Source organism: Bos indicus x Bos taurus, chromosome 13, assembly GCF_003369695.1.
Source record: "Bos indicus x Bos taurus breed Angus x Brahman F1 hybrid chromosome 13, Bos_hybrid_MaternalHap_v2.0, whole genome shotgun sequence".
NCBI classification, from domain to species: Eukaryota; Metazoa; Chordata; class Mammalia; order Artiodactyla; family Bovidae; genus Bos; species Bos indicus x Bos taurus.
Window position 1 is genome coordinate 39,908,214 of NC_040088.1, and position 143,583 is coordinate 40,051,796.

At 41.1% G+C, this 143,583-nt stretch overlaps 6 protein-coding genes and 1 pseudogene across 16 annotated transcripts; all 7 read right to left on the reverse strand.

Annotated features, from left to right (window-relative positions):
* Nucleotides 1–2,032: 2,032 nt before the first annotated feature.
* On the reverse strand, nucleotides 2,033–30,231 carry LOC113903419 (prostaglandin F synthase 1-like). Of its 2 annotated transcripts, none has more exons than XM_027559519.1 (6): nucleotides 29,908–30,231; nucleotides 6,819–6,935; nucleotides 5,026–5,103; nucleotides 4,475–4,597; nucleotides 3,515–3,624; nucleotides 2,033–2,470 (listed from the first exon to the last, which is right to left on the reverse strand). In XM_027559519.1, exons 2-6 carry the CDS (start codon nucleotides 6,822–6,824, stop codon nucleotides 2,215–2,217), a joined length of 573 nt encoding a protein of 190 aa, XP_027415320.1. In that variant the 5' UTR covers nucleotides 6,825–6,935; nucleotides 29,908–30,231; the 3' UTR covers nucleotides 2,033–2,214. The 2 variants fall into 2 exon arrangements, with proteins under 2 accessions (XP_027415320.1, XP_027415321.1); XM_027559520.1 differs by lacking the exon at nucleotides 29,908–30,231 and adding an exon at nucleotides 10,885–10,954.
* Nucleotides 30,232–36,266: 6,035 nt separating this feature from the next.
* Nucleotides 36,267–47,995, reverse strand: LOC113903411 (dihydrodiol dehydrogenase 3-like). Of its 2 annotated transcripts, none has more exons than XM_027559499.1 (9): nucleotides 47,888–47,995; nucleotides 45,481–45,648; nucleotides 45,092–45,208; nucleotides 43,578–43,655; nucleotides 43,014–43,136; nucleotides 41,037–41,146; nucleotides 40,022–40,187; nucleotides 36,944–37,026; nucleotides 36,267–36,449 (listed from the first exon to the last, which is right to left on the reverse strand). In XM_027559499.1, the coding sequence occupies exons 1-9, from the start codon at nucleotides 47,969–47,971 to the stop codon at nucleotides 36,416–36,418; spliced, it is 963 nt and encodes a 320-aa protein (XP_027415300.1). In that variant the 5' UTR covers nucleotides 47,972–47,995; the 3' UTR covers nucleotides 36,267–36,415. The 2 variants fall into 2 exon arrangements, with proteins under 2 accessions (XP_027415300.1, XP_027415299.1); XM_027559498.1 differs by having other exon boundaries at nucleotides 36,267–36,458.
* Nucleotides 47,996–52,897: 4,902 nt separating this feature from the next.
* Nucleotides 52,898–68,817, reverse strand: LOC113903416 (dihydrodiol dehydrogenase 3-like). The gene is made up of 9 exons (XM_027559512.1): nucleotides 68,551–68,817; nucleotides 66,174–66,341; nucleotides 65,776–65,892; nucleotides 64,468–64,545; nucleotides 63,934–64,056; nucleotides 63,025–63,134; nucleotides 62,007–62,172; nucleotides 55,181–55,263; nucleotides 52,898–53,103 (listed from the first exon to the last, which is right to left on the reverse strand). The coding sequence occupies exons 1-9, from the start codon at nucleotides 68,632–68,634 to the stop codon at nucleotides 53,061–53,063; spliced, it is 972 nt and encodes a 323-aa protein (XP_027415313.1). The 5' UTR covers nucleotides 68,635–68,817; the 3' UTR covers nucleotides 52,898–53,060.
* An 8,428-nt stretch (nucleotides 68,818–77,245) lies between these two features.
* LOC113903417 (dihydrodiol dehydrogenase 3-like) lies at nucleotides 77,246–94,608 on the reverse strand. 6 transcript variants are annotated; one of them, XR_003514107.1, is made up of 10 exons: nucleotides 93,213–93,403; nucleotides 90,244–90,411; nucleotides 89,852–89,968; nucleotides 88,477–88,554; nucleotides 87,937–88,059; nucleotides 86,980–87,089; nucleotides 85,767–85,932; nucleotides 79,527–79,609; nucleotides 79,276–79,425; nucleotides 77,246–78,903 (listed from the first exon to the last, which is right to left on the reverse strand). XR_003514107.1 is itself a non-coding variant. In XM_027559513.1 (9 exons), the coding sequence occupies exons 1-9, from the start codon at nucleotides 93,291–93,293 to the stop codon at nucleotides 77,396–77,398; spliced, it is 969 nt and encodes a 322-aa protein (XP_027415314.1). In that variant the 5' UTR covers nucleotides 93,294–93,404; the 3' UTR covers nucleotides 77,246–77,395. The 6 variants fall into 6 exon arrangements, 4 of the variants coding, with proteins under 4 accessions (XP_027415314.1, XP_027415315.1, XP_027415316.1 ...); XM_027559513.1 differs by lacking the exon at nucleotides 79,276–79,425 and having other exon boundaries at nucleotides 77,246–77,438; nucleotides 93,213–93,404; XM_027559514.1 differs by lacking the exon at nucleotides 79,276–79,425.
* Nucleotides 91,341–92,121, reverse strand: LOC113903420 (annotated as a pseudogene).
* A 10,260-nt stretch (nucleotides 94,609–104,868) lies between the features above and the next one.
* LOC113903414 (prostaglandin F synthase 1-like) lies at nucleotides 104,869–120,337 on the reverse strand. 3 transcript variants are annotated; one of them, XM_027559506.1, is made up of 11 exons: nucleotides 120,169–120,337; nucleotides 119,254–119,314; nucleotides 118,156–118,286; nucleotides 114,459–114,626; nucleotides 114,054–114,170; nucleotides 112,722–112,799; nucleotides 112,191–112,313; nucleotides 111,283–111,392; nucleotides 110,242–110,407; nucleotides 107,902–107,984; nucleotides 104,869–105,183 (listed from the first exon to the last, which is right to left on the reverse strand). In XM_027559506.1, the coding sequence occupies exons 3-11, from the start codon at nucleotides 118,237–118,239 to the stop codon at nucleotides 105,141–105,143; spliced, it is 972 nt and encodes a 323-aa protein (XP_027415307.1). In that variant the 5' UTR covers nucleotides 118,240–118,286; nucleotides 119,254–119,314; nucleotides 120,169–120,337; the 3' UTR covers nucleotides 104,869–105,140. The 3 variants fall into 3 exon arrangements, with proteins under 3 accessions (XP_027415307.1, XP_027415308.1, XP_027415309.1); XM_027559507.1 differs by lacking the exon at nucleotides 119,254–119,314; XM_027559508.1 differs by lacking the exons at nucleotides 119,254–119,314; nucleotides 120,169–120,337 and adding an exon at nucleotides 118,735–118,762.
* Nucleotides 120,338–127,290: 6,953 nt separating this feature from the next.
* Nucleotides 127,291–141,251, reverse strand: LOC113903415 (prostaglandin F synthase 1-like). 2 transcript variants are annotated; one of them, XM_027559510.1, is made up of 9 exons: nucleotides 140,510–141,251; nucleotides 137,287–137,454; nucleotides 136,886–137,002; nucleotides 134,779–134,856; nucleotides 134,224–134,346; nucleotides 133,327–133,436; nucleotides 132,297–132,462; nucleotides 130,354–130,436; nucleotides 127,291–127,746 (listed from the first exon to the last, which is right to left on the reverse strand). In XM_027559510.1, the coding sequence occupies exons 1-9, from the start codon at nucleotides 140,591–140,593 to the stop codon at nucleotides 127,704–127,706; spliced, it is 972 nt and encodes a 323-aa protein (XP_027415311.1). In that variant the 5' UTR covers nucleotides 140,594–141,251; the 3' UTR covers nucleotides 127,291–127,703. The 2 variants fall into 2 exon arrangements, with proteins under 2 accessions (XP_027415311.1, XP_027415312.1); XM_027559511.1 differs by lacking the exon at nucleotides 127,291–127,746 and adding an exon at nucleotides 129,089–129,131.
* Nucleotides 141,252–143,583: the final 2,332 nt, after the last annotated feature.

The following is a 143,583-nucleotide window of genomic DNA, read 5'->3' on the forward strand; positions in this document are numbered from 1 at the left end:
TCAGCACACCATGCCTCTCTGTCCATCACCAATTCCCTGCTTATTTAACTTATATGCAGAGTACATTATGAGAAACGCTTAGCTGGAAGAAGCACAAGCTGGAATCAAGATTGCTGGGAGAAATATCAATAACCTCAGATATGCAGATGACACCACCCTTATGGCAGAGAGTGAAGAGCTAAAAAGCCTCTTGATGAAAGTGAAAGAGGAGAGTGAAGAAGTTGGCTTAAAGCTCAACATTCAGAAAACGAAGATCATGGCATCTGGTCCCATCACTTCATGGGAAATAGATGGGGAAACAGTGGAAACAGTGTCAGACTTTATTTTTCTGGGCTCCAAAATCATGGCAGTTGGTGATTGCAGCCATGAAGTTAAAAAACACTTACTCCTTGGAAGGAAAGTTATGACCAACCTAGATAGCATATTCAAAAACAGAGACATTACTTTGCCAACAAAGGTCCGTCTACTCAAGGCTATGGTTTTTCCAGCAGTCATGTATGGATGTCAGAGTTGGACTGTGAAGAAGGCTGAGCGCCGAAGAATTGATGCTTTTAAACTGTGGTGTTGGAGAATACTCTTGAGAGTTCCTTGGACTGCAAGGAGATCCAACCAGTCCATTCTGAAGGAGATCAGTCCTGGGTGTTCATTGGAAGGACTGATGCTGAAGCTGAAGCTCCAATATTTTGGCTACCTCATCCGAAGAGTTGACTCATTGGAAAAGACCCTGATGCTGGGAGGGATCGGGGGCAGGAGGAGAAGGGGATGACAGAGGATGAGATGGCTGGATGGCATCACCGACTCGATGGACATGCGTTTGGGTGAACTCCAGGAGTTGGTGATGGACAGGGAGGCCTGGCGCGCTGTGATTCATGGGGCCCCAAAGAGTCGGAGATGACTGAGCGACTGAACTAAACTAAACTGAACTGAAAGGTGTATGTATCTATTTTCATATTATCTTAGATAATCAGTTCCAGCTGGATTACAGAACCAAATTTAAATGGAAACACGGAAACAATTGATCAGGGGACAATTTCCCTTCCCCTTGACTTGGGCTGACCTGTAACCTGTGGCACTAAACAGTGATATTTCCCAGAAGTGCTGAGCCAGATCTGAGCCCAGATAGAAGAGGATTTTTTCCCCAATCACTGACTTGGGATCACAGCACTGTGCTGAGATGAAGACCAAGTCAGTTGACAACAGTCTAGCCAAACATATATGAAAAACTATTCAGAGAAGCATGCATGCTCCTCTAACAGGAGCCACATCCACCTGCTAAAGCAGAACTGCTGAGCTGCTCTGCACTGAACTGCAAATGCATAAGAGAGCCCAACTAAGAGGACAACAGCTTAGTTGAGTGCAGGCTGATTAGCAAACCACAGAATCAAGGGAAGCATAACTGATCTCTACATTAAATTCTGAAATTGGGGAGTTTTCTGTGCAGCTACACTAAGGGGATAATATCGGTCTCCTACACAGAAGTCTAAATAGAAACAACCTAGCTAAAGTGGACAAAGTCTTGAAGAGGAGCTTCTCAAAGGCAGAAACTCATGGAGATTAAATGTATGAAGATGCAACCTTGTTAGTATTCAGGGAAATACTCTGTTTTCCCCTCTACCATGTTAAATTAAAAGGAGAGCCTTGTGACCTTGAGGAGGGCCCTCACCCAACCACACAAGCCCCCTGACCTCAAGACTCCAGCTTTGTAAATGTGAGAAAGAAATTTCATTTTTTTCTCAGCCAATCTGTGGTATTTTGTTGTAGCAGTCCAAACAGCCTAAAAATTCACAGTTTCATCAGTTGAGAACAAAGAAAATAAGATGTCATTTGCACAAGGTGACAGAATAAATTGCAGAAGTAACACTGGAAATAAATCTCTGTTATCTGTCCAACCTTGGCTCAGATGGTAAAGAACCTGCCTGCAATGCAGGAGACTCCAGTTCAATCCCTGGGTTGGGAAGATCCCTTGGACGAGGGCATGGAGACCCACTCTAGTATTCTTGCCTAAAGAATCCCCATGGACAGACCAGCCTGGCAGGCTACAGTCCATGGGGTCTCAAAGAGTCAGACAAGACTGAGCAACTGAGCACACACACTGTCCATCGTTAACCCTCTCCAGCCATGCCACCTTTCCTGTTGCCACATCAGGAGGAGAAAACTACCAGGAATACACACAAGGCATTCATGCACAGGGGAGAACAGGTGACTTGTCTTGACTCAAGGAAAGTCTTGAGAGATGGACAAAGAATGACCCTCATGAAGGATATTCCATAGGAGCCCTCTGCCCACAGCCCCACTCATCATCACCTGTATGTTCTCTTTGATCCACTTCTTGTTGAAACTCTTGATCAGAACCACAACCCCACGTTGTATCTGGTAGTGAAGGGCAACCAGAGCTGGGGTCTGCTTGTTCTTTTTGGCAATGGCACAAAGAACCAGGTCCTCCAAGAGAACCAGGTGGTTCTTATTCATGCTGGAAAGAAATTCAGAAATGCTGAGGAGCTGAGACTAAATTCTCAGTTTCTAAGGAGGCTTCTCAAACAGACCAAGTAGGTCCACTCTAGACCAGTGCTTCTCAAAGTGTGCTCCAGAGACCAACATCATCAGTATGACTGGGGATCTTGTTAGAAATACAAATTCCATGACTTAGTTGAAGACAAACTGAAGCAGAACCTCAACTGGGTCACCTCCCATTCTGTGTTTACAAAGTTCCACATGTAATTCAGATTCATGATTGAGTTGAGACCAGGACTGCCAAACTCGTGGAATTTTTTATTTACTTCTCAGTTATTGTTTTCTTTGATAATCAAGACCATGAGTAGAGAAGGAGAAGAAAAATACCAGGAAATTTTTTAATGTCACTTTTCTAGACTTTGATAAAAACTGAGTAGTCCCAGAATGACAGTCATTTATTTCATCATTATTCTCCTTGAGATGTTTACATAATTGGTTCAAATTGAATTTTTTTTCTAGCATGATAGATCTTGGAGTTACATATTATTGTCCCAATTTTAGACATAAGGTAAGTGAGGTTTGGAATATCTATTTTTAGAAATGTATTCATTAGTTAATAAGCAAAATCATGACATAAGCTTGGGTTTCTGGTCTCAACTGGGAGATTATGTACACTTTTTAATGTAATTGATGAATCTACAAGCAGGAGACCTGGGTTGGATCCCTGAGTCAGAAAGATCCACTGGAGAAGGGAATGGCTACCCACTTCAGTATTCTTGCCTGGAAAATCCCATGGACAGTGGAGTTTGGTGGGCTACAGACTATGAGGTCGCAAAGAGTCAGACACGACAAGCAACTAACTCTTTCACACAAGCTAATACAGTGTAAAGAAACTGTCTGGGTGATGAGAAGATAAAAGGGAAGAAATCAGTCCATCCTTCCCCTTTATTCCCCCTGCCTATGAGAGTTATCTCCAGATCACTGAGTACTGTATGATTGAAACCATTTCCTCAAAAACTGAATTTTAGGTAAACACTGTGTTGTCTTCCTTAGGGTTCATTACCATCCTTTTACTCTTTGGGATCCCAGAGCACTATAGGCAACAAGAACAATATCACGGGACTTGCAGAAATCCAACAGTTTACTCTGGTTGAGATAAGGGTGACATTCCACCTGTAGAATGCCAACAGAGAAGAGTGTCAGATTATTCAGGAAAGTAATATTAATAAAACAGAGAAAAGTAAAAGTTTTTAAAAATGCTAAAGGAAAAACTACAACTTAAATATAAACTTGAAATATCAACATCAAGATAAAAATTGAGAGAAGTGTGCTTAAAAGTTAATTTTATGATAGACTTGGATGAGAGAACCATTCCAAGCTTGAGTAGCTCACAAGGTGAGCTCTACATATGAGTAAATGTTTCTGAGTAAATAATGATCAATATTTTATTGATCATTAATATCACCATGAGCCTTTGACTTCAACCTTTCACCTGGATGACTTTCATAGTTTTCAGCACATTTTCGGTACTGAAGACCCAGAAAAGCTGAAACACTAAGACTAAGGATTCAGCCATCCAAACCCCACACAAATTTTAAACCAATATTATCCGATTTAACTTTCTCTACACTCCATGCCATGTTTCGTGGTCCTCCTTCCTGTCCACAGTTGCCTCCCAGGCACTTTCAACATCCATTTCTGGACACCCTTTAGGCTCAGGTAAACACCACCTTCCTCTAAGTTCTGGGTGACTAGTCTAACCCTTCTTCACCTTCTTTACCTTTCCTCAGTCTTCACCGCAATTTAGCAGGACCCCCTCCCCAGCTTTTCCACCCAGACTTTATCAAACAGGGATACCATTGTGGGTTCTATTCATAGTATTCCATCCATACAGAGGCTCTGCCCTCTAGAATATTCTGTCCACAAAAGTCGGATGAACAGGAGGGGAGGACAGACAGACATCAGGCTCCAGGGCAAGAAGGAGGTTGTGAAGAGCAGGAGGGAGAGGAGCCAAGCTGCTCACCTGGTTGCAGACGGGCTTGTACTTGAGCCCCGGCTTGTTCAGGATCTTCTCCAGCTGCTTGTGGTTGAAGTTGGACACCATGATGGGCTTGGTCAGCCCTGCCTCCTTACACTTCTCCAGGGCCTAGGGAAGAAGGGGGGGGGGGGGGCGGTGTGCACAGTCACTTAGAATGGACAATAGAGCAAAAATAAATGTTGAAAAATTATCTGTCAACAGGGTCACCCATCAAGAATTAGCATTGATTATCAAGAGGAAAAATGAAGTTGTGACACAAAAACGACAATTACCATTTCCTCCTTAGAAAAATCCCTGAGAATACATATCATATGGAAGGAAAGAGATGCCTGTCTTCACTGTCCCATATTCTCCTCCTTTGTTCCTCTCTGTGAGCATTCCAGCAATGGTTTCCTCCCCAAAACCCCAGCATCACAACCCTTAGATTCATGAACTGCTGACTCTGATGGGCCACAGCCCATTCTCACAGGTGGAAGAAATGAAGGAGGTTCCCCCTCTCCTGGCTCCTCCCCTGAATTTCTCCTCCCCAGACTCACCTCCCATGTGCGACAGAGATCCACTGAGTCTAATATAATTTTTCCATTTTCATCTTTTGGAAGCAATTCCTCCCCTGGCTGGAATAGAGGTAGTCATTTTAGAGATGTCACAAAGTAATATCTCTACATTTAGCCTGGCTGCTTGGCACCAGGTAGTAAACCTCCATGAGGTAGGGGTTACAATATTCTGGATACTAGTATTTGCATATATGGAGTTGTAAGCAATGTCTTTAGGAGGGAGGCATATCCTAATCTCTTACACTTTATATATATATATATATATATATATATATATATATACACATATACAGTAATAAATGTTTTTCTAGGTCCTAAAAGGGAATTCCCATGACTTTTGTGGATTTTGTCTGTTCCTTGTACTTGTCTCTTTTGAAATGCTTCTCTTGAGCTGGAAAAGGCAGTAAGTTACGTGACATAATTTCCAGAATAAAACTTTCAATCTTGATGTGATTGGATAATCAGACTTCCTTTTCCATCTGAGCATCAGATGCCCTAGGGCAGGCATGTGAACCATCGAGGCTCTCATTAGGTTGATATGGAATGTGGAAGATCCAGACATGCTCTCAAACGTTCATGACCATGAGCCTTGAGCTGCCCCAAGACCATATTTGCCACCAGTCGAAAATGTCACCAATATTCAGTAAAAATAAAGCAAATCATGAGTAATGTCATGATGTGCATGTGCTAAATTGCTTCAGTCATTTTTGACTCTTTGTGTCCCCATGGAGTGTAGCCCACCAGGCTCCTCTGTCTATGGGATTCTCCAGGCAAGAATACTGGAGTGGGTTGCCAAACTCTCCTCCAGGGGATCTTCCCAATCCAGAGATCAAACCCACATCTCCTGCAGCTCCTGCATTGCAGGCAGATTCTTTACTGATGAGCCACAGGGAAAGCCTCCAATGTCATGATAAGAGATAGAAAAAATAGACATTTCTGAAGAGTACAGCAAATCCTTAAATCTATCCATGAGTTGGACTTCCCATCTACATAATCCTCTAAGCTATTTTGCATAGGATGGCTTGAGTAGATTTCTGTAACTTAAAATCAAGAGTTCTATATAACACAGTTTTTTGTTGTTGTAGTTTCATTGTGGGGTTTGTTTGTTTTTTCCCTCAGGTTTGTGGGATCTTAATTCCCCAAACATGGATTGAACTCCTTCTCAACTCAACTTGCCTCAGCAGTGAAAGCATGGAGTCGTAACTACTGGACTGCCAGGAAACTCCCGTCTACATAATAATACAGAATAATAATACAGTTCTTAAAGTCTAAGTGCAGTCTACAGACTTTGTCATGGAGACAAGCAACAGTGCAGGCAAGGTTTCCCAAGTCCCTATGATGTCTGCTAGTTTTAGCACCCAGATGGGGCACCCACCAAATTTGCTCAACTCGAAAGGATGAAAGGGGATAAGAAATCACATTCGATATAAGATTGTGTCATTGCTCATTATGTCTGCACCAAACTCTTGTTTCATGAAATCCCTAGAGACTCGGGAGTCATATTCAGGACTGTGTGCAGAACCTGCCTATTTCTATTTCCTCAAATTTTTGAGGCAGACACTGAGAGATTCTTTAACTCCTTTCTCTGGGAGGCCTGTAACGGATTCAAAGAAAATCAGTAAAAAGATGATAACGAATGATTATTAAGGAGATTCTACTCTAGTGAAACCCTTGCTACAACCTACTAAGACAAATCTTTAATTCAACAATGCATGCAAGTTGATACACATTCTGAAAAAAGAAGTACTATAGAAGTGATTACACAAATTTCCAACCTTCATGGCCACTCGGAAATGAATGAGATAGAGATCAACATAGTCCAGTTGAAGAACTTTCAGTGACTTTTCCAAGGCTGGTCAGATCAAATCTGGTCAAAGGAAAGTGCACCAAAGCTGCAGAGATTAAAGAATGGAAGCTGTGTTAATAATACTTGAGGAAATTTTTTTTGGGGGGGGGTGGCGGTTGCTTACACATGGATTTTGGAATATTACTTCACTTACCAAGGATTGAATCTGGGCTCATGGCAATAAAGCACTGAGTCTTAACCATTGGACCACCAGGGAATTGCAATACTTTAGGAATGTAACACAGAGAAGGCGATGGCACCCCACTCCAGTACTCTTGCCTAGAAAATCCCATGGACGGAGGAGCCTGGTGGGCTGCAGTCCAGGAGGTCGAAAAGAGTCGGACACGACTGAGTGACTTCACTTTCAATTTTTACTTTCATGCATTGGAGAAGGAAATGGCAACCTACTCCAGTGTTCTTGCCTGGAGAATCCCATGGACAGAGGAGCCTGATGGGCTACCGTCTATGGGGTTGCACAGAGTCGGACACGACTGAAGCGACTTAGCAGCAGCAGCAGCATCAGGAATGTAACAATAAACATGGGTCACCAAACAATTCTTCACCAAACAATGATCTTATTATACAATAGTCACCTGGGCACAATCAGTTGCCCACATGTGCACACACAAAACACACACACAGCACCTTTGAAGTATAGGCAATGTCTTCTGTCTTCACAGTGCCATCTGCAATCTTGCTTTGAATGGCTTGGCCAACCTGCTCTTCATTTTGCTACACACAAGCACAGTCAATATGGCGGAACCCAACCTCTATTTGGTTGCCTCCAGAGCTTCGCTCTTAGGAACATACATGAGCAACAAAGGTAGTACTTACATATTCACATGGGTTAGAAGATTGTTAAAGCACAAGCTTTGATCTTTCCAAGATTCAACTTTTCTTTGGGTAGTTCTGTGTGCGTGTGATGAACCCATGACAGTTTCCTGAATGTTCCTGGTCACCAATTAAAAGGACACCCAGGAACTCATCAACCTCAGGCAATCAGTGGTTGATCAGAGGACGCAAAGGCCACCTCCAGGTTCAATGATTTGCTGTTAGAACCCATGGATAGGATTTATACTGTGAGATGTCTGAAGCAAAATTGACAAAAGGTATAAGATGTATGGTAAAAGCATCAAGAAACAAGGTGAAAACTTCTAGGACTTCTGGCTACCAGTGAAGCCACACAGAATACAATACATATATATATATATATGTATGTATATATATATATATATATATATATTCAAGGTATACAAAGTGATATTGTCATATAAGTGCATGCATGCTAAGTTGCTTCAGTCATGTCCAACTCTTTGCCACCCTATGGCAACCACAGCCCACCAGGCTCCTCTGTTCAAGGGATTCTCCAGGCAAAAATCCAGGAGTGGATGGCCATGCCCTCCTCCAGGGTTCTTCCCAACCCAGGGATTGAACCCTTAACCTTTTATATCTCCTGCACTGGCAGGTAGATTCTTTACAACCAGCACCAGGTGGCACTAGTGGTAAAATAGTGTTAAGTACTGCTTATAATTACCTACTGTTATTGATGATCACAATCAAGCTACCAGGAGATCCATCACCTCACATAGCTAATTTGTGAGGGGATTTGTGACAACGCTGAAAATCTGCTCTTTTAGCAAATCTCAAGATAGAATCCATTATTATTAACTAGAGTCACCGTGCTGAACATCAGGGGTCAAGACTTCTTCATCTCAAACTGAAGGTCTGTCCCTTTGACCAACATCTTTCCCTTTTTCCCAGCCTTGTCCTCAACTTCTGGTCACCATTCCTCTACTCTCTTCTTCTGTGAGTTTCACTTTTTTAGATTTCACCCATATAGAGATCATGAAGTATTTGTCTTTCTATTTCTGGCTTCTCTCATTTAACTTAATGTTCTCCAGGTTGATCTGTGTGGTTGCAAATGGCAGGATTAACTTTGTTTTTAATGCTGCATAATACTCGATTTCTTTTTATGTGATTCAGAATCTTTCCTGTTTCAAGGAACTAGATAAATGGTCTAACTTCCCTCTGTTGGGTCCTGGTTTTTCTTAAATACTCAGTTATTTGGGACTGTACTGAGGAATGAACCAGTGAGCTTCAGTATAGCCTGGTCCCTTCCCTCCCCTCATCCCACTTTGCACTACAAGGAAACAAGCCCTGTCTTCTGTCTTGAAAGGGTCTCTGAATATTTCCTTCTGTTTTATAGATGAAGAAATGAGACACAAAGTTTAATGACCAGTCAGCCCCTTGTCTGGAGAAGGCAATGGCACCCCACTCCAGTACTCTTGCCTGGAAAATCCCATGGATGGAGGAGCCTGGTAGGCTGCAGTCCATGGGGTTGCTAAGAGTTGGATACGACTGAGCGACTTCACTTTCACTTTTCACTTTGATGCATTGGAGAAGGAAATGGCAACCCACTCCAGTGTTTTTGCCTGAAGAATCCCAGGGATGGGGGAGCCTGGTGGGCTGCCATCTACGGGATCGCACAGAGTCGGACACGACTGAAGTGACTTAGCAGTAGCAGTAGCAGCCCCTTGTCACAGCTGCATACTCTAAAGACCAGATGGACAGAAAACTTTCTGGCTCCCAGTCTAGAGATTTGTCCACTAGCCCCTCATTTCCAAGCAATGAAAACTATACTTTAATAAAAAGACACAACAAAACCCAAGAATACATTATGAAGCCTGGCCTGTAAGGCTGTAGCTTATCCCCTCAAAAGTCAAGCAGAAACAGAAGTATAGCAAAAAAACACAGCTGCAGTGTGTCTAGCATGGGACCAAGCAGACACTCATAGTAGAAAAGCAATTCTCTCCCATTAGTTTTCAGCCATTTCATCTTCAGGACCTTGTATCTCAAATATTTCTCATGTCTTTTTGGAAGGAGGAAGCAGTTCTGAAACTAATAAAATATACAGAGAAACCTGGCTATTGCAATCCCACTCAGAGAGAAGCAGCTGACAGTCAATGTTCTGGACAGCAGAGTCTCACTGCTTCTGCTAAGCTGGGAAAGAGATGGAAACTGGAGGGGAACCCAGAGGAATCTGCAGGTGAGCACAGCCTCAGACCCTGATGCAGAGTGAAGATTGGATGCTCTCTCCCCTTTCACAAGGCATGGTTCTAGCCTGGTTAGTGGAACCACATGACCCTCCCAGAGTCACACAGGAGCTTAGTGCTTGACAATTCAAGTCCCTTCCAATTATGTTACATGCACTACTATTTATATCTCAACCCCAAACCACCTCTGTTACCTCTTTAGGTACAGCGGTGCCAAATCCCAGGACAGGAATGAAGTGGCTGTCATTTAGCTTCACTCTCTGGCCTTCGGGATCCATTGCCTGTTTCTAATCTAAATAAGTAGACTGATTTTTTCTTCTGCTTTACAGGTTATAAATAACAGGACATTAACACCCCAGTTGACTGTCCAATGTTAGCAGATACATTGGAGGAGGATAAGGATTAAACCAGTGCCCACAGAGTAAGAAGAGAATTGAATCAAGTACAATTGTTTTTTTTAATCAGAAAAAACTTTAGTTATGTAATGATAATATCTGCCAAACAATTATTGACCAAACATTACACAGAAACCTCCACATATCAGTCAATTCACTTTTCTAATTATGAAGCCCACTTTTGATCAAACATCAACTGAAACAACTCCTTCATAGTACAGAAAGACACACTAACCACACAATTAAGTGTTAATTATTAAGCATTTTTCAAAATGTAATCTCTTAATAAAGAATCAAAATGTGAAACAAACCAAATTTGCCTTTTTAAATTTTCCAGCAGCAATATTATTTTGCTTTACACACCTATGGTGGTGGAGGTATAATCAGTAAGTCATGTCTGACTTTTTTAAAACCCCATGGACTGTACCCAGCCCGGCTCCACAGTCCATGAAATTTCCTGGTTAGAATACCGGAGTGGGTTGTCATTTCCTACAACACAGTATCTTCCTGATCCAGATATCCAACCCAAGTCTCTTGTTTCACTTACATTGGCAGGCGAATTCTTACCACTGGGCCACCTGAGAAACCCTTACAGACATGACTAGGGTGAAATTCTGAAAAGGGTACCAAAACCAGACATTTTGGCAAAGTGTTTATTAGTGTTAATCATTAATAATTTGTGGGTACCATGTGCAGGTTCAAACTGACTCTTGAGTGTTTATACCTTGAACTAAGTTACATAACTTTTTAGAGTACTCTTATTATGTAATCATTATATATTTTACATAGTTTATTATTGTGCTAAACATTATTCATAAAAGAAAAACCTATAAACAACTGAAATTGCAACAAATTTGGGAAGAGTAAGAGAAATCATGATGCACTGGTACAAGTGGATGTTGTGACGGAAAATTCAATTGAACACATAGAGTGATGTCAGCAAAATAGTGAGCTAGGAGGAGTGAAGTCTCCCTTGGAAAGGGAAGTATGGAAAGAGAAAGCACCTGAAAAATGTCATAGCAGTTCTGGGAAAGAGTCAAACAAACATCTACAACAACAAAGTGAACACACAACTAGGGAAGATCCAGAAGACTGGAAGAATATTTCTGTGTGTTTTTCTTTTCACACTCATCTCTCCCCTGACTTGAACAGAGCCACCTTGATCCGTAAAATGCAGCGGCTTAGCACCCTGCTACTTCCCTCAAAGCAGACTCGTCGCAGAAATCCTTACCTGAAATATTCTCCCCTACTTGGTGCTTGCCTGGAAACTGGTGTCCATTTCACTTATTTTTGAGCTTGAACTGAAGAGCAGCTGGAGTGGCTCGTTACAGCTACAGGGGGACTAGATATATATGGGGCCTGGGTCAGGGAGTAAGGGTGGAGACACATACAAGACCATGTAAAACTCTGATAGAACTAGGGTATGGATTTGGGGAATAGTAAGGAATTCTTATGGGCAGAAAGTGAAAAAGAACTAAAGAGCCTCTTGATGAAAGTGAAAGAGGAAAGTGAAAATGTTGGCTTAAAGCTCAACATTCAGAAAACAAAGATCATGGCATCCGGTCCCATCACTTCATGGCAAATAGATGGGGAAACAGTGGAAACAGTGGCTGATTTTATTTTGGGGGGCTCCAAAATCACTGCAGATGGTGACTGCAGCCATGAAATTAAAAGACGCTTACTACCTGGACTCCTTGAAAAGAAAGTTATGGCCAACCCAGACAGCATATTAAAAAGCAGAGACTTTACTTTGTCAACAAAGGTCCGTCTAGTCAGGGCTATGGTTTTTCCAGTAGTCATGTATGGATGTGAGAGTTGGACTATAAAGAAAGCTGAGTGCCAAAGAATTGATATTTTTGAACTGTGGTGTTGGAGAAGAGTCTTGAGAGTCCCCTGGATGCAAAGAAATCCAACCAGTCCATCTTAAAAGAGATCAGTCCTGGGTGTTCATTGGAATGACTGATGTTGAAGCTGAAACTTTGGTGACCTGATGTGAAGAGGTGGCTCATTGGAAAAGACCATGATGCCAGGAAAGCCTGGGAGCAGGAGCAGAAGGCGATGACAGAGGATGAGATGGTTGGCAGAGGATGAGATGGTTGGATGGCACCACCAACTCAATGGACATGAGTTTGGGTAAACTCTAGGAGCTGGTGATGGACAGGATGGCCTGGAGTGCTGCATTTCATGGGGTCACAAAGAGTCAGACATGACTGAGCAACTGAACTGAACTGAACTGAAGGCATTCAAAAACAATGATAAATTCCCCAGAATCAGAAAGGCTCTCATGGGTCAGGTAAGTTGTTGACTCAGAAATGAACTGAGTTTCCCTTAGTTTCCTGTTGGGCTGATTCCATGACCAGACACATGCCATGCCAGCTAGTGAAGGACAATCAGGATGTGGTACAAATCTGCAAACAGTGGGTGTCCTGTGCTTGTCCAAGTACCCAGTCATGAACACACAGAGGGAGAGAGAGAAAAGGCATACAGTAAAGAAAGGTGAAACAACAAAGCTTAAAAAAAAAAAAAAAAAAAGGTGAAAAAAGAGAAAAACATGAGCCATGAAACGGTTTTGTTACTGTTTAGTCGCTAAGTCAGACTATTGCAACCCCATGGACAGTAGCCACACAGGTTGCTCTGTCCATGGGATTCTGCAGCTAAGAATATTGGAGTGGGCTGCCATTTCCTTTTCCAGTGAATCTTCCTGGATCTGAGATCGAACCCATATCTCCTGCACTGTCAGGCAGATTCTTTACTACTGCCCTACCTGGGAAGCCTGATTCATGAAAGGAAGAAACAAAATTCACACCGACTCTTCCTGAACAATCACAGGAGCCACAGTGCACTGTGAATGTCACACACTGTTCTGAGGAGGAGCTCCAGGTGAGCAAGAGGACGCTGAGCTCAGCTCCCCCCGAGGCACATTAGGGGGTCCCATCTCCTGAAAACACACTACACAAGCAGGAAGACTCCTCCACACCAAGGCTGGATAGAACCATCCCCATGGAGCTGGGTGGGAAGGGAAGAGAAGCCGTCAGATCAGGACTGAGCCCACAGGAGTGCCCCAGACGAGGAGGAGGAACAGGGGTTCAGAAGTTCTCCCTGGAGAGACCCGTGCACGCCACATGCTGGGACGACCTGGGAGGTCGCAGCCCTGCAGCTGCTGTGAACCCACGGGGACCCACAGGAGGCCCGGGAACCTGACTCCTCTCCTGAGACATGCACCAGCTCCTGCTCCTGGAACAGGCTGAGGGGGTCACCGGACACTGCCCAGGACTCGGCCCATTTACTGAGCAGTCTGTGTGCCCACCCCAGCCCACAGATGCCCCCTCAGTGCCTCTGGATCCAGTTCACTCCCCCTGGGGTGAGGGCCGCCCATGCTGGGCAGAGTGGACAGTGAGGGTACAGAGACAGCTCAGACCAGCAGGACATCTGGAAGTGCCAGGGTGGCCATTGGCTATGAGAGGGGGTCAGGGAGCAGGGTTCTGGAAATCTCCTTCTTCATTTCCCTCACAGTAAGTCCTTTAAAAGCCTATATGACAAGGACCCCCTTCCCTACCGGCTCTCTGACCTGTCTTCATCTCCTGTCTCCCTACTTCACTAACTTCTACCCATATCAGTCCACTTTCTGGCTCTTAAATGTTCCATGAACACTCTTCCTTCCTGGAATAAGTGTTCTCTGTGCCAGAGAAATGCAGGGAGCCACTGTCTCTGTGTTTCAAGGCTGTGTTTTACAAATGAAAAGTTGTGTTAAATGAAGTGTAGTTGATGCCTCTATCTAACAGAAGTATAGAAATGGGAGAGATTGTGCAGAATTATCTCAACAAGCACTTACCCATTTCTAACAGTTAAACTCTCCTGATTTCATTCACAGTCTCATTCTCCATGAGACTAATGACTCAAGACATTTCTCATTTCACTTATTGACATTTGTTGATATGACAATGTCTTTCTAAAGAATGTCGATAAAGTTTTGCTGAATGACCAATGAATAAACTCAAAATATGTAAGGATTCATCAAAATGCTGAGCATGGGCAACAAATAAGAAATCACATAAATGACTAAAATGTGCTGCTTGCTAAACAGGAAGGAAAATATAATACTGGATTTTTTTAAAATCATATTTTTAGCTTACCAAGATACTTAGGCTGTTTCAAATGAAGTATGCAATCTGTAGACTGAAGTTTATATGTCTTTGTAAACAAACAAACAAACTGCACATATGTGTCTAGGAAAATTACAAGCTAAATGCCCCAAAGGTAAGTATTAGCGAATGGGTAAACACAGCTGATCTTTATTTCCTATCCTGTCCCTTCTCTATCTAAATATTCTGTCATACATATGTATTATTTCAATGATCAGGCAACAAGAGTATTTTTACTTTTAAGTCTATGCTGTTTCATAAACTGCTTACTTTTAAAAGGAAAGGAATGGTTTCAGAAGTTCAGATACTTTATTTAAACTTCTCCATCAAGAAATCAAAAGCTTTAAAGACAAGCAAAAGCTGAGAGAATTCAGCACCACCAAACCAGCTCTCCAACAAATGCTAAAGGATCTTCTCTAGACAGGAAACACAGGAAGGGTGTATAAACTTGAATTCAAAACAACAAAGTAAATGGCAATGGGATCATACTTATCAATAATTACCTTAAATGTAAATGGGTTGAAAGCCCCAACCGAAAGACAAAGACTGGCTGAATGGATACAAAAACAAGACTTCTATATATATTGTCTACAAGAGACCAGCCTCAAAACAAGAGACACATACAGACTGAAAGTGAAGGGCTGGAAAAAGATATTCCATGCAAATAGAGACCAAAAGAGAACAATACTCACATCAGATAAAATAGACTTTAAAATAAAGGGTGTGAAAAAAATAAAATAAATAAAGGGTGTGAAAAGAGACAAAGAAGGACACTACATAATGCTCAAAGGATCAATCCAAGAAGAAGATATAACAATTATAAATATATATGCACCCAACATACGAGCACTGCAATATGTAAGGCAAATGCTAACAAGCATGAAAGGGGAAATTAACAATAACACAATAATAGTTGGCTACTTCAATACCCCACTCACACCTATGGATAGATCAACTAAACAGAAAATTAACAAAGAAACACAAACTTTAAATGATACAATAGACCAGTTAGACCTAATTGATATCTATAGGACATTTCACCCCAAAACAATGAATTTCACCTTTTTCCCAAGTGCACATGGAACCTTCTCCAGGATAGATCACATCCTGGGCCATAAATCTAGCCTTGGTAAATTCAAAAAAATTGAAATCATTCCAAGCATCTTTTCAGACCACAATGCACTAAGGTTAGATCTCAATTACAGGAGAAAAACTATTAAAAATTCCAATATATGGAGGCTGAACAACATGCTGCTGAATAACCAACAAATTACAGAAGAAATTTAAAAAAATCAAAACGTGCATAGAAACAAGTGAAAATGAAAACACAACAACCCAAAACCTATGGGAAATTTTAAAAGCAGTGCTAAGGAGAAGGTTCATAGCAATACAGGCTTACCTCAAGAAACAAGAAAAAAGTAAAATAAATAACCTAACTCTACACCTAAGGCAACTAGAAAAGGAAGAAATGAAGAACCCCAAGGTTAGTAGAAGGAAAGAAATCTTAAAAATTATGGCAGAAATAAATGCAAAAGAAACAAAAGAGACCATAGCAAAAATCAATAAAACCAAAAGCTGGTTCTTTGAGAAGATAAATAAAATTGACAAACCATTAGCCAGACTCATTAAGAAACAAAGGGAGAAAAATCAAATCAACAAAATTAGAAATAAAAATGGAGAGATCACAACACAGAAATACAAAGGATCATAAGAGACTACTATCAGCAACTATATGCCAATAAAATGGACAACTTGGAGGAAATGGACAAATTTTTAGAAAAGTACAACTTTCCAAAACCAAACCAGGAAGAAATAGAAAATCTTAACAGACCCATCACAAGCACGGAAATTGAAACTATAATCAAAAATCTTCCAGCAAACAAAAGCCCAGTACCAGACAGCTTCACAGCTGAATTCTACCAAAAATTTAGAGAAGAGCAAACACCTATCCTACTCAAACCCTTCCAGAAAATTGCAGAGGAAGGTAAACTTCCAAACTCATTCTATGAGGCCACCATCACCCTAATACCAAAATCAGACAAAGAGGCCACAAAAAAAGAAAACTACAGGCCAATATCACTGATGAATATAGATGCAAAAATCTGTAACAAAATTCTAGCAAACAGAATCCAACAACATATTAAAAAGATCATACATCATGACCAAGTGGGCTTTATCCCAGGGATGGAAGGATTTTTCAATATCTGCAAATCAATCAATGTAATACACCACATTAACAAATTGAAAGATAAGAACAATATAATTATCTCAATAGATGCAGAGAAAGCCTTTGACAAAAGTCAACATCCATTGATGATAAAAAAAAAAAAAAACCTCCAGAAAGCAGGAATACAAGGAACATACCTCAACCTAATAAAAGCTATATATGACAAACCCTCAGCAAACATTATCCTCAATGGTGAAAAATTGAAAGCATTTCCCCTAAAGTCAGGAACAAGACAAGGGTGCCCACTCTCACCACTACTATTCAACATGGCTTTGGAAGTTTTGGCCACAGCAATCAGAGCCGAAAAAGAAATGAAAGGAATCCAGATTGGAAAAGAAGAAGTAAAACTCTCACTGTTTGCAGATGACTTGATCCTCTACATAGAAATCCTAAAGACTCCACCAGAAAATAACTAGAGCTAATCAATGAATATAGTAAAGTTGCAGGATATGAAATTAACACACAGAAATCCCTTGCATTCCTATATACTAACAATGAGAAAACAGAAAGAGAAATTAAGGAAACAATTCCATTCACCTTTGCAATGAAAAGAATAAAATACTTAGGAATAAATCTACCTAAAGAAACAAAAGACCTATATATAGAAAACTATAAAACACTGATGAAAGAAATCAAAGATGACACAAATAAATGGAGAAATATACCATGTTCATGGATCAGAAGAATCAATATAGTGAAAATGAGTATACTACCCAAAGCAATCTATAGATTCAATGCAATCCCTATCAAGCTACCAATGGTATTTTTCAGAGAACTAGAACAAATAATTTCACAATTTGTATGGAAATACAAAAAACCTCAAATAGCCAAAGCAATCTTAAAAAAGAAGAATGGAACTGGAGGACTCAACCTGCCTGACTTCAGGCTATACTACAAAGCTACAGTCATCAAGACAGTATGGTACTGGCACAAAGACAGAAATATAGATCAATGGAACAAAATAGAAAGCCCAGAGATAAATCCATGCACCTATGGACACCTTATCTTTGACAAAGGAGGCAAGAATATACAATGGAAAAAAGACAATCTCTTTAACAAGTGGTGCTGGGAAAACTGGTCAACCACTTGTAAAAGAACGAAACTAGAACACTTTCTAACACCATACACAAAAATAAACTCAAAATGGATTAAAGATCTAACGTAAGACCAGAGTCTATAAAACTCATAGAAGAAACCATAGGCAAAACACTCTCAGACATAAACCACAGCAGGACCCTCTATGATCCACCTCCCAGAGTAATGGAAATAAAAGCAAAAATAAACAAATGGGACCTAATTAAACTTAAAAGCTTTTGAACAAAGAAGGAAACTATAAGCAAGATGAGAAGACAGCCTTCAGAATGGGAGAAAATAACAGAAAACGAAGCAATGGACAAAGAATTAATCTCAAAAATATACAAGCAACTCCTGCAGCTCAATTCCAGAAAAATAAAAGACCCAATCAAAAAGTGCATCAAAGAACTAAACAGACATTTCTCCAAGGAGAACAGATGGCTAACAAACACATGAAAAGATGCTCAACATCACTCATTATCAGAGAAATGCAAATCAAAACCACAACGAGGTACCATTTCATTCCAGTCAGAATGGCTGTTATCCAAAAGTCTACAAGCAATAAATGCTGGAGAGGATGTGGAGAAAAGGGAACTCTCTTACACTGTTGGTGGGAATGCAAACTAGTACAACCACTATGGAGAACAATGTGGAGATTCCTTTAAAAACTGGAAATAGAACTGCCATATGACCCAGCAATCCCACTGCTGGGCATACACACTGAGGAAACCAGAATTGAAAGAGACACCTGTACCCCAGTGTTCATCGCAGCACTGTTTATAATAGCCAGGACATGGTAGCAACCTAGATGTCCATCAGCAGATGAATGGATAAGAAAGCTGTGGTACATATACACAATGGAATATTACTTAGCCATTAAGGAGAATACATTTTAATTAGTTCTAATGAGGTAGATGAAATTGGAGCCTATTATACAGAGTGAAGTAAGCCAGAAAGAAAAACACCAATAGAGTATGCTGCTGCTGCTGCTAAGTCGCATCAGTGTCCGACTCTGTGTGACCCCATAGACCGCAGCCCACCAGGCTCCCGTCTCCAGGCAAGAACACTGGAGTGGGTTGCCATTTCCTACGCCAATGCATGAAAGTGAAAAGTGAAAGTGAAGTCGCTCAGTCGTGTCTGACTCTTGGCGACACCACCCCCCCCCCCCGCCGTCCCCCCCGCCCCGCCACCAACCCCCCCCCTCCCACGCCGTCCCCCCCGCCCCCCGCGCCAGACTGCAGCCTACCAGGCTCCTCCGTCCATGGGATTTTCTAGGCAAGAGTACTGGAGTGGGGTGCCATCGCCTTCTCCAAATACGGTATACTAACGCATATATATAGAATTTAGAAAGATGGTAATGATAACCCTGTATGAGAGACAGATGTATAGAACAGTCTTTTGGACTCTGTGGGAGAGGGAGAGGGTGGGATGATTTGGGAGAATGGCATTGAAATATGTATAGTATCATATGTGAAATGGATCGCCAGTCCAGGTTCAATCCATGGGACAGGGTGCTCGAGGCTGGTGCACTGGGATGACCCAGAGGGATAGGATGGGGAGGGAGGTTCAGGATGGGGAACACACATGCACCCATGGCTGATTCATGTAAATGTATGGCAAAATATATATATATATATACTACAATATTATAATTAGCCTCCAATTAAAATGAATACATTTATTTTAAAAATTAATAAAGTGAGATGAAAGTACCAAAAAAATATAAATAAATAAATAGATACCCAGTAATCCTTACATCCGGAGAAGGCAATTGCACCCCACTCCAGTACTCTTGCCTGGAAAATCCCAAGGACGGAGGAGCCTGGTAGGCTGTAGTCCATAGGGTCACGAAGAGTCGTACACGACTGCGCGACTTCACTTTCACTTTTCACTTTCATGCATTGGAGAAGGAAATGGCAACCCACTCCAGTGTTCTTGCCTGGAGAATCCCAAGGACCGGAGAGCCTGGTGGGCTGCCGTCTATGGAGTCACACAGAGTTGGACATGACTGAAGCGACTTAGCAGCAGCAATCCTTACATCCCAAATGATCCGTGGTCGATCACTGGCATCGGAGGACCCCAAGACCACCTCCAGGTTAAGTGATTTGCTAGAAGAACCCAAAGGTCTCAGCATAAAGTTTTAGTCATGAATATGATTTATACTACAAGATAGGTGACACAAAATCAACGAAGGTATAAGGTACACGGTATAGGAGTGTACTCTATCTCAACTATAGGAGATAGAGACAGGGAGCCTGGCCTGTTACAATCCATAGGATCACAAAGAGTTGGACATGACTTAGTGACTGAACAATAACAAAAAGCATCAAGAAGCAAGGTGAAAGCTTCTAAGACCACTGTCTACCAATGAAGCTATGTGGAATATACCAAATGTAAACTGTATCTATTCAAGGTGTACAAAGTGACGTTCTCATATAAGGATCCATTGTTGATGATCACAAAAATCAAGCTAGTTAGAGGATCCATCGCTTCACATACCTTACTTTAGGGGGTGTTTGTAAGAAGGATTAAGATCTAGTCTCTACAAAATCTCAGGGTATCACCCATTATTTTTAACTATGGTTGTGGTGCTATACCTCATGTCTCCAATGTATTCATCTTGTAACTGAAGGTCTGGACTCTTGACCAACATCTTTCCATTTTTCCCAGATTTGTCTCAGCTTCTGGTCATCATTTCTGTTTCTATAAATTCTACTATTTTAGATTCCACTTACAAAGAGATCATGTAGTATTTGTCTTTTTATTTCTGGTTTAATTCACTTAGCTGAAGTTCTCCCTGTTCACCTGTGTGGTTTCAAATGACAGGATTAACTTTGTTTTAAATGCTGAATAATACCCCATATCTTTTTCATGTGTCAGAATCTTTCCTATTTCAAGGAGGTAGATAATTGGTGTAACCACCCTCTGTTGGGTTCAGTCCTGGTCTTTCTTAAATGCTCAGGCATTCAGGGAATGTGCTGAGGAATGGACCAGTGAGCTTCAGTACTAGCCTTGACACATTACTCCCCTCACCATACTTTGCACTACAAAGTCCTGTCTTCTCTTTCCAAAATGCCTCTGAATATTTCCTTCTGTTTTCCAAATGAAAAAAGTGAGATGCAAAGTTTCAGGATCAGAACTTGTCACAACTACATTCTCTAAAGACAAGATGGACAGCAAACTTTCTAGCTTCAGGTCTAGAGACTTGTCTGCTAGTCCCTTTTCTGTCTAAGTACTGAAAACTACACTTTAATAAAAAGACATTACAACACCCAAGGATACATTACACAACCTGGCCTGTAAGATGGTAGCTTATCCCCTCAAATGACACTATATTTTCCACTAGAAGAAGTTTCCAAGGAGCAACCAAAGTACAAGGCAAAACAGAGCTAGAGTGTCTTCCCTGGCACCTACCAGGCACCCCACGGTAGAAAAGCAATTCTCTCCCATTAGTTCCTATTCACCTCATCTTTAAAACCTTCCACCTCAAATACTTCTCTGGGTCACATCTTTTTTGAAGGAGGTAAGAGTTCTGGAACTAATGAAATACACAGAGAAACCCGGCCATTGCAATTGCCCTCAAAGCAAAGCAGCTGACAGTCAGTGATCTTAACAGCCAAGTCTCACCTCTTCTGCCAAGCTGGGAAAGAGACAGAAACTGGGGGGAAACCCAGAGTAATCTGCAGGTGAGCACAGCCTCAAATCCTGATGCAAAGTGAAGATGGCATGCTCCCTCCCCTTTCACAGGACATAGTTCTATCCTGATTGTGGAACCATGTGACCCTCCCAGAGTCACACAGGAGCTCTGTGCTTGACAGCCCAAGTCCCTTCCATTCATGTTACATCCACTACTATTTGTATCTCAACCCCACACCAGTACTTATACCTCTGGAGGTACAGCGGTGCCAAATCCCAGGAGAGGAATGAAGTGGCTGTCATTAAGCTTCACACTCTGGCCTTTGGGATCCATTGCCTGTTTCGCCTCTGAATAAGCAGACACTGGTCTTTTCTTCCACCTCCACTGGTTATAAATAACAGGAAGTTAATGCCCCAGCTGACTGTCCAATATTAGCAGATACATTGCAGGAGGAGAAGAATTAAACCAGTGCCCATAGAGTAAGAAGAGAATTGAAGCCAGTTACATTGCTTTTTTTTTTTTTTTTTCAGAATAACTTAAGTTATATAATGATGAAATGTCCTAAACAATTATTGACCAAATGTTACACAGAAACCTCCACATATCAGTCATTTCATTTTTCTAATTATGAAGCCCACTTTTGATCAAACATCAATTGAAACAACTATGTCATTGTACAGAAAGACACACTAATCACACAATTAAAAAGTGATGATTATTAACCATTTTCCTAAATGTAATCCTAAAATAAAGAATCCAAATGTGAAATGAAACTAAATTTGCCTTCTTAAATTTCCCAACAATAAAATTATTTTGCTTTATACACCTATGGTTGCTGCAGCCAGTGCAATAAGGTAGGGATCCAAAGTGGTCGACGCACAGTATGGGAAAAAGAAACTAGACAGAATGAAAGTTTTAAAGATGGGATAGGGGGGTTCAAGACCCCTTGGATCAAGAGCCCTGTTCCTCAGAGCCACATCACTTTTATTTAGTGTCTTGGCAAGCAGAAAGCATCTGTTACACTACAATGAAGTCAGCCTCCTGTGTCCCCTGTCACGTCTACCATTTTATTGATTACTTTAAACCATCTTCCTCGTACAAGGACTATCACCTAGCTAGAGGTCATAGACCCGCATATGCCTTGGGAAAACATCTTGGTGTGTGCACAACCCACGTTCTGAACTTGCATTCACCCCGCATCCCAAGGTCCACACTATGTTTTCCCTTAGCTTACCAGGGTATGACGACCCCAACTAATCAACCTAATGTACTTTTATTGGGGTTATGCTGTATTGCTATATTTTGTTTTTATTCTTTTCCCGTGGTGACTTTCTCATGGCTTAGCCAGAGCAACAGGGTGCTGACTATTAAACCCTGCATATCCCACTTTTTGTTTTTGTAGCAGAAAATATATTGATCTCGCAACTTCTTTCTTCATTAGTTTTCAGAGGGCTTTTTGCATGCATCTAAGAACTAAAGAGAAGATTATAGTGAAACAGCAAAACATTGCTAGTGTTCCAATGAGACCACCTCCGATACCTTTGATCCACTCAGAGGACTCAGTGAGTTAAGGCCCTCTTTATTCCTAGAAGTGTATCTGTACCTGGTGATAGTCTAAGAGAAGCATGCTGTATGCCAATGATTTTCGCTTGTAGCTTTTTAATATGTAGAGTGAGGTTGTCAGCCATATAGCCCCACAAGTGCCATCCAATATTTTCCCAGGAGTTTTCGGATTGGTTATATTCCTGGGGGTTACAGAGAAAGTAATAATGTTCTAGTCACACTTTAGATGTATTTGTAATTTAAGATTTTGTACTCCTAAGAGTAGCACTGCATTTTCTAAATCCACCAACCTGTTGTTAATCTCCTCATCTATGCAAGTTTGGGCTCTGCAAGTGAAACTGGCATTTTTATGCCATTCCTGCACAAAAGTAGTAGTTTGTACTATCTGATGGAGAGCTATTTCCACCACTGCCGCCATGGTGGTGATGGCAAAAATGCCCATTATGGTGGCAATAAGCCCAAAAAATGTTTGGATCTTCTCAGAATAATATTTAGGTCTGTGAGCAAAGTATGAGTGTCAGAGGAGAGTGTCCAAGGCCTATTTTGAGTTACTGGCAGCCAAACTCCTAAACATCTATGCAAAACCACATAGGAATGTTTAGAGTTAAATAATGAACTGTTCAAGTATACAGTTTGCAATCCTGGAAGGTCAGGTTCCTCGCTATCTGATTAATAGTTATCAGTTCAGTTCAGTTGCTCAGTCATGTCTGACTCCTTATGATCCCATGAATTGCAGCACACAAGGCCTCCCTGTCCATCACCAACTCCCAGAGTTCACCCAAATTCATGTCCATCGAGTCGGTGATGCCATCCAACCATCTCATCCTCTGTCATCCCCTTCTACTCCAGCCCCCAATCCCTCCCAGTATCAGGGTCTTTTCCAATGAGTCAACTCTTTGCATGAGGTGGCCAAAATATTGGAGTTTCAGCTTTAGCATCAGTCCTTCCAATGAACACCTAGGACTGACCTCCTTTAGAATGGACTGGTTGGATCCCCTTGCAAGTGGGTGAGAGTGGGCACCCTTGTCTTGTTCCTGACTTTAGGGGAAATGCTTTCAATTTTTCACCATTGAGGATAATGTTTGCTGAGGGTTTGTCATATATAGCTTTTGTTATGTTGAGGTATGTTCCTTGTATTCCTGCTTTCTGGAGGGTTTTTATCATAAATGGATGTTGAATTTTGTCAAAGGCTTTCTCTGCATCTATTGAGATAAAGATCTAAATGTAAGACCAGAAACTATTAAACTCCTAGAGGAAAACATAGGCAAAACACTCTCCGACATAAACCACAGCAGGATCCTCTATGACCCACCTCCCAGAATATTGGAAATAAAAGCAAAAATAAACAAATGGGACCTAATTAAAATTAAAAGCTTTTGAACAGCAAAGTAAACTATAAGCAAAGTGAAAAGACAGCCTTCAGAATGGGAGAAAATAATACCAAATGAAGCAACTGACAAAGAATTAATCTCAAAAATATACAAGCAACTCCTGCAGCTCAATTCCAGAAAACTAAAAGACCCAATCAAAAAGTGGACCAAAGAACTAAATAGACATTTCTCCAAAGAAGACATACAGATGGATAACAAACACATGAAAAGATGCTCAACATCACTCATTATTAGAGAAATGCAAATCAAAACTACAAGAAGATACCATTTCACACCAGTCAGAATGGCTACTATCCAAAAGTCTAAAGCAATAAGTGCTGGAGAGGGTGTGGAGAAAAGGGAACCCTCTTACACTGTTGGTGGGAATGCAAACTAGTACAGCCACTATGGAGAATAGTGTGGAGATTCCTTAAAAAACTGGAAATAGAACTGCCATATGACCCAGCAATCCCACTGCTGGGCATACACACTGAGGAAACCAGAATTGAAAGAGACACATGTACCCCAGTGTTCATCGCAGCACTGTTTATAATACCCAGGACATGGAAGCAACCTAGATGTCCATCAGCAGATGAATGGATAAGAAAGCTGTGGTACATATACACAATGAAATATTACTCAGCCATTAAGGAGAACATATTTGAATCAGTACTAATGAGGTGGATGAAACTGGAGCCTATTATACAGCGTGAAGTAAGCCAGAAAGAAAAATACCAATACAGTATACTAATGCATATATATGAAATTTAGAAAGAAGATAACGATAACCCTGAATGCAAGACAACAAAAGAGACACAAATGTATTGCACAGTCGTTTGGACTCTGTGGGAGAAGGCAAGGGTGGGGTGATATGGGAGAATGGCATTGAAACACGTAAAATATCATATGTGAAATGAATCACCAGTCCAGGTTTGATGCATGATACAGGGTGCTCGGGATTGGTGCACTGGGATGACCCAGAGGGATAGGATGGGGAGGGAGGTGGAAGCGGGGTTCGGGATGGGGAACACATGTACACTAACGGCAGATTCAAGTCAGTGTATGGCAAAAGCAATACAATATTGTAAAGTAAAATTAATTAATTAATTGATTTTAGAAAATTGAGAGTAAGTAAAGCTTTATTAATATTGTTTTCTGCCCTATGGCATCTCCCCCTTTTTGTTTTGTATCATATGTTTACATGATTTACTAGCCCCCTCCACTATGGCCTGTCCTTGTGGATTATAGGGAATGCCAGTGGAATGTTTTATAGATCAAATTTTAAGAAATTGTTGGAATACTCTACTGGTATAAGCAGGGCCATTATCAGTTTTTATAATTTTGGTAGTTTTATAATAGCAAAAAATAAGCACATAGATGTCTTTGTACATGTTTCATAGTCTCACCAGATTGAGTAGTGGTCTATATAAATTGAAAGAATTTATCAACAGTCACATGTGCATAAGAGAGTTTACCAAAGGAAAATATATAAGTTACATCCATTACAACTATGGATTTCACATGGAACTGTATACCATCATTATATCAGTGACTCAGTCACACCTTTGATAATACCTTTGACAAAACTTTTTGAAATAGGCAATGTAGAAAACAATATAGCTAGCAGTAATAGTAAAATCATAAGTAAAAACTTAAGAACTTTCATTAGATATAGCCCAGTGACATCTTTAAGTCATCTGACTTAGTTTGTTAAATGACTATAGCTTGTTGTTAACTTCCTGGTTGTAGATCCTGGAGCATCTGATCTTTATTTAAAGACTGGTTACTGAGATAAGCTTTAGAAACAAATTTAGAGTGTCCTTTCTAATGAATGACCCTTTTAATTTAACTTAATGAATGTCCTTTTAGCAATGTAATATAACCACAAGGAACTATCTAAGAATGAGTCTTATTAAGTACAGACCTTAATTAACAAAACTAGAATTTAATATGCAGTGAAATATATTAGATGTCATAGGCTTGACATCAGTTGAGTGGATATTTCTTTCAGAGCTCCCTAGTAATGGCACCCCACTCCAGTACTCCTGCCTGGAAAATCCAATGGATGGAGGAGCCTGGTAGGCTGCAGTCTATGGGGTCGCTAAGAGTCGGACACGACTGAGCGACTTCACTTTCACTTTTCACTTTCATGCATTGAAGAAGGAAATGACAACCCACTCCAGTGTTCTTGCCTGGAGAATCCCAGGGATGGGGGAGCCTGGTGGGCCACCATCTATGGGGTCTCACAGAGTCGGATACTACTGAAGCGACTTAGCAGCAGCAGCAGCAGCAGTATTACTCTGAGATTTTTGTATATGTCTGGAGACAGTCTTTTTTTACCGTGATGAAGCTGTTTAGAACTCAAAATGTCTCCAATTTTTGGAGGCTGAGGCAGAGAGAAAAGAAAAATGTTCTAATTTTACCCACAGGTGTAAATCACTAAATTGTTTTAAACCATCAGTTACTTGAGGAGAAGAGCTTTTTTATATCTGAAAACAAAGATTAGAAACCAGTAATACATCAGACAAAAAGTCATGAAAATTGTAGTCATATTTAGCAGGCTGTTTAATCTCATGTAACCAATCCCTTTGTTTTGTGGTCCTTGTCTGATGACAAAGGACGTCAGTGAAAGTGATAATCTCTAAGAAACTCATGAAGTTTTTGCTAGTGTCTGTAGACCCAGCAAAGTGGGTACCCTCATCACTGGAGATTACAGAAAATGCATTTTAACCATTTTTTCCATTGTGAGATATTAACCCTGCAGCCAGGAAAGGCTTTATCCTATCAAATAAAAGTGAGGATTTCCCATAGCCCTGATTGTGTGGTTTATAGCCATTGTTTATCCATTTTAAATTTCCTGATGGAGGGTTAATTTTGTAGAAGCAGAATGAGTTTTGTCTATGTGTGCCATGGTTTCCATAGATCATTGTGAAATAACACTCATTAATTTAGCAAAGTAACAACAGATTTTAAAAGCAAGTATGAATCATTTAAAGAAATTTACATAATCGGTTATCAAAAGCCGTATTCCAAGAAACATTTGTTTTTTTAATAGGAAGAGAAAACCAAATTCCAGATTGGTACCACCTTATATTCAGTGTCAAACAATAATTATTTACTCAGTCAAAGTAACAATAAGACTTCAAAGGCAATTTAATGTCTTAAGACAATTGTACCATGCACAAAATTCTTGTATCTCTTGTCATAAACCTTTTTTTACACTTTCTGTAGTCATCACTCCATTTATCTATTTAGAGAATAGCCACTTGTAAGTTTAGATTTACTTTATTTTCTTCCTTAAAAGACTGTAATTTTATTTTTCATATCTTTTATTATTATTAAAAACATAAATCTTATTTTCCTTAAGCAACCATGAACCGTCTTGTATATTAGCATTTTATAGATTGGTGAACATAAATACCATAAATATTTTTAATTTTTTAAAAATATTTGCTTTTTTTCTTTTTTAATAGAGAATATCTCAGGATGGCACCAAACATATTTATTAATAGTCCAAAATCTCTTTAGCTTCTCTGTAAGACAAAGTTAGTGTTCAGTAATTAATGTTTCAAAATCTTATTTTATTTGGATTTGGAAATGACCTAGCTATTTAATAAACTTTTTTCATTTAGTTTAGTACAACTCTAGAAATTTAAGTTACCCCAATCTTCAGAGATTATTTTAGATAGACATTTCTAAAATATAGCTATTTTTAATAGAGTTTATCTAAAAGTTTTCATCTCATTTATATATATAAAGAGTTATTTTCTTTGTTGACAAGTTTAGTTTACCTTAAACCTAGGCACAATAAAAATATTACATAATGTTTATGACTTAAGACATGTCTTAATTAGATATTTAATTAAGATGATTAGATAATTAGATACTTATTTAGATATTAGATACTTAATTAGATGTCTTAATTAAATATTAAATATTTAATATTTTTCAGTTCACGTGAACCTGAATTTAAATAGAGCTCATTTATAAATTACCCTCATGTTATGCAAAAACAAAGACACACACTGAGACACAGATAAATTTAAACAGACAGACAGAGATCCCATAGTTTTCCACTTGAAATTTAAAATGTCTCTTTGCTCTGCCCCACCCCTTTTTTTCCCGCCTTGGCTTGAGTTCTACCAATTTGCTCAGGGCTGGAGTCCCAGATAGAGTAGGCTGTATATCCCAACGACATGATAAGAGTTAATTAACTTCAGGTTTTTTCCCAGGCCTGTTGTTGTTTTTCAGGCAGAACTGGAGCTCCAAAAAAGTATCTTAACAAGCCAAGTTTTTCTTAATTGTACATGGAAGAAGAACCAGTTTTGCAACTTCAAAAAAGATTTTATTTTAGCCAGTTTTCTAAAGAATATCATGGCCATTCGGTGTCAAAAATGTCATCTCTCTTTTTTGTAGTCATAGTTTCATAGCTAAAAATTAAACCAGGGAATGTTCAAATTGGCTTGATGACAGGGGTAGCCTGACAGATAAGATGTTGTCCCAGCAAGGATTGTCTCTCTGGGGAGGTGAGGTCTTCTTTTAAAGTAAAGAAAGCCTGTCCTTTAGCCTCTATTTTCTCCCAGGCTCTTATGCAGTATCACCTCACCTGTTCTATAGCTTGGTTGTCCATAAGCACTTGATCTTGAGTTCTCCCCAATTTCAAAGAGATGGGGCTCTGCCTGGCTTGGTCATGAGACACCATAATCAAATGGGAACCCTCAGCTAGTCCCTGCACTATGCCCAAGGTAAAAGGAGAATTTACTCCATGATTCTGAACAGCTTGCTTAAGTTCCTTTAGTATTTTGAAGGGAATCTGTTTGTGTACAGCCTCACACACCCCATTAGGATTATTAGGATCTGTCCCAGGAGCTATCCGTTTGTGTATTGTCACTGGGAATGCCATAATCACAGCCTCCAAGTCACCCTCCTTTCGAGTCCAACAAACACCTTTCTGGAGGGGTAACAGAACTGCTGTGTTGTGAGGAAGGAAAAGCTTGAGCCACTCCAGCGGTCAAGGCAGGAAGGGGCAGAGGAAACCGGTCTTCCCCAAACAAAGGCTCAGAAAGAACTGCAGCTTTAAGAGCCTCCTGCGTTTTTTGTTCTACTCCCTTGGGCTCTGCATTTTCAGGTCCTCCCTCTGATGGGATTTCACTTTCATCTTCACTCCCTTCTGAGCTTTCCGGGATCTGAAGAGGTTCCAAAACGGATTTTATCAGTGCCCAAGTTGACCAGATATATACAGGCAAGAGCACTCCCTTGCAAAGAGGTTTCTGTAATTCGCTACCTACCTTCTCCCACGTTCTTAAATCTAAAGTAAGGAGAGAAGGGAACTATGAGCAGCGTTTCTCAATGGTGTGTGAAAGCGCCAATAGCCGGCCCTCACTTGTTTCTGTTCCCCTGCTTACCTGTGATGGATTCATTTTGATATTTGGCAAAACTAATACAATTATGTAAAGTTTAAAAATAAAATAAAATTAGAAAAAAAAAAAAGCTGCCTTTTGTTCCCAGCTTTCTGAATTCCTATGCCCGGTTTCAACCCTGAGAGAGTATCACTTACCGCAAAGGGGGGTTTTCAGAGGCCTCGCCCCACTCTTCTGCAGGACAAAGCACCGCCCATATTTCAACTTCAGTTTCTCTCGAAGAGATCTTTCACATTCCAGCACCAAATTGGGCACCACTTGCTGCAGCAGCAGATAGGGATCCAAAGTGGTCAACAATGCACAGTTTGGGAAAAAGAAACTAGAGACAGAATGAAAGTTTTAAAGATGGTACTTCGGTACTCAAGACCTCTTGGATCAAGAGCTCTGTTCCTCGGAGACACATCATTTTTATTTAGTGTCTTGGCAAGCAGAAGGTATCTGTTGTGCTACAATGAAGTCCGCCTCCTGTGTCCCCGGTCACATCTCTCATTTTATTGATTACTTTAACTTATCTTTGTTATTTCCTTGTACAAGGGCTATCACATAGCTGGAGGTCATAGACCCACATATGTCTTGGGAAAATATCTGGTGTGTGCACAACCCGTGTTTTGAACTTGCGCTCACCCGGTGTTTCAAGGTCCACAATATGTTTTTTCTTAGCTTAGCAGGATATGATGACCCCAACTAACCAACCTGATGTACTTTCATTTGGGTTATGCTGTATTGCTGTATTTTGCTTTTATTCTTTTCCCATGGTGATTTTCTCATGGCTTAACCAGAGCATCAGTTAACCCCTGCATGTGGTGGAGGTTTAGTCAATAAATCGTGTCTGACTATTTTACAACCCCATGGACTGTAGCCACCAGGCTCCATAGTTCATGGATTTCCAGGATTTCCAGACTAGAATACTGGAGTTGGTTGCCATTTACTGTACCATGGGAACTTCCTGGCCCAGGGATTGAACCTGAGTCTCTTGTGTCACTTGCATTAGGGGACAAATTCTTACCACTGGGCCACTTAGGAAGCCCTTACAGAAGTGACAAGGGAGAAATCCTACAAAATTTACAAAACCAGATATTTTGGCAACGTGTATATTGAAAGCTAATTATTAATAGCTTCACGACACCATGTGCAGGATGCAAAGAGACTCTGATTGTTTATACCTTGTACTTAGTTATAGAACATTTAGAGTACTCTCATAATGTAGCTGAAACATATTATACATACTTTATTATCTTGCTCAACATTATTCATAAGAGGAAAACCTATAAACAACTGAAATTGCAACAAATTTCGGAAGAGTAAGGGAAATCATGATGCACTGGCACAAGTGGATGTTGTGAAGGAAAATACAGTTGAACACATAGAGTGATGTCAGCAAAATAGTGAGCTAGGAGGAGTGAAGTCTCCCTTGGAAAGGGAAGCATGGCAAGAGAAAGCAGCTGAAAAACATCACAGGAGTTCTGGAAAACAGTCAAACAAACATCTTCAGCAACAAAGTGAATCCGTAACTAGGGAAGATCCAGAAGACTGGAAGGACATTTCTGTGTGTTTTTGTTCATACTCACCTCTCCTGTGACTTGAACAGAGCCGTCTTGATCTGTAAAGGGTGGTGGCTCAGCACCCTGGTGCCTCCCTCAAAGCAGACTCATTGCAGAAATCCTCATGTGCAATATTCTCCCCTACTTAGGGGCTGCCTGGAGACTGATATCCATTTCACTTAACTGAGCTTAAACTGAAGAGCAGCTGGAGTGGTTCCTTACAGTTGCAGGCAGACTATATATATATGGGGCCAAGGACAAGGGAGTAAGGGTGGAGACACAGACTGGACCATGTAAAACCCTGATGGAACTGGGGTGTAGATTTCGGGGGTTGTAGGGCTTCAAGGAAGGAAAGGCATCAACACAGAGTGTGTTTTCAGGCCTCTATCTATCAGGAACTATCCAGCTTCTAAGATGTGAGACCTCCAAGTTTGCCAAAAGTCCTAACTTCCAGAGACAGGGCAGTGTGTCTTCTTGCACTTTCCGAGCCTTATAAACACATTCCTAGGTCATACTGGGACTGCCCATGAGGAAGCAGGTTGTGGGAGTGTGTCTGAGAGTGCTGGGTGCCGTACTGTGGTTGCCTAGACAAGGTGATATTAGCTCAAAAAGTTAAGAATCTTCCTGTGATGCAGGAAACCAGGGTTCAACCCCCCAGGTTGGGAAGTTCCTCTGGAGAAGGAAATAGCAATCCACTTCAGTATTCTGGGGGAAGAATTCCACGGACAGAGAAACCTGTCAGGTTACAGTCCATGGGGTCGCAAAGAGTTGGACACGTCTGCACGACTAACACACACACACATGCAAACACAGGGCACTCAAAAACAGTCATAAATTCCTCAAAACTCAGGGGCCAGGTAAGTTGTGACTCAGAAATCAACTGAGTTGCCCTTAGTTTCCTGTTGGGCTGACCCCAGGACCAGGCACATGCCACGTCAGCTAGTGAAGGACAATCAGGATGTGGTACAAATCTGCAAACAGTAGGTATGCTGTGGTTGTTCAAGAACCCAGTCATGAACACACAGAGGAAGAGAGAGAAAAGGCATACAATAAAGAAACAAGGAGGGGGAAAGCTAAAAAAGAGACAGAGAGGAAAAAAGAAAGAGAAAAACATGAGCCATGAAACGGTTTCTGTTACTGTTTAGTCGGTAAGTCAAGACCCTTCTTTTGTAAACCCATAGATGGTAGCCTTGAATGGTCTAGTGGTTTTCCCTACTTTCTTCAATTTAAGTCTGAATTTGGCAATAAGGAGTTCATGATCTGAGCCACAGTCAGCTCCTGGTCTTGTTTTTGTTGACTGTATAGAGCTTCTCCATCTTTGGCTGCAAAGAATATAATCAATCTGATTTCGGTGTTGACCATCTGGTGATGTCCATGTGTAGAGTCTTCTCTTGTGTTGTTGGAAGAGGGTGTTTGCTATGACCAGTGCATTTTCTTGGCAAAACTCTATCAGTCTTTGCCCTGCTTCATTCCGTATTCCAAGGCCAAATTTGCCTGTTACTCCAGGTGTTTCCTGACTTCCTACTTTTGCATTCCAGTCCCCTATAATGAAAAGGACATCTTTTTGGGGTGTTAGTTCTAAAAGGTCTTGTAGGTCTTCATAGAACCGTTCAACTTCAGCTTCTTCGGCGTTACTGGTTGGGCATAGATTTGGATTACTGTGATATTGAATGGTTTGCCTTGGAAACGAACAGAGATCATTCTGTCATTTTTGAGATTGCATTCAAGTACTGCATTTCAGACTCTTTTGTTGACCATGATGGCTACTCCATTTCTTCTAAGGGATCCCTGCCTGCAGTAGTAGATATAATGGTCATCTGAGTTAAATTCATCCATTCCAGTCCATTTTAGTTCGCTGATTCCTACAATGTCAACGTTCACTCTTGCCATTTCCTGTTTGACCACTTATAATTTGCCTTGATTCATGGACCTAACATTCCAAGTTCCTATGCAATATTGCTCTTTACAGCATCAGACCTTGCTTCTATCACCAGTTACATCCACAACTGTGTATTGTTTTTGCTTTGGCTCCATCCATTCATTCTTTTTGGAAAACATCTATTTCTGATTTATTGACTATGCCAAAGCCTTTGACTGTGTGGATCACAATAAACTGTGGAATATTCTGAAAGAGATGGGAATACCAGACCACCTGACCTGCCTCTTGAGAAACCTATATGCACGTCAGGAAGCAACAGTTAGAACTGGACATGGAACAGCAGACTGGTTCCAAATAGGAAAAGGAGTACATCAAGGCTGTATATTGTCACCCTGCTTATTTAACTTTTATGCAGAGTACATCATGAGAAACGCTGGGCTGGAGGAAGCACAAGCTGGAATCAAGATTGCCAGGAGAAATATCAATAACCTCAGATATGCAGATGACACCACCCTTATGGCAGAAAGTGAAGAGGAACTAAAAAGCCTCTTGATGAAAGTGAAAGAGGAGAGTGAAAAAGTTGGCTTACAGCTCAACATTCGGAAAACGAAGATCGTGGCATCTGGTCCCATCACTTCATGGGAAATAAATGGGGAAACAGTGGAAACAGTGTCAGACTTTATTTTTTGGGGCTCCAAAATCACTGCAGATGGTGATTGCAGCCATGAAATTAAAAGATGCTTACTCCTTGGAAGAAAAGTATGACCAACCTAGATAGCATATTCAAAAGCAGAGACATTACTTTGCCAACAAAGGTCCATCTAGTCAAGGCTATGGTTTTTCCAGTGGTCATGTATGGATGTGAGAGTTGGACTGTGAAGAAAGCTGAGCACTGAAGAATTGGTGGTTTTGAACTGTGGTGTTGAAGAAGACTCTTGAGAGTCCCCTGGACTGCAAGGAGATCCAACCAATCCATTCTGAAGGAGATCAGCCCTGGGATTTCTTTGAAGGGAATGATGCTGAAGCTGAAACTCCAGTACTTTGGCCACCTCATGCAAAGAGTTGACTCATTGGAAAAGACTGTGATGCTGGGAGGGATTGGGGGCATGAGGAGAAGGGGACGACAGAGGATGAGATGGCTGGATGGCATCACTGACTCGATGTACGTGAGTCTGAATGAATTCTGGGAGTTGGTGATGGACAGGGATGCCTGGCGTGCTGTGATTCATGGGGTCGCAAAGAGTAGGACACGACTGAGCAACTGAACTGAACTGAACTGGATGGTAGCCCCACAGGTTTCTCTGTCCATGGGATTCTGCAGGCAAGAATACTGGAGTGGGCTGCCATTTCCTTTGCCAGAGGATCTTCCTGGATCAGGGATCCAACCTGCATCTACTGCATTGGCAGGCAGATTCTTTACCCCTGCCCTACCTAGGAAGTCTGATTCACGAAAGGAAGAAAAGAAATTGGCACCGACTCTTCCAGAACTGTCACGGGAGCCACACTTAGTGCATAGTGAGTGTCACACATTGTCCTGGGGAGGAGCTTCAGGTAGATAAGCTGACGCTGAGATCACCCCCACCCCCCACCAGGAGCACATCAGGGTCACATCTCCTGAAAACACACGACACCAGCAGGAAGCCTTGTCCACACCAAGGCTGGATAGAACCATCCCCACGGAGCTGGCTGGGAAGGGAAGAGAAGCCGTCAGATCAAGACTGAGTCCCCGGGAGGGCCCAGACGAGGAGTGGGGACAGGGGCTCAGAGGTCCTCCCTGGAGAGACCCGTGCACACCATGCACTGGGCACCGCAGCCCTGGGACGATGCCAGGAGGTCATAGCCCCGCAGCTGCTGTGAACCCAGGGGGACCCACAGGAGGCCTGGGAACCTGACTTTTCTCCTGAGACATGCACCCACTCCTGCTCCTAGAACAGGCTGAGGGGGCCACCAGACACTGCCCAGGACTTGGCTGATTTACTGGGCAGCCCGTGTGCCCCCAGCCCAGACATGCCCCCTCAGTGCCTCTGGATCCAGTTCACTCTCCCTGGGGCGAGGGCCACCTGTACTGGGCAGAGTGGGTAGTGGGGGATACAGAGCCGGCTCAGATCAGCAGGATGTCTGGACAGGCCAGGGTGGCCACTGGCTATCAGAGAGGGGCCCAAGAAGCAGTGTTCTGGAAATATCCTTCTCCATTTCCCTCACAGTAAAGTCCTTTAAAAGCTTATGTGACAAGGACCCCCTGCCCCACTGGCTCTCTGACTTGTCTTCAGCTCCTCCGTCCCCACCTCACTAAATCCACCCAAATCAGTCAACTTGCTGGCCCTTAAATGTTCCATGAATACTCTTCCTTCCTGGAATAACTGTTTACTATTCCAGAGAAATGCAGGGAGCCACTGTCTCTGTGTTGCAAGGCTGTTTGTAAAAATGAAAAGGTGGGTGAGGTGAAGGAGATTTGGTGTCTCTGCCTAAAAGATGTACAGAAGAAATAGGAGAAATTGTGCAGAATTATCTCAACAGACACTTACACATTTCTAAAAGTTAAATTCTCCTCATATCCTTCACAGTTTCATTCTCCACAAGACTAATGACTCAAGACATTTCTCATTTCACTTATTGACATTTATTGATATAACAATTTCTTACTAAAGAATGCTCAATAAAGTTTGGCTAAATGACCAATGAATAAACTCAAAATATGTAAAGATTCATCAAAATGCTGAGCATGGGCAGACAAATAAGAAATTACATAAATGACTAGAATGTGCTGCTTACTATACAGGAAGCAAAATATAATACTGGATTTTTTAACTCATATTTTTAGCTTACCAAGATACTTAGGCTATGTTTCAAGAGAAGTATACAACCTGTAGATTGAAGTTTATTTATCTTCATAAATAAACAAACACACATATTTGCCTAGGAAAATCACAAGGTAAACACATCAAAGGTAACTGTTATCCAATGGGTAAATACAGCTGATCATCACTGCCCGTCCTGTCCCTTCTCTATCTAAATATTCTGTCATATATATGTATTATTTGAATCATCAGGAAGAAAGCGTATTCTTTTAAGTCTATGCTGTTTCATAAACAGTTTATTTTTAAAAGAAAAAGCATGGTTTCAGAAGTTCAGACACTTTATTTAAACTTCTTCTTCAGGCATAAAAATTTCCTTCACCACCCTAGAAGTAACAAGTTATGGTAGAACCACAGTGAGAGCTGAGAGTCAATATTCTTCATGGTATGGATACTCAGGGTGGCTGAGACCACTGGAAGACAAAGAGGTTGATTCATTTATGAGATCTGGCATCATTATAACATAGTTTTAATTAATGTAATCATTTTCCCCTGACGTAAATAGAATTAACAATTAAACATGTTCACTGGTCCCTGAAAGAATAGTGGGCTGCAGGCACTGTGCCCTTTGTGTTTCCTGGCTCCATGGGCTCTGAGAGAAGGTACACCAGGCACAGGGATTAGGGGCACAAAGTAGTGAATTTATTCACCACAATGTCAACTGTGGGAATTTTACTGATGGACTGTCCCGGTCCCCAGTCACATTTCTGTTGATCAGGATGAAGCCCTGGAGGAAATCTCTGGTTTGAGGTCTGCAGGAAGTAACTGGCTGACTCCTACACTAGAAATCAGGACTGTCTTCCAAGAATTAAGCTTTTTAAAAAGCTTAGTTCCCCTGCTTACCTGCCTGCAGCAAAAAAAAAAAAAAAAAAACTGTGTGTGTGAAACAGTCACTTACATTAGAAATTCATAGTATCTTAGATTTCTGTTGAGGCCATCAATTGCTTTCATGTCGTCCGGACTCAGTTCAAAGTCAAACACCTGGAAGGAAGGAACAATCACATTAACCTCTCCCGGAAGGAGCTGGCCTCCCCCTGGGGACTGGAGGACTTTCCAGCTGGATGGAGACAAGAAGAGGGGACAGGGAAGACGTGTCTGTCCTCAGCTTCCAGGAGAATAACCTGGGTCCCTCTGCTGAGTTCTCACCTTTCCTTCCCACACCTTCTCCTTCTCTGTCCACCTCACAAACATTACAGCACATCAGTCCCTTATCTTTCTGAGTGAATCACTTGTGACAGAAAACAAACTAAAACCTGCTTTTCCAAACACTCTGCTTTAGACACTCCTGATTCGATACTGAACCTGAGCTAACATTAGGCTGATTGCCTCTCCCTAACACGCCCGAAGGGTGACAGCGTTCAGCTGAAGCAGTGTGGGAAGGAAATGCTCCCTTGAAATCCTGTTCAGAAATCTGTTATGAAACTTGCTCATTATCTATGAGTATATCTAACGAAACCTATACATCAATGCCTTAGTGGAGAAGATCCCTGTGTTGGGGAAATGTCCTGGAGAAGGAAATGGCAACCCACTCCAGCTTTCTTGCCTGGAGAATCACATGGACAGAGGAGCCTGGCAGGCTACAGTCCATGGGGTCGCAAAGAGTCGTATACAACTAAAGCAACTAATGCTTTAGTGTAAACAGCTATGAATGAATGGTGTTTAAAACATTAAAGAACAACAAACTATTAAAAATTCACATCAAAGTCATGAGAAAAAAGCTCAACTTTCTAAAGAAATACATTTTACAGAGTGATCCAGTGATTCAGTGCAACATGAACATGACTTAATTACATATTCCTTTGTGGAAATCCAAAAAGTGATACTAAATTTTAAATAAAAGAACAGCCAGTCAAGAGCAGTCAAGACATCCTTAAAGACAAATGTATAATTCTGAGAAAAAACACTTATTTTCCATTTTTAAAACACAGAACAGAAAACTGAATAGTTAAATAGGAGAGAAGGGCCACAAACGTACTTATGGACACTTATTATATGACAGAGTTGATAATGAAAATCTATTAAATACATTTAAGTAAATAAACATATAGGCAACCATTTTTATATCATATTAGAAAATCAGTTTCAGGTGTATTTTTGAATCAAATTTGAATGGAAACAGAAAAACAATTTTTCAAGGGCCTATGCACCTGACCCTAGACATGGCCTGACCTATAACTTGCAATGGAGACTGAAATGTGCAAGAAGTGGTGACTTAGTTCTGAGCTGAGATAATGACATGGATTTTTTTCCCACTCCCTGGCTTGAAATCACAGCACTGTCCTGAGATGAAAATCAGGTTAGCTGACCACAGCCTAGCCAAATATATATGAAAAACTACATGGAGAAATGTGCAGGCTCCTCTGAGAAGAGTCATATCCACCTGCTACAGCAGAACTGCCAAGCTGCTCTGCACTGAACTGCAAATGCATGAGGGAGCCCAGCCAAGAGGACAACAGTTGAGCTGAGTGCAGGCAGAATCTCAAACCACAGAATCAAGAGATGCATAACTGATCTCTGCATTAAATCTTAAAACTGAGGAGAGTTTTCTGTACACCTATGCCTAAGGGAAGAGCAATGGTCTCTTACACAGAAAAAAATGAGAGACATCATGCAAAAGTGGACAAAGTCTTGAAGAGGAACTTCATAAAAACAGAAACTCAAGAAGGTTAAATATATGAAGATGAAACCTTATTGGTATTCAGGAAAATGCAAAATAAAACCACGATGGTTTGGAGATGAAAGATTGCTGCCATAATTTTCATGCTTCAAAATTCACATGTGGATCGTGTTAGAAATGGAGCCATTCAGGAGTGATTAGGTCATGATGGTGGAGCCTTTGTGAATGAGATTTCAACAATATCACAGTCATATAAGAAACTTGAGAGAACTCTGTTGCCCCTCAACCATGTTAAGATACAAGGAGAACTTTATGACATAGAGGAGGGGCCATTACATGAACATACAGGCACCCTGACCTCAGACCTCCAGCTTCAGAAATGTGAGAAACAAATTTTCATTGTTTCTGAGACATCAAATCTGTGGCATTTTGTTAAAACAGTCCAAATGGCTTAAAATAATCACATAATGCAATTTCATCCATTGAGAATGAAGGTAAGAAGACATCATTTGTACAAGGTGATAGGATAAACTGAAGACCTAGCACTGTAACTAAAATCTCCATTTTCTGTCCAAATTTAATTTCTTGGGCTCCAAAATCACTATAGATCGTGACTGCAGCCATGAAATTAAAAGACCTTTGCTCCTTCTAAGAAAAGCTATGACAAAACTAGACAGTATATTAAAAAGCAGAGACATTACTTTACCGACAAAAGTCCACAGTCAAAGCTATGCTTTTTCCAGTAGCCATGTATGGATGTGAGAGGTAGACCATAAAGAAAGCTGAGCACCAAAGAACTGATGCTTTTGAACTGTGATGTTGGAGAAGACTTTTGAGAGTCCCTTGGACTGCAAAGAGATCAAACCAGTCAATTGTAAAGGAAACCAGTCCTGAATATTCATTGGGAGGACTGATGCTGAAGGTGAAGCTCCAATACTTTGGCCACCTGATATAAAGAACTGACTCATTGGAAAAGACCCTGATGCTGCAAAAGATGGAAGGCAGGAGGAATAGGGGAAGATAGAGGATGAGATGATTGGGTGGCACCAACAGCTTGATGGACATGACTTTGAGCAATCTACGGGAGTTGGTGATGGACAGAGAAGCCTGGCGTGCTGCAGTCCATGGGGTTGAAAAGAGTCAGACATGACTGAGCAACTGAACAGAATAGAACCCTCTGCAGCCAAGCCACCTCCTACCACAGTAGGAGGAGAAAACCATCAGGAATACATACAAGGCATTCATGCAAAGGGAAGAACAGGTAATTCATCTTGTCTCAAGGAAAGTCTTGAGAGACAAAGAATGACCCTCATGAAGGATATTCCTTAGGACCCCTCTGCCAACAGCTCCACTCATCACCTGTATGTTCTCTTTGATCCGCTTCTTGTTGTAACTCTTGGCCAGAACCACAACCCCACGTTGTACCTGGTAGTGAAGGGCAACCAGAGCTGGGGTTTGCTTGTGCTTTTTGGCAATGGCACAGAGAACTGGGTCCTCCAAGAGAACGGGGTGGTTCGGATTCACCCTGGAAGAAAATTCAGAAATGCTGAGGACCTGAGACTAAGTACTCAGTTCATGAGTAGTTTTCCCAAACAGATAAAGTAGGTACACTCTACACCAGTGCTTCTCAAAGTGTGGTCCATGGACCAGCATCATCAGTATCACCTGGGATTTTGTTAGAAATACAAATTTCATGGCTTAACTGAAGAGAAACTGAATCAGCATCTCAACTGTGTCACCTCCCATTCTGTGTTTACAAAGCTCTGCAGGTGGTTCAGATGCATTATTGACCTCAGACCAGGATTGCTAAAGTTGCGGGGTTTTTCTTTAATTCTCAGAGGTTGTTTTTCTTCTATAATCAAGGGCATGAATCGAGAAACAGAAGGGAAAGACCACGGATTGTTTTTATTTTCACTTTCCTATTGATAAAAAGTAAGTAGCTTCAAAATCAGAGACATGTATTCCCATATTTACAAAAATGGTTCAAGTTTAGTTTTTTCTATCATAATAGACCTGAGAATTGTATATGATTATCCCAATTTTAGGCATAAGGTAAATGAGATTTGGAATTTCTATTTTTAGAAACGTGTTATTAGTTAACAACTACATAAATCATGGCATAAGCTTGTGTCTCTGGTCCAACTAGGGGATTATATATAGATTTTTAATGCATATATCTGTTAATGATGAGTCTACAAGCTAATACAATGTATGAAAAATGTCTGGGTAATGGGAAGTTAAAAGAGAAGAAAATATTCCATCTGTCCCCTCTCTCCCCTCTGCTTATGAGTTATCTGAGTAGTGTATTTTAAAATATCTCATCAAAAATTGAATTTTAGGGAAACTCCCACTTGTCTTCAACAGGATTCAATACCGTTCTTTTATTCGTTGGGATCCCAGAGCACCATAGGCAACAAGAACAATATCATGTGACTTGCAGAAATCCAACAGCTTGCTCTGGTTGAGATAAGGGTGACATTCCACCTGTAGAATGTCAACAGAGAAGAGTGTCAGATTATTTGAAAAGGGAATATTAATATGACAGATAAAGATTAAAATTTTTAAGTGCCTAAAGGAGAGATAAACTGTGGAAAATTCTGAAAGCAATGGGAATACCAGACCACCTGACCTGCCTCTTGAGAAACCTATGTGCACATCAGGAAGCAACAGTTAGAATTGGACATGGAACAACACACTGGTTCCAAATAGGAAAATTAGGAAAAGGAGTACATCAAGGCTGTATATTGTCACCCTGCTTATTTAACTTATATGCAGAGTACATCATGAGAAACGCTGGGCTGGAGGAAGCACAAGCTGGAATCAAGATTGCCGGGAGAAATATCAATAACCTCAGATATGCAGATGATACCACCCTTATGGCAGAAAGTGAAGAGGAACTAAAGAGCCTCTTGATGAAAGTGAAAGTGGAGAGTGAAAAAGTTGGCTTAAAGCTCAACATTTAGAAAATTAAGATCATGGCATCTGGTCCCATCACTTCATGGCAAATAGATGGGGAAACAGTGGAAACAGTGTCAGACTTTATTTTTGGGGGCTCCAAAATCACTGCAGATGGTGATTGCAGCCATGAAATTAAAAGACACTTATTCCTTAGAAGGAAAGTTATGACCAACCTAGACAGCATATTTAAAAAGAGACATTATTTTGTCAACAAACATCTGTCTATTCAAGGCTATGATTATTCCAGTGGTTACATATGGATGTGAGAGTTGGGCTATAAAGAAAGCTGAGTGTCAAAGAATTGATGCTTTTGAACTGTGTTGTTGGAGAAGACTCTTGAGAGTCCCCTGGACTGCAAGGAGATCCAACCAGTCCATTCTAAAGGAGATCAGTCCTGGATGTTCTTTGGTAGGACTGATGCTGAAGGTGAAGCTCCAACACTTTGGCCACCTGATGCAAAGAGCTGACTCATTTGAAAAGACCCTGATGCTGGGAAAGATTGAGGGCAGGAGGAGAAGGGGACAACAGAGGATGAGATGGTTGGATGGTATCACCGACTCAATGGACATGGGTTTGGGTAGACTCCAGGAGTGAGTGATGGACAGGGAGGCCTGGCATGCTGCGGTTCATGGGATCGCAAAGAGCTGGACATGACTGAGCCACTTAACTGAACTGAAAAGAAAGATCGCAACATTAAATGTAAACTGGAAATATCAACATCTAGAGAGAAATAGAGAAAAGTGTGCTTATACAGTTAATTTTTTCACAGACCATGGATGGAAGAACCAGTCCAAGACTGAGTAATCAAAAGGTGTACTCTACATTTGGTAGATATTCCCGAGTAAATGTTTTATCTTCTGTTAGCATCATCACAAACCTTTAACTTCACCCTCTAAACTGGATGACTTTCATCATCTCCAGCACATGTTTCTGTTCTGTGCTCCCTGTTGAGACTCATAAATGCTGAGACAACAAGACTAAGGATTCAGCCATCAGAACCCAACACAAACCCTTACCACCCATATCAGCTGATTTGTTACTTTATTAATTTACTTCTCATTCTATGTTTTCATGGCTTCCTTCCTATACACAGTTCATTTCAGGGCACTTTCCCATTCAATCTTGTCATCCTTTAATCTCAGGGAAACACCTCCTACCTCTACTTCTAGGTTCTACCTACAATTCAGCAGGATGCCCTCCACACCTTTTCCATCCAGACTACATAGAGATACTATTTTGGGTTCTAGTCACACCATCCAGATAGAGATTCTGTTCTCTAGAGTCCTCTGTCCACAAAGGTCGGATGAACAGGAGGGAAGGAAAGACAGACGTCTGGCTTTAGTGCAAGAAGGAGGGTCTGAAGAGCAGGAGAGAGAGGAGCTGAGTTGCTCACCTGGTTGCAGACGGGCTTATACTTGAGCCCCGGCTTGTTTAGGATCTTCTCCAGCTGCTTACGGTTGAAGTTGGACACCCCGATGGACTTGGTCAGCCCTGCATCCTTACACTTCTCCAGGGCCTGGAAGGGAGGGGTGGTGAACAGTCACTTGGAATGGACAATAGAACAAGAACAAATGCTGAAAAAATCAATAAACATGGTCACGTTCAAGAACTAGTGTTGAAAAAAAAAAAAAAAAAGAACTAGTGTTGAGTATCAAGAGGAAAAAATGGAAGAAAGTCAACACATAAATTGAAGAATTACCATTTCCTCCATAAAAAAAACTGAAGAAGACATATATGGAAGGAAAAATGCATTGTCTTCATTGTCCAAAATTCTCCATTTCATTCCTCCATGGAAACATTTCAGCAATGGTTTCCTCCCCACAACCTCAGCATCGCAGCCCTTAGATTCATGAACTGCTGAGTCAGATGGGCCACAGCCCATTCTCAGAGGTGGAAGAAATGAAGGAGGTTCCCCCTCACCTGGATCCTCCACTGGTTCTCTCCTCCCTGGACTCACCTCCCATGTGTGACAGAGATCCACCAAGTCAAATATCAGTTTTCCATTTTCATCTTTTGGAAATAATTCCTCCCCTGGCTGGAACAGAAGCAGAAATATTGGAGATGTGATAAAATAATTTCTCCACATTTAGCCAAGCTGCAAGGCACCAGGAATTAAATCTCCATGAGGTAGGTTTACAACTTTCTACATTTGCGAGGTGATTTATGTATGGAGTTGTAAGCAACTTCTATAGGAGGAAGGCTTATTCTATTGTCTTACACTTATTATATGTTACAAAAAATACAATTTTTATATGTCCTAAAAAATAGGGACTTCCAGTGACTTCTGTGAATTTTGTCTGTTTCTTGTACTTGCCTTTCTTGAAATGTCTCTGGTCTGAGAATTGCTGTAAGTTCCATGCTATAATTTCCAGAATAAAAATTGAAAGCTACACCTGGGCTAGATACTCAGATTTCCTTTTCCCTTTGAGTATCAGATGCCCTAGAGCTGGCATGTGAACCAGCAAAGCTCTCATTAGGTTGGCATGGAGTGTGGAAGAGCCAGACATGCTCTCAAATATTCATGACCCTGAGCCTTGAAATGCCCCCAAAATCATACTTGCCACCAATGGAAAATGTTCAGTAAAAATATAGTAATGCCATGATAAGGGATAGAAAAAGGAGACATTTCTGAAGAGTCCTGCAAATCCTCAAATTTCTCGCTCTGAGACTTGCAGTCTACATAGTCCACTTAGCTATTTTGCATTAGATGGTTTGAGTTGATTTCTGTAACTTGAAATCAAGAGTTCTAAGTAAACCATTCTTTCTTTTTAATTTCTTTTTTTATTGAAGGATCATTGCTTTACAGAATTTTGTTGTTTTCTGTCAAACCTCAACATGAATCAGCCATAGGTAAACATATATCTCCTCCCTTTTGAACCTCCTTCCCATCTCCCTCCAAATCCCACCCCTCTTGGTTGATACAGCGCCCCTATTTGACTTCTAAGTAAAACATTCTTAATGACTAAGTGCAGTCTAAACATCTCATCATAAAGTAGGGCAGGACTGTAGACAATGCCTCCTAATTCCCTATAAAGGTACAAGGTTTAGACTCACCCAAGTGGGAGCACCACCAAATCTGCTCAACTTAAAAGGATGAAAGACAAGATAAAGTCATCATGTTCAATGTAAGGCAGTGTCATGCTCACCACGGCTTCACCAAACTCTTGGTTCATGAAATCCCCAGACACTCAGGAGTCATAACCAGGACTGTGTACAGAACTCACCTATTTCTACTTCCTCAAGTTTTTCAGGCAGAGACTCTCAGATTATTAACTCCTTTGTCTCAGAGGCATGTAACAGATTCAAAGAAACTCAGTAAATAGATGACCACAAAGGCTTATTTGGGGGAGTCTACTCTAGCATTATCATCCCTTCAATCTACTAATAAAAATCTTAATTCAACCATCCATGCAAGTTGACGCACATTCTAACACAAGATATAACATCGATGTGATCACACATATTTCCGACCTTCATAGCCAGTGGAAAATGAATAATATAGAGATCGACATAGTCCAGTTGAAGATTTTTCAGTGACTTTTCCAAGGCTGGTCTGACCAACTCTGGTTGATGGAAAGTGCACCAAAGCTGAAAATATTAAACAATAGAAATTTTATTAATAATAATTAGGGAAGTTTCTTTTGGTTTTACTATGTGACTTGTGGGATATTACTTTCTTGACCAATGATGGTAATGTGCCAACTCTTAACCACTGAACACCAAGGATTTCTAATACCTTAAGAATATACCAAGAAGCATAGTTCACCAATCAACTCTTCACCAAACAAATGATCCCATTATATATTAGCCACCAGGGCACACTCACAAGCCCACATATTCACACACACAACACACAACACCTTTGACGTGTAGAATATGTCTTCTCTCTTCACAGTGCCATCTGCAATCTTGCTTCGAATGGCCTGGCCAACGTGCTCTTCATTTTTGTACACATAAGCACAGTCAATATGGCGGAACCCAACCTCTATAGCAAATCTGGTAACTTCCAGAGCTTCTCTCTTAGGAACCTACATAAGCAACAAAGGCAGAATTTTAACATCCACATGATTAAGAGATTGCTAGCACAAGCTTTGATCTTCCAAAGAATCAACTTTTCTTCATGTCTTTGATTAGATCTGTATGTGTGGTGCTGAACCCTGGACAGTTTCCCTGAACATTCCTAGTCAGATTTTAAATACAAACCCAGTAACCCTTACCTCCCTAATGATCTATGGTCGATCACAGGCATCAGAGGACTCTAAGCCCACCTCCCGGTTCAGTGGACCTAAAGGACCTAGCATAAAGTTGTAGTCATGAATAAGATTTATACTATAAGATACTTGAAGCAAAATCAACAAAGGTGTAAGGTATATGATAAAGACATTAAACTACAGGAGATAGTGAGAGACAGGGAGCCTGGCCTGCTGCAATCCATAGGATCACAACGAGTCAGACATGACTTAGTGACTGAACAACAATAATAACAAAAAGCATCAAGGAGCAAGGTGAAAGCATCTAAGACCACTGTCTACCAGTGAAGATATGTGGAATATACCAAATATAAGCTGTATCTATTCAAGATGTACAAAGTAATGTTCTTATATAAGGATCCATTGTTGATGATCACTGAAATCAAGCTAGGTAGCAGATCCCTCATTTCACTTACCTTACTTTAGGGAGTTTGTAAGAAAACTTAAGATCTAGTGTCTACAAAATCTCAGGGTATAACCCATTATTCATAACTATAGTCATGGTGCTTGCATCAGGTCACCAACTTATTCATCTTATCACTGAAGGTCTACATTGTTGACAAACATCTTTCCATTTTTTGCAGATTTGTCTCCAGCTTCTGGTCTTCATTTCTCTACTCTATGTTTGTATAAGTTCCACTATTTTTGATTCCACCTACAAAGAGACTTCATTGGTGGCTCAGATGGTAAAGCATCTGCTTACAATAAGAGAGAACCAAGTTTGATCCCTGGGTCAAGAAGATCTCCCGGAGAAGGAAATGGCAACCCACTCCAGTGTTTTTGCCTGGAAAATCCCATGGACAGAGGAGCCTAGTAGTCTACAATCCATGGGGTAGCAAAGAGTCGGACACGACTGAGCGAATTCACTTTCACTTTTCACAAAGACATCATGTAGTATTTGTCTTTTTATTTCTGGCTTACTTCACCTAGCTAAACTTCTCCCAGTACACCTGTGTGGTTTCAACCTGTGTGGCAGTATTAACTTTGTTTTAAAGGCTAAATAATATTCCATTTCTTTTTCATGTGTCAGAATCTTTCCTATTTCAAGGAGGTAGATAATTGGTGTAACCACCCTCTGTTGGGTTCGGTCCTGGTCTTTCTTAAACATTTGGGCATTCAGGGATGCACTGAGGAATGGGCCAGTGAGCTTCAGTACTAGCCTGGACACATTACTCCCCTTACCATACTTTGCACTACGAAGTCCTGTCTTCTCTTTCCAAAATGCCTCTGAATATTTCCTTCTGTTTTCCAAATGAAAAAATGAGATGCAAAGTTTCAGGATCAGAACTTATCACAACTACATTCTCTAAAGACAAGACGGACAGCAAACTTTCCAGCTTCAGGTCTAGAGACTTGTCCACTAGTCCCTTTTCTGTCTAAGCACTGAAAACTACACTTTAATAAAAAGACACTACAACACACAAGGATACATTACACAACCTGGCCTGTAAGATGGTAGCTTATCCCCTCAAATGACACTATATTTTCCATTAGAAGTTTCCAAGGAGCAACCAAAGTACAAGGCAAAATAGAGCTAGAGTGTCTTGTCTGGCACCTACCAGGCACCCCACGGTAGAAAAGCAATTCTCTCCCATTAGTTCCTATTCACCTCATCCTTAGGACCTTCCACCTCAAATACTTCTCTGGGTCACACCTTTTTTTGAAGGAGGTAAGAGTTCTGGAACTAATGAAATACATAGAGAAACCCGGCTGTTGCAATCGCCCTCAAAACAAAACAGACAGCCAGTGATCTTGACAGCCAAGAATCACCTCTTCTGCAAAGCTGAGAAAGAAACAGAAACTGGGGGAAACCCAAAGTAATCTGCAGGTGAGCACAGCCTCAGACCCTGATGCAGAGTGAAGACTGGATGCTCTCTCCCCTTTGACAGGACATGATTCTAGCCTGGATAGTGGCTAGAGGAGCTAGCCAGGAGCTCAGTGCTTGACAACCCAAGTCTCTTCCACTCATGTTACATCCACTACTATTTATATCTCAAGCCCATACCAGTACTTATACCTCTGGAGGTACAGAGGTGCCAAATCCCAGGACAGGAATGAAGTGGCCATCATTAAGCTTAACTCTCTGGCCTTTGGGATCCATTACCTGTTTCACCTCTGAATAAGCAGACTGATCTTTTATTCTTCCTCCATAGGTTATAAAATACAGGAAGTTAACACCCCCAGCTGACTGTCCAATGATAACAGATACATTGGAGGAGGAGAGGATTAAACCAGTGCCCATAGGTAAGAAGAAAAATGAAGCCAGTTACATTGGTAGTTTGTTTTGTTTTGTTTTTTATCAGAATAACTTCAGTTATATAATGATGAAACGTGCCAAACAATTATTGACCAAATGTTACACAGAAACCTCCACATACCAGTCATTTCACATTTCTAATTATAAAGCCCACTTTTGATCAAACATCAATTGAAACAACTATTTCATAGTACAGAAAGGCACACTAATTACACAATTAAGAAGTGATGATTAATAAGCATTTTCTAAAATGTAATCTCTTAAGAAAGAATAAAAATGTAAAACAAACCAAATTTGCCTTTTTAAATTTTCCAGCAGCAAAATTATTTTGCTTTACACACCTGTGGTGGTAGAGGTATAGTCAGTAAGTCATGTCCGACTCTTACAACCCCATGGACTGTACCCCGCCAGGCTCCACAGTTCATGGAATTACCAGGCTAGAATACTGGAGTGGGTTGCCATTTCCTACACCACAGTATCTTCCTGATCCAGGGATCGAACCCAACTCTCTTGTGTCACTTATATTAGCAGCTGAATTCTTACCACTGGGCCACCTAAGAAGCCCTTACAGACCTGTCTAGGGTGAAATTCTGAAAAGGATACCAAAACCAGACATTTTGGCAAAGTGTTTATTGGCGTTAATCAAACAGTTTGTGGATACTGTGTGCAGGTCAAACAGGCTCTTGAGTATTTATACCATGTACTAAGTTACATAGCTTTTTAGAGTACTTTTATAATGTAACCAAGGCTTCAGCAGTATGTGATCTGTGAACTTCCAGATGTTCAAGCTGGTTTTAGAAAAGACAGAGGAACCAGAGATCAAATTGGCAACATCTGCTGGATAATCAAAAAAGCAAGAGAGTTCCAGAAAAATATCTATTTCTGCTTTCTTGACTATGCCAAAGCCTTTGACTGTGTGGATCACAATAAACTGTGGAAAATTCTTCAAGAGATGGGAATACCAGACCACCTGATCTGCCTCTTGAGAAACCTATATGCACGTCAGGAAGCAACAGTTAGAACTGGACGTGGAACAACAGACTGGTTCCAAATAGGAAAAGGAGTACGTCAAGGCTGTATATTGTCACCCTGCTTATTTAACTTCTATGCAGAGTACATCAGGAGAAACGCTAGGCTGGAAGAAGCACAAGCTGGAATCAAGATTGCTGGGAGAAATATCAATAACCTCAGATATGCAGATAACACGACCCTTAGGGCAGAAAGTGAAGAGGAACTAAAAAGCCTCTTGATGAAAGTGAAAGAGGACAGTGAAAAAGTTGGCTTAAAGCTCAACATTCAGAAAATGAAGATCATGGCATCTGGTCCTATCACTTCATGGGAAATAGATGGAGAAACAGTGGAAACAGTGTCAGACTTTATTTTTTGGGGCTTCAAAATCACTGCAGATGGTGATTGCAGCCATGAAATTAAAAGACGCTTACTCCTTGGAAGGAAAGTTATGACCAACCTAGATAGCATATTCAGAAGTAGAGACATTACTTTGCCAACAAAGGTCCGTCTAGTCAAGGCTATGGTTTTTCCAGTGGTCATGTATGGATGTGAGAGTTGGACTGTGAAGAAAGCTGAGCACTGGAGAATTGATGCTTTTGAACTGTGGTGTTGGAGAAGACTCTTGAGAGTCCCTTGGACTGCAAGGAGATCCAATTAGTCCATGCTAAAGGAGATCAGTCCTGGGTGTTCATTGGTAGGAATGATGCTAAAGCTGAAACTCCAATACTTTGGCCACCTCATGCAAAGAGTTGACTCATTGGAAAAGACTCTGATGCTGGGAGGGATTGGGGGCAGGAGGAGAAGGGGACAACAGAGGATGATATGGCTGGATAGCATCACCGATTCGATGGACGTGAGTTTCAGTGAACTCCAGGAGTTGGTGATGGACAGGGAGGCCTGGCGTGCTGTGATTCATGGGGTCGCAAACAGCCGGACATGACTGAGCGACTGAACTGAACTGAATACATATTTTACATAGTTTGTTATTGTGCTAAATATTATTCATAAAAGAAAAACCTATAAGCAACTTAAATTGCAACAAATTTGGGAAGAGTAAGGGAAATCATGATGCACTGGTACAAGTGGATGTTGTGAAGGAAAATTCAATTGAACACATAGAGTGATGTCAGCAAAATAGTAAGCTAGAAGGAGTGAAGTCTCCCTTGGAAAGGGAAGTATGGAAAGAGAAAGCAGCTGAAAAATGTAGTAGGAGTTCTGGGAAAGAGTCAAAAAGACATCTACGGCAACAAAGTGAACACGCAACTAGGGAAGATCCAAAAGACGGGAAGGACATTTCCGTATGTTTTAACTCTCACTCACCTCTCCCCTGACTTGAGCAGAGCCATCTTGATCTGTAAAGGGCAGCGGCTTAGCACCCTGCTGCCTCCCTCAAAGCAGACTCATCGCAGAAATCCTTACCTGCAATATTCTCCCCTACTTGGAGCTTGCCTGGAACTGGTGTCCATTTCACTTAACTCTAAGCTTGAACTGAAGAGCAGCTGGACTGGATCGTTACAGCTGCAGGGGTACTAGAAATATATGGGTCCAGGGCCAGGCAATAAGGGTGGAGACACACACAAAACCATATAAAACCCTGATAGAACTGGAGTGTGGATTTGGGGGATAGTAAGGCATTCAAAAACAATTATATATTTCCCAGAATCAGAAAGCCACTCAAGGGCCAGGTAAGTTGTTGACTCAGAAATGAACTGAGTTTCCCTTTGTTTCCTGTTGGACTGACCCCAGGACCAGGCACATGCCAACGTCAGCTAGTGAAGGACAATCAGGATGTGGTATGAATCTGCAAACAGTGAGTGTGCTGTGCTTGTCCAAGTACCCAGTCATGAACACACAGAGGGAGAGAGAGAAAAGGCATACAGTAAAGAAAGGTGAAACAACAAAGCTGAAAAAAGAGAGAGAGAGGAAAAAAGAGAGAAAAACATGAGCCATGAAACTGTTTTTGTTACTGTTTAGTCACTAAGTCAAGACCCCTCTATTGTAACCCCATGGACCGACTCCACAGGTTTCTCTGTCCATGGTATTCTTCAGGCAAGAATACTGGAGTGGGCTGCCATTTTCTTTTCCAGTGGATCTTCCTGAATCAGGGATGCAACCTGTATCTCCTGCATGGTCAGGCAGATTCTTTACCACTGCCCTACCTGGGAAGCCTGATCCATGAAAGGAAGAAAAGAAATCGGCACCGACTCTTCCTGAACAATTGAGCCATGCTTGGCGCACAGCAAGTATCACACACTGTCTTGGGGAGAAGCTCCAGGTGGGCAAAAGGACACTGAGTTCAGCTCCCCCAGAACCACATTAGGGGGTTCCATCTCCTGAAAACACACGACACCAGCAGAAAGCCCCCTCCACACCAAGGCTGGATAGAACCGTCCCCACAGAGCTGGCTGGGAAGGGAAAAGAAGCCGTCAGATCAGGACTGAGCCCACAGGAGTGCCCCAGATGAGGAGGAGGAACAGGGGCTTGGAGGTCCTCCCTGGAGAGACCCATGCTCACCACACACTGGGCATTGCAGCCCTGGGATGACCCCAGGAGGTCGTAGACCCGCAGCTGCTGTGAACCCAGGGGGACCACAGGAGGCCTGGGAACCTGACTCCTCTCCTGAGACACGCACCCACTCCCGCTCCTGGAACAGGGTGAGGAGGCAGCTGGACATTGTCCAGGACTTGGCTAGTTTACTGAGCAGCCTGTGTGCTCCCCAGCCCACAGACACCCCCTCAGTGCCTCAGTTTACCCACCCCTCAGGGCAAGGGCCGGCCATGCTGGACAAAGTGGGAAGTGTGGAGTACAGAGCTGGCTCAGACAGGCAGGACGTGTGGACAGGCCAGGGTGGCCATTGGCTATCAGAGAGGGGCCTGAAGAGCAGTGTTCTGGAAATATCCTTCTCCATTTCCCTCACAGTAAAGTCCTTTAAAAGCCTACGTGACAAGGACCTCCTGTCCCACCGGCTCTCTGACTTGTCTTCAGCTCCTGTCTCCCCACCTCACTAAACTCCACCCACATCAGCCAACTTGCTGGCCCTTAAATATTCCATGAACACTTGTCCTTCCTGGAATAAGCATTTTCTGTTCCAGAGAAATGCAGGAATCACTGTCTCTATCTTCAAGGCTCTTTTGTAGAAATGAAAAGTTGTGTGAGATGAAGGGTGTTGATGTCTCTGCCTAATAGACATACAGAAATGCAAGATGTTATGCAGAACTATCTCAACAGACACATACCCATTTCTAACAGCTAAATTCTCCTGATGCCATTCACAGACTCATTCTCCACGAGACCAAAAGCTCAAGGATTCATTTCACTTATTGACATTTATTGATGAAACAATGTCTTTCTAAAGAATATTCAATAAAGTTTTGCTGAATGATCAATGAACAAACTCAAAATATGTAAGAATTCATCAAAATGCTAAGCATGGGCAGACAATTAAGAAATTATATAAATGAGTAAAATGTGCTGCTTTACAGGAAGCAAAATACAACAACTGATTTTTTAAATCATTCTTTTAGCTTACCAAGTTACGTATGCTAAGTTTCAAAAGAAGTATACAACCTGTAGATTAACGTTTGTCTTTGTAAGTAAACAAATGCACATATTTGTCTAGGAAAATCACAAGGTAAATATACCAAAGGTAAGTATTTTTAAGTGGGTAAACACAACTAATCTTTGTTTTCTATCTGGTCCCTTCTATTTTCCAAATTTTTTATAATTTGGAGGTATTATTTTAATGATAAGAAACAAGAGTTCTTACTTGAAGTCTTTATTGTTTCATGAACTTTTTATTTTTTAAAAAGGAAAGGCAAGCTTTCAGAAGTTCAGACACTTCATTTAAGTACCTTCACCAAGTACAAAAGTCTTCACCATCCTAGATGCAAAATTCTTGAAGAATCTCAGTGAGAGTTAAGAGTCAATATTCTTCAGAGAATGGATACTCAGGGTGACCAACACCACTGAAAGATAAGGAGGAAGATTCATTTATTAAATCAGTCATGTTGTCATAGAGCATTACTCTATGATGTGGCCAGAATGGGCTAAAACTCTAAATCCACAAACACATCCCTCATTCTCCCCCGACAAGCACACATGCAGATGTCTGCTCCATGTGCACATGGCACCTGCACATCCACTCCCAACATCCACATGTGATATTCACTCCACAGTGACAGGTAGTTTGACTCATTACAATTTATATGAGACCACAAGATCAGGCAGTAACTGTAGCAATCATTTCAGATACAGGTGAAATTTCTACCCCTAGATGATGAAAAAGTGCACAGTAAACAAATTAGCTGCCCTTTTTCATACATCCATGGATAAGCAAATGAGCACTCTAAAAATGCAGAGTGCCTGGAACTTGTCATCTATTGAAGAGCTACCACAAGCACCTGAATAATCATACAGCTCAAAGTGGGATTTTTCCTTTCTTCATTAATAATGTATTAAAACATTTGTTACTCAGCAATTAGTATTACTGCTGTTTTCCTTTTTTCCATCTTTTTACTTTTCTTTCTGAATTTGTCCTTTTTCATTCATTAAAAAGTGCACTCCGAGCGATTCCAAGTGCCAGGAGCTGTGCTGTTGACCCAAGCCCACAAAGATGAGTAAGTCTAGGCATTCACAGCCTAATGAAGAAGAACATAGAATTATACTTAAGAGCCCCTAAGTACAGAAAAATAACCTTCCACATCTTTTCTTTTATCATGGCTTTTCTCAGAAGCATGATACAGCTTTACAAGCAATAGGGAGAGTTTTGAGATACTTCATTGGAAACAAAATCTTCATTTTACCAATAATTTGTATTCCCTTCTCTCTAAACTCCCTTCCAACTTCTCTCCATTTGATCAGTCATCTGTCTCTTCGGTCTTGACATCCTCCTGCAGTAATTAGGCAGCTGGAATCTCATGTTAGTGACTAAGTTAAAGTACAGGAGGTAGGGACTCCACAGTGGATGGATCACTGATGAACAAATACAACACAGGTGTGAGTCTTTACTCAAGAAAGCAGCAGACCCAGATGATCTTACCTGGGTGTGTCCTGCTAAGGACACAGTCACTCACTGGAGGGTCAGTTAAGCTCATGATCTACTGGTAATTCAGCTTTGTGAGATAACAAGGATGAGGATGTGGGAGTTATAACAGGGGGAAAAGGCCAATGAAGAGTTCAATTTTGAAAGAAATGGATGATGTTTTGGAGAAAAAATGCCCATTAGGGAGAATATCCACCAGACACTTAGGGGACACAGTGGAAGCAGGCCCCCTGTGACTTCATAGCACAGATGCACATTGGATTTCATGGGACCATCCTTCACAAAAAAATAAAACAATACATTTTGTAATTTTGTTAGGCATAATATGAATGCCTTCTTCCCAGGTGGCTCAGTGGTTACTGATCCACCTGCCAAGCAGGATACCTGGGTTCGATCTCTAGGGTCACAAGATCCATTGGAGAAGGAAATGACAATCCACTCCAGTGTTATTGCCCGGGAAATCCCCAAAACAGAGATGCCTATTAGGCTATAGCACATGGGATGGTAGAGTCATACAGGACTTAGAGATTAAACAAAAACAACAAAACATGAATGCAATGCATGATGGATTCATTATTATATAGTTATTATTAATATAATTATTTTCCCCTGATGTAAAAAGAATTAAAGATGAAACATGTTCACAAGTCCCTGAATGAATACTGGGCTGCAGACACTGTGCCCTCTGTTTCCTGAGTCTCTCAGCCCTGAGAGGAGGTGCACCAGGCACAGGGGTCAGGGGCACAAAGTAGTGAATTCACATGATGTGAACTTGGGATTTTATTGATGTGCTGTCCTGGGCTCCAATCACATTTTGGTTGGTCTGAGATGAAGCCCTTGAGGAAACCTCTGGTGTGAGGTCTTCAGGAAGCCCCTGGTTTACTCCTATGCTGGAAATCAGGACTGTCTTCCAAGAATTGAGCTTTAAAAAGCTTAGTTCACCTACTGAATTGCCTGCTACAGAAAATAACATATGTGTGAAACATCTGCAAGTCACTTACGGTAAAAATTCATAGTATCTTCTATTTCTGTTGAGGCCATCAATTGCTTTCATGTCTTCTGGACTCAGTTCAAAGTCAAACACCTGGAAGAAAGGAAAGAACCACGTTAACTCCCCCAAGAACTGGCGTCCCCCTGGGGACTGGAGGACTTTCCTGCTGGATGGAAATAAGAAGAGGGGACAGGGAAGCCGTGTCTGTCTTCAGCTTCCAGGTGAACAAGCCTGGGAGCCTTTGCTGAGTTCTCACCTCTCCTTCCCACACCTTCTCCTTCTCTGTCCATCTCACAAATGTTACAGGGCATCAGTCCCTTATCTTTCTAAGTGAATCACTTGAAAAAACAAACAAATTAAAATCTTCTTTTACCAAGCATGGTTGTTGAACACTCCTGACTCAATACTGAACCTGAGCTAATATTAGACTGATTAACTCTCCCCAACATGCCCTAAGGGTGACAGCATTCAGCTGAAGCAGTGTCAGAAGGAGGCTCCTCCATGAAAGCCTATTCAAGAATCTGATATCAAACATACTCATTACCTATAATTGAATCTAAAAAACGTTATGTATATGCCTTTGTGGAGAAAGTTATGAAAAGTGTTTTAGACATTAGAGAACACCTAAATAATTAAAAATTCATATCATAATTTTGAAACAGAAAGCTCAATTTTATCAAGAAATTCGTTTTCTCCAAAGTGATGTAGTGTTTCAGTGCAACATGAACCAATGACTTAAACACGTATTATTTTGTGGAATTCAGTAAAGTGACACTAAGTCTGAAATAAGAAATAGCTAGTCAAGACCAGTCAAGATAGCCTTAATGAAGAAGAATATACCACTCTGAGAAGCAAACTTATTTTATACTCTTCTAACACAGTACAGAAACCTGAATAGTTAAATATAAGGGAGAGGCCAGAAATGTATTTATGAACATTTGATATATGACAGAGTTGGCAGTGAAAATCTGTGGAAAATGTGGACACTTAGATTTCCATTTAAATAAAAAATATATATAGGTAATCATTTTATATCATATTAGAAAATCAGTTCCAGGTGTATTTCATACACAAACTTGAATGCAAACACAAAAACAATTTTTCAGGGGGCCATATAATTGACTCTTGACTTGGCCTGACCCATAACTTGCATTGGGTAGTGAAATTTGCCAGAAGAAATGGTGAGTTAGTTCTGAGTCTAGATATGAAGAGGATTTTTTCCTACTCCCTAGCTTGGGATCATAATTGGGAAATTAAAAGACACTTGCTCCTTGGAAAAGTGTGAAGAAAAGCTATGACAAACCTAGACAGCATATTAAAAAGCAGAGACATTACTTTTCTGACAAAGGTCCATCTAGTCAAAACTATGGTTTTTCCAATAGTCATGTATGGATGTGAGAGTTGGGCTATAAAGAAAGCTGAGGGCCGAAGAATTAATGCTTTTGAACTGTGGTGTTGGAAAAGACTCTTGAGAGTCCCTTGGACTGCAAGGAGATAAAACCAGTCAATCATAAAGGAAATCATTCCTGAAAATTCTTTGGAAGGAATGATGCAGAAGCTAAAACTCCAATACTTTGGCCACCTGATGCAAAGACCTGACTCACTGGAAAAGACCCTGATGCTGGGAAAGATTGAAGGCAGGAGGAGAACTGAACTAGCTGTCAGTTCAGAAACTGAACTGACGGACTGGCTTGGGATCATAAGGCTCTGCTAAGATATTTGTCACAGTCTCCAGTTCAGTTCAGTTCAGTCACTCAGTCATGTCCGACTCTTTGCGACCCCATGAATTGCAGCACGCCAGGCCTCCCTGTCCATCACCAACTCCCAGAGTTCACCCAAACTCATGTCTATCGAGTCGGTGATGCCATCCAGCCATCTCATCCTCCGTCGTCCCCTTCTCCTGCTGCCCTCAATCCCTCCCAATATCAGATTCTTTTCCAATAAGTCAACTCTTCACATGACGTGGCCAATGTACTTGAGTTTCAGCTTTAGCATCATTCCTTCCAAAGAACACCCAGGGCTAATCTCCTTTAGCATGGACTGGTTGGATCTCCTTGCAGTTCAAGGGATTCTCAAGAGTCTTCTCCAACACCGCAGTTGACAGCAAAAGAGACACTGATGTATAGATCAGTTTTATGGACTCTGTGGGAGAAGGAGACGGTGGGGAGATTTGGGAGAATAGCAGTGAAACATGTATAATATCATGTATGAAACGAGTCACCAGTCCAGGTTTGATGCACGATACTGGATGCTTAGGGCTGGTATACTGGGACGACCCAGAGGGAGTGTATGGGGAAGGAGGAGGGAGGAGGGTTTAGAATGAGGAGCACAGGTATACCTGTGGTGGATTCATTTCGATATTTGGCAAAACTAATACAATATTGTAAAGTTTAAAAATAAAATAAAATTTAAAAAATAATAAATTTATATTAAAAAAAAGAAAATGATATTTCTAGTTTAAATAAAGTCAAATATAATTTAAAAGCATCAATTCTTCAGTGCTCAGCTTTCTTCACATTCCAAGTCTCACATCTATACATGACCACTGGAAAAACCATAGCCTTGACTAGTCAGACCTTTTTTGGCAAAGTAATGTCTCTGCTTTTCAATATGCTATCTAGGTTGGTCATAACTTTTCTTCCAAGGAGTAAGCATCTTTTAATTTCATGGCTGCAGTCACCATCTGCAGTGATTTTGGAGCCCCCAAAAATAAAGTCTGACACTGTTTCCACTGTTTCTCCATCTATTTCCCATGAAGTGATGCGACCAGATGGCATGATCTTCGTTTTCTGAATGCTGAGCTTTTAGCCAACCTTTTCACTCTCCTTTTTCACTTTCATCAAGAGGCTTTTTAGTTCCTCTTCACTTTCTGCCATAAGGGTCGTGTCATCTGCATATCTGAGGTTATTGATATTTCTCCCAGCAATCTTGATTCCAGCTTGTGCTTCTTCCACTCCAGCGTTTCTCATGAGGTACTCTGCATAGAAGTTAAATAAGCAGGGTGACAATATACAGCCTTGACGTACTCCTTTTCCTATTTGGAACCAGTCTGTTGTTCCACGTCCAGTTCTAACTGTTGCTTCCTGACCTGCATACAAATTTCTCAAGAGGCAGGTCCTGTGGTCTGGTATTCCCATCTCTTTCAGAATTTTCCACTCCTTTTCTAGCCAAATATATATGAAAAAATATACAGAGAAGCATGCAGGCTCCTCACAGAAGAGTCACATCCACCTGGTAAAGCACTGAACTGCAAATGCACAAAAAAGCCAAGCCTAGAGGACAACAGCTTAGCTTCGTGCTGCCTAACACTGTAGATTGTCAAGCATTGTGGATTGTCAAATCACAGAATCAAGAGATGCAGAAGTGATCTCTGCATTAAATCCTAAAACTGGGGAGAGCTTCCTGTACAGCTATGCTAAGGGTACAGTAATGGTCTCCTACGCAGAAATCAAAACACAGACAGCTTAGCAATAATAGGCACAGTCTAGAACAGAAACTTTGCAACAGCAGAAACTCAAGGAGATTAAATGTGTGAAGTGAAACCTTACAGGATTCATGGAAATACAAAATAAATCCAAAATTACTAGAGCTAATCAATGAGTATAGTAAAGCTGAAGGATATAAAATTAACACAGAGAAATCCCTTGCATTCCTATACACTAAAAGTGAGAAAACAGAAAGAAATTAAGGAAACCATTACATTCACCACTGTGATGAAAAAAAAATAAAATACTTAGAAATAAATCTACCTAAAGAAACAAATTGCAGCCATGAAATTGAAAGACGCTTACTCCTTGGAAGGAAAGTTATGACCAACCTAGATAGCATATTCAAAAGCAGAGACATTACTTTGCCAACAAAGGTCTGTCTAGTCAAGGCTATGGTTTTTCCAGTAGTCATGTATGGATGTGAGAGTTGGACTGTGAAGAAAGCTGAGCGCCGAAGAATTGATGCTTTTGAACTGTGGTGTTGGAGAAGACTCTTGAGAGTCCCTTGGACTGCAAGGAGATCCAACCAGTCCATTCTGAAGGAGATCAGCCCTGGGATTTCTTTGGAGGGAATGATGCTAAAGCTGAAACTCCAGTACTTTGGCCACCTCATGCAAAGAGTTGACTCATTGGAAAAGACTCTGATGCTGGGAGGGATTGGGGGCAGGAGGAGAAGGGGACGACAGAGGATGAGATGGCTGGATAGCATCACCGACTCAATGGATGTGAGTTTGAGTGAACTCTGGGAATTGGTGATGGACAGGTGATGGTCACAAAGAGTCGAACACGACTGAGTGACTGAACTGAACTGAACTGAAAGAAACAAAAGACCTATATATATAAGACTCTAAAACACTGATGAAATAAATCAAAGAAGACACAAATAGATGGAGAAATATACCATGTTCATAGATCGGAAGAATCAATATAGTGAAAATGAGTATACTACCCAAAGCAATCTATAGATTCAATGCAATGCCTATCAAGCTACCAATGGTATTCTTCACAGAGCTAGAACAAATAATTTCACAATTTGTATGGAAATATAAAAAACCTTGAATAGCCAAAGCAATCTTGAGAAAGAAGAATGGAACTGGAGGAATCAACCTGCCTGACTTCAGGCTCTACTACAAAGCTACAGTCATAACAATATGGTACTGGCACAAAGACAGAAATATAGATCAATGGAACAAAATAGAAAGCCCAGAGATAAATCCACACAACTATGGATACCTTATCTTTGACAAAGGAGGCAAGAATATACAATGGAGAAAAGATGATCTCTTTAACAAGTGGTGCTGGGAAAACTGGTCAACCACTTGTAAAAGAATGAAACTAGAATACTTTCTAACACCATACACAAAAGTATACTCAAAATGGATTAAAGATCTAAACGTAAGACTAGAAACTATAAAAATCCTAGCAGAAAACATAGGCAAACCCTCTCTGACATAAATCACAGCAGGATCCTCTATGACCCACCCCCCAGAGTAATGGAAATAAAAGCAAAAATAAACAAATGGGACCTAATTAAAATTAAAAGCTTTTGAACAATGATGGAAACTATAAGCAAGATGAAAAGACAGCCTTCAGAATGGGAGAAAATAATAGCAAATGAAGCAACTGACAAAGAATTAATCTCAAAAATATAACCAGCTCATGCAGCTCAATTCCAGAAAAATAAGCTACCCAATCAAAAAATGGGCCAAAGAACTAAACAGACATTTCTCCAAAGACAGACAGATGGCTAACAAACACATGGAATGATGCTCTACATCACTCATTATCAGAGAAATGCAAATCAAAACCACAATGAGGTACCATTTCATGCCAGTCAGAATGGCTGCTATCAAAAAGTCTACAAACAACAAATGCTGGAGAGGATGTGGAGAAAAGGGAATCCTCATACACTGTTGGTGGGAATGCAAACTAGTACAGCCACTATGGATAACAGTGTGGAGATTCTTTAAAAAAAAAAAAAAAAAACAGAAATACAACTGCCATAAGACCCAGCAATCCCACTGCTGGGCATACACATCGAGGAAATCAGGATTGAAATAGACATGTGTATCCCAATGTTCACTGCAGCACTGTTTACAATAGCTAGGACATAGAAGCAACCTAGATGTCTATCGGCAGACGAATGGATAAGAAAGCTGTGGTACATATACACAATGGAATATTACTCAGCCATTAAAAAGAATGCATTTGAATCATTTCTAATGAGCTGGATGAAACTGGAGCCTATTATACAGATTGAAGTAAACCAGAAAGAAAAATACCAATACAGTATACTAATGCATATATGTGGAATTTAGAAAGATGGTAATGATGACTGTATATGTGAGACAGCAAAAGTGACACAGATGTAAAGAACAGTCTTTTGGACTCTGTGGGAGAATGCAAGGGTGGGATGATTTGAGAGAATAGCATTGAAACATGTATATTATCATATGTGAAACAGATCGCCAGTCCAGGTTCAATGCATGAGACAGGGTGCTCGGAGCTGGTGCACGGGGGTGACCCTGAGGGATGGGATGAGGAGAGAGGTGGGAGGTGGGTTCAGGATGGGGAACACATGTACACCCATGGCTGATTCATGTCAGTGTATGGCAGAAACCACTACAATATTGTAAAATAATTAGCCTCCAATTAAAATAAATTAATTAATTTAATTTAAAAAGGAGGTTAAAGATCACTGCCATAAATGTGTGCCCCCTAATTCACATCTTGATGGTGTTAGAAAATGAGTTTTTGAGAGGTGATTAGGACATGATTGTGGAGCCCTCATGAATGAGATTTTTTAAATATCATATAATATAAGAGACTTGGGACAGCTCTGCAGCCCCCTCCACCATGTTAAGGTACAAGGAGAAGCCTGTGACCTGGAGGAGGGCCCTTACTTGACCACACGGGCACCCTGACCTCAGACCTCCAGCTTCAGAACTGTGAGAAACAAATTTCACTTTTTTCTCAGTCACTCAGGCTGTAGTATTTTGTCAAAACACACAAAACAGTCTAAAAAAAATCACATAATGCAATTTCATCAGTTGAGAACAAAGACAAACAGATATCATTTGTACAACGTGACAGAATAAATTGAAGACATAGCACTAGAGTTAAAAATCTCTGCTTTCTGTCCAACCGTAACCCTCTGCAGCCATGCCAACTCTCCTGTTGTCACATCAGTTGGAGCAAACCACCAGGAATACACACAAAGCTTTCATGCACGGGAAAGAGCAGGTAACTCATTTTGACTCAAGGAAAGTCCTGAGAGATGGACACAGAATGACCCTTGTGAAGGATATTCCCTAGGAGCCCTCTGCCCACAGTCTCACTCATCATCACCTGTATGTTCTCTTTGACCCGCTTCTTGTTGAAACTCTTGGTCAGAACCACAACCCCACGTTGTATCTGGTAGCGAAGGGCAACTAGAGCTGGGGTCTGCTTGTGCTTTTGGGCAATGGCAGAGAGAACTGGGTCCTCCAAGAGAATGGGGTGGTTCAGGTTCACCCTGGAAGGAAATTCAGAAATGATGAGGATGAGACTCATTTGTCTTAGGTTCTCAAACAGACCAAGAAGGTCCACGGTAGACAGGGCTTCTCAAAGTGTGGTTCATGGACCAACAGCATCAGCATCACTTGGGATCTTGTAAGAAATACAAATTCCATGGTTTAGCTGAAGACAAACTGAATCAGGACCTCAACTGTGTAACCTCCCATTCTGTGTTTACAGAGCTCTGCAGGTGATTCAGATGCATTATTGAGTTGAGACCAGGACTGCCAAACTCATGGATTGTTCTTTAAATCTGAGAGGTTGTTTTTCTTCTATTATCAAGAGCATGAATAGAGAAACAGAAGGAAAAAAAACAGGGATCATTTTTAAATTTCACTTTTCTAAGGTACTAATTGAGAGGTCTCAAAATAAGAGACATTTATTTAATCATTATTCTATAGATGTTTACAAAAATGGTTCATCGAAATTTTTTCTAACATGATTGATCTATGAGTTACATATTATTATCCTAATTTTAGACATAAGGTAAGGGCTTTGGAACATCTATTTTTAGAAATGTGTTCCGTGGTTAATAAATAAGTAAATCATGACATAATGCTGTGTCTCTGATCTCAACTGGGGGACTATATGCAGATTTTAATGCAGACATTTATTACTGATGAGTTGACAAGCTAATACAATGTGGGAAAACAGCCTGGGTGATGGGATGATAAAAGAGAAGAATTCATTTCATCCCTCCCCGCTCTCCCCCCTGCCTATGAGAGCTATCTGAGCACCGTATAATGTAAACTATTTCATCAAAAATTGAATTTCAGGGAAAATTCCAGTTGTCTTCAATAGGATTCAGTACCATTCTTTTACTCGTTGGGATCCCAGAGCACCAAAGGCAACAAGAACGATATCGTGTGACTTGCAGAAATCCAACAGTTTGCTCTGATTGAGATAAGGGTGACATTCCACCTGTAGAATGCCCAAAGAGAACAGTATCAGATTATATGCAAAGGTAATATTAACAGGAGAGAGAAAGATTAAAAGGTTAAAAAAATGCTGAGGGAAAAACTGTAACATTAACTGGAAACTTGAAATATCAACAGCAAGAGTGAAATAGAGAAAAGTGTGTTTATATAGTTAATTTTATGATGGAAATGGATGGGAGAACAAGTCCAAAATTGAGTAATCAAAATATGGGCTCTACATCTGAGTAAAAGTTTCAGAATAAATATTTTATCTACTGTTAGTATTACCATGAACCTTTAATTTCGCCCTCTAACCTAGATGGTTTTCATCATCCCCAGCACGTTTTTTTGTACTGTGCTCCCTGTTGAAGGCCCATAAAGGATGAGACCACCAAGACTAAGGATTTAGCCATCAAAACTCCACACAAATTCTTAAGCCAGTCTTACATGATTTTTTCTTTTTTATTCACTTCCCATTCCATCTTTTCATGGTTTTCCTTCCTATACACAGTTTGCTACAAGCAGTTTCCCATCTAGTTTCTGGTCATGCTTTCATCTCAGAAAAATGCCTCTGGCCTCTACCCGTAATTTACCTGGAAGCTTTCCCCACCTTTTCCACCCAAATTTATCAGACAGAGATACCATTATGGATTCTATTCACACCATCCGGACAGAGGCTCTGTACTCTAGAATCTTCTGTCCACAAAGGTCAGATGAATAGGAGGAGAGGAAAGACAGACATCTGGCTCCAGTGCAAGAAGGAGGTTGTGAAGAGCAGGACGGAGAGGAGCTGAGCTGCTCACCTGGTTGCAGACGGGCTTGTACTTGAGCCCCGGCTTGTTCAGGATCTTCTCCAGCTGCTTGTGGTTGAAGTTGGACACCCCGATGGACTTGGTCAGCCCTGCATCCTTACACTTCTCCAGGGCCTGGAAAGGAGGGGTGGTGAACAATTACATGGAATGATAGAGCAAGAATAAATGCTGAGAAACATCGGTAATCACCGTCATCCATCAAGAATTAGCATTGATTTTCAAGAAGAAAAAAGTGGAAAAAGTCATGACACAGGAAGAATTACTGTCTCCTCCCTAGAAAAACCCTAGAGAAGACATCACATGGAAGGAAAGAGATACCTGTCTGCACTCTCCCATATTCTCCCTCTTCGTTCCTCTCTGTGAACATTTCAGCAATGGTTTCCTCCCCACAACCTCAACATCACAACCCTTAGATTCATGAACTGCTGAGTCTGATGGGCCACAGCTCATTCTCACAGGTGGAAGAAATGAAGGAGGTTCCCCCTCTTCTGGCTCCTCTCCTGGTTCTCTCCTCCCTGGACTCACCTCCCATGTAAGACAGAGATCCACCGAGTCAAATATCAGTTTTCCATTTTCATCTTTTGGAAATAATTCCTCCCCTGGCTGGAACAGAAGCAGGCATTTTAGAGATGTCACAAAATAATTTCCCAACCTTTATCCAGGGTGACAGGCATCAGGAATTAAACATCCATGAGACAGATTTAAAGTTTCTAGATACTAATATCTGCAAAGTGACTTGTTTGTGGAGTTGTGAACAGTGTCTTTAGGATGGAGGCTTATTCTAATCTCTCATACTTAATATATGTTGCAATAAATACAATTTTTCTAGGTCCTAAAAGTGACTCACAGTGATTTCTGTGAATTTTGTCTGTTCCTTGTACTTGTCTATTTTGAAATGGCTCTCTTGAGCTAGAACTGGTAGTAAGTTATATGGACTTTATTTCCAGCATAAATGTTGCAATCACTTTCTTTTCTCTCTGAGGATCAGATGCCATAGGGCAGGCATATGAACCAGCAAGGCTCAAGTTAGGTGGATATGGAATGTGGAAGATCCAGACAAGCTCTCAAATTCGTGACCATGAGCCTTGAACTGCTCCAAGGCCATATTTGCTACCAATGGAAAATGTTCAGTAAACATAAATAATACCATGAGTAAAGCCATGATAAGGGATAGAAATTAAGAGACATTTTTGAAGAGTACTGCAACTCTTAAAATCTGTCTGTGACTGGGACTTGCCATCCACATAATCCACTAAGCGATTTTGCAACAGATGACTTGAGTTGATTTCTATAACTTGAAATCAAGAATTCTAAGTAAACCGTTCTTATCGGCTAACTGCAATTTACAAACATCATCCTGAAGACAGGCAAGAGTGTAGGCAAGGTCTTCCAAGTCCCTATAAAGGCATGAGGTTTAGACACACCCAGAGGGAGCACCACCAAATCTGCTCAACTTAAAAGGATGAAAGACAAGATAAAGTCATCATGTTCAATGTAAGGCAGTGTCATGCTCACCACAGATGCACCAAACTCTTGGTTCATGAAATCCCCAGAGACTCAAGAGTCATAACCAGGACTGTGTGCATAACTGGCTTATTTCTCAAGCTTTTCAGGTAGAAAAACTCAGATTATTTAATACCTTTCCCTGGGAGTCTTGTAAGAGATTCCAAGAAACTCAGTAAAAAGATGATTACAAATGATTATTTGGGGGATTCTACTCTAGTGTAATCATCCCTTCAACCTACTAAGAAAAATCTTTATCCAACCATCCAAGAAAGTTGATGCACATTCTAACACAAGATACAAAATGATGTGATCACAGAAAGTTCTAACCTTCAGAGCCACTGGAATATGAATAATATAGAGATCAACATAGTCCAGTTGAAGATTTTTCAGTGATTTTTCCAAGGCTGGTCGGACCAACTCTGGTCGAAGGGAAGTTAACCAAAGCTGCAGAGGTTAAAGAATGGAAGTTGTATTAATAACACTTTAGGTAACTTTTTTTCCTTACCACTTGGCTTGTGGGATATTACTACCTTGACCAAGGATACATCTGGGCTCATGGCATTAAAGCACCAACTCTTAACCACTGAACCATGAGGGAACCCTAATACTTCAGGAATGTATGTAAGAATAGTTCACCAATCATTCACTGAACAATGATCCTATTATATAATTGTCACCTGGGCAAAATCACTTGGACACATGTGCACACACTCAACACACAGCACCTTTGAGGTGTAGAATATGTCTTCTCTCTTCACAGTGCCATCTGCAATCTTGCTTCGAATGGCCTGACCAACTTGCTCTTCATTTTGGTACACATGAGCACAGTCAACATGGCGGAACCCAACCTCTATAGCAAATTTGGTGATTTCCAGAGCTTCTCTCTTAGCAGCCTACATAAGCAACAAGGTAGAAGTTGAGTATCTACATGATCAAGAGATTGCTAAGGCGCAAGATTGATCTTCCTGAGAATCAGCATTTCTTTGTGTTTTTGGTTCATTCTGCAAGTGTTGTGATAAACTCATGACAGTTTCTCTGAATGTTCCTGGCCAGAGATTAAATGGGCACCAAGGAACCCTTCAATCCCAGATGGCCCATGGTTGATCACAGGCCTCAGAGGACCCCAAGACAACCTCCAGGTTCAGTGATTTGCTGGAAGATCTAAAGGACTCAGCATAAAGTTGTAGTTATGGATAAGATTTATACTGTGAGATGTTTGAGGCAAAATCAACAAAGGTGTAAAATGCCTGGTAAAAGCATCAAGAATCATGTGAAAGCTTCTAAGACTTCTGTCTCCCAGTGAAGCCACACAGAATACAAATAAAAAGCATGTATATTGAATAAAGTGATATTTTCATATAAGTATATATTGCTAATGGAGAAGGCAATGGCACCCCACTCCAGTACTTTTGCCTGGAAAATCCCATGGACCGAGGAGCCTGGTAGGCTGCAGTCCATGGGGTCACTAGAGTCGGACACAACTGAGCAACTTCACTTTCACTTTTCGCTTTCATGCATTGGAGAAGGAAATGGCAACCCACTCCAGTATTCTTGCCTGGAGAATCCCAGGGATGGGGAAGCCTGGTGGGCTGCTGTCTATGGGGTCGCACAGAGTCAGACACGACTAAAGCGACTTAGCAGCAGCAGCAGCATACATTGCTAATGATTACCACAATCAACCTAGGCAACAGATCCATCACCTCACATACTTAAATTTAGGGCATGTTTGTAAGAAAATTTAAGTTCTAGTCTCTACAAAATCTCAAGATATAGTCCATTATCTTTAACTATAATCACCATGCTATACATCAGGTGTTCAGACTTTATTCATCTTAGGACTGAAAGTTTGTACCCTTGACCAACATCTTTTCATTTTTCCTAGACTTATCACCACCTTCTGGTCACCATTCTCTACTCTTTCTTCTATGAGTTCCACTTTTTTATATTTTACCTATAAGATCATACAGTAATTGTCTTTCTGTTTATGGCTTATTACACTTAGCTTAAAGTTAGTTCATCTGTGTGGTTGTAAATGACAGGATTAATTTCATTTTTAATATTGAATAATATTCTATTTCTTTTTATGTGATTCAGACTCATTCCTGTTTCAAGGAGGGAGATAGTTGGTGTAGCTTCTCTCTGTTAGGGCTAGTCCTGGATTATCTTAAATGCTCGGGTATTTGTGTATACCAAGGAATGAACCCACTGAGCTTCAGTAACAGCCTGGACACTTCCCTCCCCTCACCCCAATTTGTACTACAAAGTACTGTCTTCTGTTTCCAAAATGTGTCTAACTATTTCCATCGGTTTTATAGATGAAAAACATGAGGCTCAAAGTTTAAGGACCAGTCCATTGTCACAACTACATACTATAAACACAAGATAGATAGCAGATTTTCTGGTTTACAGCATAGAGACTTGTCTACCAGCTCCTCTTTTATACCCCAGTGTTGAAAACAATACTTAAATAAAAACATATTACAAAACACACAGATACATTACAAAACCTGGCCTGTAAGATTGCATCTCATCACCTCAAATGATACTATAGTTGCCATCAGAAGAAGTTTCCAAGCAGAAACAGAAGCACAGGGCAAAACACAGCTGGAGTGTTCCTGCCCTGGCACCTACCAGGCACCCCACAGTAGAAAAACAATTTTCTCCCATTATTTTTCAGTCACTTCATCTTCAGGACCTTCCACCTAAAAACTTCTCTGTGTCATATCTTTTTGGAAGGAGGAAATAGTTCTTGAACTAATAAAATCTACAGAGAAACCCCACCATTGCAATCATCCTTAAAGCAAAGCAGCTGACAGTAAGTATTCTCCACAGCCAAGTCTCACCTCTTCTGCCAATCTGGGAAAGAGATGGAAACTGGAAGGAAAGCCAGAGTAATCTGCAGGTGAGCACAGCCTCAGACCCTGATGCAGAGTGGAGACTGGATGCTATCTCCCCTTTCACAGGGTATGTTCTAACCTGGCTAGTGGAACCACATGACCCCCCCAGAGTCACACAGGAACTTAGTGCTTGACAACCCAAGTCCCTTCTGCTCATGTCACATCCACTACTATTTATATCTCAACCCCAAACCATTACTGTTACCTCTGGAGGTGCATAGGTTCCAAATCCAAGGACAGGAATGAAGTGGCCATCATTAAGCTTCACCTTCTGGCTTTTGGAATCCATTGCCTGTTGTTCCTCTGAGTAAGCAGATTGATTTTTTCTTCTGCCTTCAGAGGTTATAAATAACAAGAAGGTAACACTCCAGCTGCACTGTCCAATGTTAGCAGATGCATTGTAGAAGTGTGATTATCTAATGCCCATGGAGTCAGAGAGTTAACTTGTTTGATTTTTTTTTATCAGTATAACCTAAAGTATTGTATAAATTGAGATCAGCTGAGTGATTAATGACCATTAGTTAAACTAGAAATTTCCACACACCAATCTTTTTTTATTTCCTATTATAGGCCCAATCTCAATCAAACATAAACTGAAACAACTATCTTACAGTACAAACAGCACACATACACACACCACAAAATATAAAAGTGATAACAGCATTTTTGAAAATGTTATACCTTAATAAAGAATCAAAACTTCAAATGAAAGTAAATTTTCCTTTTAACATTTCCCACCAGCAAACTTATTTTGCTTTACAGACTTGACAGTGGTGAAATCCTGAACAGGATACCTCAACCAGACATTTTGGAAAAGTATTTATCGGAGGTTAATTATTAATAGCTTTAGGATACCATGTGCAGTGTGCAAAGAGACTCTGAGTGTTTCTATGTTGTACTTAGTTATGTAACCTTTAGAGTACACTTGCTTTCCAGGTGGCCCTAGTGGTAAAGAACCTTCCTGCCAAAGAAGGAGATGTACAGTTTCTATCACTGGGTTCAATCCCTGGGTTGGGAAGATCCCCTGAAGGAGGGCATGGCAACCCACTTCAATATTCTTGCCTGGGGAATCCCATGAACAGAGGAGTCTGGTGGGCTGCAGTCCATGGGGTTGCAAAGAGTCAGATGGGACTAAAACAGCTTAGCACACACCCAGAGTACTTTCATAATGTAACTGATACATACTTTACATAATTTACTAACTTGTTGAACATTATTCATAAGAGAAAACCCAATAAACTACATGTGTGTTAGTCGCTCAGTCATGTCCAACTCTTTGCGACCCCATGGGGTGTAGCCCACCAGGCTCCTCCAGCCATGGGATTTTCCAGGTAAAAATTCTGGAGTAGTTTGCTATTTCCTTCGCCAGGGGATCTTCCTGACCCAGGGATCGAACCCGAGTCTCCTGCATAAGGTACATAAATTATAACACATTTGGAAAGAGTAAGGGAAATTGTGATGCACTGATATATGGGGGTGTGGTGAAGTTAAACAAAATTTAACATATATAGTGATGTCAGCAAAATGGTGAAGTTGCAAAATGGTGAATTCTCCCTTGGAAAGGCAAGAAATGAAAGAGAAAGCAGCTGCAAAACCTCCTAAGATCTCTGGAAAACACTCAAAGATCTACAGCAACAAAGTGAACACACAATTAGGAAAAATCAAGAACAGAATGGTAGGAAATTTCCTCGTGTATTACTCACCTGCACCCTCCTCCTGCCTGGGACAGTGCAATCTTGATCAGCCCCCAGTTGCTTCCCTGAATCCAGAGTGATCAAAGAAAACCAACTGTGCAATGTTCCAACCAACTTGGGGGCTTTCTGGGGACTGGTGCCTGTTTCAGTTAACTCTAAGCTTAAACTGAAGAGCAGCTGGAATGGCTATTGCAGCTGCAGGGGAACTATATATACACACACAGAACCAAGGACAAAGGAATAAGGGTGAAGCCATAGACTGGACCATGTATTGATAAAACCCTGAGTAGAACTGGGGTGTGGATTTGGAAGCCATAGGGCATTCAAAAACAGTCATAAATTCACTGGACTCAGAAAGCCACCCATGGGCCAGGCAAGATGTTGACTCAGAAATGAACTGAGTCACCCTTAGCTTTCCTGTTGGGATGAAACAAAGACAAGGAGAATGCCAGGCAAACTAGTGAAAGCCAGCAGGACAAGGAACAAGATCTATCAAGAGTGAGTATTTGCCTGCTGTTTCAGGTAGCCAATTATGAACACACACACACACAGGAACACACACATATCTGGACGGGGCAGGGAGGCCAGACGGGCCCGAGGAGCGGGGTCTGGGGCTCTGATGGTGTGCCAGGGCTGCACCACAGGCACGGCCACCCGCACCAGGGGCTGCTCCAGCATGCCTCCCTCCAGCTCTGCCACCCTCTGGGGCAAAGGTGCCAGAGTGGAGGAGGTGGGTGCACACTTACACAGGGTGGAACCAGTCTGGACACAACCCTCAGAGTTCTGCTCCAGCATCTTGGGACCCACCTGGCCCAGTTGGGTGGGGACAGCCACTGAGCACAGGCGAAGCCTTTGCTCACACTGGGCTCTGGCTCTAGTCTTCCCCTCCCCCTCCCACCGAGGTGACAGTTGCCAGCAGGCCCTAGGAAAGGGTCACCTGCCCACCTCAGCTTGAGTTCTGCCCGCAAAGCCTCTGGGCACACAGACTGCACAGGGACACGTCCACAAAAGGACAGCCCCGCAAAACCAGGACAGGTAACTTTTTCACCTAATTTCATAGAGACAGAGGATGTTAAACAAAATAAGAAGACAGAGAAATCTGTTTCAAATGAAACAATGGAAAAAAATCTGCTAATAAGATAGATATTAATAATTTACCAGAATTCAGAACAGTAATAAGAATGTTATTCTAACTACAAAATAGAACATACTAACATTCACATGATAGGGGTTCCAGAAAGAGAAGAGAGAGGAAAAGGGGAAGAAAATGTATCTAATGAAAATATGGCTAAAATTTTCTCAACCTGGGACTTCCCTGGTGGTCCAGTGGTGAGGATTCTGTGCTTCCACTGCAGAAGGCACAAGTTCTGAAACTGATTGGGGAACTACTTAGCAAAGGTGATTAAAACCATGAGACGGGGAGGTTCCTGGATTACCTGGGTCACCCTGGTGTAATCACAAAGTCCTTACATGTGGGACCTGGGAGGGTTGTAGTCAAAGATAGGTGGGAAGACAGGAGCATTAGATAAGAGACTCGAAGACACTATGCACTGTCTCTGAGATGGCGGGAGAGTCTACAAGACCAAGAACGGAGTGTTCTCCTGCTGTTCAATCCCTCAGTGATGTCCAACTCTACCACAGCATGGACTGCAGCATGCCAGACACTTCTACCCTTCACTGGCTCCCAGAGTTTGCTCAAACTCATATCCATCGAGTTGTTGATGCCATCTAACCATCTCATCCTCTGTCACCGTCTTCTCATTTTCTTAATCATTCCCAGCATCAGGGTCTATTTCAATGAGTTGCCTCTTCTGGTCAGATGACCAAAGTATTGGAGCTTCAGCTTTAGCATTAGTCCTTCCAATGAATATTCAGTGTTGATTTCCTTTAGGATTGACTGGTTTGATTCCCTTGCTGTCCAAGGGACTCTCAAGAGCCTTATCTGGCATCACAGTTTGAAAACATCAATTCTTCAGCACTCAGTCTTCTTTATGGTCCAACTCACATCAGTACATGACTACTGGAAAAAACAGAGCTTTGACTACACAGAACTTTGTCGGAAAAATGATCTCTCTCCTTTTTAATATGCTGCCCAGGTTTGTCATAGTTTTTCTCCCAAGGAGTTTTTAATTTTAAGGTCAGCATCCTCAGTGATTTTGGAGCCCAAGAAAATAAAATCTGTCACTGTTTCCATTGTTTCCCCATCTATTTGCCATGAAGTGATGGGACCAGATGCTGTGATCTTAGTTTTTTGAATGTTGAGTTTCAAGTTGGCTTTTTCACTCTCCTATTTCACCTACATCAAAAGGCTCTTTAGTTCCTCTTGCCTTTCTGCCATAAGGGTGGCATCATCTGCATACATGAGGTTATTGATATTTCTCCCCAAATCTTGTTTCCAGCTTGTGATTTATCCAGCTTGGCATTTTGTAGGATGTACTCTGCATGTAATATAGATAAGCATGCTGACCATATACAGCCTTGATGTGCCTGTTTCCCAATTTTGAACCACTCTGTCATTCCATATCCAATTCTAACTGTTGCTTCTTGGCCTGCATACAGGTTTCTCAGGAGGCAGGTAAGGTGGTCTGGTATTGCCAACTCTTTAAGATGTATCCACAATTTGTTGTGATCCATACTGTCAAAGGCATGAGCCTAGTCAATAAAGCAGAAGTAGATGTTTTTCAGGAATTCTTTTGCATTTTCTGTGATCAAATGGATGTTGGCAATTTGATCTCTGGTTCCTCTGCCTTTTCCAAATCCAGCTTGTATATCTGCTATTGAAGCTTAACTAGAAGGATTTTGAGCATGACTTTGGTAGCCTGTGAGATGAGCACACTTATGTAACAGTTTGAACATTACTTGGCACTGCCATTCTTTGGGATTGGAAAGAAAGCTGACCTTTTCCACTGCTGAGTTTTCCAAATTAGCTGCCATGTTGAGTGCAACACTTTAACAACATCATCCCTTAGCATTTGAAATAACTTGGCTGGAAATTCTTCACCTCCAATAGCTTTGTTCATAGTAATGCTTCCTAAGGCCCACTTGACTTCACACTCCAGGATGTCTGGCTCTAGGTGATTGAACATACCACCCTGGTTATCCAGGTCATTAGAACCTTTTTTGTACATTTTGCTGTGTATTTTTGCCACTTTTTTCTTAATTTCCTCTGCTTATGTTAGATCTTGGAGAAGACAATGGCACCCCACTCCAGTACTCTTGCCTGGAAAATCCATGGACAGAGGAGCCTGGTGGGCTGCAGTCCATGGGGTCACTAAGAGTCCGACATGACTGAGCGACTTCACTTTCACTTTTCTCTTTCATGCATTGGAGAAGGAAATGGCAACCCACTCCAGTATTCTTGCCTGGAGAATAGCCTGGTGAGCTGCTGTCTATGGGGTCACACAGAGTCGGACACGACTGAAGAGACTTAGCATAGCATGTTAGATCTTTACAGTTTCTGTCCTTTCTATGGTCATCTTCACATGAAATGTTCCCTTGGTATCTCTAATTTTCTTGAAGAGATCTCTAGTCTTTCTCATTATATAGTTTTAATCTACCTCTTTGCTTTGTTCACTTATGAAGGTGTTCTTATCTCTCTGTGCTATTCTTCAGAACTCTGCATTCAGTTGCCTATGTATTTCCCTTTCTCTTTTGCCTTTCACTTCTCTTCTTTTCTCAGGGATTTGTAAGGCCTCCTCAGACAACCATTTTGTCTTCTTGCATTTCTTTTTCTTGGGGATGGTTTCAGTCACTGCCTACTGTACAATATTATGAACCTCCATCCACAGTTCTTCAGGCACTCTGGATCAGATCTAATCTCTTGAATCTATTTGTCACTTTCACTGTATAATCATAAGGGATTTGATTTAGGTCATGCCTGAATGGCCTAGTAATTTTCCCTACTACAGGGAGGAACCACAGTCCCACCCATTAGCAAGGAATTGGATAAAAGATTTACTGAACATGGCCCTGCCCACCAGAGCAAGACTCAGTTTCCCCCACAGCCAGTCCCTCCCATCAGGTAGCCTCTTATCCTCATCCATCACAAGGCAGACAGAAGGAGCAAGAATTTCAATCCCATGACCTCCAAAATGAAAACCACAATCATAGAAAAGTAACAAAAATAATCACATGGATCACAGCCTTGTGTAACTCATGAGTCATGCCATACATGGCCCCCAAGATGGATGAGTCATGGTGGAGAGTTCCAACAAAACTTGGCTCACTAGAGAAGGGAATAGCAAACCACTTAGAATTCTTGCCTTGAGAACCCCATGAACAGTAGGAAAAAGCAAAAAAGATACGACCCTGAGAGATGACTCTGCCAGGACAGTAGGTGTCCAATATGTTATATGCTAGGGAAGAGTGGAGAAATACAACCTGAAAGAATGATGAGGCTGAGCCAAAGAGGAAATGACACCCAGCTCTGGATGTGTCTGGTGGTGAAAGTAAAGTCTGATGCTTTAAAGAACAGTATTGCATAGGAACCTGGAACATTAGGACCATGAATCTAGGTAAATTGGATTTAGTCAAACAGAAGACAGCAGGAGTGAATATGGATTTTTTAGGAATCAGTGAACTAAAATAGATGGGAATAGGTGAATTTAATTCAGATGATGATTATATCAACTAGTGTAGGGAAGCATCCCGTAGAAGAAATGGAGTAACCCTCATAGTCAACAAAAGAATCCAAAATGCAGTACTTAGGTGAAATCTCAAAATGACAAGGTACTCAATCCATTTCCAAGGTAAACCATTCAATATCACAGTAATCTAAGTCTATGCCCCAACCACAAATGCAGGAGAAGCTGAAGATGAACGTTCTATGAGGACCTACAAGAACTTCTAGATATAACACCAAAAAAAAAGACGTCCTTTTCATCATAGGGGACTGGAATGCACAAGTAGAAAGTCAGGAGATACCCGGAGTAATGGGAAAGTTTGGCCTTGGGGTACAAATGTAGCAGGGCAAAGGATAACAGAATATTACCAAGAGAATGCTATATTCTTAGCAAACACACTCTTCCAACAACCCAAGACCTGTTCTCTAGGAGCTGGATAAAGCAACAAAATGGATTTCCCCTACAAACTCCAGAAAATACCACAAGCCTGCTGGCACTTTGATTTTAGACCTCAGAACTGTATTTTGAATTTGTGACCTCCAGATATATAAATGAATACCTTGGTGTTGTTTCAAAGCACAAAGTTTTTGGTCATTTGTTATAACAGCAGCGTTAACTAAGACAGATGTGGTTCAAGTCAGCCCCGCCTCCATCTGCTGCATCATGAGTTTTACCCTTTACTGGAATGTTCCTCTGACCTCAGAGGCAGGTGGTCATCTCCCCAAGCACAGGAGCCTTGATTCTTGATTGCACTTTCTTCCATAGTGACTGACTGATTCCACTCATTAAAGCAAAGTCTTTGAAAACTGTGTATACTCTGTTCCACATTGGTCTCTTTACATCATTTCTTGAACCAACTTTACTCAGGGTTTGCCTTCACTACTCTATCAAAGCTGCACTTGATCCTGCCAAGGTTAACTGCTGAATCCAGTGGTGCATTTTCAATCTTCTTTTACTTGACCCATTGAAAGCACTGGACTCTTTTCTCCTTCAAACACTTATTTCACATGCCTTGTAAGAACAGTCCCTCCTACTTCACTCACTGATCCTTTTCAGCCTCTTTTGCTGGTTCCTTCAGTTTTGGGGTGTTTTTTTTAAGGATTTTCTTAATGCTTATTTCTCATGAAGCTTAACTATCCTGTCCACACCACTCACTGTATAATGTAATATCTCTGACTGGTTAGTTACATGGTTTTAAGAGACTATATTTAACAATTTTCAGATATGAATATTTTGTCTAAAACTTTTCTGTAATTGATTTGCATGTCCAATTCTATGCACACATCTTCACTTGGATACCTAAAGGCATTTGAAAGATGAGTTTCTATAACTGAACTCATGATCTTCCCACAAAAATGAGATTCCCCGAATTGTCTCCATCTGAGCAAATGGCATCTGCATTTCCTGTTACTTAAACACAAACACCTGGAGTCAACTTTGATTCCCCTTTACCTTTCACCATATGTCCAACATGTTAGCAATCTAGTTAATGCTGCCCCTAAAATAAGTTCCTATTCCAATACCTCTGGCCATCTTTACTGCTCCTTCTGTGGTTCCAGCCAACATTACCTCTCACCTAAATTCCTGTAGAGTCCTAAAAAAGGGCCCTTTTTACTCTTTTTCTTCTAAACATAACAACCAGAGTGATTTTTTTTGAAAACATGTCAGCTCATGTAACTACTGTGCTCAAAACCAAAATATCATTCTCCACTTCTCTCAGAATAAAGACCTCTCAAAAACCCACATGACACAGACCCCATGGCCCCACTGGCTCTCTGGCTTATCTTCAACTCCTGTCTTCTTCCCTCACTAAACTCCACCCACATCAGCCAACTTGCTGGCCTTCAAATGTTACATGAACACTCTTCTTTCCTGGACTTAACGTTTTCTGTTTCAGAGAAATGCAAGGAGCCACTGTCTCTATGTTTCAAGGCTGTTTCTTGTACAAGTGAAAAGTTGTGTGGGATTAAAGGTAGTTGGTGTCTCTGCCTAACAGATGGACTGAAATGTGAGAGATTGTGCAGGATTTTCTCAACAGACACCTACCCATTTCTAACAGCTAAATTCTCCTGATGACATTCACTGTCCCATCCTCCACTAGACTATAAACTCAAGGATTTCTCATTTAGTTAATATATATTGATAAAACAATGTCTTACTGAAGAATGTTCAATAAAGTTTTGCTGAATGAATGAGTGAATGACAACCAATGAATGAATGGTAAAATATGTAAGTATTTATCAAAATGCTAAGCATGGTCAGACAATTAAGAAATTAAATAAATGAATCAGATGTGCTGCTTTACAGAGAGAAAAATATAATACTGGATTTTTTAAATCATATTTTAGCTTACCAAGATGATTATGCTAAGTTGAAAAGTATACAACATGTAGATTGAAGATTATTTGTCTTTGTAAATAATCATACACACAAATTTGTATAGGATTCTATAAGGAAAATGTACCAAAGTATTATATAATGGTGAATTACAGCTTATCTTTATTTTCTGTCATTTCTATTTTACTTTCCAAATTTCCTGTAATTTTTTTAATTATCAGAAAAAAAGAGCATTCTTACTTTGAAGTTTTAATTGTTTCATGAACTGTTTATTTCACAAGGAAAGGCATTTTCAAAAGTTGAGACACTTCATTCAAGCACCGTCACCACATACAAAAATCCTCTTCACAGCCCCAGAAGCAAGAAATTCTTGAAGAACCACAGTGAGACCTGAGAATCAATATTCTTCAAAAAATGGATATTCAGGGTGACTGATACCACTGAAAGAGAAGGAGGAGGGTTCATTTATTAATTCTGTCATGTTGTCATAGACAGCATTACTCTGTGAGTGCAGTCAGGATGGCCTAAAATTCAAAATCTACAAATACATCCCTCCTTCTCCCCCAACAAACACACAGCAGGAGTCTGCTCCATGTGCACATGGCACCTGCACGTCCAGTCCCAACATTCACGTGTAATCGTCACTCCACAGTGACAGGTAGTTTGACTCAGGTTACAATTTTAAGAGGGCACAAGACCTGGGGCTAACTCTGGAGATCATTTCCCGCCCTTCGTGGAACTTCTGTCTCTAGACGATGAAAAGGATCATAGCAAACAAAGTAGCTGCTCTTTTTTCTCACATCCATGGATAAGCAGATACCAAGCACCCCCAAAAATACAGACTGTCTTCATTAAGGAAATTCTAATCTATTGAAGAGACACGCAGTCACCTGAATAATCATACAGCACAAAGTGGCATTGATATTTTCTTAATTTATGATGTATTAAAACATCGGTTACTCAGTAATTAGTATAACTATTGTTTTTTCTCCATGTTTCTACTTTTCTTTTTAAACTTTTCCTTTTCAATTCAATTTGTCCTTTTCAATTCAATTCATTAAAAAGTGCATTCTGAGCAATTTTAAGTGCCAGGAGCTGTGCTGTTGACCTGAGCTCACAAAGAGGAATAAGTCTAGCCATTCACAGCCTAATGAAGGAGAAGATAGAATTATACTTAAAAGTCTTTAAGGGCAGAAAAGTAAGATTTCACCTTTTTTTTCATTTATCATGTATTTTATCAGAATTGTGATATAGTTTTACAAACAATAGGGAGAGTTTTGATAGCTTTCCCTTCAAACGAAATCTTCACTGTATCAATAATTTGCATTCCCTCCTCTCTAAACTCCCTTCCAAATTTCTCTTCTGTCTCTTCAATCCTAACATTCTCCTGCAGTAATGAGGCAGCTGGAATTCTGTTAGTGACTAAGTCAAAGGCAAGCAGGTGGGGGCTCCCCAGGGGATGGACTTCTGCTGGACAAAGGCTAAACTGCAGTGAGTCTTCACTCAAGAAACCAGAGACCCAGATGATCTTACCTGAGTGTGTCCTGTTAAGGACACAGCAGTCTCTCACTGGAGGGTCAGTTAAGCTCATGATCTATGGGTAATTCAGCTTTGTGAGATAACAAGGATGAGGACATGGGAATTGTAATAGGGAAAAAAGATCAATGAAGAGATTAATTTGAAAAAAATGGACTGTGTCTTAGAGAAGAAATGTCCGTAAGGGAGAAAATGTACCAGACCCTTAGGAGATGGCGGGGAAGCAGGCCCATGTGACTTCTCAAAACTGTTGCAGGTTGACCTTCATGGGACCTTCCTCCATAACAAAGTGTCAACAAGATGTTTTATCATTGTGTTAGGAATAACATGAATGGGGGCTTCCCAGGTGGTCAGTGATAAAGGATCCACCTGCAAAGTAGGAGACATGGGTTCAGTGATTGGCAAGATAACTTGCAGAAGAAAATGGCAACCCACTCCAGTATTCCTGCCTGGGAATCCCATGGACCGTAGCAGGCTACAGTCCGAGGGTCCCAAGAGTTGGACACAACTAAGCAACTAAACAACAACAAAACATGAATGTAATCCAAAAAGGCTTAATCATTATACAGTTTTTATTAATATAACCTTTTTATCCTGATGTAAAAAGAATTAAACATACTCACAGGTCCCTGTAAGAATAGTGGGCTGCTGGCACTGTGCCCTCTGTGTTTACTGGGTCCCTCAGCCCTGAGAGGAGGTGCACCAGGCACAGGGATTAGGGGCACAAAGTAGTGAAATTACCACGATGTAAACTCTGAGGATTTTACTGATGGGCTGTCCTAGGTCCCAATCATTTCTGTTGGTCAGAGACAGAGCCCAGGAGGAAACCTCTGGTTTGAGGTCTGCAGGAAGACTCTGGTTGGCTTCTATGCTGGAATCAGGACTGTCTTCCTAGAATCAAGTTTTTAAAAAGCTTAGTTGCCCTACTGATCTGCCTGCTACAGCAAAAAAAAAAAAAAACCATGTATGTGAAATATCTGCAAGTCACTTACAGCAGAAATTCGTAATATCTTATATTTCTATTGATGCCATCAATTGCTTTCATGTCTTCTGGAGTCAGTTCAAAGTCAAACACCTGGAAGGAAAGAAGAATCACATTACCTTTCCCACAAGAAGAGGGCCTCCCCCTGGGAACTGGAGGACTTTCCAGCTGGATGGGGACAATAGAGGGGACAGGGAAGCCGTGTCTGTCCTCAGCTTCCAGGTGAACAAGCCTGGGACCCTCTGCTGAGTTCTCACCTCTCCTTCCCACACATCTTTCTCTGTTCACCTCACAAACATTACAGTGCATCAGTCCTTTATTTTTCTAAGTGAATCACTTCAGACAGAAAAGAAATGTACTAAAATACCCTTTTGTCTTTGAAAACTCCTGCCTCAATACCTGCACCTGAACAAACATTAGACTGCTTCACACTCCCCAACATGCCCTAAGTGTGACAGCATTGCACTGAGGCCATGTGGGGAGGAGTCTTCCTTGCAAAAGCCTATCCAAGAATCTGATATCAAACTTACTCTTTATCTATGAATAAATCTAAAAGAAACTTTATGTAAATGCCTTTGTAGATAAAGTTAGAAAAGTTTAAACAGTAAAGAACATCTAAAATATTAAAAATTCACATCATAATCATGAAATGGATAGCTCAGTTTTATAAAGAAATTTGTTTTCTCTGAAGTGATCTAGTGTTTCAATGCAACATGAATCAAAGACTGACATACATATTCTCTTGTAGAAATCAGCAAAGTGATACCAAATTTTAAATAAAAGAAGAACTAATTAAAAGTAGCCAAGACATTCTTCAGTTCTGTTGAGTTCAGTGGCTGAGTTGTGTCCGACTCTTTGTGACCCCATGAACTGCAGCATGCCAGGCCTCCCTGTCCATCACCAACTCCCGGAGTCCACCCAAACCCATGTCCATTGAGTCGGTGATGCCATCCAACCATCTCATCCTCTGTCGTCCCCTTCTCCTCCTGCCCTCAATCTGTCCCAGCATCAAGGTCTTTTCAAATGAGTCAGCTCTTCACATGAGCTGCCCAAAGTATTGGAGTTTCAGCTTCAGCATCAGTCCTTCCAATGAATGTTCAGGACTGATTTCCTTTAGGATGAACTGGTTGAAGAATTTACCATTCTGGAAATAAGACTTATTTTACAATTTAATAACACAGTACAGAAAACTGAATAGTTAAATAGAAGAAAGAGGCCAGAAATGTACTTATAGGCTCTCTATATATGACAGAGTTTACCATGAAAATCTGTGGAAAATATGGATATGTTGTTTTTATTCAGTTGCTAAGTCATATCCAATTCTTTGTGACACCCTGGACTGTGGTAAGGCAGGCTTCCCTGTTCACCACCAACACACAGAGTTTTCTCAAACTCATGTCCATTGAGTTGGTGATGCCATCCAACCACCTCATTCTCTGTATCCTGCTTCTCCTCCTGCCCTCAGTCTTTTCCAGCATCAGGGTCTTTTCCAATGAGTCAGCTCTTCACAATCAGGTAGCCAAAGTATTAGAGCTTCAGCTTCAACATCAGTCCTTCCAATGAATATTCAAGGTTGATTTCCTTTAGGATAGATTGATTTGGTATCCATGCTGTCTTAGATTTCCATTTAATAAACAAACAAACATATATGTGACCATTTTCATATTATATTGCAAAACCAATTCTAGGTGTACTGCAGGGGCAAATTTGAATGGAAACACACAAACAATTTTTTAGGGGACCATACACTGAAGCAACTTAGCAGCAGCAGCAGCAGCAACACTTGACCTTGACTTAGATGGACCTGTGAACTTTGGCAGAATTGATGAGTCAGTTCTGAGTCTATAAATGAAGAGTATTTTTTTTTCCATTCACTGACTATGGATCATAGTACTGTGCTGACGTGATAACCAGGTTAGTTGACCACAGTCTAGCCAAATATATATGTAAAACTAGAGGGAGAAGCATGCAGGCTCCTCTGACAAGAGTCATATCCACCTGTTAAAGCAGAACTGCTGAGATGCTCTGCACTGAGTTGCAAATGCATGAGCAAGACCAGCTAAGAGGATAGCAGCTGAGCTGAGTTGAGGCTGATTGTCAAAACACAGAATCAAGAGACACAGAAATGATCTCTGCATTAAATCCTGAAAGTGGGGAGACTTTCTTGTATAGCTGTGACTAAGGGTACAATTATGGCCTCCTACAAATAAATCAAAAGAGAAACAACCTAGCTAAAGTGGACAAAGTCTTGAAAAGGAGCTACACAAAGAGAAACTCAAGAAGATTAAATGTATAAAAATGAAACCCTATAATATTCAGGGAAATACAAAATAAAACCATGATGGTTTGTGAGTTAAAGATTGCTGCTATAATTTTTGTGCCCGCAAACTTCCAAATAGGAAAAGAAGTACATCAAAGCTGTATATTGTCACCCTGATTATTTAACTTATATTCAGAGTAGATCATGAGAAAGCTGGGCTGGAAGAAGCACAAGCTGGAATCAAGATTGCTGGGAGAAATATCAATAACCTCAGATATGCACATGACACCACCCCTATGGCAGAAAGTGAAAAAGAACTAAAGAGCCTCTTAGTGAAAGAGGAGAGTGAAAAAGCTGACTTAAAACTCAACATTCATAAAACTAAGATTATGTTATCTGGTCCCATTACTTCATGGCAAATAGATGGGGAAACAGGGGAAACAGTGGCTGACTTTATTTTGAGGGCTCCAAAATCACTGCAGATGGTGATTGCAGCCATGAAATTAAAAGACGCTTACTTCTTGGAAGGAAAGTTATGACCAACCTAGACAGCATATTAAAAAGCAGAGACATTACTTTGTCAACAAAGGTCTGTCTAGTCAAGGCTATGGTTTTTTCAGTAGTCATGTATAGATGTGACATTTGGACTATAATGAAAGCTGAGTGCTGAAGAACTGATCCCTTTGAACTGTGATGTTGGACAAGACTGTTGAGAGTCCCTTGGACTGCAAGGAGATCCAACCAGTCCATCCTAAAGGAGATCAGTCCTGGGTGTTCATTGGAAGGACTGATGTTGAAGCTGAAACTCCAATACTTTGGCCACCTGATGCAAAGAGCTGACATTTGAAAAGACCCTGATGCTGGGAAAGATTGAGAGTAGGAGGAGAAGGGGATGACGGAGGATGAGATGGTTGGATGGCATCACCGACTCAATGGACATGAATTTGGGTAAATTCTGGGAGTTGGTGATGGACAGGGAGGCATGGCATGCTGTGGTTCATGGGGTCACAAAGAGTCAGACATGACTAAGTGACTGAACTGAACTGAAATGTATATGTTGATGGTGTTAGAAAAATCCCAACACATGGAGGCTGAACAACACACTGCACAATAATCAACAAATCAAAGAAGAAATCAAAACATGCATAGAAATGAATGAAAATGAAAACACAACAACCCCAAACCTATGGGAAACTGTAAAAGCAGTGCTAGGGGGAAGGTTCATAGCAATACAGGCTTACCCAAGAAACAAGAAAAAAGTAAAATAAATAACCTAACTCTACACCTAAAGCAACTAGAAAAGAAAGAAATGAAGAACCCCAAGGTTAGTAGAGGGAAAGAAATCTTAAAAATTAGGGCAGAAATAAATGCAAAAGAAACAAAAGAGACCATAGCAAAAATCAATAAAACCAAAAGCTGGTTCTTTGAGAAGATAAATAAAATTGAAAAACCATTAGCCAGACTCATTAAGAAACAAGGAAGAAAAATCAAATCAACAAAATTAGAAATAAAAATGGAGAGATCACAACAGACAACACAGAAATACAAAAGATAATAGGAGACTATTATCAGCAACTATGTGCAAATAAAATGGACAACATGGAAGAAATGGACAAATTCTTAGAAAAGTACAACTTTCCAAAATTGAACCAGGAAGAAATAGAAAATCTTAACAGACCCATCACAAGCACAGAAATTGAAACTGTAATCAGAAATCTTCCAGTAAAAAAAAGCCCAGGACCAGACAGCTTCACAGCTGAATTCTACCAAAAATTTAGAGAAGAGCGAACATCTATCCTACTCAAACTCTTCCAGGAAATTGCAAAGGAAAGTAAACTTCCAAACTCATTCTATGAGGCCACCATCACCCTAACACCAAAACCTGATAAAGATGCCACAAAAAAAAGAAAACTACAAGCCAATGTCACTGATGAACATAGATGCAAAAATCATTAACAAAATTCTAGCAAACAGAATCCAACAACATATTAAAAAGATCATACATCATGACCAAGTGCACTTTATCCCAGGGATGCAAGAATTCTTCAGTATGCACAAATCAATCAATGTAATACACCACATTTAAAAATTGATAAATAAAAACCATATGATTATCTCAATAAATGCAGAGAAAGCCTTTGACAAAATTCAACATCCATTTATGATAAATATTGTCCAGAAAGCAGGAATAGAAAAAACACACCTCAACATAATAAAAGCTATATATGACAAACCCTCAGCAAACATTATCCTCAATGGTGAAAAATTGAAAGCATTTCCCCTAAAGTCAGGAACAAGACAAGGGTGCCCACTCTCACCACTACTATTCAACATAGTTTTGGAAGTTTTGGCCAGAGCAGTCAAAGCAGAAAACGAAATAAAAGGAATCCAGATTAGAAAAAAAGTAAAACTCTCACTGTTTGCAGATGACATGATCCTCTACATAGAAAACCCTAAAGACTCCACCAGAAAATTACTAGAGCTAATCAATGAATATAGTAGTGTCAGGATATAAAATTAATGCACAGAAATACCTTGCCTTCCTATACACTAACAATGAGAAAACAGAAAGAGAAATTAAGGAAACAATTCCATTTGCCATTGCGAAGAAAAGAATAAAATACTTAGGAATACATCTACCTAAAGAAACAAAAGATCTATATATAGAAAACTATAAAACACTGGTGAAAGAAATCAAAGAGGACACAAATAGATGGAGAAATATACCATGTTCATGGATTGGAAGAATCAATATAGTGAAAATGAGTGTACTACCCAAAGCAATCTATAGATTCAATGCAATCCCTATCAAGCTACCAACGGTATTTTTCAGAGAACTAGAACAAATAATTTCACAATTTGTATGGAATTACAAAAAACCTCAAATAGCCAAAGTGATCTGGAGAAAGAAGAATGGAACTGGAGGAATCAACCTGCCTGACTTCAGGCTATACTACAAAGCCACAGTCATCAAGACAGAATGAAGTAAGCCAGAAAGAAAAACACCAATACAATATACTAAAACATATATGTGGAATTTAGAAAGAAGGTAACGATAACCCTGTATGCAAGACAGCAAAAGAGACACAGATGTATTGAACAGTCTTTTGGACTCTGTGGGAGAGGGTGAGGGTGGGATGATATGGGAGAATGGCATTGAAACATGTAAAATATCATATGTGAAATGAATCACCAGTCCAGGTTTGATGCATGATACAGGGTGCTCAGGGCTGGTACACTGGGATGACCCAGAAGGATGGGATGGGGAGGGAGGTGGTGGGGGGGGTGGTTCAGTATTGGGAACACATATACACTCATTGCGGATTCAAGTCAATGTATGGCAAAACTGATACAAAATTGTAAAGTAAATTAAATTAATTTATTAAAAAAAAAAAAAACGAAACGGAGCCTTTCAAAGGTCATGATAGTGGAGCTCTCACAAATGAGATTTTAAAATAGCATATTCATATAAGAGACTTGGGAGAGCTCTGTTGCCCCCTCCATTATATTAAGATGCAAAGAGAAACCTGTGACCTGGATGAGGGCCCTCATCTGATCACACAGGAACCCTGACTCAGATCTCCAGCTTCAAAACTGTGAGAAATAAATTTCAATTTTTCTCAGCCTCTCAATCTGTGATATTTTGTTACAGCAGGTCAAATGGTCTAAAAAAATCACATAATGCAATTTCATCAACTGATAACAAAGAAAATAAGATATCATTTGTACAAGATGATAGAATAAATGGCTGACATAACTCTGAAACTAAAATCTCTGTTTTCTGTCCAACCTGAACCCTCTGCAGCCATGTCACCTCTTCTGTTGCCACATCAGGAGGAGAAAATCACCAGGAACACACACAACACATTCATGCATGGGGAAGAACTGGTAACTTGTCTTGACTCAAGGAAAGTCTTGAGAGATGGACAAAGAATGACCCTCGAGAAGGATATTCCTTAGGAGCCCTCTGCCCACAGCCCCACTCATCACCTGTATGTTCTCTTTGATCCGCTTCTTGTTGTAACTCTTGGCCAGAACCACAACCCCACGTTGTATCTGGTAGCGAAGGGCAACTAGAGCTGGGGTTTGCTTGTGTTTTTTGGCAATGGTACAAAGAACCTGGTCCTCCAAGAGAATGGGCAGGTCCAGGTTCACCCTGGAAGGAAATTCAGAAATGCTGAGGAGCTGAGACTAAGTACTCAGTTTGTGAGTAGTTTTACCAAACAGACCAAGTATGTCCTATACCAGTGCTTCTCAAAGTGTGGTCCGTGTACTAAGAGCATCAGCATTACTGGGAATCTTGTTAGAAATACAAATTCCCAGCTTAAATGCAGACACACTGAATCAGAACCTCAACTGTGGCACCTCCCAATCTGTGTTTACAAAGTTCTCCCAGTCATTTGGATGCATGTTTGAGTGAGACCAGAACTGCCAAACTCATGGATTTTTTTTTCCTTTTTTAATTATCATTTGTTGTTTTTCTCCATTCATAGCTCTAAAGTTTGTACAATGGCACACACACAAAAAAAAGTAATGGAAAAAGACTGGGAAATTTTTTTTAATTGTCACTTTTCACAGGTATTGATACAAGTTGAATAGTCCAAAATAGAACTATTCATTTCACATTATTTATATTATGCAATTTTCTATAGATGTTTACAAAAATGGTTCATACTGAAATTTGTTATCATGATAGACCTGGAAGTTACATATTATTATCCCCATTTTAGATAAAAGATATGTGAGGTTTGCTACTGCTGCTAAGTTGCTTCAGTCGTGTCTGACTCTGTGTGACCCCAGAGACAACAGCCCACCAGGCTCCCCCATCTCTGGGATTCTCCAGGCAAGAACACTGGAGTGGGTTGCCATTTCCTTCTCCAATGTGAGGTTTAGACATGTATTTTTAGAAACATGTTCATAGTTGAATAAATAAGTAAATCATAATATAAGCTTGTGTCTCTGGTCTCAACTGGGGGATTATATATAAATTTTAATGCAGACATTTGTTATTGATGGGTCAACAATTTAATACAATGTAGAAAAATTGGCTGGGTGATGGGAAGATAAAAGAGAAGGATTCATTCCATCCCTCCCTGCTTATCCCCTGTGCCTATGAGTTATCTGAGTAATATATGATTTAAACTAGTTTATCAAAAATTTAATTTTAAATAAATTCCTTGTTATCTTCATTAGGATTCAATACCATTCTTTTAGACGTTGGGATCCCAGAGCAGCATAGGCAACAAGAACGATATCATGTGACTTGCAGAAATCCAACAGTTTCCTCTGGTTGAGATAAGGGTGACATTCCACCTGTAGAATGTCAACAGAGAAGAGTGTCAGATTATATGGAATGGTATTATTAATGTGACAGAAAAGATGTAAGCTGGAAATACCAACACCAAGAGAGAAATAGTCAAAAGTGTGTTTATACAGTTAATTTTATGATAGACATGGATGGGAAAACCAGTTTAAGATTGAATAATCAAAAGGTGGGCTCTTCATTTGAGTAAATGTTTCTGAGTAAATATTTCATGTAATGTTAGCATCACCATGAGCCTTTAAATTAACCCTCTAGCCTGGATGATTTCCATCATCTCCAGCACATTTTTCTGTTTGGTGCTCCCTGTTGAGACTCATAAATACTGAGCCACAAAGATTTTGGATTCAGCCAACAGAGCCCCACATGAACTCTTAACACCCATCTCAGCTGATTTGTCTTTTATTACTTCCCATTCCAGTTTTTTTTATTAATTTATTTTTTACTGACGAATGATTGCTTTACAGAATTTTGCTGGTTTCTGTCAAACCTCAACATGAATCCATTCCAGATTTTCATGGTCTTCCTTCCTGCTTGCAGTTCACTCCAAGCCACTTTCACCCTCCGTCTGGTCATCCTTCCATCTCAGGGAAATGCCTCCTTCCTCTAGTTCTGGATTCTACCCACAATTTACCAGGAAACGGTCCACACCTATCTACCCAGACTTTATCAGAGATATCGTTATGGATTACATTAACAAAGTCCAGACAGAGGCTCTGCTCTCTAGAATCCTTTGACCCACAAAGGTCAGATGAACAGGAGGAGAGGACAGACAGACATCAGGCTCCAGGGCAGAAGGAGGTTGTGAAGAGCAGGAGGGAGAGGAGCCGAGCTGCTCACCTGGTTGCAGACGGGCTTGTACTTGAGCCCCGGCTTGTTCAGGATCTTCTGCAGCTGCTTGTGGTTGAAGTTGGACACCCCAATGGACTTGGTCAGCCCTGCATCCTTACACTTCTCCAGGGCCTGGGGATGGATGGGTGCTGAAAATTCACTTGGAATGGGCAATAGAACAAGAATAAAAGCTGAAAAAAATCTGTAAAAAGTGTCATCCAGAAGAATTAGCATTGATTATCAAGAAGGAAAGAGGGGAAGAATGGCATGACACAAAAAGAAGAATTGCCATCTCCTCCTTGGAAAACCCTGGAGAACACATATCACATGGAAGGAAATAGATATCTGTCTCACTGTCCCAGATTCTCCTCCTCTGTTCCTCTCTGTGAACATTTCAGCAATGGTTTCCTCTCCACAACCCCAGCATCACATCCCTTAGAGTTCATGAACTGCTGAGTCTGATGGCCCACAGCCCATGCTCACAGGCAGAATTGATGGAGGTTTCCCCTCTCCTGGCTCCTCCTTTAACTCTCTACTCTTGGAACTCACCTCCCATGTGTGACAGAGATCCACTGAGTCAGGTATCAGTTTTCCATTCTCATCTTTTGGGAATAATTCCTCCCCTGGCTGGAATAGAAGCAGTCATTTTAGACATGCAAAAAATAATTTCTCCACATTTAGCAAGGCTTCCAGGCACCCAGGATTAAACCTACATGAGGTAGGTTTACAACTTTCTAGATACTAATATTTGCAAAGTGATTGCATATTGAGATGTAAGCAAGGTCATTGGGATGGAGGCTTATTCTACTTTTTTACACTCAATATATGTTGTAATAAGTACAATTTTCCTAGGTCCTAAAAAGGACTTCAAGTGACTTCTGTGAATTTTGTCTGTTCTTGTACTTCCCTCTTTTGAAATATCTCTGATCTGAGAATGGCAGTAAGTTACATGGCTTTATTTCCAGAATAAAAGTTTCAACCTTGACCTGGGCTAGAAAATTAGATTTCCTTTTCCCTCTGAGCATCAGATGCCCTAGAGCAGGCACATGAACCAGCAAGACTCTCCTTAAGTTGGTACGGATTGTGGAAGATCAAGGTCTCAAAGATCTTTGAGACCATTGTGGAAGATCAGGGGTGTCAAATGTTCATGGCCACGGACCTTGAGCTGCCCCAAGGTTATATTTGCCATCAGTGGAAAATTTTCAGGAAAAAAATAAGCAAACCATGAGTAACATCCTGATAAGGCATAGAAATTAGTAGAAATTAGGAGACATTTCTGAAGAGTACTGCAAATCCCCAATCTGTCTGTGGCTGTGACTTGTCATCTACATAGTCCACTAAGCTATTGTGCATCAGATGGTTTGAGCTGTTTTTTGTAACTTGAAATCAAAAGTTCTCAGTAAACCATTCTTGGCAGCTAAGTGCAGTCTACAAACCTCATCATGAAGTCAGGCAAGAGAGGAGGCAATTCCTCCCAAGTCCTTGTAAAGGAACAAAGTTTAGATGCACCCAGAGGGAGCACCACCAAATATGCTCATTTGAAAGGGTGAAAGACAAGAGAAACTCATCATGTTCAATGTAAGGCAGTGTCATGCTCACCACGGCTGCACCAAACTCTTGGTTCTTGAAATCCCCAGGGACTCAGGAGTCATATTCAGGACTATGTGCAGAATTGGCCTGCTTCTACTTCTTCAAATTTTTCTGGCAGAGACTCTCAGATTATTAACTCCTTTCTCTGGGAGGCATGTAAGGGATTCAAAGAAACTCAGTAAAAAGATGATCACAAATTATTGTTTGGGAGATTCTACTCTAGTGTAATCGTCCCTTCAACCTACTAGGACAAATCTTAATTCAACCATCCATGCAAGTTGATGCACATTCTAACACAAGAAATAAAATTGATGTGATCACACATATTTCCAACCTTCACAGGCAGTGGAAAATGAATAATATAGAGATCGACATAGTCCAGCTGAAGAGTTTTCAGTGACTTTTCCAAGGCTGGTCGGACCAAGTCTTGTCGAAGGGAAGTTAACCAAAGCTGTAGAGATTAAAGAACGCAAGTTTTATTAATAATACTTCAGATATTTTTTTTTGCCTTACTGTGAGGCTTGTGGGATATTACTTCCCTGACCAAGGATCAAATCTGGGCTCATGGCATTAAAGCACCAAGTCTCAACCACTGAACCACCAGGAAATTCTAATACTTTAGGAATTTACCAATAAGCATAGATCACCAAACAAATGATCCCATTATATAATTGTCACCTTGGCACAATCACTTGCATACATGTTCATACACAACATGCATAGTACCTTTGAAGTGTAGAATATGTCTTCTCTCTTCACAGTGCCATCTGCAATCTTGCTTCGAATGGCCTGGCCAACTTGCTCCTCATTTTGGTACACATGAGCACAGTCAATATGGCGGAACCCAACCTCTATAGCAAATTGGGTGACTTCCTGAGATTCACTCTTAGCAGTCTACATAAACAAAAATGTTGAATATCCACATGATTAAGAGATTGCTAAGGTACAAGCTTTGATCTTCCCAAGGATTGACTTTGCTCTGTGCCTTTGGTTAGTTCTATATGTGTGGTGATGAACCCATGATAGTTTCCCTGAACATTCCTGGAAGTTATTCCATGGACACCCAGGAACCCTTCAACCCCAGGCAACTAGTGGTTGATTGCTGACCTCAGAGGACCCAAGAATACCTCCAGGTTCAGTGATTTGCTGTTAGAAGCCAAAAGACTCATTAAGTTGTAATCATGAGTAGCATTTATACTGTGAGATGTATACTTATATACAAAGGTATAAGGTGCCTGGTAAAAGCAGCAAGAAACCAAGTGAAAGCATTTGAGACCTCTGTCTACCAGTGAAACCACACAGAATGCACCAAATAAAACTGTATCTATTCAAGGTGTACAAAGTGATGTTCTCATATAAGAATCCATAGTTAATAATCACCACAATCAAGCTAGGTAACAGATCCATCACCTCCCATAGCTAACTATTAAGGTTGTTTGTAAGAAGACTTAAAATCTAATCTAACAAAATCTCAAGTTATGCACATTATCCTTAACTATAGTCACTGTGTTATACACCAGTTGTTCAGGCTTATTCATCCTGTAACTGAAGGTCTATACCATTGACCAACATCTTCCCATTTTTCCCAGCCTTGACACCAGCTTCTGGTCACCATTTCCCTATTCTCTGCTTCTATAACTTCCACTTTTAGAGAATCCACCTATAAAGACATCCTGTAGTATTTATCTTTCTATTTCTGGCTTATTTCACTTAGCTTAATGTTCTCCCAGTTCATCTGTGTGGTTACAAATGGCAAGATTATTTTTTTATAATGCTGAATAAATGTTCCATTTCTTTTTTTTTTTTTAGAAAGTATTGCTTTATTTGAGAAACTTACTTCCAAATTACTTTTATGTATTTTAAAAAGTCATAAAGAGCATCCAAGAGAAAAACATATACAGTTTCTATAGGAATAAGGACAAAAAAATGGGGTTGATGACTGCCCCAAACGATATTTCCTAAAGGAAAAAAATGTAATATTTAACTTCTCTTTTTTTGAGGCAGGGTAAGTGAACTACACACATCATAAATAAAATTTTCTTACTATAAAAGGAGGAAGGACTGTGATCCTGTTTTTGATGCATATGAAATACAAAAATCCACTGTTCTGATCACGATGAGGGGAAAAAAACATCATTCTTCAACACTTCCGTTCATGCAATGAAATCCAAAGGTCTGTTGAATCCACCTGATGGATTCATGTACTGCCTATACTTTCTCTTCTGAGACACATTTATGGCGTAGGCATTTACAGAGCCATCCGCCTTTTTCCCTTTTGTGGAGTCAAAGGAGGCAAATCCCATTAACTTCATCATTTCTATTTCTTCCTCTGTTTTGCCCTCTAAGTCTTTCTCAGTTATCTGACGTTCTTTGCTCTTTCTTTCTTTTCCTCATCTCTTCTTTCTTTCAGTCGAGAAGGGAAGATGTGGATCTATGTGGTCTTGGGGACCTGGAACGCTTTCTGGGTGGGGAGCGAGAGCGGCTTCTTCTCTGATCTTGCTCCCGGAACCCGGACCTTTCTTGGCGCCTGTGTTCTCTTTCCCGGGATGTGGACCCGGACTGCCTCCGCTACCTCTGTGGGGCGCGGCTGCGGCTGCGACCCATTTGGAATCCTTCTCCAGTACAAGTCCTCCGTTTCTTTTTATGTGATTCAGAATCTTTCCTATTTCAAGGAGATATATATTTGGTCTAACTTCCCTCTGTTGTGTCTGCTCCTGGTTTTTCTTAAATGCTCGGACATTTGGGGATGTACTGAGCCATGAACCAGTGAATTTCATTGACAGGCTGGACCCTTCCTCGCCCTCACCCCCTGAGTCCTACAAAGTCCTGTCTTCTGTTTCCAAAATGTCTCTGGATATTTCTATCTGTTTTATAGATGAAAAAGCTGAGACTCAAAGTTTAAGGACCAGTCCCTTGTGAAAATTACATGCTCTAAAGACGGACAGCCAACTTTCTGCCTTCCAGTCTAAAGACTTGTCCACTAGCCCCACTTATGCCCAGGCACTTCAGACTATACTTTAATAAAAAAAAACACACAATGAAACCCAAGAACACATTGCAAAACCTGGCTTGTAAGATTGTAGTTTATCCCCTCAGTAATATCCCTTCAGTTATATCCCCCTCCCACTCAAATGATACTATAGTTCCCATCAGAAGAAGTTTCCAAGTAGAAAGAGAAGTACAGGGAAAAATATAGCTGGAGTGTTTCTGCCCTGGAACTGAGCAGATATCCCACAGTAGAAAAGCAATTCTCTCCCATTATTTTTCAGTCACCTCATCTTCAGGACCTTCCACCTCAAATGCTTCTCTGGATCATGTCTTTTTGGAAGAAGAAAAGTGTTCTGAAACTAATGAAATATACAGAGAAACCCCACCATTGCAATCCCCCTCAAAACAAAGCAGCTGACAGTCAGTGATCTTGATGGCCAAGTCTCACCTCTTCTGCCAAACTGGGAAAGAGATGGAAACTGGAGGGGAACCCAGAGTAATATGCAGGTGAGCACAGCCTCAGACCTTGATGCAGAGTGGAGACTGGATGCTCTCTCCTCTTTCATAGGGCATGGTTCTAGCCTGGTTAATGAGCCAGATGACCCTCCTAGTGTCACATGGGGACTCAAGACTTGAGACCCCACATCCCTTTCACTCATGTTACATCCACTATTTTTTATACCTCAACCCCAAACCACTACTCTTACCTCTAGAGGTGCATAGGTTCCAAATCCCAGGACAGGAATGAAGTGGCCATCATTAAGCTTCACTTGCCTTTTGGGATCCATTGCCTGTTTCTCCTCTGAGTAAGCAGACTGATTTTTTTTTCTTCTTCCCTCACAGTGATAAATAACAGGAAGGTAACACCCAGCTGCAGGATCCAATGTTAGCTGATATGTTGTAGGAGGAGCATGACTAAACCAGTACCCATAGAGTAAGAAGAGAATTGAAATCAGTTAACTTGTTTGATTTTTTTAATCAATATAACCTTAAGTATCAAATAATGATAAGATGTGCTAAACAATTATTAATCATTAGTTGCACAAGAAACTCTACACAGTAATCTTTTTTATTTTTCTATTATGAAGCCAATCTCAATCAAACATCAATTGAAACAACTTCCTTACAGTACAAACACACTCACATACAAAAGTGTTTAATAAAGATTTTTCAAAATGCTATCCCTTAATAAAGAATTAAAACTTCAAAAGAACATAAATTTCCTTTTTCATATTTCCCACCAGCAAAATTATTTTGCTACAGATCTTACAGTGGTGACATCCTGAACAGGATACCAGAACTAGACATTTGGCAAAGTCTTTATTGGAGGTGAACTCTTAATAGCTTTAGGACACCATATGCAATGCATATGTGCAAACAGACTTCGAGTGCTTATACCTTGTCCTTAGTTATATAACTTTTAGAGTACTCTCATAATGTAACTGATACATATTTTACATATTTCACTTAACTTACTATCTTATTCAGCATCACTCATAAAAGAATAACCTATAAACAACTTAAATTATAACAAATTCAGGAAGAGTAGGAGAAATTATCATGCAATGCTACATGGTTATATTGTGAAGTCAAAAGTTTAATATGTACTATGATGCCAGCAAAGTGGTGAGCTAGGAAGACTAAATTCTCCCAAGGAAAGATGAAAAAAGAGAGAGAAAGCAGCTGAAAAACCTCATAGGAGTTCTGGAAAACAGTCAAACAAAGATCGACAGCAACAAAGTAGTAGTAGCAAACAGGCAATTAGGAAAAATTCAGAACAGAGTGTGACAAGGAATTTCATTGTGCATCACTCACCTGTACCCTCCTCCTGTCTGGAGCAGTGCAGTCTTGATCAGCTCCCAGTTGCCTCCCTCAAACCAAAGTGATCACAGAAAACCTGTGTGCAATGTTCCAACCTACTTGGGGGCTGTTTGGAGATTGCTGTCTGTTCCACTTAACTCTAAACTTAAACTGAAGAGCAGCTAGAGGGGCTATTACAGCTGCAGGGGGACTATATATATATGGAGTGAGTGTTAGTTGCTCAGTCATGTCTGACTCTTTGTGACCCTGTGTTCAATAGCCCACCAGGCTCCTCTGTCCATGGAATTCCCCAGGCAAGAATGCTGGAGCGGTTTGCCAGTCCCTTCTCCAGAATATCCTCCCGACCCAGGGATTGAACCCAGGTTTCCTGCATTATAGGCAGATTCTCTACCATCTAAGCCACCAAGGAAGCCCATATATATGTATATATGGGGCCAAGGAAAAGGACAAAGGAATATGGGGGAGACGTAGACTAGACCAAGTATTAATAAAGCCCTGAGTAGAACTGGGGTGTGGATTTGGGTGAGGAGGAACATAGAGCATTCAAAAACAGTCATAAATACACCAGAATCAGAAAGCCGCCCACAGGCCAGGCAAGATGCTGACTCAGAAATGAACTGAGACCCCTCAGTTTTCCTGTTGGGCTAAAACCAGGACTAGGAAACACCCTGATGCTGGGAGGGATTGGGGGTAGGAGGAGAAGGGGACGACTGAGGATGAGATGGCTGGATGGCATCACTGACTCAATGCACATGAGTCTGAGTGAACTCCAGGAGTTGGTGATGGACAGGGAGGCCTGGCTTGCTGCAGTTCATGGGGTCGCAAAGAGTCGGACATGACTGAGCGACTGAACTGAACTGAACTGAGGAGCATACCAAGCAAACTAATGAAGGAAAATCATGACAAGGAACAAATCTACCAAGAGTATTTGCCTTGTTTGTTAAACAAGTTGTTTAAAGTACCCAACTATGAACACATTCACAAAGGAACACACACAGGAACACACACACGTATGGATGGGGCAGCGCAACCATCAGAGAGGAGCCAGAGGAGCAGAGTCTGGAGCTCTGACCAGTGTGTGCCAGGGTTGCACCACATGCATGGCCATCCATGCCAGGGGCTGCTCCAGCACACCTTCCTCCAGCTCTGCTCCCCTCTGGGGCATAGGTGCCAGTATCAGGGATGGGGAGGGGGGTGCACACTTACAAGGGGTGGAACTAAGTTGAGGCCAACCTTCATGGCTTCTGCTCCAGCCCCTTGAGACCTACCTGGCCCAGTAGGGTTGAGACAGTCAGCGAGCACAGGAGAAGCCTTTGCTCACACTGGGCTCTTGTTCTTGCCTCCCCCACCCTGTCCCACTGAGGTGACAGTTGCCAGCACACCCTGGGAAGGGGTGACCCTGCCCACCTCAGCTCCAGCTTTGCCCCAAAGCCTCTGGGCACACAGACTGCATAAGGATGCATCCACACAAGGACACCCCTGTAAGAACAGATCAGGAAACTTTTTCACTTTTTCTGTCTCTTTTTCCTAGAGACAGAGAAAGTAAAGCAAAATGAGAAGACAAAGGAATTTGTCTCAAATGAAACAATAAGAAAAACACCTGAAAAAATCTGCTAAAGAGATAGAGATGAATAATTTACCAAAATAATTCATTTACCAGAATTCAGAATAGTAATTAAGAATGCTTCTCTAACTAGGGAATAGAACATAAAAACATTCACATGATAGGGGTTTCAGAAGGAGACAAGTAAGGGAAAAGGGTGCAAAATGTATGTGGTGAAATTATGGGTAAAAACTTCTGAACCTGGGACTTCCCTGGTGGTCCAGTGGTGAGGATTCTGTGCTTCCACTACAGGGGGCACAGGTTTTGAACCTGGTCAGGGAACTACTTGGCAAAGGTGATTAAAACCATGAGACAGCGGATGTTCCTGGATTACCTGGGTCACCCTAGTGTAATCACAAAGTCCTGGGACCTGGGAGGGCTGTAGTCAAAGAGAAGGTGGGAAGATAGGAGCATTAGAAAAGACACTCCAAGATGTGATGTGCTGTCTCTGAAGATGACGGAAGAGTCTACAAGGCAAAAAATGAGGTGTTCAGTCGTTCAGTTGTGTCCGACTCTTTGCCACCCTATGGACTGCAGCACACCAGCCTCCTCTGTCCTTCACTATTTCCCAGAGTTTGCTCAAATTCATTTCCATTGAGTCAATGATGTCCTCCAACCATCTTGTCCTCTGTTGGCCCTTTTCCTCCTGCCTTCAATCTTGCCCAAAATCAGGGTCTTCTCTAATAAGTCAGCTCTTAGCATCAGGTGGCCAAAGTATTGGAGCTTCAGGTTCAGCATCAGTCCTTTCAATAAATATCATGGTTGGAACTAGGATTTCCTTTAGGGTTGATTGGTTTGATCTTCTTTCAGTTCAAGGGACTCCCACGAGTCTTCTCCAGCACCACAGTTCAAAAGCATCAATTCTTCGGTGCTCAGCCTTCTTTATGGTCCTACTCTCACATCCTACATGATTACAGGAAAAGCCAAAGCTTTGACTCTATGGACCTTTGTCAGAAAAGTGATGTCTCTGCTTTTCTATATGCTCTCTAAGCTTCTCATAGCTTTTCTTCCAAGAGGCAAGTGTCTTTAATTTCATGGCTGTGGTCACAGTCTACATTGATTTTTAGCCCAAGAATATGAAGCCTGTCACTGTTTCCATTTTTTCCCTATCTATTTCCCATAAACTTATGGGACCAGATGCCATAATCTCAGTTTTTGAATGTTGAGTTTTAAGCCAACTTTTTCACTCTCCTCCCTCACCTTCATCAAGAGGCTCTTTAGTTCCTCCTCACTTTCTGCCAAAAGGGTAGTGTCACCTGCGTATCTGAGGTTATTGATATTTCTCCTGGCAATCTTGATTCCAGCTTGTGATTCATCCAGTCCTTCATTTCACATGATGTACTCTGCATATAAGTTACATAAGCAGGATACAATAATATACAGTCTTGACATACTTCTTTCCCAATTTTGAAGCAGCCCATTGTTCCATATCCACTTCTATCTGTTGCTTCTTGACCTGCATACAGGTTTCTCAGGAGGCTGGTAAGATGGTCTGGTATTACCATCTCTTTAAGAATTTTCCACAGTTTGTTGTGATCCACACACCCAAAGGCTTTAGCATAGTCAGTGAGGAGGAGTGGATATTTTTCTGGAATTCTCTTGCTTTTTCTATGATCCCATGGATGCTGGCAATTTGATCTCTGGGCCTCTGCCTTTTCTAAATCTAACTTGTACACTTGGAAGTCTTTGGCTCACATACTGTTGAAGTCTAGCTTGAAGGATTTTGAGCATTAATTTGCTAGCATGTGAAAAGAGTACAATTTGCAGTAGTTTGAACATTCTTTGCAATTGCCCTTCTTTGGGATTGAAATGAAAACTGACATTTTCTACAGTTTTCCAAATTTGCTGGTAAATTGAGGGCAACACATTAACGGCATCATCTTTTAGGATTTAAAATAGTTCAGCTTGAAATCCATCATCTCCACGACCTTTGTTCATAATAATGCTTCCTAAGGCCCACCATTCAGGTATGACCTAAATCAAATCCCTTATGATTATACAGTGGAAGTGAGAAATAGATTTAAGGGCCTAGATCTGATAGATAGAGTGCCTGATGAACTATGGACTGAGGTTCGTGACATTGTACAGGAGACAGGGATCAAGACCATCCCCATGGAAAAGAAAAGCAAAAAAGCAAAATGGCTGTCTGGGGAGGCCTTACAAAAAGCTGTGAAAAGAAGAGAAGCAAAAAGCAAAGGAGAAAAGGAAAGATATAAGCATGTGAATGCAGAGTTCCAAAGAATAGCAAGAAGAGATAAGAAAGCCTTCCTCAGTGATCAACGCAAAGAAATAGAGGAAAACAACAGAATGGGAAAGACTAGAGATCTCTTCAAGAAAATTAGAGGTACCAAGGGAACACTTCATGCAAAGATGGGCTCGATAAAGGACAGAAATGGCATGGACCTAAGAGAAGCAGAAGATATTAAGAAGAGGTGGCAAGAATACACAGAAGAATTGTACAAAAAGATCTTCATGACCCAGATAATCATGATGGTGTGATTACTCATCTAGAGCCAGACATCCTGGAATGTGAAGTCAAGTGGGCCTTAGAAAGCATTACTATGAACAAAGCTAGTGGAGGGGATGGAATTCCAGTTGAGCTATTTCAAATCCTGAAAGATGATGCTGTGAAAGTGCTGCACTCAGTATGCCATCACATTTGGAAAACTCAGCAGTGGCCACAGGACTGGAAAGGGTCAGTTTTCATTCCAATCCCAAAGAAAGGCAATGCCAAAGAATGCTCAAACTACCGCACAATTGCACTCATCTCACACGCTAGTAAAGTAATGCTCAAAATTTTCCAAGCCAGGCTTCAGCAATACGTGAACTGTGAACTTCCAGATGTTCAAGCTGGTTTTAGAAAAGGCAGAGGAACCAGAGATCAAATTGCCAACATCCGCTGGATCATCAAAACAGCAAGAGAGTTCCAGAAAAACATCTATTTCTGCTTTATTGACTATGCCAAAGCCTTTGACTGTGTGGATCACAATAAACTGTGGAAAATTCTGAAAGAGATGGGAATACCAGACCACCTGACCTGCCTCTTGATAAATCTGTATGCAGGTCAGGAAGCAACAGTTAGAACTGGACATGGAACAACAGACTGGTTCCAAATAGGAAAAGGAGTATGTCAAGGCTGTATATTATCACCCTGCTTATTTAACTTCTATGCAGAGTACATCATGAGAAACGCTGGACTGGAAGAAACACAAGCTGGAATCAAGATTGCCGGGAGAAATATCAATAACCTCAGATGTGCAGATGACACCACTCTTATGGCAGAAAGTGAAGAGGAACTAAAAAGCCTCTTGATGAAAGTGAAAGTGGAGAGTGAAAAGTTGGCTTAAAGCTCAACATTCAGAAAACAAAGATCATGGCATCTGGTCCCATCACTTCATGGCAAATAGATGGGGAAACAGTGGAAACAATGTCAGACTTTATTTTGGGGGGCTCCAAAATCACTGCAGATGGTGACTGCAGCCATGAAATTAAAAGACGCTTACTCCTTGGAAGGAAAGTTATGACCAACCTAGATAACATATTGAAAAGCAGAGACATTACTTTGCCAACAAAGGTCTGTCTGGTCAAGGCTATGGTTTTTCCTGTGGTCATGTATGGATGTGAGAGTTGGACTGTGAAGAAGGCTGAGCACTGAAGAATTGATGCTTTTGAACTGTGGTGTTGGAGAAGACTCTTGAGAGTCCCTTGGACTGCAAGGAGATCCAACCAGTCCATTCTGAAGGAGATCAGCCCTGGGATTTCTTTGGAGGGAATGATGCTGAAGCTGAAACTCCAGTACTTTGGCCACCTCATGCGAAGAGTTGACTCATTGGAAAAGACTCTGATGCTGGGAGAGATTGGGGGCAGGAGGAGAAGGGGACGACAGAGGATGAGATGGCTGGATGGCATCACTGACTTGATGGACGTGAGTCTTAGTGAACTCCAAGAGTTTGTGATGGACAGGGAGGCCTGGCGTGCTGCAATTCATGGGGTCGCAAAGAGTCAGACACGACTGAGTGACTGAACTGAACTGAACTGAAGGCCCACTAGACTTCACACTCCAGGATGTCTGGCTGGAGGTAAGTGACCACACCATAGTGGTTATCTGGATCATTGACATTTGCGGTTAATTCTGTGTATTCTTGCCATCTGTTCTTAATCTCTTTTGCTTCTTTTAGGTCCATACTGTTTCTGTCCTTTACTGTGCCTACCTTTGCATGACATTTTCCCTTGGTATCTCTAGTTTTCTGAAGAGATCTCTAGTCTTTCTCACTCTATTGTTTCAGTCTATCTCTTTGCATTGTTCACTTATGAAGGTGTTCTTATTTCTCTTTGCTAGTCTTCAGAACTCTGCATTCAGCTGCCTATATATTTCCCTTTCTCTTTTGCCCTTTCACTTCTCTTCTTTTCTCAGGTATCTGTAAGGCTTTCTCAGACAGCCATTTTGTCTTCTTGCATTTCTTTTACTTGGGGATGGTGTCAGTCACTGCCTACTGTACAATGTTATGAACCTCCATCCACAATTCTTTAGGCACTCTGTATCAGATCTAATCTCTTGAATATATTTGTCACTTCCATTGTATAACCATTTGATTTAGGTCATACCTGAATGGCCTTCACAACAAACTGTGGAAAATTCTTCAAGAGATGGGAATACCAGACCACCTGACCTACCTCTTGATAAATCTGTATGCAGGACAACAAGCAACAGTTAGAACTGGACATGGAAAAACAGACAGGTTCCAAATTGGGAAAGGAGTACATCAAGGCTGTACATTGTCACCCTGCTTATTTAACTTATATGTAGAGTACATCATGAAAAATGCTGGGCTGGATGAAGCACAGGCTGGAATCAGGATTGCTGGGAGAAATAGCAATAACCTCAGATATGCAGATAACACAACCATTATGGCAGAAAGTGAAGAAGAACTAAAGAGCCTCTTGATGAAAGTGAAAGAGGAGAGTGAAAAAGTTGGTTTAAAGCTCAACATTCAGAAAATGAAGATCATGGCATCTGGTCCCATCATTTCATGGCAAATAGATGGGGAAACAATGGAAACAGTGAGAGACTTTATTTGGGGGGGCTCCAAAATCATTGCAGATGGTGACTGCAGCCATGAAATTAAAAGATCCTTGGAAGAAAAGCTATGACAAACCTAGATAGCATATTAAAAAGCAGAGACATTACTTTGCCAACAAAAGGCCATCTAGTCAAAGCTATTGTTTTTCCAGTAGTCATGTATGGATGTGAGAGTTGGACTATAAAGGCAGCTGAGCACTGAAGAATTGATGCTTTTGAACTGTGGTGTTGGAGAACACTCTTGAGAATCCCTTGGACTGCAAGGAGATCCAACCAGTCCATCCTAAAGGAAACCAGTCCTGAATACTCACTCATTGGAAGGACTGATTCTGAAGCTCAAAATCCAATAATTTGGCCACCTGATGCGAAGAACTGACTCACTGGGAAAAGCCCTGATGCTGTGAAAGATTGAAGGTGAGAGGAGAAGGGGACGACATAGGTTGAGATGGTTGGATGGAACCCTCAACTCGAGGGACATGAGTTTGAGTAAGCTCCAGGACTTGGTGATGGACAGGAAAGCCTGGTGTACTGCAGTCCATGGGGTCACAAAGAGTCAGACACGACAGACCAACTGAACTGAACTGACCTGAATTGCCTAGTTGCTTTCCCTAGTACAGGGAGGAACCAGAGTCCCACACATTAGCAGAAAATTGGATGAAAGATTTATTGAACATGGCCCTGCCCACCAGAGCAAGACTCAGTTTTCCCCACAGCCAGTCCCTCCCATCAAGTAGCTTGTACAAGCCTCTTATCCTCATCCATCACAGGGCAGAAAGAAGGAGCAAGAATCTCAGTGCTATGGCCTCCAGAATGAAAACCACAATCACAGAAAACTAAGCAAAATAATCAGATGGATCAAAGCCTTGTGTAACGCCAGTAACTATCAGTTCAGTTCAGTCGCTCAGTCTATAAGTCATGCCATTCACCCATGATGGACAGGTCCTGGTAGAGAGTTCTGATAAAATGTGGTTCACTGGAGAAGGGAATGGCAAACCACTTAGCATTCTTGTCTTGAGAACCGCATTAACAGTATGAAAAGGCAAAAAGATATGACACTGAAAAATGAGCACCCCAGGTTAGTAGGTGCACAACATGCTACTAAGGAAGAATAGAAATATACCAGCAGAAAGAAAGAGGATGAGCCAACACAGAACAACACCCAGTTGTGGGTGTGTCTAGTGGTAAAAGTAAAGTCTGATGCTTTAAAGAACGATATTGCATAGGAACCTGGGATGTTAGGTCCATGAATCAAGGTAAATTGAATATGGTCAAACAGGAGACGGCAAGAGTAAAGATCAACATTTTAGGAATCAGTGAACCAAAATGGGCTGGAATGGACAATTTTAATTCAGATGACCATTATATCTACTACTGTGGGCAAGAATCCCTTAGAAGAATTGGAGTAGCCCTCATTGTCAAGAGAAGAGTCTGAAATGCAGTACATGGGTGCAATCTCAAAATCAGCAGAAGGATCTCAGTTCATTTCCAAAACAAATCATTCAGCATCACAATAATCCAAGTCTATGCCCCAACTTCAAATTCCAAAGAAGCTGAAGTTGAATGGTTCTGTAAAGACCTATAAGACCTTCTAGATCCAACACCAAAAAAAATAAATAAAAGATGTCCTTTTCATCATAGAGGACTGTGAAGCAAAAGTAAGAAGTCAAGAGATAACAGAAGTAACAGGCAAGTTTGGCCTTGGAGTACAAATGAAGCAGGGCAAAGACTAAACAGAGTATTACAAAGAGAATGCTCTTGTCTTAGCAAATACCCTCTTCCAACAACACAAGACCTGGTCTTTAGGAGTTGGAAAAGGCAAGAAAACAGATTTTCCCCTACAACCTCCAGAAAAGAAGGCACATCTGCTGACACTTCAATTTTAGCCCATGGAACCAGATTTTGAATTTCTGACCTCCAGAAATATAAAATAATACATTATTTTCGTTTCCATCCCCAAAGGTTTTGGTCATTTGTTGTAGCAGCAACAGTAACTAATACAGATGTGGTTCAAGTCAGCCCCACCTCCATCCGCTGCATCATAGGTTTTCCTCTCTCTGCTGGACTGTTCCTCTGACCTCAGAGGCAGGCAGTCATCTGCCGCATCAGGGAAACTTGTCTCTTGATATCACTTTTCTCCTCAGAGACTGTGCAATTCTGTGGTCATCATTACAGCAAAGTCTTTGAAGACTGTGTATACTCTGCTTCTCACTGATCTCTTGCACCATTTCTTGAACCCATTCTCCTCATGGTTTGCCTTCACCACTCTATCAAAGCTGCACTTGACCTTGCCAAGGTTAACTGCCCAATCCAGTGGTCAGTTTCAGTCTTCCCTGATTTGTCCCCTTGTTAGCATTGGTCTCTTTTTTCTTCCAAACATCTGCTTCACATGCCTTCTAAGAACAACCCCTCCTTCCTCACTCACCAATCCTTCTCAGCCTCTTTTGCAGGTTCCTCCATATTTTTTTTTAATCACCTTCTTAATGCTGGGTTCTCATGAAGCTTAACTTCCCTATCTATACCACTCACTGTATAACATCTTTGATTATCGAGTCTCGTGGCTTTAAGAGGCAACTAAAATTAACAAACCACAAGTTAAATATTTTATCTAAACCTTTTCTCTGGTAGAATTCTATGTCCAACTGTATGCATGCATCTTCACTTGGGTACCTAAAGGCATCTCAAAGATACATGTCTATAATTGAACTCCTAATCTTCCCACAAAAGTGTGCTCCCCCACATCGTCTCCATCTGAGAAAATGGCATCTCCATCTCCTGTCCCTTAGCCACAAACACCTGGAGTCAACTTTGATTCCCCTTTTCCTTTAACTGTATGTCCAACATGTTAGACAGTCTAAGTCATGCTGCCCTTAAAATAAATCCCTGTTCTAACAACTCTGACCATATTTACTGCTCCTTCTGTGGTCCAAGCCAACATCATCTCTCACCTAAATTCCTGTAGAGTCCTAAATGAGGGCTCTTCTTTCTCTTTTCTTCTCAACACAACAACCAGGTTATGTTATGTAACAACTCATGTCTGTTCCTGTAACTACTCTGCTCAAAACACAAAATATCATTCTCCATTTCTCTCACAGTAAAGTCCTTTTACATGCCTATGTGACACAGATCCACTGGCCCCACTGGCTCTCTGGTCAACTCCTGTCTTCTTTCCTCACTAAACTCCACTCACATCAGCTGACTTGCTGGCCCTTAAATGTTATGTGAACACTCTTCCTTCCTGAATTTAGTGTTTTGTGTTCCAGAGAAATGAAGGGAGCCACAATCTCTCTTTCAAGGCTGCTTCTTGTACAATTGAAAAGCTGTGTGGGATGTAGGGCAGTTGGTGTTTCTGCCTAACAGATGTACAGAAATGCAAAAGACTGTGCAGAATTTTCTCAACAGGCACTTACCCATTTCTAACAGCTAAATTCTCCTGATTTCATTTACTGTCTCCTCCTCCACTAGACTATAAACTCAAGAATTTCTCATTTTAAAAGAAAAATAATTTCTCATTTTAATTAACATTTATTATAAAACAATGTATTACTAAAGAACGTTCAGTAAAGTTTTTCTGAATGAGAGTAAATGGCAACTAATGAAATACTGGGAGAACATACAAGAACTCATCAAAATGCTAAGCATGGGCAGACAATTGAGAAATTAAATAAATGAGTAACGTGTGCTGCTTTACAATAAAAATATAATACTGGATTTTTAAAATCATATTTTTAGCTTACCAAGATAATTATGCTAAGTTAAAAAATAAATATACAATCTGTAGATTGAAGATTATTTGTCTTTTATATAAACACACATACACAATTGCATAGGATTCATAAAGAAAATGCACCAAAGTTAAGTATTAGTAAGTGGTTTAATCGTAGCTCATTTTTATTTCCTGTCCTTTCCCTTCTGTTTTCCAATGTTTCTGCAATTTGTGTGTTTTTTCAAATATCAGAAAGAAAGAGTATTCTTACTTTGAAGTCTTTATTGTTTCATAAACTGTTTTTCTTTTTTTAAGGAAAGGCAAGCTTTCAAATATTCAGACACTTCATTTAAGCACATCCACCAAGTACAAAAATCCTCTTCCCTAGAAGCAAGAAATTCTTGAAGATCCAGAAGGAGGACTAAGAGTCAATATTCTTCAGAAAATGGAAACTCAGGGTGACCAACACCCCTGAAAGAGAAGGAAGCGGATTAATTTATTAAATCTGTCATATTGTCAGAGAAAGCATTACTCTGTGGAGGCAGTCAGGATGGGCTAAAACTCTAAATCTACAAACACATCCCTCCTCTCCCCACCCTCCCCGACAAGCACACGCAGGTGTCTGCTCCATGTACACACAGAAGCTGCATGTCCAGTCCCAATATTCACATGTAATATTCACTCCACAGTGATACGTAGTTTGACTCAGGTTACAATTTCCAAGAGGGCACAAGACCTGGGTCTAGCTATGGAGATCATTTCAGACACAAGTGGAACTTCTGTCCCTAGATGATAAGAAGGGTAGCAGTGAACAAATTAGCTCCTCTTTTCCACAAATCCATTACTAAGCTGATATTGAGCACCCCCAAAACAGAGTGTCCCCATTTAGGAACTTCTCATCTATTGGAGAGATACCTTGTGCACCTGAATAATCATAGAGCACAGAGTGGGATTATTATTTTCTTAATTTATACTGTACTGTATTAAAACACTGGTTATTCAGCAAGTAGTATTACTGCTGTTTTCCTTTTTTTCCATGTTTCTACTTTTCTCTCTGAAAATGTCATTTTCCGTTCACTTCATTAAAAAGTGAATTCTGAATGATTCCAAGTGCCAGGAGCTGTGCTGTTGACCCAAGCCCACAAAGATGTGTGAGTCTAGGCATTCACAGCCTAATGAAAGAGAATATACATTTATACTTAAAAGTCTTTAAGTATAGAAATGCAACTATCCACCTTTTTTTCAATTATCATGTCTTTAATCAGAACATAATAGTGGTTCAGCTGGTTAAGAATATGCCTGCAATGTGGGAGACCTGGACCGATCCCTGGGTTGGGAAGATCCCCTGGAGAAGGGAAAGGCTACCCACTCGAGTATTCTGGCCCGGAAAATTCCATGGATTGTATAGTCAATGGGGTCCCAAAGAGTCGAACATGACTGATCGACTTCCACACTTATCAGAATCATGATATAGCTTTACAAACAATAGGGAGAGCTTTGGGATCTTTCATTTGAAGCATAATCTTTGTTAACCAATAATTTGTATTCCCTTCTCTCTAAACTTCCTTCCAAATTTCTCTTCTGTCTCTTCAGTCCCAATATTCTCCTGTAGTAATTAAGCAGCCGGAATCATGTTAGTGACTAGGTCAAAGTCAGGGAGGTGGGGGCTCCCCAGGGGATGGACTTCTAAAGTGTGCTTAGTTGCTCAGTCACGTCTGACTGTTTATGACGCCATGGACTATAACCCACCAGGTTCCTCTGTCCATGGGTATTTTCAGGCAAGAATACTGGATTGGGCTGCCATGCCCTCCTCCAGGGGATCTTCTCACACAGGAATTGAACCCAGGTCTCCTGCACTGCAGGCGGATTCTTTACCATCTGAGCCACCAAGGACTTCTGATGGACAAAAGCTAAACTGGGGTGAGTCTTTACTCAAGAAACCAGAGACCCAGATGATCCTATCTGGGTGTGTCCTGCTAAAGACACAGAGTCACTCACTGGAGGGTCAGTTAAGCTCATGATCTACTGGTAATTCAACTTTGTGAGATAACAAGGATGAGGACATGGGAGTCATAATAGGGAAAAAAGATCGACGAAGAGATTAATTTGAAAGAAATGATGGTATCTTGGAAAAGAAATGCCCACTAATGATAATATCCACCAGACACTTAGGGGCAGGCCCATGTGACTTCACAGCACTGTTGCACATTGACCTTCATGAGACCCTCCTCAATAAAAATGTCAACAATACATTTTATAATTGTGTTCACAGGATTTACATGAATGCCGGCTTCCCAGGTGGCTCAGTGGTAAAGGATACACTTGCCAGGCAGGAGACATGGGTTCGATCCCTTGATCCCCAAGGTTCCCTGGAGAAGGAAATGGCAACCCACTCCAGTATTCCTTCCTGGGGAATCCCATGGATTGAGGAGCCTGTTGGGATTCATTCCACAAGGCCCCAAGATTTGGGCATGAATAAGCAACTAAACAGAACAAAACAAGAAAGTAATCTTTGATGGATTCGTTAATACATCAGTCAGTTCAGTTCAGTCCAGTCGCTCAGTTATGTCCGACTCTTTGGGACCCCATGAATCGCAGCACACCAGGCCTCCCTGTCCATCACCAATGCCTGGAGTTTACTCAAACTCATGTCCATCGAGTCAGTGATGCCATCCAGCCATCTCATCCTCTGTCATCCCCATCCCCTCCTGCCCCCAATCCCTCCCAGCATCAGGGTCTTTTCCAATAAGTCAACTCTTCACATAATACATAGTTATTATTAATATAATCATGTTCCCCTGATGTAAAAAGAGATAAAGATTAAACATGTTCACAGGTCGCTGAAACAATTGTTGGCTGCAGCACCATGCCCTTTGTGTTCCCTGGGTGCTCGGCACTGAGAGGAGGTGCACCAGGCACAGGGAATAGGGGCACAAAGTGGTGAATTCACCACGATGCCAACTCTGGGGATTTTACTGATGAGTTGTCCTGGGCCCATCACTGCTGTTGGTCAAAGATGGAACCCTGGAGGAAATCTCTGGTATGAGGTCTGCAGAAAGTCCCCGGTTACTCCTAAGCAGGAAATCAGCACTGTCTTTCTAGAATTATCCTTTTGAAAAGCTTAGTTCCCCTGCTGACCCGCCTGCTAGAGAAAACAGTGTCTGGGTGAAACATCTGCGAGTCACTTACGGGTGAAAATCACAATATCTTATATTTCTGTTGAGGCCATCGACTGCTTTCATGTCTTCTGGAGTCAGTTCAAAGTCAAACACCTGGAAGGAAGGGACAATCACATTACCCCTCCCTCAAGGAGCCAGTCTCCCCCTGGGGACTGGAGGATTTTCCAGCTGGATGGAGTCAAGAAGAAGGAGCAGGGAAGCCATGTCTGTCCTCAGCTTTCAGGAGAACCAGCATGGGAACCTCTGCTGAGTTCTCACCTCTCCTTCCCATACCTTCTCCTTCTCTGTCCACCTCACAAACATTACAGCGCATCAGTCCCTTATCTTTCTAAGTGAATCACTTCAGCCAGAAAGCAAACTAAAATCATTCTTTTCCAATCACACTGCCTTCAGGTACTCCTAACTCGATAACTGCAATTGAGCATTAGACTGATTAACTCTTCCCAACATCCTGTAAGGGTGACAGCGATCAGCTAAAGTAGTGCAGGGAGGAGGCTCCCCCTTTAAAGCCTGTTCAGGAATCTAATATCAAAATTACTCATTGTCTATGAATAAATCTAACAAAAACTTTATGTAAATGTCTTAGTGGAGAAAGTTATGAAGTGTTTTAACATTAAAGAACACCTAAGTAATTAAAACTTCACTTCATAATCATGAAATGAAAAGCTCAATTTTGTAAAGAAATTCATTTTCTCCAAAGTGATCTAGTGTTTCAATGCAACATGACCCAAAGACTTGAGCATGTATTCTCTCCTGGAAGTTGGTAAAGTGATACTAAATTTTAAATAAAAGAACAGCTAATCAAAAGCAGCCAATACAGCTTTAAAAAATAAAAAATTACCATTATGAAAAGCAAGACTTATTTTCCACTTTAATAACATGGTGCAGAAAACTGAATAGTTAAATAGAAAAGAGATAACAGAAATGTATTTATGGACACTTGATATATGACTGAGTTGACAATGAAAATCTGTGAGGAAATATGAAACCTTAGATTTACATTTAAATATACTTAAACATGTGTGCATCCATTTTCATATTATCTTAGATAAACAGTTCCAGCTAGATTACAGAACCAAATTTAAATGGAAACACAGAAACAAATGATGAGGAGACAATTTCCGTTCCCCTCACTTGGCCTGACCTGTAACCTGCATTGGACAGTGATATTTCCCAGAAGAGATGACCCAGATCTGAGCCCAGACAGGAAGAGGACTATTTCCCTAATAACTGACTTGGGATAATAGCACTGTGCTGAGATGAAGACCAGATTAGTTGTCCCAGTCTAGTCAAATATTCATAAAAACTATACAGAGAAGGGTGGAGGCTCCTCTGACAAGAGCCTCGTCCGCCTGCTAAAGCAGAACTGCCCAGCTGCTTCGCATTGAACTGCAAAAGCACAGGATAGCCCAGCCCAGAGGACGGCAACTTAGCTGAGTGCAGGTTGATTGTCAAACCACAGAATCCAAAAGACGCATAAATCATCTCTGCATTAAATCCTGAAACTGGGGAGTTTCCATACAATTATGGCTAAAGGTACAATAATGATCTTCTACACAGAAAACAAAGTATAGACAACCTAGCAAAAATGGACAAAGTCTTGAAGAGGACTTCACAAAGACAGAAACTCAAGATTAAATGTATGAAGATGAAATCTTATTAGTATTCAGGGAAAGGCAAAATAAAAATACAATGGTTTGGAAGTTAACGATCACTGCCATAGATTTTCTGTCCTCATATTCACATGATGATGCTGTTAAAAATGAATCCTTTGAGGGGTGATTATGTCATGATGATGGAGCCCTCATGAAAGAGATTTAAACAACATAATATTCACATAAGAGAACTGGGGGAGTTCTTTGCCCCCTCCACCATGTTAAGATACAAGGAGTAACCTGTGACTTGGAGGAGCAGCTTCGCCTGACCACACAGCCATTCTGATCTCAGATCTCCAGCTTCTACTGTGAGAAACAAATTCCAGTTTTTTTCTCAGCCACTTAACCTATGGTGTTTTATTACAGCAGTTCAAACAGTATTGAAAAAATCACATAATGCAATTGCATAATTGAGAATGAAGAAAATAAGATGTCATTTTGCACAAAGTGACAGAATACATTGCAAATGTAATGCTCAAGCTAAAATCTCCATTTTCTGTCCAACCGTAACCCTCTCCAGCCATAATGCCTCTCCTGTTGCCACAGCAGGAGGAGAAAACTACCAGGCATTCACACACAGGGAAAGATCAGGTAACTCGTTTTGGCCCAAAGATAGTCTGAGAGCTGGACAAAGCATGACCCTCGTGAAGGATGCTCCCTAGGAGCCCTCTGCCCACAGCCCCACTCATCATCACCTGCATGTTCTCTTTGATCCACTTCTTGTTGTTACCCTTGGCCAGAACCACAACCCCACGTTGTATCTGGTAGCGAAGGGCAACCAGAGCTGCCGTTTTCTTGTGCTTCTGGGCAATGGCAGAGAGAACTGGGTCCTCCAAGAGAACGGGGTGGTTTGGGTTCACCCTGGAAGGAAATTCAGAAATGCTGAGGAGCCGAGACTAAATACTCAATTTCTGAATATTTTCCCAAACAGAACAAGAGGTTCACTCTAGACCAGGGCTTCCCAAAGTATAGTTCATTGACCAGCATCATCACTATCAACTAAGATCTTGTAAGAAATACAAATTCCATGGCAGAGCTGAAAACAAACTGAATCAGAACCTCAACTGTGTCACCTCCTATTCTGTTTACAAAGCTCTGCAGGTGATTCGGAGGCATTATTGAGTTGAGACCATGACTGCCAAACTCGTGGATCTTTTTCCTTTAATTTTCAGGGGTGTTTTTTCTTATATAATCAAGGGCATGAATAGAGAAGCAGAAGGAAAGACCAAGAATTGTTTGTAAATTTCACTTTTTCTAAGGTATTGATAAAAATTGAGAGGTCTCAAAATAAGAGACATTTATTTCATCATTATTCTACTATAGATGCTTATAAAAATGGTTCAAATTGAATTTTTTTTCTATCATGATAGAAACCTAGGAGTTAAATACTATTATCTCAACTTTAGACATAAGGTAAGTGAACCTTGGAACACCTATTTTTAAAAATGTGCACATTAGTTAATAAGTAAATCATGACATAAGCTTGTGTCTCTGGTCTCAACCAGGAGATTATATATAGATTTTAATGTAGACATTTGTTATTCATGAGTCGACAAGCTAATATAATCTAGAAAAATTGGTAGGGTGATGGGAAGATAAAAGAGAAGAATTCATTCCATTACTCCTCTCTCTCCCCTCTGCCTATGAGAGTTATCTGAGTATTGTATGATTTAAACTATCTCATCAAAAATTGAATTTTACATAAACTCCCTGTTGCTTTCATTAGAGTTCAATACCATCCTTTTACTCTTTGGGATCCCAGAGCACTATAGGCAACAAGAACAATATCATGTGACTTGCAGAAATCCAACAGTTTCCTCTGGTTGAGATAAGGGTGACATTCCACCTGTAGAAAACCAATAGAGAAGAGTGTCACGTATTATGGAAATGTAATATTAAATGACAAAGAAAGGCAAAAAGTTTAAAAAATGATAAAGGAAATACTATAACATTAAATGTAATTTGGAAATATTAATATCAACAGAGAGAAATAGAGAAAAGTTTGTTTATACACTTAATTTATGATGGACATAGATGGGAGAACCAGTCTGAGATTGACTAACCAAAAGATGGGCTCTACATTTGAGTAGATATTCAAGAGTAAAATTCATACAGTGTTAGCATCACAATGAGCCTTTAACTCCACCCTCTAACCTGAATGATTTTCATCATCTCCAACACAGTTTTCTCAACTGTGCTCCCTGTTAAAGACTTATAAACACTGTGACACCAAGACTAAGGATTCAGCCATCAGAACCCCACACAAACCCTTAACACCCATCTCAGCTGATTTGCCTCTTTATCAATTTATTTCCCATTCCACATTTTCATGGTTTTCCTTCCTGTACAAAGTTCACTCCAGGGCACTTTCACCCTGTGACTTGGCCATCCTTTCATCTCGGGGAAATACCTCCTTCCTCAACTTCTGCGTTCTACCGGGAAGATCTCTGCACTTTTCCGCCCAGATTTACAGACAGAGATACCATTTTGGATTTTATACACACCATGCAGACAGGAACTCAGCTGTTTAGAATCTCCTGTCCACAATGGTCAGGTGAACAGGAGGGGAGGACAGACAGACATCAGGCCCCAGGGCAAGAAGGAGGTTCTGGAGAGCAGGAGAGGGAGAAGCTGAGCTGCTCACCTGGTTGCAGACAGGCTTGTACTTGAGCCCCGGCTTGTTCAGGATCTTCTCCAGCTGCTTGTGGTTGAAGTTGGACACCCCGATGGATTTGGCCAGCCCTGCGTCCTTGCACTTCTCCAGGGCCTGGGAGGGAGGGGTGGTGAACAATTACATGGAATGATAGAGCAAGAATAAATGCTGAAAAACATCAGTAATCACTGTCATCCATCAAGAATTGCATTGATTATCAAGAAGGAAAGAGAGGAAGAAGACATGATATAAAAAGAAATATTGTTTGCTCCTTGAACCCTGGAGAAGACATATCATATGGAAGGAAAGAGATGCCTGTCTGCACTGTCCCATATTCTCCTCCTCCATTCCTCTCTGTAAACATTACAGCAATGGCTTCCTCCCCACAAACCCAGCATCCCAGCCCTTAGATTCATGAACTGCTGAGTCTGATGGTCCACGGCACATTCTCACAGGTGGAAAAAATGAAGGAAGTTCCCACTCTCCTGGCTCCTCCCCAGTCTCTCTACTCCTCATACTCACCTCCCATGTGAGACAGAAATCCACTGAGTCAGCTATCAGTTTTCCATTTTCATCTTTTGGATATAATTCCTCCCCTGGCTAGAATAGAAGCAGTCATTTTAGAGATGTCACAAAATAATTTCTCCACATTTAGCAAGGCTGCCTGGCACCAGGGATTAAACCTCCATGAGGTAAGTTTAAAATTTTCCAGATACTAGAAAATATTTGCAAAATGATTTGTGTATATAGCCAATGTCTTTAGGAGAGAGACTTATTCTAATCTCTTATATTTAATATATGTTGTAATAAGTACAATTTTTCTAGGTCCTAAAAGGGACTTCCTGTGACTTCTGTGAATTTTGTCTGTTCTTGTACTTGCCTGCTTCCAAATGCCTCTATGAGATGGGAATGGCAGTAAGTTACATGACTTTATTTCCAGAATAAAATTTGCTATCTTGACCTGGTCTAGATAATCAGACTCTCTTTTCCCTCTGAGAATCAGGTGCCCTAGGACAGGCACATGAACCAGCAGAGATCTCATTAGGTTGATATGGAATGTGGAAGACCCAGACATGTTCTCATATGTTCATGACCATGAGCCTTGAGCTGCCCCAAGGTCAAATTTCCCACCAATGGAAAATGTTCAGTAAAAATAAAGTAAACCATGAGTAGTGCCCTTATAAGGAATAAGAAAAGGAGACACATCTATAGAGTACTGCCACCATCATTTCTGTCTGTGGCTGGAACTTGCCATCTGTGTAGACCACTAAGCTATTTTGCATTGGATGGTTTGAGTTGATTTCTGTGACTTGAAATCAAGTGTTCTAAGTAAACCTTTATTAATGGATAAGTGCAGTCTACAAACCTCATCTGAAGACCAGGGACAGTGCAGGAAAGTTATCCCAAGTCCCTGTATAGGTACAAGGATCAGATGCACTCAGAAGGAGCACCACCAAATATGCTCAACTTGAAAGGGTGAAAGACAAGAGAAACTCATCATGTTCAATGTAAGGCAGTGTCATGCTCACCACGGCTGCACCAAACTCTTGGTTCATGAAATCCCCAGACACTCAGGAGTCATAACAAGGACTGTGTGCAGAACTCACCTAGTTCTATTTCCTCAAGTTTTTCTGGCAGAGAGTCTCAGATTATTAACTCCTTTCTCTGGAAGGTATGTAAGGGATTCAAAGAAACTCAGTAAAAAGATGATCACAAATGATTATTTGGAGGATTCTACTCTAGTGTAATCATCCCTTCAACCTACTAAGAAAAATCTTAATTTAACCATCCATGCGAGTTGATGCACATTCTAACACAAGATGTAACACTGATGTGATCACACGAATTTCTAACCTTCAGAGCCAGCGGATAATGCATAATATAGAGATCGACATAGTCCAGTTGAAGACTTTTCAGTGACTTTTCCAAGGCTGGTCGGACCAACTCTGGTCGAAAGGATGTGCACCAAAGCTGCAGAGGTTAAAGAATAAAAGTTGTATTAAGAATACTTTAGGTAACTTATTTGGCTTTACTGCAAGGCTTGTCTGATATTACTTCCCCAACCAAGGATCAAATCAGGGCACATGGCATTAAAGTATCAAGTCTTAAGCATTGAACCACCAGGGAACTCTAATACTTTAGGAATTTACCAATAAGCATAGTTCACCAAGCAACTCTTCACAAAAGGATCCTATTATATAATTGTCACCTGGGCACAATCACTTGCACACATGTGCACACACACAACACACACAGTACCTTTGAAGTGCAGAATATGTCTTCTCTCTTCACAGTGCCATCTGCCATCTTGCTTCGAATGGCCTGACCTATCTGCTCTTCATTTTGGTAAGCATGAGCACAGTCAATATGGCGGAACCCAACCTCTATAGCAAATGGGGTGAATTCCAGAGCATCCCTCTTAGCAACCTACATAAGCAACAAAGGGAGAAGTTGGATATCCACATGATTAAGAGATTGCTATGCAAAAGCTTTCATCTTCCCAACATCAACTTTTCTTTGTGCCTTTGGTTAGTTCTGTATGTGTGGTGATGAAGGCTTGAAGATTTCCCTGAATATTCCTGGTGAGTGATTTAGTGGACACCCAGGAACCATTCATCTTGAAGTGATCATGGTTGATTATGGGCATCAGAGACCTCAAGACCACCTGCAGGTTCACTGATTCGCTGGTAGAACCGAAAGGACTCAGGATAACATTGCAGTCAGGATAGGATTTATACTGTGAGATCTTTGAAGATAATTCAATAAAGGTGTAAAGTGCCTGGTAAAAGCATCAAGAAACAAGGTAATTGCTTCTAAGACCTCTGTCTACCAGTGAGGCCACAAAGAATACACCACATAAAAACTGTATGCAATCAAGGTGTACAAAGAGATGTTCTCATATAAGTCGCTGTTTTTGTTCATTCACTCAGTCCTGTTCAATTCTTTCTGACCCCATGGACTGCAGCACTCCAGGTTTCCCCATATTTCATTATCTCCTGCAGTTTGCTCAAACTCATGTCTGTTGTATCAATGATGCCACCCAGCTATCTCACCCTCTGTTGCCTCCTTCTTCTCGTGCCTTCAGTCTTTTCCAGAATCAGGGTCTTTTCCAATAAGTTGGCTCTTTGTATTGTGTGGCCAAAGTATTGGAGCTTCAGCTTCAGCATCAGTCCTTCCAAGGAATACTCAGGGTTGATTTCCTTTAGGACTGACTGGTTTGATCTCCTTGCTGTCCAAGGCATTCTCAAGACTTCTCAAACACCACAGTTCAAAAGCATCAATTCTTCCGTGCATAGCCTTTTATGGTCCAACTCTCACATCCATACATAACGAATGGAAAAACCATGGCTTTGACTATGTGGACCTTTGTCCACAAGCCAATGTCTCTGCTTAAGACGATGTCTAGGTTTCTCGTAGCTTTTCTTCTGAGGAGCAATTATCTTTTAATTTCCTGGCTACAGTCACCGTCTACAATGATTTGAAGTCCAAGAAAATAAAGTCTGCCACTGTTCCCATTTCTCCCCCATTTATTTGCCATAAAGCGATGGGACTGAATGACATGATCTTAGGATTTGAATGTTCAATTTTAAGTCAGCTTTTCACTCCCTCTTTCACCTTCATCAAGAGATTCTCTAGCTCCTCTTCCTTTCTGCCATTAGGGTGGTGTCATCTCCATTCTGAAGTTATTGATCTTTCTCCCGGTTTGAGCTTCATTCAAGCTTGAACTTCAATCAGTTACCATTTCCCATGATTATTCTTACCAATGTAAGTATCCACTCTTAATGAATTACCAAAATCAACCTAGGTAACAGTTCCATCACCTCACACACCTAATTTTTTTGGGTGTTTGTAATATTGTCACCCTGCTTATTTAACTTACACACAGAGGACATCATGAGAAATGCTGGGCTGGAAAAAGCACAAGCTGAAATCAAGATTGCCGGGAGAAATATCAATAACCTCAGATATGCAGATGACACCACCCTTATGGCAGAAAGTAAAGAGGAACTAAAAAGCCTCTTGATGAAAGTTAAAGAGGAGAGTGAAAAAGTTGGCTTAAAGCTCAACATTCAGAAAATGGAGATCATGGCATCTGGTCCTATCACTTCATGGGAAATAGATGGGGAAACAGTGGAAACAGTGTCAGACTTTATTTTTTGGGGCTCCAAAATCACTGCAGATGGTGATTGCAGCCATGAAATTAAAAGACACTTACTCCTTGGAAGGAAAGTTATGACCAACCTAGATAGCATATTCAAAAGCAGAGACATTACTTTGCCAACAAAGGTCCATCTAGTCAAGGCTATGGTTTTTCCTGTGGTCATGTATGGATGTGAGAGTTGGACTGTGAAGAAAGCTGAGCACTGAAAAATTGATGCTTTTGAACTGCGGTGTTGGAGAAGACTCCTGAGAGTCCCTTGGACTGCAAGGAGATCCAACCAGTCCATTCTAAAGGAGATCAGCCCTGGGATTTCTTTGGAAGGAATGATGCTAAAGCTGAAACTCCAGTACTTTGGCCACCTCATGCAAAGAGTTGACTCATTGGGAAAGACTCTGATGCTGGGAGGGATTGGGGGCAGCAGGAGAAGGGGACGATGGAGGATGAGATGGCTGGATGGCATCACCAACTCTATGGATGTGAGTTTCAGTGAACTCCGGGAGTTGGTGATGGACAGGGAGGCCTGGCATGCTGCGATTCATGGGGTTGCAAAGAGTCGGACACGACTGAGCAACTGAACTGAACTGAAGAAGACATAAGATCTAGTCTACAAAATTAAAGATTTATCCCATCATTTTTAACTATAGTCACAGTGCTTTACATCAGGTCTCCATGATTATTCATCTTATAATTGATGGTCTGTACCCTTGACCAACAACTTACCATTTTTCCCAGGCTTGACACCAGCTTCTGGTCACCACACCTCTATTCTCTGCTTCTATGAGTTCTACTTTTTAAGATTCTAGCTACAAGGAGATTATACAGTATTTGTCTTTCTATTTCTGGCTTGTTTCACTTGCTTTAATATTCTCACCATCCATCTGTGCAGTTGCAAATAGCAGGATTAATGTCATTTTAATGCTGAATAATATTCCATTTCTTTTTATATGATTCAGAATCTTTCCCATTTCAAAGTGTTAAAGTGTTAGTCATTCAGTCATGTCCAACTCTTTGTGACCACATGGACTGTCGCCCATCAGGCTCCTCTGTCCACGGGATTCTCTGCAAGAATACTGGGGTGGGTTGCCATTTCCTTTTCCAGGGGATCTTCCTGACCCAGGGATCGAACTCAGATCCCCCACATTGCAGGCAGATTCTTTAACATTTGAACTACCCGGGGAAGCCCAAGAAAACATTACAAAACCTGGCCTGTAAGGTAGTAACTTTTACCCTCAAATGACAGTATATTTTCTCTGAGAATGAATTTCCAAGCAGAAACAAAAATATGAGGCAAAACACAGCTGGAGTGTTTCTTGCCTGCCATCTAGAAGGCACCCCACAGTATCAAAGAAATTCATTCCCATTATTTTTCATTCAACTCATCTACAGCACCTCCCACCTCAAATACTTCTCTGTGTCATGGCTTTTTGGAAGGAGGAAAGAGTTCTGGAATTAATTAAATATACAGATAAACCTCACCATTGCAATCACCTTCAAAGCAAAGCAGCTGACACTATTCTTGACAGCTGAGTCTCACCTCTTCTGCCAATCTGGGAAAGAGATAGAAACTGGAAGGAAACCCAGAGTCATCTGCAGGTGAGCACAGCTTGAGACCATGATGCAGAGTAAAGGCTGAATGCTTTCTCCTCTTTCAGAGGAAATGGTTCTAGCCTGGTTGGTGGAACCACATGACCCTCCCAGAGTCACACAGGAGCTCAGTGCTTGACAACCCAAGTCCCTTCTGCTTGTGTCACATCCACTACTATTTATATCTCAACCCACAACCAGTACTGTTACCTCTTGAGGTGCATAGGTTCCAAATCCCAGGACAGGAATGAAGTGGCCATCATTAAGCTTCACCTTCTGGCCTTTGGGATCCATTGTCTGTTGCTCCTCTGAGTAAGCAGACTGGGATTTTTTTCTTCTCCCTTCAAATGTTATAAATAACAAGAACATCACACCCTAGCTGCACTGTCCAGTGTTAGCAGAGACACTGTAGGAGAAGCATGATTAAACTAGTACCCATGGAGTCAGAGATGATTGAACACAGTTAACTTGTTTGATTCTTTTTATCAACATAACCTCACATATTATACAATGATGAGATTGGGTGAGCAATTATTGACTATTTGTTAGACTAGAAACTTCCAACAAAAATCTTTTTTAATTTTCTATTATGAAGCCCAATCTCAATCAAACATCAATTGAAAAAACTACCTTACAGTAAACACACACACATACACACAAATCACACAATCTGAAAGTGTTTAATAGCATTTTTCAAAATGTTACCCCTTAATAAAGAATCAAAACTTCAAGTGAAAATAAATTTCCCCTTTTACATTTCCCGCAGCAAAATTATTATGCTTTACAGACCTGACTGGTGAAACCCTGAACAGAAAATGGAAATGAGACATTTTGGCAAAGTGCTTATTGGAAGTTAATTATTAATAGCCTTAGGATACCATGTACAGTGTTCAAAGAGACTTTGAGTGTTGATCCCTTGTAGCTAGTTATATAACTTTTAGGGTACTCTCATAATGTCACTGATACATATTTTACATAATTTACTAACTGCTCCACATCATTCATAAATGAAAAACCTATAAACAAATTAAAATGCAACAAATCTGGAAAGAGTAACAGAAAATATGATGCACTGATGCGTAAGAACGTTGTGAAGACAAAATTTAACATGTACAATGATGTTGGCAAAATGGTGAGGTGGGAGGACTGAACTCTCCCATGGAAAGACAAGAAAAGAAAGAGAAATCACCTGAAAACTTCATAGGAGTCTGGAAAACAGTCAAACACAGATCGACAGCAACAAAGTGAACAGCCAATTAGGAAAAATCAAGAACAGAGTGGAAGGAAATTTCATCGTGTATTACTCACCTGTACCCTCCTCCTGCCTGGGGCAGTGCAACCTTGATGAGCTCCCAGTTGCTCCCTTAATCTAGAGTGATAACAGAAAACCTTATGTGCGGTATTCCAACCTACTTGGGGGCTGTCTGGGGACTAGTGTCTGTTCCACTTAACTCTAAGCTTAAACTGAAGAGCTCCTGGAATGCCTATTGCAGCTGCAGGGGAACTATATATATATATATGTTTGTGTGTATATATACATACATACGGAGCCAAGGACAAAGGTATAAGGGTGGAGACATAGACTAGACCATGTATTAAAAGGCCCTGAATAGAATGGGGGTGTGGCTTTGGGGGACATAGTGCATTCAAAAACAGTCATAAATTCACCAGAATCAGATGGCCAGTCTCGGCCAGGTAAGATGCTGACTCAGAAATGAACTAAGCCACCCATAGCTTTCCTGTTGGGCTGATCCCAGGACTAGGACCATGACGAGCCAACTAGTAAAAGTCATGACAAGGAACAAATCTACCAAGAGTGAGATTTTCCCTGTTCTTTCAAGTACCAAACTGAATGCACACACACAGAAACACACAGAGGAACACACATACAGAAACACAAACACACAGAGGAACACACATACAGGAATATACACACACACAGGAACACACACACACAGGAACACACACACACAAAGGGACACACATATAGGAACACATACACACACAGGAACACACACACATCTGGACAGGGCAGGGCGGCCATCACAGAGGGCCCCAAGGAGCAGGGGCTGGGGCTCTGACGGTGTGTCAGTGCTGCACCACATGCACAGCTGCCCGCACCAGGGGCTGCTCCTGCACACCTTCCTCTGGCTCCTCCACCCGCTAGGGCAAAGGTGCAGTGCAGGGGATGGGGGTGCACACTTACAGGGGGTGCACACTTACAAGGAGTGGAACCAGTCTGGACCCAACCCTCAGAGTTCTGCTCCAGCGTCTTGGAACTCGCCTGGCCCAGTAGGGTGGAGACAGCCACCGAGCACAGAAGCCTTTGCTCACACTGGGCTCTGGCTCTAGCCTGCCCTTCTCCTTCCCATCAAGGTGACAGTTGCCAGCACGCCCTGGGAAGGGGTGACCTCTGACCAGCTCAGCTCCAGCTCTGCCCCAAAGCCTTGTGCACACAGACTGCACAGGGACGGGTCCACACAAGGGCAGCCCCACAAAACCAGGACAGGTAACTTTTTCACATAACTTAATAGAAAAGGAGGAAGCTAAGCAAAATGAGAAGAGAGAGGAATTTGTGTCAAATGAAACAATTAAAAGAAAACTTGAAAGGATCAGATATTGAGGTAGAGATTAATAATTTACAAAAATAATTTACCAGAATACAGAATCATAAGAAAAATGCTACATTAACTAGGGAATAGAACATACTAACATTCACAGTGTAGGGGTTCCAGAAGCAGAAGAGATGGAGAAGAGAGCCGAAAATGTAGGTGTTATGAAATTGTGGCCAAAAATTTCCTTTAACCTGGGACTTTCCTGGTGATCCAGTGGTGAGGACTCTGTGTTTCCACTGCAGGGGCATGGTTCTGAACCTGGTCTGGGAATGATCTTGTAAAGCTGATTAAAATCTTGAGAGGCAAGATATTCTTGGTTTACCTGGTAACCCTAGTATAATGACAAAGTCCTTACATGTGTGACCTGGGAGGGTTGTATTTGAAGAGAAGGTGGGGAGATACGATCATTAGATAAAAGATTCTAAGATGCTGTAGTCTGTCTTTGAAGATCTCAGTAGAGTCTACAAGATGAAGACAGAAGAGTTCTCTTGTTCAGTTTCTCCGTTGTGTCCAACTCTTTGCCTACCCCATGGACTGCAACACACTGCCGGGGTCCAGCCCCGGTGGATCCAGGGAATTTGAAGCGGGGACGGCGTCGGCGAGGATCAGGAAACAACTGCTTAATTAAACGTTAATTAAGGATATAAGGGTGGTTAATTAAGGATAGCTCAGTGAGAAAATTTAGTGAAGAAAAGAGGCTGAATAACTTGGTTTACGTGGAAAGCTAATAAAATTCCAAAATAAGGAATTTGCATCACCTACGTAGGCCGCAGGCATCCTCCAGTTCTCCCGAAGGAGAGGAGACACTAAGGCCTCCCCAGTCAGATCTTAGAAGCCCAGGCAAAATTAGTAGGCTTGACGAGCCTCCATGCCCCAGATGGAAATTCAGCCAGAAGGTGAGAGAAAGAAAGACATGGGGAGACCAAGTTTTGGTGAACAAAAGGGCGCACTTTATTTTCCAAAGTAGTTTTATACCTTAAGTTGTGCATAGAGGATAATGGGGGAAGGGGTAGAGTCATGCAAGGACAGCAGTCCTTGATCCTAATCGAAGCCAGGCTTTCAAACTTATCATATGCAGAAGTTTAGGTGATTTACATCATCTTCTGGCCAAGAGGCCTGTTAACATTTTAAGATCCTTTCTTCAGAAAACTTATTTTTCTCTAAAGGTGATTATTCTAAAGTCAGGCGCCACCCTCCAAAAGCATTAGATTAAGTTGCACTATAATAAGAAAAGAATTAACTCAAGGGTCCAAGGTTACAAGCATTAAAGCTACTACTTACTTTTCTATACACCAATTATACCAATCAATATACACTGCCAGGGACACAGTAGGTAAGGGTTATGGAGACTTAGCAGCAAACATTGGCCCAACAAATGAAAAACCCTTCACCAATACAATTTCTAATCAATCTTTTAACTGCTCAAAGGAATCTGTATTTAAACAGTTTAGAACATCTCATGCCTCTCACAGTTGGGAGGCTCTGAAAATCACATGTGGCCGGAAAAACCTATTCAGACAGGCTAGAGGACTTCCAAAGGAATTTGTAGGTTCAAACACTCTTGTCACACCCAGGAACTTTATTAACTGGAGCTGTAAGTTAACTCTTTTTTCAGAGAGAGATGGTGGGGGACAGCCCCCCATAAAGTCAGAGGTGCAGGTGAGAGCACAAAGCAGAAAGTAGGCAGACTCTGGTTTTGGGGGTAGATGCTCGAGAATTTCCAGGGGGGACTCCTGAGGCTTGATCCCGCATTTGCGTATGCCGAGCCTCCTTCTTCATGACCTTTGCCACGGGCAGAGTTCCTCACGCTGGCTCCCGGCAACACACCAGGCTTCTCTGTCCTTCACTATCTCCCAGAGTTTGCTCAGATTCATGTCCATTGAGTCAGTGATGCCATGTAACCATCTCATCCTCTGTCCTCCCCTTCTCCTCTTGGCCTCAATCTTTCCCAGCATCAGGGTCTTTTTCAATGAGTTGGTTCTTCACATCAGGTGGCCAAAATATTGGCATTTCAGCTTCAGCATCAGTCCTTCCAATTAATATTCAGGATTGATTTCCTTCAGGATTGACTGGTTTGAAATCCTGGCTGTCCAAGGGGCTCTCAAGAGTCTTCTCCAGAATCACAGTTTGAAAGTATCAATTCCTCAAGGCTGAGCCTTCTTTACAGTCCAACTCTCACATTCATATACGACTACTGGAAATGCCATAGCTTTGACCCTACAGATCTTTGTCAGCAAGGTGATGGCTCTGCTTTTAAACAGGTTATCTAGATTTGTCATAGTTTTTCTTCCAAGAAGCAAGCATCTTAATTTAATGGTTACAGTCACCATCTCCAGTGATTTTGGAGGCCAAGAAAATAAACTCTGTCACTGTTTCCCTTTTTTTCTTCATCTATTTGCTGTGAAGGGCTGGAACCAGATACCATGATCTTAATTTTTCAAATATTGAGATTTAAGTCCGTTATTTCTCTCTCCTCTTTCACCCCCATCAAGAGACTCTTTAGTTCCTCTTTGCTTTCTGCCATTAAAAGAAAGAAAGAAAGTGAAGTCGCTCAATCATGTCCGACACTTTGTGACCCCATAGACTGTAACCTACCATGCTCCTCCACCCATGGAATATTCCAGGCAAGAGTATTGCAGTGGCTTGCTGCCAGGGACCAGCCCCGGCTGATCCAGGGTATTCGAAGGAGAGACGGCGTAGGCGAGGATCAGGAAACAATTGCTTAATTAAACGTTAATTAAGGATATAAAGAGTAATAGAATGAGGATAGCTCAGTGAGGAAATTCAGTGTAGAAAAGAGGCTGAATAATTCAGCCAGAAGGTAAGAGAAAGAACGACATGGTGAGACCAAGTTTCGGTGAACAAGGCCCGCACTTTATTTTCCAAAGTAGTTTTTATACTTTAAGTTATGCATAGAGGATAATGGATATATTCTGGCCATCATGTGGTTAACTTCTCCACCTGGTGTTCTAAGATCTATAAGGCAACTCACAAGATATAGTTCAGAATATTATCTCTAGCCCTTGAGAAAGAGCAGAAGGGGTCCTTGATTATGCTTAATGACCACACGGTTATTATTTAGTCTCCTTTGACCCTTTTCCTTTGTGTCTACATTTCTCAATTCTCTGACTAAACTTATTCTTTGAAGTTTTCCACAAAGAGCAGGGAAAGGACATGGTACAGGGGCAAGGAACAAAGGATTCTTCTCATTTCACCACTTATCAGCAGAAAATTGGGTTAAAGATTTACTGAGCATTGCCCTGCCCACCAGAGAAATACTTTCCGCACAGGCAGTCCCTCCCATCAGGAAACTTGCATAAGCCTCTTATCCTTGTCCATCAGAGGGCAACACAGAAGAAGCAAGAATTTCAATCCTATGGCCTCCAGAATGAAAACTACAATCACAGAAAACTAAACAGTGTGATCACATGGATCACAACCTTGTGTAATTCATGTAACTATCAGTCATGCCATGCAGGGCCACCCAAGATGGACAAGTCATGATGGAGAGATCTGATGATGGAGAAGGAATGGTAAGCCACTTCAACATTCCTGCCTTGACACCCCCATGAACAGTATGAAAAGGCAAAAGTATATCATACTGAAGGATGAGACCCCCAGGTTGCTAGGTGTCCAATGTGCTACTAGAAAAGAGTGGAGAAATAGCTCTAAAAGGAATGAAGAGGCAGAGCCAAAGCAGAAACAACACCCAATTGTGGATGTGTCTAGTGGTGGAAGTAAAATCTGATGCTGTAAAGAATAATATTGCATAGGAACCTGGAATGTTAGGTCTCTGAAACCAGGTAAATTGGATGTGGTCCAACAGGAGATGGCAAGAGTAAACATGGATATTTTAGAAATCAGTGAACTAAAATGGACGGGAATGGCTGAAATTAATTCAGATGACCATTATATCTCCTACTGTGGGCAAGAATCCCTTAGAAGAAAGGGAGTAGCCCTTATAGTCAACAAAAGAGTCTGAAATGCAGTATACTAGGATACAGTCTCAAAGGTGACAGAATGATCTCAGTTCACTTCCATGGCAAACTATTCAACACCACCGTAATTCAAGTCCATGTCCCAAGCACAAAGGCCAGAGAAGCTGGAGTTGACTGGTTCTTTGAAGACCTAAGAGATCTTCTAAATCTAACATGAAAAAAAGATGTCCTTTTCATGAGGGGACTGGAATACAAAAGTAGAAAGTCAAGAAATACCTGAACTAACAGGCAAGTTTGGCCTTGGAGTACAAATGAAGCAGGGCAAAGGCTCACAGAATTTTGTCAAGAGAAGGCTCTGGTCTTGGCAAACACCCTCTTCCAACAACACAAGACTTGTTCTCTAGGAGTTGGAAAAGGCAACAAAATGGATTTCCCCCTACAACCTCCAGAAAAGAATGCAGGCCTGCTGGCACTTTAATTAGCCCATTGAACCAGATTTTGAATTTCTGACCTCAGGATATGTAAACTAATACATTGGTGTTGTTTCAAGGCACCAAGTGTTTGGTCATTTGGTGTAGCCACAGCAGTAACTAATACGGACATCGTTCAAATCAGCCCATCTCCGTCTGCGGCATCATAGGTTTTCCTCTCTCTGCTGGACTGTTCCTCTGACCTCAGAGGCTGGCGGTCCTCCTCAGGGTACCCCAACAGTGTACTTGTCCCTTAATTCCACTTTCTTCAGCAACTGGCCAGTTCCGTGGTCCTCATTACAGCTAAGTCTTTGAAAGCTGTGTTTACTCTGTTTCTCACTGATCCCTTAACACCACTTCTTGAACCCACTCTACTCAGAGTTTGCCTTCACCACTCTATCAAAGCTGCACTTGACCTTGCCAAGGTTAACTGCCAAATCCAATGGTCAGGTTCAGACTTCTCTTACTTGTCCCCTTGCAAGAATTGGATTCTTTTCTCTTCCAATCATTTACTTCACATGCCTACTAAGAACAGTCCCTCCTACCTCACTAGCCTCTTCTTCTCTGCCTCTCCTGCTGGTTCCTCCACATTTTTTTGTTTTTTTAAGAAAACAAATCCTGCTGGATTCTCATAGAGCTTGATGTCCCTGTCTACAATCCTCAAGTATACCGTATTATCTCTGATTTTCTAGTTTCATGGCTTTAAGTGGCAACTAAATATGACAAATATAAATATTTTACCTAGCCCTTTTCTCTAATAGACTTAATGTCCAACTATATGCATGCATCTTCACTTGGGTACCTAAAGGCATCTCAAAGATACATGTCTGTAATTGAACTTATAATCTTCCCACAAAAATGTGCCCCCCTACATTGTCTCCATCTGAGAAAATGGCATCTCCTTTTCCTATCCCTTAAGCACAAACGTTGGGAGTCAGCTTTGATTCCCCTCTTCCTTTCACTTTATGTCCAATGTATTAGACAATCTAGTTGATGCAGCCCTTAAAATGTATCCTTATTTTAACAACTTTGACTGCACTTACTGTTCCTTCTGTGGTCCAAGCAAACATCATCTCTCACCTAGATTGCTGTAGAGTCCTAAAAGAGGGCTCTTTTTTCTTTTTCTTCTCAAAATAGCAATAAGGGTAATTTTTTTTGAAGCGCATGTATTTATGCAACTACTCTGCTCAGAACCCAAAATATCATTCTCCGTTTCCCTCAGAGTAAAGTCCTTTCAAAACACCTTGTGACATAAATCCTATGGCGCCACTACTTCTCTGGCTTATCTTCAGCTTCTGTCTCTGCACCTCACTAAGCTTCACCCACATCAGCCAACTTTAGTTCAGTTCAGTGTCTCAGTCGTGTCCGACTCTTTGCAACCCCATGGACTGCAGCACACCAGGCTTCCCTATACATCACCGACTCCCTGAGTTTACTCAACTCATGTCCATTGAGGTGGTGATTCCATCCAACCATCTCATCCTCTGTCATCCCCTTCTCCTCTCACCTTCAATCTTCCCCAGCATCAGGGTCTTTTCAAATGAGTCAGTTCTTCACATCACGTGGCCAAAGTATTGGAGTTTCAGCTTCAGCATCAGTCCTTCCAATGAATATTATGGACTAATTTCCTTTAGGATTGACTGATTGGATTTCTTTGCAATTCAAGGGACTCTCGAGAGTCTTCCCCAACAACACAATTAAAAAGCATCAATCCTTCACTGCTCAGCTTTCTTTATAGTTCAACTCTCACATCCATACATGACTACTGGAAAAACCATAACTTTGACTAGATGGACCTTTGTTAGTAAAGTGATGTCAGCCAACTTGCTGTCCCTTAAATGTTACATAACACTTGTCCTTCTTGAACTTAGTATTTTCTGTTCCAGAGTAATGAATGGAGCCACTGTCTCTATGTTGCAAGGCTGTTTCCTGTACAAATGAAAAGTTGTGTGGGATGAAGGGTAGTTGGTGTCTCTGCCTAACGGATGTACAGAAATGAGAGAGATTGTGCAGAATTATCTCCTACAGGCACTTACATTTCTAACAGCTAAGTCCTCCTGATTTCATTCACAGTCTTATCCTCCAGTAGGCTATTGACTCAAGAATTTCTCATTTTAATTGATATTTATTGATAATACCATGTGTTACTAAAGAATATTCAATAAAGTTTTGCTGAATTAATGAGTGAATGACAACCAATGAATCAATGGCAAAATATATAAAAAGTCATCAAAATGCAAAGCATGGGCAAACAAATAAGAAATTAAATAAAAGAATAAGATATACTGCTTTATAGTAAGCAAAATATAACACTGGATTTTTAAGTCATATTTTTATTTTACCAAGATAATTATGCTAAGTTAAAAATAAGTAGAAAACTTGTAATTGAAAATCTTTTCCCTTTGTAAGTGAAAACACACACACACATTTCTACAGGAAAATCATAAGAAAAGCCACCAAATTTAAGTATTATTAAATGGGTTAATCACAGCTTGTCTTTGTTTTCTATCATTTCCTTTCAACTTTCCAAACTTTGTGTAATTTGCATTTTTTATCAATCACAAAAAAAGTGTTCTAACTTTGAAGCCTTTATTGTTTCATGAACTGCTTATTTTTTTAAAGGAAAGGCAAACTTTCAAACATTCAGACATTTAAGCACCTCCAACAAGTACAAAAATCCTCTTCATAGTCCTAGAAGCAAGTAATTCGCAAAGAACCGCAGTGAGAGCTGAGAGTCAATATTCTTCAGAAAATGGATAGCCGGGCTGACCAGCACCACTGAAAGAGAGGAGGAGGATTAACTTATTAAATCTGCCATGTTGTCAAAAAGTACTGTTCAATAGATGCAGTCAGGATATATTTGTCTAAATATACAAACGCGTCCCTCATTCTCCCCTGACAATTAAACAGGCAGGTGTCTGCTCCATGTGCACACGGCACCTGCACGTCCAGGCCCAACATTCACGTGTGATATTCACTCCACAGTGACAGGTGTTGGACTCAGGTTACAATTTATATGAGAGCACAAGACTTAGGGCTAACTATGGAGGTCCTTTCAAACACAGATAGAACTCTTCGGTCCCTAGTTGATGAAAAGGTGCACAGTGAACAAATTAGCTGCCTTTACCACACATTCATGGATAAGCAAATACTGAGCACTCCAAAAATACAGAGCACCTCCAGCAAGGAACTTGTCATCTATAGGAGGCTACCATGCGCACCTGAATAATCATACAGTTCAAAGTGGGATCATTACCTTTTTAATTTAGTCAAACATTGGTTATGCAGTAATCACTATTACTGCTTTTTTCATTTTTCCCATGTTTCTACTTTTCTTTCAGAATTTGTCTTTTTCAATTTGATTGACAAAAGAGTGAATTCTGAGCAATTTCAAGTACCAGGAGCCTGGTTCAGGTCATTACCTGAGCCCACAACAGAGTACAGAAATGTAACTATCCACCTTTTTTCAATTATTATGTTTTTTATCAGAAGCATGATAGCTGCTATAAAAACAGTAGGGAGAGTTTTGAAATCTTTCACTGGAAACAAAATCTTAGTTTCACCAATAATTGGTATTCCCTTCTCTCTAAACTCCCTTCCAACATCTCCCTGTATGATTAACCCTCTGTCCCTTCAATCCTGACATCTTCCTGCAGTAACTGGGCAGCTGGAATTCAATGTTAGTGACTAATTCAAAGTCAAGAGGGTAGGGGCTCCCCATGAGATGGACCCCTGATGGACAAATGCAACACTGGTGTGAGTCTTGACTCAAGAAACCTGAGAGACCCAGACAATCTTACCTGAGTGTGTCCTGCTAAGCAGTCACTCACTGGAGGGTCAGTTAAGCTCATGATCTACTTGTAATTCAGTTTTGTGAGAAAACAAGGATGAAGACATGGGAGTTGTAATAGAGAAGAAAGGGCAGTGAAGAGATTGATTTGTAGGAAGCAGATGGTGTCTTGGTGAAGAAATGTCCATTAGGGAGAATGTCCACCAGACACTTAGGGGACAGGGTGGGGCCGGCCCATGTGACATCATAGCACTGGTGGATGTTGGCCTTTCTAGGACCCTCGTCCATAAAAACATCTACAATACATTTTATAGTTGTGTTGGGGTTCACCTGATTGCAGGCTTCTGAGGTGGCTCAATGGTAAAGGATCCACCTGCAAAGCAGGAGACATGGGTTTGATCCCTGAGTCAGCAAGATCCCCTGAAGAAGGAAATGGCAACTCACTTTAGTATTCTTGCCTGGGAAATCCCAGGGACAGAGAAGCCTGGCAGGCTACAGTCCATGGGATACCAAGAGTTGGAAATGACTGAGTGACTAAATAACAACAACAAAACTTGAATGCAATTCATGATGGATTCATTATTATACAGTTATTATTAATATAATAATTTTCCACTGATGTAGAAAGAAATAGAGATTAAACATGTTCACAGGACCCTGAAAGAATACAAGGCTGCAGGTACTGTGCCCTCTGTGTTCCCTGGGTCACTCAGCCTTGAGAGGAGGTACACCAGGCACAGGGATTAGGGGCTGCTGCTGCTAAGTCACTTCAGTCGTGTCCGACTCTGTGTGACCCCATAGACCGCAGCCCACCTGGCTCCCCCAACCCTGGGATTCTCCAGGTAAGAACACTGGAGTGGGTTTCCATTTCCTTCTCCAATGCATGAAAGTGAAAAGTGAAAGTGAAGTCGCTCAGTCGTATCCGACTCTTAGCGACCCCATGGACTGCAGCCTACCAGGCTCCTCCATCCATGGGATTTTCCAGGCGAGAGTACTGGAGTGGGGTGCCATTGCCTTCACCACAGGGATCCGGGGCAAAAAGTAGTGAATTCACCACGACCTCAACTCAGTGATTTTATTGATGGGCTGGCCTGGGCCCCATCACATTTCTCTTGGTCAGAGAGAGAGCCCTAGAGGAAATCTCTGGTATGAGGTCTACAGGAACTCCCTGGTTTACTTCTACTCTAGAAATCAGCACTATTTTCCTAGACTTAAGTTTTTAAAAAGCTAAGCTCCCCTGCTGACCAGACTGCTACAGAAGGCAATGGCACCCCACTCCAGTACTCTTGCCTGGAAAATCCCATGGACGGAGGAGCCTGGTAGCTGCAGTCCATGGGATCCCTAAGAGTCAGACACGACTGAGCAACTTCACTTTCACTTTTCACTTTCATGCATTGGAGAAGGAAATGGCAACCCACTCCAGTGTTCTTGCCTGGAGAATCCCAGGGACGGGGGAGCCTGGTGGGCTGCCGTGTATGGGGTCGCACAGAGTCGGACACGACTGAAGTGACTTAGCAGCAGCAGCAGCAAGCTCTCCTGCTGACCTGCCTCCTACAGAAAACAGTATTTGTGGGAAACATCGGCAAGTCACTTACACATGAAATTCATAATATCTTATATTTCTGTTGAGGCCATCGACTGCTTTCATGTCTTCTGGAGTCAGTTCAAAGTCAAACACCTGGAAGAAAAGAAGAATCACATTGACCTCTCCCCTAAGGAACTGGCCTCCCCTTGGGGACTGGAGGACTTTCCAGCTGGATGCAGACAGAAAGAGGGGACAGGGAAGACGTGTCTGTCCTCAGTTTCCAGATGAATAAGCCTGGGACCTTCTGCTGAGTTCTAACCTATCCCTTCCCACAGCTTCTCCTTCTCTGTCCACTTCACAAACATTAGAGCACATCACTCGCTTATCTTTCTAAGTGAATCACTTGAGACAAAAAACAAGAAATCTGAAATAGTTTTTTTCCAAACACACTGCTTTTAGACACTCCTGACTTGATACCTGAACCTGAGTTGACATTAGACTGATTGCCTCTCCCCAACACACCCCAAGGGTGACAGCATTCGGCTGAAGCAATGTGGGAAGGAGGCTCCCCTGAGAAAGCCTGTTCAGGAATCTGATATCAAACTACTCATTATCTATGATTGAATCTAAAAAAACTCTATGTATATACCTTCCTAGAGAAAGTTATGAGAAATGTTTAAACATTAAGGAACAACAAATTATTAAAAATTCACATCATAACAATGAAATGGAAAGCTCAATTTTGTAAAGAAATTCATTTTCTCCGAAGTGATCTCTTGTTTCAATACAATATGAACCAAAGACTTAAACACATACTCTGTTGTGAAAGTTGGTATAGTGATACTAAATTTTAAATAAGAGAAGACCTAGTCAGAAGCAGTCAAGACATCCTTAAAATAGTAGAAAGTACCATACTGAAAAGCAAAACTTATTTTTTACTTTAGTAACACAGTACAGAAATCGTTAAATAGAAAAGAGTGGGCAGAAATGCACTTATGGACACTTGATATGTGGCAGAGTTGACAATGAAAATGTGGAAATGGACAGTTGTTTTTGTTATTCAGTCACTTAGTATCTCTGACTCTTTGTGACCCCAAAGGGAGAGGTTTTTTTCCTCCACTCACTGATTGAATCATATCACTGTACTGAAAAGAAGACTAGGTTAGTTGCCTTATTCTAGCCAATAAAAACTATACAGAGAAGTCTTCAGGCTCCTCTCACAAGAGCCACATCTACCTGCTAAAGCGGAACTCCCGAGCTGCTCAACACTGAACTGCAAATGCACAAAAGAGCCCAGCCTGGAGGACAACAGCTTAGCTGAGTGCAGGCTGATTATCAAACCACAGATTCAGAGATACATACATGAACTCTGCATTAAATCCTGAAACTGGGGAGAGTTTCCTGTACAGCTAAGGGCACAATAATGGTCCCCTACAAATAAATCAAAAGAGAAACAACCTAGCTAAAGTGGACAAAGTCATTAAGAGGAACTTCACGAAGACAGAAACTCAAAAAGATTAAATGTATGAAGATGAAAGCCTATTAGTATTCAGGGAAATACTAAATAAAACCACAATGCTTTGAAAGCTAAAGATTGCTGCCATAATTTTTGTGCCACTAAATTCACATGTTATGGTGTTAAAAATGGAGCCTTTGAGGGAGGAGTAGGTTATGATGGCAGAGCCCTCACAAATGAGTTTTCAAGAATATCATATTCATATAAGAGACTTGGGAGAGCTCTGTTTCCCCTCCAACATGTAAAGATACAAGGAGAAGCCTGTGACCTGGAGGAGAGCCCTCACCCAACCACACAGGTACCCTGATCTCAGATCTACAGCTTCACAACTGTGAGAAGCAAATTTAATTTTTTTTCACAGCCACTCAGCCTATAGTGTTTTCTTAGAGCAGTTCAAACAGTCTAAGAAAAATCACATGATGCAATTTTATCAATTGAAAACAGAGAAACTATGATATTTTCCTTAGGAACCCTCTGCCCACAGCCCTGCTCATCACCTGCATGTTCTCTTTGATCCACTTCTTGTTGTTGCCCTTGGCCAGAACCACAACCCCACGTTGTATCTGGTAGCGAAGGGCAACCAGAGCTGCCGTTTTCTTGTGCTTTTGGGCAATGGCAGAGAGAACCGGGTCCTCCAGGAGAACGGGATGGTTTGGGTTCACCCTGGAAGGAATTTCAGAAATGCTGCGGAGCTGAGACTACGCAGTTTCTAAAGAGGCTCCTCAAACAGACCAAGTAGGTCCACTCTAGACCAGTGCTTCCCAAAGTCTGATCCAGGGACCAGCAGCATCAGCATCACTTGGGATCTTATTAGAAATACAAATTCCATGGCTGAGCTGAAGACAAACTGAATCAGAACCTCTACTGAGTCACTTCCCATTCTGTGTTTACAGAGCTCTGCAGGGGATTCAGACGCATTATTGAGTTGAGACCTGAATGCCAAATTGTGGATTATTTTCTTTAATTCTCAGGGGTTGTTTTTCTTCTGCAATCAAGGACATACATAGAGAAACAGTAGGGAAAGCCCAGGAATTCTTTTTAAATTTCACTTTTTAAGGTATTGATAAAAATTGAGTAGTCTCAAAAATAAGAGACGTTTATTTCATCATTATTTTTTTAGGATGTTCACAGAAATGCTTCAAATTGAAATGTTTTCTATCATGATATACCGAGCAGTTACATATTGTCCAAATTTTAGATATAAGCTAAGTGAGGCTTGTAACATCTATTTTTACAAATGTGTTCATTAGTTAATAAGTAAATCATGACATCAGCCTGTGTCTCTGGTCTCAACTGGGGGATTATATATAGATTTCAACGCAGACATTTGTTATTGATGAGTCTACAAGCTAATACAATGTAGAAAAAATGTCTGGGTGATGGGAAGATAAAAGAGAAGGATTCATTTCATCCCACCCCTCTCTCCCCTCTCCCTATGAGAGTTATCTGAGTACTGTGTTATTTAAATTATTTCATCAAAAATTGAATTTCAGGGAAACTCCAGATGTCTTCATTAGGATTCAATACCATTCTTTTACTCGCTGGGATCCCAGAGCAGCATAGGCAACAAGAACAATTTCATGTGACTTGCAGAAATCCAACAGTTTGCTCTGGTTGAGATAAGGGTGACATTCCACCTGTAGAATGCCCAAAGAGAAGAGTGTCAGATTATATGCAAAGGCAATATTAATATGACAGAGAAAGATTAAAAGTTTTCAAAGGCTAAAGGGAAGACTAGAATATTAAATGAAAACGGGAAATGTCAACATTTACAGAGAAACAGAGAAAAGTGTATTTATACAGTTAATTTTATGATAGACATGGATGGGAGAACCAGTCCAATATTGAGTAATTGAAAGCTGTGCTCTACATTTGACTAGATGTTCCTGAGTAAATATTTCATAAAGTACTAGCATCACCTTGAGCCTTTAACGTCACCCTCTAACCTGGATGATTTTCATCACCTCCAACACATTTTTCTGAACTATGCTCCCTGTTTATGACTCATAAAGGCTGAGACAACTAGACCAAGAAATCAGACACCAGAACCCCACACAAACCCTTAAAATCCATCTCAGCTGTTTTGACTCTTTATTAATTTACTTCTGATTCCATGTTTTCATCATCTTCCTTCCTGTATGCAGTTCTCTTCAGGGCACTTTTCCCTCCATCTGCTTATCCTTTCATCTCAAGGAAATGCCTCCTTCCTCTAGTTCTGAGTTCTACCCACAGTTTAGAAGGAAGGCATCCACCTGTAGAGATACTGCTACAGATTCTACTCACAACATCCAGAGAGGCTCTGCTCTCTAGAATCCTCTGTCCCACAAAGGTCAGATGAATAGGAGGAGAGGAAAGACAGACATCTGGCTCCAGTGCAAGAAGGAGGTTGTGAAGAGCAGGACGGAGAGGAGCTGAGCTGCTCACCTGGTTGCAGACGGGCTTGTACTTGAGCCCCAGCTTGTTCAGGATCTTCTCCAGCTGCTTGTGGTTGAAGTTGGACACCCCAATGGACTTGGTCAGCCCTGCATCCTTACACTTCTCCAGGGCCTGGGAGGGAAAGGTGGTGAACAGTCATGAACAGTCTCTTGGAATGGGCAATAGGATAAGAATAAATGCTGAAAAACATCAGTAATCACACTCATCCATCAAGAATTACCCTTGACTATCAAGAAGAAAAACTGGGAAGAAGGTCATGATATAAAAAGAAAAACTACTGCTTCTGCCTTAGAAAAATTTCATGTGAAGATATATCACATGGAAGGGAAAAGATACCTGTCTACACTGTCCCAAATTCTCCTCCTCCATTTCTCTCTGTGAACATTTCAGCAATGGTTTCCTCCACACAACCCCAGCATCCGTGCCCTTAGATTCATGAACTGCTGACTCTAATGGTCCAGAGCCCATTCTCATAGGTAGAAGAAATGAAGGAGGCTCCCCCTCTTCTGGCTCCTCCACTGGTTCTCTCCTCCCTGGACTCACCTCCCACGTGCGACAGAAATCCACTGAGTCAAATATCAGTTTTCCATTTTCATCTTTGCGGGATAATTCCTCCCCTGGCTGGAATAGAAGCAGTCATTTTAGACATGTCACAAAATAATTTCTCTGCATTTAGCCAGGCTGCCAAGCACCAGGGTTTAAACCTCCATCAGGTAGGTTTACAAATTTCTAAATATTAATATTTGCAAAGTGATTTGCATATATGTAGTTGTCAAGAATACCTTTAGGAAGGAGGCTTATTCCAATCTTTTACACTCAATATATGTTGTAATAAATACAATTTTTCTAGGTCCTAAAAGGGACTCAGATATGCAGATGACACCACCCTTATGGCAGAAAGTGAAGAGGAACTAAAAAGCCTCTTGATGAAAGTGAAAGAGGAGAGTGAAAAAGTTGGCTTAAAGCTCAACATTCAGAAAACGAAGATCATGGCATCCGGTCCCAGCACTTCATGGGAAATAGATGGGGAAACAGTGGAAACAGTGTCAGACTTTATTTTTCTGGGCTCCAAAATCACTACAGATGGTGACTGCAGCCATGAAATTAAAAGACGCTTACTCCTTGGAAGGAAAGTTATGACCAATCTAGATAGCATATTGAAAAGCAGAGACATTACTTTGCCAACAAAGGTCCGTCTAGTCAAGGCTATGGTTTTTCCTGTGGTCATGTATGGATGTGAGAGTTGGACTGTGAAGAAGGCTGAGCACCAAAGAATTGATGCTTTTGAACTGTGGTATTGGAGAAGACTCTTGAGAGCCCCTTGGACTGCAAGGAGATCCAACCAGTCCATACTAAAGGAGATCAGTCCTGGGTGTTCTTTGGAAGGAATGATGCTAAAGCTGAAACTCTAGTACTTTGGCCACCTCATGCAAAGAGTTGACTCATTGGAAAAGACTCTGATGCTGGGAGGGATTGGGGGCAAGAGGAGAAGGGGAAAACAGAGGATGAGATGGCTGGATGGCATCACAAACTCGATGGACGTGAGTCTGAGTGAACTCTGGGAGTTGGTGATGGACAGGGAGGCCTGGCGTGCTGCGATTCATGGGGTCGCAAAGAGTCGGACATGACTGAGCGACTGATCTGATCTGAAAAGGGACTCACAGTGACTTCTCTGAATTTTGTCTGCTCCTTGTACTTGCCTATTTTGAAATGCCTTTTGGGGCTGGAAATGGCAGTAAGTTACATGACATAATTTCCAGAGTAAAAACTGCCGTCTTCATATGGCTAGATATCAGACTTTCTTTCCCCTCTGAGCATCAGGTGCCCTAGGGCAGGCATGGGAACCAGCAAGGCTATCTTCAGGTGGATATGGAATGTGGACAATCCACACATGCTCTCAAATAGTCATGACCATGAGCCTCAAACCGCCCCAAGGTCATATTTGCCTCCAATGGAAAATGTTCAGTAAAAAATAAACTAAATCATGAGTAGTGTCCTGATAAGGGATAGAAGAAAGGGGACATTTCTGAACACTGCTGCAAATCCTCAAAACTCTCTGTGTCTGGGACTTGCCATCTACATAGTCCACTAAGCGATTTTGCATTAGATGGCTTGAGTTTATTTCCGTAACTTGAAATCAACAGTTCTAAGTAAACCACCATTCTTAATGGCTAAGTGCAGTCTACAAACCTTATCATGAAGACAGGCAAGAGTGTAGGCAATGTCCCCCAACTTCCTATACAGTTAAGAGATTTGACTCACCCAGAGGAAGCACCACCAAATCTGCTCAACTTGAAAGAGTAAAAGACAAGATTAACTCATCATGTCCAATGTAAGGCAGTGTCATGCTCACCACAGCTGCACCAAACTCTTGGTTCATGAAATCCCCAGACACTCAGGAGTCATAACAAGGACTGAGTGCAGAACTGGCTGATTTCTATTTCCTTTAACTTTTCAGGCAGAGCCTCAGATTATTAACTCCTTTCAAAAAACTCAGTAAAAAAAATCACAAAGGATTATTTGGGGGATTCTACTCTAGTGTAATCATCCTTTCAATGTACTAAGGAAAATCTTTATTCAGCTATCCATGCAAGTTGATACACATTCTAACACAAGATATAACATTGATGTGATCACACAAATTTCTAACCTTCAGAGCCATCGGATAATGCATAATATAGAGATCGACATAGTCCAGTTGAAGATTTTTCAGTGACTTTTCCAAGGCTGGTCGGACCAACTCTGGTCGAAGGGAAGTTAACCAAAGCTGTAGAGGTTAAAGAATGAAAGTTGCATTAATAATACATGAGGTAATTTTTTTTTTTTTTTTTTGAGGCTTGTGGGATATTACTTGTGGGATATTACCAAGGATGGAATCCCGGCTCATGTGGCAGTAAAGCACCAAGCACACTGAACCACCAGGGAACTCTAACACTTTGGGAATATACCAGTAAGCATAGTTCCCCAAACAACTCCACCAAAGGATCCTATTATGTAATTGTCATCTGGGCACAATCACTAGCACACGTGCACACACACAACACACATTACCTTTGAAGTGCAGAATATGTCTTCTCTCTTCACAGTGCCATCTGCAATCTTGCTTTGAATGGCCTGGCCAATCTCCTCTTCATTTTGGTAAGCATGAGCACAGTCAATATGGCGGAACCCAACCTCTATAGTGAATGGGGTGAATTCCAGAGCTTCCTTCTTAGCAACCTACATAACCAACAAAGGTAGAAGTTGAATATCCACATAAGATATTGCTAGACACAAGCTTTGATCTTCCCAAGAATCAACTTTTTTCCGTGTCCTTGGTTAGTTATGTATGTATAGTGATGAACCCCTGACAGTTTCCCTTAATATTCCTAATAAGTAATTAAATTAACACTACCCAGGAACCCTTCAACTTCAGGTGATCAGTGGCTGATTGCTGGTATCATAGGATGGCAAAACCACCTTTAGGTTCAGTGATTTGATGAAAGAACTCAAAGGACTCAACAAAATGTTGTAGTCATGAATATGATTTATAATGTGAGGTATTTGAAGCAAAATGAGCAAAGTTACAAGGTACCTGGTAAAAGTATCAAGAACCAAGGTGAAAGCTTCTGAGACTTCTATCTACTAGTGAAGCCACACAGAATGCACCCAAAAAAAAAAAAAAACAGTATCTTTTCAAGGTGTACAATGTGATGTTCTCATATAAGTTATTCTTATTATTCACTTGCTGTGAATAATGTCTGACTCTTTGTAACCCTGTGGACAGCAGCACTTCAGATTTCTCTGTTCTTCACCATCTCCCAGAGTTTGCTCAAACTCATGTCCATCAAGAGACTGATGCTATCAAACCATCTCATCCTCTGTCCCCTCCTCCTCTTGCTCTAAATCTTTCCAAGAATCAGGGTGTTTTGCCATGGGTTGTCACTAGCATCAAGTAGCCAAAATATTGGAGCTTCAGCTTTAGCATCAGTCATTCCAAGGAATATTCAGGGTTGATTTCCTCAAGGATTGACTAGTTTGATCTTCTGGCTGTCCAAGAGACTCTCAAGAGTCTTCTCCAACACCACAGTTCAAATGCATCAATTCTTTGGTGCACAGCCTTCTTTATGGTCCAGTACTTACATCCATACACAAACATGACTACTGAAAAAACCATAGCTTTGACAATATGGACCTTTGTGGGCAAAGTAATGTCTCTGCTTTTTAATACGCTGTCCAAGTTTGTTATAGCTATTCTTCCAAGGAGCAAGTGTCTTTTAATTTCCTGGCTACACACCATTAACAGTAGTTTTGGAGACAACAAAAAAAGAGTCTGTCACTGTTTCCATTGTTTCCCCATCTATTTGCCATAAAGTTATGGGACAGGATGCCATGATCATAGTTTTTCAAATGTAAGCCAGGTTTTTCACTCTCCACTTTCACCTTCATCAAGAGGCTGTTTAATTCCTCTACACTTTCTGCCATTATGGTGGTGTTATTTGCATATCTGAGGTTACTGATATTTCTCACGGCAATCTTGATTCCAGCTTGAGCTTCATCCAGCCTGGCATTTCTGGGATTGTACTGGGAAGTACAATGGGATTGTACTTACCCATATAAGTTTCCATTCTTATTAATTACCACAAGCAAGCTAGTTAACACCATCACCTCACATAGCTACCTTTTAGAAGTGCTTGTAAGAAGATATAGATCTGGTCTCTACAAAATCTCAAGATATAGCCCATTATTTTTAACTATAGTCAACTTGCTGTACATCAGGTCTCCAGAATTATGCCTCTTATAACAGAAGGTTGTACCCTTGACCAACATCTTTCCATTTTTCCCAGGCTTGTCACCAGCTTCTGCTCACCATACCTCTACTCTCTCTTCTATGAGTACCACTATTTTAGATTCCACTTACAAGGATATTATGCAGTATTTGTCTTTCTATTTCTGGCTTACTTCACTTAGCTTAATGTTTTCCCAGTTCTTCTGTGTGATTGCAAATGGGTTAACTTTGTCTTCAATGCTCAATAATATTCCATTTCTTTTAATGTGTTTCAGAATCTTTCCCATTTCAAGGAGGTAGATAATTGGTGTAACAGACTCCTGCTGGGTCTAGTTCTGGTTTTTCTTAAATGCACATCCCCAAATGCACAGCCCATTTGGGGATGGGCTTCCCTGGTGTCTCAGACAGTATAAAATCTGCCTGCAATGCAGGAGACCTGGGTTCGATCCCTGGGATAGGAAGATCCCCTGGAGAAGGGAAAGGTTACCCACTCCAGTATTCTGGCCTGGAGAATTCCATGGACTGTATTGTCCATGGGATCACAAAGAGTCAGACACGACTGAGTGATGTTCACCTTCAGGGATGTACCTGGGAATGAGCCCATGATGTTCAGTAACAGCCCTGTCCCTTTCCTCCCCTCAACCCAATGTGCTCAACGAAGTAAACAAGTTCTGTCGTCTATCTGCAAAGTGTCTCTTAATAATTTTTCCATTTTATAAATTAGAATAGTAAGCCTCAAAGTATAAGTCCAGTCCCTTGTCACATCTATTCTAAAGACAAGATAGACAGCAAACTTTCTGGCTTGCAGTCTAGAGACTTGTCCACTAACCCCTCTTATGACCAAGCACTGCAGACCATACTTTAATAAAAACACATTACAAAACCCCAGGATACATTACAAAACCTGGCCTGTAAGATTGTATCTTATCCCCTCAAGTGATACTAAGGTTCCCATCAGAAGAAGTTTCCAAGCAGAAACAGAGCACAAGGCAAAACGCAGCTGGAGTGCTTCTTGCCTGGCACCAAGCAGGTATCCCACAGTAGAAAAGCAATTCTCTCCCATTAGTTTTCAGTCACCTCATCTTCAGGATCTTCCACCTCAAATACTTCTCTGGGTCATGTATTATTGGAAGCAGGAAAGAGCTCTTGAACTAATAAAACATACAGAGAAATCTTGTAACTGCAGTCACCCACAAAGGAAAGCAGCTGACAGTCAGTGATCTTGACAGCCGAGTCTCACCTCTTCTGCCAAGCTGGGAAAGAGACAGAAACTGGAGGGGAACCCAGACCCAGAGTAATCTACAGGTGAGCACAGTTTCATACCCTGATGCAGAGTGAAGACTGAATGTTCTCTCCTCTTTCATAGGGCATGGTTCTGGCCTGGTAAGTGGAACAATGTGATCCTCCCAGAGTCACACAGGAGCTCAGTGCTTGACAACCCAAGTCCTTTTCACTCATGTTACATCCACTACTACTTATATCTCGACCTACAACTGCTACTGTTACCTCTGGAGGTGCATAGGTTCCAAATCCCAGGACAGGAATGAAGTGGCCGTCATTAAGTTTCACTCTCTGGCTTTTGGGATCCATTGCCTATTTCTCCTTGGAGTAAGCAGACTGATGTTTTTCTTCTTCCTTCACAGGTTAGGAATAACAGGAAGGTAACATCCCAGCTGCACCATCCAATGTTAGCAGATATATTGTAGGAGGAGCATGATTAAACCAGTTCCCATTGAGTAAGAACAGGATTGAAATCAGTTAGCTTGTTTGCTTTTTTTTTTAGCAGTAAAACACTTATATAATGATGATATGTGCTGAATAATTATTGACCATATTTTAGACTAGAAACTTCCACAAGAGCAATATTTTTTATTTTTCTATTACAAAGCCAATCTCGATCAAACATCAGTTGAAACAACGGTCTTACAGTACAAACACACACGCATACACAAATCACACAATCTAAAAGTGTTTAATAAGCATTTTTGAAAATGTTACCCTTTAATAAAGAATCAAAACTTCAAATAAATATAAATTTGCCTTTTTACACTTTCCACCAGCAAAATTATTATGCTTTACAGACCTGACTGGTGAAATCCTGAACATGATATGGAAACCAGACATTTTGCCAAAGTGCTTATTGGAGATTAATTATTAATAGTTTTAGGATATCATGTGCAGTGTACAAACTCTGAGTGATCATACCTTGTACTTAATTATGTAACTCTAATAGTACTCTCATAATGTAACTGACACATATTTTACATAATTTACTAACTATTCCACATTATTCATAAAAGAAAAACCTATAAAAATTAAAATATGACAAATTTGGAAAGATGCACTTATAGACAGGGATATTGTGAAGACAAATAAAATTTAACATGTACAGTGATGTCAGCAAAATGGTGAGATGGGAGGACAGAAGTCTCCCATGGAAAAACAAGAAAAAAAAGAGAAGGCAGCTGAAAAACCTCATAGGAGCTCTGGAAAACAGTCAAACAAAGATCTATAACAAAAAAAAGTGAACAGGTAACTAGGAAAAATCCAGAACAGAATGACAGAAAATGTCATCGTGTATTACTCACCTGTACCCTCCTCCTGCCTGGGGCAGTGCAGTATTGATCAGTTCCAGTTGCCTCCGTCAAACCAGAATAATCAGAGAAAACTTTATGTGCAGTGTTCCAACCTACCTGGGGACTGTCTGGAGACTGGTGTCTGTTCCACTTAACTCTAAACTTAAACTGAAGAGCAGCTGGAGTGGCTATTACAGCTACAGGAGGAATATATATAAATATATATATACATATATATATATATATACACACAGGGACTCAAGGACAAAGGAATAAAGGTGGAGACATAGACTAGACCATGTATTAATAAAACCCTGAATAGAACTGGGGTGTGGCTTTGGGGGACATAGGGCATTCAAAAAAGTCATAAATTTACCAGAATCAGAAAGCGATTCTCGGGCCAGGCACGATGATGACTCAGAAATGACTGAGACCCCTTAGCTTTCTTGTTGGGCTGATCCCAGGACTAGGAGCATGATGAGCAAACTAATGAAGAAAAGTCAGGACAAGAAACAAATCTACCAAGAGCAAATTTTTACTTGCTGTTTCAAGTACCCAGTGATGAACACAAACACACACAGGAATACACACACACACACAGCAACACACACAGGAACATACACACACATCTGGATGGGGCAGTGCACACTTATAAGGGATGGAATGAGTTTGGACGCAGCCATCAGAGTTCTGCTCCAGCACCTTGGGACCCACACGGTCCAGAAGCCTCTGCTCACACTTGGCTCTGGTGTAGCCTCTCTCCCCTCCCACCAAGCTGCCAGCATGCCCTGGGGATGGGGTGACCCTGCCAATATCAGCTCCAGCTCTGCCCCAGATCCTCTGGGCACAAAGACTGCACAGGGACCTGTCCACACATGGACACCCCTGCAAGACCAGAACAGGTAAGTTTTTCACCTAATTTTATAGGGATGCCTTGGTGGCTCAGCTGGTAAAGAATCTGCCTGCAGTGTGGGAGACCTGGATCGATCTTTGGGTTGGGAAGATCTCTTGGAGAAGGGAACAGCTACCCACTCCAGTATTCTGGCCTGGAGAATTCCATGGACTATACAGTCCATGCGGTCACAAAGAGTCAGACACGACTGAGTGACTTTCACTTCACAGGGAGAGAGGAAGTTAATGAGAAGAGAGAGGAATTTGTGTCAAATGAAACAAGAAGGATAAACACCTGAAAAGAAATCAGTTATGAGATAGACATTGATAGTTTACCAATATAATTTACCAGAATTGAGAAACATTAGAAAAATTAAGCATAATTCCTGCTACCTTAACTAGGGAATGGAGCATACTAACATTCCAGTGTAGGGGTTCCAGAAGCAGAAGAGAGGAGGAAAAAGGCAGAAAATGTATCTGATGAAAGTATGGCTAAAATTTTCTTAACCTAGGACTTCCCTGGTGGTCCAGTGGTGAGGACTCTGTGCTTCCACTGCACGGGGCACAGGTTCCGAACCTGGTCGGGGAACTACTTATCAAAGGTGATTAAAATCATGAGATGGGGGATATTCCTGGATTACCTGGATCACTCTGGTATATTCAGAGTCCTTATACATGGGACCTGGGAGGGCTGTAGTCGAAGAGAAGGTGGCAAGATAGGAGCGTTAGATAAGAGAATCGAAGACACTATGTGCTGTCTCTGAAGATGTTGGAAGAGTGTCCAAGACAGAAAATGTTGTACAGTGACATAGTCGAGGACGACTCTTTGCACCCCATGGACTGTAACACACAAGGATTCCCTGTCCTTCACTATCTCCTGGGGTTTGCTCAAACTCATGTCCATTGAGTCAATGATGCCATCAAACCAGCTCATCCTCTGTCGCACCCTTCTCCTCCTGCCCTCAGTCTTTCTTGCATCAGGGTCTTTTCCAATGAGTCAGCTCTTTGCATTAGGGTGAAAAATATTGGAGCTTCAGCTTCAGCATCAGTCCTTCCAATGAATATTCAAGGTTGTTTTCCTGTAGGGTTGACTGCTTTGTTCTCCTTGTCGTT

What these genes read in the sequence shown, in the direction of transcription:
- LOC113903417 (XM_027559513.1), bottom strand. Translation starts at nt 93,293, where the DNA reads ATGGATCCCAAAAGGCAAGTGAAGCTTAATGATGGCCACTTCATTCCT. An exon ending in ACATATTCTACACTTCAAAG is followed by an intron (nt 89,969 to 90,243) that starts GTACTATGCATG and finishes TAATCTCTACAG; the next exon opens with CTTTGGTTAACTTCCCTTCG. An exon ending in ACAAGCCCGTCTGCAACCAG is followed by an intron (nt 87,090 to 87,936) that starts GTGAGCAGCTCG and finishes GACATTCTACAG; the next exon opens with GTGGAATGTCACCCTTATCT.
- LOC113903414 (XM_027559507.1), bottom strand. Translation starts at nt 118,239, where the DNA reads ATGGATCCCAAAGGCCAGAAGGTGAAGCTTAATGATGGCCACTTCATT. An exon ending in ACATATTCTGCACTTCAAAG is followed by an intron (nt 114,171 to 114,458) that starts GTACTGTGTGTG and finishes TAACCTCTGCAG; the next exon opens with CTTTGGTGCACATCCTTTCG. An exon ending in ATTTCTGTCTCACATGGGAG is followed by an intron (nt 112,314 to 112,721) that starts GTGAGTATGAGG and finishes CCTCCCTCCCAG; the next exon opens with GCCCTGGAGAAGTGCAAGGA.
- LOC113903419 (XM_027559519.1), bottom strand. An exon ending in ATCTCTGTCGCACATGGGAG is followed by an intron (nt 4,598 to 5,025) that starts GTGAGTCTGGGG and finishes CTTCTTCCCTAG; the next exon opens with GCCCTGGAGAAGTGTAAGGA. An exon ending in ACAAGCCCGTCTGCAACCAG is followed by an intron (nt 3,625 to 4,474) that starts GTGAGCAGCTTG and finishes GGCATTCTACAG; the next exon opens with GTGGAATGTCACCCTTATCT.
- LOC113903416 (XM_027559512.1), bottom strand. Translation starts at nt 68,634, where the DNA reads ATGGATTCCAAAAGCCAGAAGGTGAAGCTTAATGATGGCCACTTCATT. An exon ending in GAACCTATGCACCTCCAGAG is followed by an intron (nt 66,342 to 68,550) that starts GTAACAGTAATG and finishes TTGCTTATGTAG; the next exon opens with GCTGCTAAGAGAGAAGCTCT. An exon ending in ATATTCCAGTGGCTCTGAAG is followed by an intron (nt 64,546 to 65,775) that starts GTTAGAACTTTC and finishes CTTCTGTTCCAG; the next exon opens with CCAGGGGAGGAATTATTTCC.
- LOC113903411 (XM_027559498.1), bottom strand. Translation starts at nt 47,971, where the DNA reads ATGGATCCCAAAGGCCAGAGAGTTAAGCTTAATGATGGCCACTTCATT. An exon ending in ATAAGCCCGTCTGCAACCAG is followed by an intron (nt 41,147 to 43,013) that starts GTGAGCAACTCA and finishes GACATTCTACAG; the next exon opens with GTGGAATGTCACCCTTATCT. An exon ending in TCCCAACGAATAAAAGAACG is followed by an intron (nt 40,188 to 41,036) that starts GTATTGAATCCT and finishes ATTTTCTTCCAG; the next exon opens with GGTGAATCCGAACCACCCCG.
- LOC113903415 (XM_027559510.1), bottom strand. Translation starts at nt 140,593, where the DNA reads ATGGATCCCAAAAGCCAGAGAGTGAAACTTAATGACGGCCACTTCATT. An exon ending in ACATATTCTGCACTTCAAAG is followed by an intron (nt 137,003 to 137,286) that starts GTAATGTGTGTT and finishes TAACCTCTACAG; the next exon opens with CTTTGGTTAACTTCCCTTCG. An exon ending in ATTATCCGATGGCTCTGAAG is followed by an intron (nt 134,857 to 136,885) that starts GTTAGAAATTTG and finishes CTTCTATTCCAG; the next exon opens with CCAGGGGAGGAATTATCCCG.